The 144,179-nt window shown below is 35.0% G+C and overlaps 4 protein-coding genes across 4 annotated transcripts; 3 read left to right on the forward strand and 1 right to left on the reverse strand.

The window, feature by feature from the left end:
• Positions 1-1,890: 1,890 nt before the first annotated feature.
• LOC149424658 (uncharacterized) lies at positions 1,891-10,602 on the forward strand. The gene is made up of 5 exons (XM_089631087.1): positions 1,891-1,896; positions 3,280-3,614; positions 4,054-4,315; positions 4,847-5,536; positions 10,534-10,602. The coding sequence occupies exons 1-5, from the start codon at positions 1,891-1,893 to the stop codon at positions 10,600-10,602; spliced, it is 1,362 nt and encodes a 453-aa protein (XP_089487213.1).
• Positions 10,603-11,798: 1,196 nt separating this feature from the next.
• LOC149424659 (uncharacterized) lies at positions 11,799-40,717 on the forward strand. Its single transcript, XM_089630909.1, has 3 exons — positions 11,799-12,433; positions 35,730-35,933; positions 37,300-40,717. The coding sequence occupies exons 1-3, from the start codon at positions 12,329-12,331 to the stop codon at positions 37,384-37,386; spliced, it is 396 nt and encodes a 131-aa protein (XP_089487035.1). The 5' UTR covers positions 11,799-12,328; the 3' UTR covers positions 37,387-40,717.
• A 16,003-nt stretch (positions 40,718-56,720) lies between these two features.
• Atg17 (autophagy-related 17) lies at positions 56,721-108,956 on the forward strand. Its single transcript, XM_089630911.1, has 18 exons — positions 56,721-56,943; positions 63,972-64,176; positions 68,522-68,730; positions 74,869-75,038; positions 75,314-75,441; positions 75,607-75,827; positions 76,091-76,365; positions 77,592-77,774; positions 79,549-79,721; positions 94,537-94,723; positions 95,394-95,677; positions 97,634-97,717; positions 97,850-97,994; positions 99,078-100,126; positions 100,525-100,702; positions 101,293-101,427; positions 101,575-101,704; positions 102,817-108,956. The coding sequence occupies exons 2-18, from the start codon at positions 64,109-64,111 to the stop codon at positions 103,263-103,265; spliced, it is 4,068 nt and encodes a 1,355-aa protein (XP_089487037.1). The 5' UTR covers positions 56,721-56,943; positions 63,972-64,108; the 3' UTR covers positions 103,266-108,956.
• A 725-nt stretch (positions 108,957-109,681) lies between these two features.
• On the reverse strand, positions 109,682-116,291 carry LOC149424661 (uncharacterized). Its single transcript, XM_089631088.1, has 7 exons — positions 116,206-116,291; positions 115,379-115,521; positions 115,000-115,155; positions 114,280-114,533; positions 111,558-111,645; positions 109,829-110,401; positions 109,682-109,713 (listed from the first exon to the last, which is right to left on the reverse strand). The coding sequence occupies exons 1-7, from the start codon at positions 116,289-116,291 to the stop codon at positions 109,682-109,684; spliced, it is 1,332 nt and encodes a 443-aa protein (XP_089487214.1).
• Positions 116,292-144,179: the final 27,888 nt, after the last annotated feature.

Below are 144,179 nucleotides of genomic sequence, written 5' to 3' on the forward strand. Positions count from 1 at the left end.
AATGTTCCAAAACAATTTATTTTAATCGTCCCCATTACTTAGATATTGTGACATCAATTACAGCCAATCAATTCATTACGGCAAGTCATCGATAAAGTTAACTCTCAAATAAAAAGAAACTCCACTCAATACTTACAAAACACAATTAACTCTGTATCCTTACATCTGCAATATACTTCAACTACAACACCCATACATTCTACTATTTAACCCCTACGCTCCCTTCATATATCTCTCACATTCCTCAATTGACTTAATTCATATAAAAAAATCACTTGTGACTGTTTAATTAATTATTTATCACATAAAATATTAACTGAATCTTAGTTGTATAATTTACTAACTACAATCTGGAAACTTCACCCGCCATAACACAGGGGCATCCATCAGGGGTATGGCGGTTGAAATAACATTCAAAATGTATCATCCAATGTAAATTTTATTTGAAAAAAAAAAAAATTGTAAGTTAATAGCCTAATGACATTGACACTATGATTACTGGATCGCTGAATCACTATTGAGAACGACAATATCATCTACGAGCTTGCTAAATAGTTCATGATGCAAATTACGTCGCGATTTAAAACAACTTGTGTTGACCTAGGATTCCAAACAGAAAATCCTGAACAAAATTCACGAACTCATCGTAAACTCAAGATTCTTTCAATAAACTAGAAACTAGACTTTTCGGCCCACATTCAACAAATTGTGAATAAGGGTATGAAAACATTAGGTTTTATATTAAGAACAATTAAAAACTTTGAATCTTTATAAATCATAAAACTATTGTACATATCCCTTGTTAGAAGCCTGATAGAACATAACTCCATAGTTTGGTCGCCCTTCTACAATGTACATATTCATAATGTTGAAAGAATTCAAAGGAAATTACTACGCTTCGTCAATTTTAAACTTAACATCCCTTTAGAACACATAAATTACCTGTCATTATTGAATCTTTTAAATATTCCAACATTAAAAACAGAAGAAAAATAAACGAACTAACCTTTTTATTAAAATTATTGAACTCTAAATTCGATTGTTGTGAACTCCTGCATTTAATAAATCTACAAATACCTACACGAACAACTAGGCAAATATCAACATTTTACATACATACATCTCATTCCAACTATAGTTTTCACTCTCCAATACAACGTTTACACAGTCTTGGTAACAAATACTTAAACAATATAAATTGTATTTGACAATAATTTTAACTTGGCAAACTTTAAACGGAGTATGTGCGAACTATTTCTACCTACTTTGTAAACTATTGTTATTATAATTAAGGTTGATTTGGAGGATTTTGGCAGATTTTCTATTTTTCGTCTCACTTATTTGTACTCTATCCATACCTATATTTTTTAAACTCTTATATTTTATGTAACATATTTTGTTAACTCTGATTTTTTTTATTGCCGGCAACCCGGGCGTTTATTGCAATAACATGATCAAAATTACAAACATGAAAGTAACCCGCCTCACTAGAAGATGTAACCTATATTTTGTTAACACTGATTTATTTAATCTGTATAACTAAAAAATAAAGATGTACATTATTATAGGTAAAAGCCCTATGGGCGTTTAAATAAAATAAAAATAAATAAAGCTGTAGATAATTATTTAAAACCTAAAGAGAACAAATACGTTTTTCTCTGTTGGTAAACTATATTTTATATGATGTTAATAAAAGTATAAAACCTATTCGCAGTTCTGCTGTAATAAAATATTCCAAGATTAGATAACAAAGGAGTTTTTCTAATTTACTGACAGAAAATGTTTTATGCTTTTCTGTAAAAGCTTTGGTCATAAAAGATATTCCTTACACTGACTATTACGAATAAGATTTTTAATTAAATTAAAGAAACGAATATAGCCAACTGAGCAATGCTGGTTTGCATTAACATAAACTAAACATTCTATACACATTCTTAATATTTACATAATCTTCTGTGAGAGTACGAATGAATAATTCGTCGAAAGATTGTAAAATATTTTTTTATCAAGCTCAAAATGAAAAGCAGACTACTATTGATATTGGAGTGGCTGTTAACCTGCTAACCCATTGGATGGTGTTTCTTTGGATACATTTAATTATTATTTGAATATAACGTGAACTCACCTACCTACGAATGGGTAGGGCTTTGTTTGATACTAATTTTCAGAAAAAAAAATTCATTAAAACCCTTGGCTGTTTATAATTTATTATACATGTTTGCATGGCAGACAGCGTTTTATATGACACCTGTAGTTTGACATTAATTTCGCTTTGCATAAATTCAGGTGCGGATCGTCCTTGAAAACCTCTCCAAATTAGTGAAGGTTGAACTATCAATGTCGTTTGAAAAAGAGGAATTTCGCGTCTTTTTTTCAGATTTTCCATAAAAGTTCTCAGCTTTTATAGCCGAGATAATAAACATTTATTGAAGAAAGCAAACACTTTGTGGCTTGACATTACATAAATATATTTTGTTAACTTTGTTTTAAACCACTTTATTTGAGTTATTCATTCAGTTATTCTTCAGGACGAAGTTTATATTTCGATTGTCCTGAAAACGTTTGAGTGCAACCGAAACCGGTTAGTTTATATATACATAACTCAAACAAAGCGGTTTAAAATAATCATTTAATAAAAAAAATTGAAATCTTATATTTTTTGCAAAAACTGAATAAAATCGATCTCTCTCCAGAGAATATTTTTTAACCAACTTATAACCATTTATTATAGAATATCTATCTCTTTTCGGCATGTCTCCGTTCATGATCTATTTATTTAATTCGAAAACAGTTCACTTGCTTGTAGTATTTCTTATTGGCACTTTTCTAATTAGTGTTCTTCTCACTCGAACTTCTAGCGTGTTAATTTTTTTTGGCACTTATCTAAGTGGTGTCTTTACTTATGGATGTTTTTCTATTTGGTACTTTTCAATTCGGTATTTTTCTAAACGGATAAAAATGAGTATTGCTGATTTATTAAAATCTTTACGAAAAACGGAGCAGCTGGTCTCTTCCTAATAGAATATAAGTACTTTCCGAATATATCGCAACATGTGTAATCACGAAATGCGAAAATGTTATGATTTTTATGAACACGTGTTCCGACGCGCGTTAATTCAGTCCTTTTTTACTAAAAGTTTAACATGAAATCGAATTCATACAGTAAGGGCCTATAGTCCCGTTTCTTAAGGGATTTGAATAAATTAGCAATACTTAAGATCAGTACGTTTTCTCTGTGTAGTTGGTGCTTTTCTAATTGGTGTTTTCCATTTATTCCAGGATGAGCACTTGGACAGCGCCGTGACGGAGACGTACATGGGCGAGTGGAAGAACGACAAGCGCACGGGGTTCGGCATCAGCGAACGCAGCGACGGACTGCGTTACGAAGGAGAGTGGTTCGCCAACAAGAAGTACGGCTACGGAGTGACCACGTTCCGCGACGGCACCAAGGAGGAGGGCAAGTACAAGAACAATGTGCTCATCACCAGCCAGAAGAAACGCCATCTCTTCCTCATCCGCAGCGCCAAGTTTCGCGAGCGGATCGACGCAGCCGTCAACGCCGCGCAGAGAGCCTCCAAGATCGCTCTGCAGAAGGCGGACATTGCTATTTCTAGGTGATTATGGTATTCTTTTTAATATGCCATATAACTGGTATTACACCTCTGACCGGTTTCATCGGACCTCCCAGCGGCCTTACAATATTTTGTATTCAATTTTTTTAAATTGGTTTTATCCTGGCAACATGGTGCAATGCACAACATGCTTATATTTGAGGATACAGAAAATTACATAATTCCAACTTTTCCCCCCCTCCATTGTCCTTAAGATGTATGTTTAATATGCAAATGTATATGTATGTGAAGACCACATAATATTAATGCAAAAAGAAATGTTAACAAAAATCATAGAATGTTATTGAATAAAGGTTTACCTGTTATACGACCGAAATAATTTCAAAATATAAAAATTTATTGCTTTCTCGTAAAATTTTGTAGTAATTGAACATAAATGAAATTGGTTCATAATCTTTCTAATTCTGATTGTATTTTGTAGAACCGCAACCGCCCGAGGAAAGGCGGAACAAGCTGACGTTGCCGCTGATAACGCTAAAGAAGACTCAGACGTGGCCCAAGTCACCGCAAAGCAGTTTGCACCTGACTTCAAGCAACCGGGAATAGACAGGTTACGGATCAGGGATAAATTCAAACCTCCGCCTGATGACGCAGTTCCTTCCAAATCTATTCTACATCCACCAACGAAAAACTTCGATCAGCCTCCCGTATCGAGTCCCATTACTAGTCCTCCCCCGATTCCAGCAAAAACCACATTCGCTTCGTCAATAAGGCGAACTTCAGAACAGTATCCGAAAGCTGTACAACCAAATGATTCCAGTTATCCCCAACCAGCTTCTGCGTATGCTACTCAAAACCTACCACAGCAGTCTAGTCAAGTTCCTAATAATATACCACAAACCAATTCACAGTCTAGTTACCATAAGCAACCGTCGAATTATCAACAAACGCAGCCGAGCTATGCAGCTACGCAACAAAACTTTCCACAGCAAACACCGAGTTATCAACAAGGGCAGAGTAACTTCCAGCAGCAGAATTCTGTAGGGCCGCTAAACAACTATCAACAGTCGCCAAACCAAAACCAGTCCCAAAATAATTACCAGCAACAAAATTCGTACGCCCAGCAATCAACATATCCACAGTTTAATAATTCTACCCAGCAAAATAGTTTTAATCAACCCCAAAATCAAAACTATAATTCATTTAGCCAACAACAACAATCTTCCTTCCAAAATAACCCACCTAATTCTAATCAATATAATAACTTCAATCAGAATCAAATGTCCCAAAATATGGATCCATACATGATGGAACAGAACAGGGTTCCTGACTTACCGAACTCCATTCCTCCTGGCTCGTCTCCGATGATGAACGATATTTCCATGCAGCAATCGCAGCCCATGATGAACAATGCTTCGTCGTACGGACAGTCCATTAGGCGGAACTCGCGACAGGTCGGAGACAGACCGCCGCTCGTAAATCAGTCATCAATAGATCACTTCGACCATTATAAACGGCCTCCTAGTAGAGACTCGAGCGTGGACAGGTATGCGAGAGCGACTGGGCGTTTAAGTCTTACTGGTAACTCAAGGCAGCCTTCTGTAGACAAAACAGGAATGGAGCCTATGGACAGAATGGCAAGGGGCAATTCCCAAATGCGATCTGGAACTCCGATTCAATCAACAGGGAATGGGTCCGTGATGACTGGACAAGGACATAGCTCCAGAGCGGCGACGCCTGTGTACACTGTGATGAACCAGTCATCGATGGGGCAGAATCCTCCATTCGAGGATGTGTTATTGAGGAAGAGGAACCTCGGGCAGGACATCATCCCCTCGCTGGCGCAGCCCAAGCGGACGGAGAGCCTGTACATTGGCTCCAAGGTGGCACCCCCTCCTATCGGCGGAGGCGGCGGTGGCGGCGGAGGCGGAGGAGGCGGAGGAGGGGGCGGGGTTCAGAAAAGGGTGAGCATTACATTTTTTTTAAAGTTCCTAGGCTATGTTATTAGTTACACATTAATAAATGCGTTTCACATATCAGAAATACAGCATTTTATAAAACTACACAAAATTACTTTTTAAATCGGGATAAAAAATTCGGTAGAGATTAAACACGAAAATCACATTTTGCCATATATAAATGGCTACCGCTTGAACTAGTAATTAAAATACAATAGCCAGTTATATCAGCAATTGGAAAACGAAAACTGCCAATTTTTATTCGCCCTAGATAGTGCGCAAAAAAATTGAAAACTGTGTATTTTCAAATATGCACAAATGCTCACTGTCTGAAGGGGTTAACAACGAATAAAATAATGCACTATTTCCGTCAACGCTTATGTATAATATTTAATAAGCTAACGGATTCGCGTAAAACAATCGGGAGGATACCTATTCACATCATTTTGGTGGTTTTCAATAAGACTGTGCTGTGCAATTCATGCAAATATTATTATTATTAAATTGGCGGTTAATATTAATTTTGACAGCTACTATTTGAACACATAATTACGATATCAAATACAAACACCACTCACACATTAAATACAATACAAAGTAACAATTACTGTCGAAATCCATTCTTTCACAGCTTTCCGCAATACTATGAAAAGTAATAAATAAATTGTTCGAGATCAAACTCTAATTACGCCTATAGCCTATACAGTCCGCCCCCCAAACTTCAATCCGCCCCCCAGACTTGTAAAGGAACTCGGAACTCGATAAAGCCGTCTTGATAGATGTCTTGGCGGGACTTGTTGGCCCGGCGTTGCGAGTGACTCACTACTGAGGATTGTCAACCAAAACTTTACAAGGTGGTAGCTACTTGCTTACTTATAATCCTGAACTATTTTGTTCCGGCTAATTTGGGATCATTTAACTCTGAATCTTTCGTTATCTTAGATAACCGCAATGTTATTTCTACGCTGGCGGATTCTTTTATTAATTTAAAAAAATATTATTATTTTTTTTTATAAATTTTCGGGAAATCGACTGTTAGATTTATTAATTTTTGTACATACGTATTATATAGCCAAAATAAAACCAATTATGTATTTCCTTCTTGTGACTTTACCTCTACTGAGACAGCATAGTAAGGAATAAGTAAATTGAATTTGTAAGAAAGGAATATGAGTTGAAAAATTTATACAAAACAAAAGATTATATAAAAAGAAAAATTTACAAAAAAAAACATTTATCAATATATTTATAGCCATGGGAGAGGTTGTAGATATTAATCAAATCATAATAGAAATATAAACAATAGAGACACAATATTATTCACAAACCATCAGATAAATATTATTTTATGGACCTCTTGTATTTGGTAAGTTTGCAACTTAAAATATCCACCTTAGATAATACGCTATTGTAATTATTGCATAGTCTGTTCAGGCAAGAAATCTGCTTAGAGTTCGTTTTGCATTGATCCACCCAGAACAGGACAGAGGAGCGTGTTGAACGCACAGGTACATTGAATTGAATCTTATTTAGCAACTTTACGGAACAAGGTACAAGTCCCATTAAATATACACAATAAAACACATAAAATTTACCATAAGATTACAGGAAACAAATTGTGAACCAGTAACTGTTTTAAGATATGTAAAAGGTTTTTTATGTGCTACTAAAAATATCAGCTCTTTCTGCACATTGGTTACCTAATGGTAATTTAAAAGCGTATTGGTACTGACATTATTATTGCAGTGAAATATGTTTTTTATTTTGCTTGACTCTATTAGCCATTTGCTTGCTCCACATTTTAACAAAAACTATCAGGGTGGTCAGGATTGCCCAGGAATAAACAAGAAACCGCGCGACAAAAATCAGTTTTTTTAACTTCATGCGAGATATGAATACTATTTTAAATTTTACCAGTGTGTAATAATGAGGGTTGGTTTCGTTTGTCATTAGGTGCTAGTTTTAGCGGTTTTCTAAAAATATATTCGAAATGTAAGTTACAAGAGCCATTATTGAAAGTACTTAAATTTATCATGAAAAATTAATCTAGGGTCTGAATTTTATTTTACCGCCCGATTATCTGCAATCATGTTCGAAAATCATTTGAAACGATGGAAAAATGCGGAAAAGGCCCTTTTTAATATATATTTTTTTTAATATTTCATATTGGTGTAAGTGACATTTAGAGTTGAAATTTAATGACGTCAGAACTCTCCGTTTGAAAGACTAGACTTTGATTTTCAATTTCAGTGTAAGTTATTAAAATCTTCGTAGGTCGAAGCCTTTTCATTAATAAAATATTTATATAATATTTCCTGTGAAATAAGTTCGTACGTCACCCGGCGTTATTTCCGAGCCAATGTTTATTAGCGGATATTACAACATTGCGCTGGATAAAGCTCTTTGAGATTTATGCTTCCGAATTATTCAATATTTACTTTAGTCGAACAAACAAATACCGTTGTAGTTTCAGCCCACTTGGTGTTCATAATAATTAAATCAAGCCAGAATTCGTGAATTATAACACGCCTTTCTAAAAATAAGTTCATCCGCAAAGATTGCATAATATAAGATTATCCATTAAAATACATGGTGCAGAAAAACAAACAGTACAGTTTTGAAGAGCTATAAAAAAACGATGCAACTTACAGCATTGGTGCTTATTTTATTTTGTTTGGTACATCTTGCCATTTTATGGATCAATTCCTGAAGATGACATTTGAAAGATGGTGGCCCGGAGCATCGATACATTGACGAAGCCGATTTCTGAATTTTTCAGCTTCATTTTGGCACATCTGGATGGGTATAGCGGCGATTTCCTTCCGAATGTAATCCTTGAGTTCTTCTAAGGTGTGGGGCCGATTTTTACAAACATTTTCCTTCAGGTAGCCTCACATGAAGAAGTCGCAGAAGCTCAAATCATTTGAGCGTGCGGGCCACCCCACGTCAACCCTCAGAGCGATGGGGTGCGCAGGGAACATCTGTCGCAGTTTCGTCATTGAAACTCGAGCAGTATGGGTCATAGCACCGTCCTGATGAAACTAGGGGTCTACCAGATCTGTGTTCTCTGTTCGTTCTTCCAATTGAGGTTCAAATAAACCAACATAACGTTTAGCGTTGACAGTTACGGTTCGTCCATTCTCCTCTAAAAATAAGACCAAATCACCCCAAATTTGGAAATCGCGCACAACACGGTCACTTTTGGGGAGTGGAGAGGTGTTTCGTGAAGTTGCTTTGGGTTATTTTCAGCCCATTACCGAAAATTTTATTTATTTACGGCTCGACTGGGTTCACTGGGTATTCACTGGGTGGCGAAGAAAGAATTTTCAGGAAACGTGCGGATGGCGAAGCCCCGGTGTTGTCAGGAATTAACCATCGAACGACTGTAAACGGCACAACCCTTCCGATATGATGAAACCCTTCCGCTTCAAAACTGCACTGTCTGCTTTGCTGCACCCTGTATTATATTGACGACCTCTGTAGTCAAGTGGTTAAGATGCTTGGCACCTGAGGTTAGATAATAAATTAATTATTTTAATTCACATATAATTAATTTTCGGCTTTACACGGTGTCCGGCAACTAGAAGTAGAAGCAGGAAACTGGTAAATTTACACCATGAGAACCCAAAAAATCTCGTTTTTAAAATGTGAGCATTTCGATAATTATATTACTTGATAATATTATTTTTTAAACGGCAACTAAGGTGTTAAAAAAAAAATTTAACCGGATACAATTCGACACATTTTAAAATGAATTAAATATCTGATATTTAAAACCCCCGTCAAAAATATATTTTTTTTTAAAACTTCGTACTTGATTTTACTCGAAAATGAAAGAAAAAATCAAAAATAGTTATGCCACAAAATAGTTAAACCACAAAAATTTATAACACAAAATAGTTGTACTACAAAATAGTTAGTTACAAACTAGGAGTTTTGGGGACCGTGTATACAGAATACAGTGTTATACTTCCAGTGTCATCCTGGTGAAAGACCAACCATTCAGTGACCCGATCTGAAAAACTAGGTTCTCCTTGTATTTCTTCCCTTCACAATTTCCCAATCCCAATTTAGGATGGCAGAGACTATTAAATATGCTTGATTTCTTGTACGTACGATCGTTAAATATGCTTGATTTCATTGTTATTTTGAATTTTGTTATAAAAATCTTCTCACATCATTTGGTTTTCTAACGGTTATAAAAAAAATCAACTCGTAAAAACAAGCGTTTTTTACAGTAATGCATTTATTTTTAAATGTTTTTTAAAAGTTAAAAAATATAATAATACATTGGTTTGACTGACAATTGAACATTTCTTTCCCGGTTACTGGAGTCAACAGCGCTAAAATCTCGCCAAATGACATTTATATCGTATATTAACTGCTGTAGTGTCATCCGATTTCAGAAGTGCGTGAATTTCCGCGTGTGTATACGTGATTGGTTGATGGAATGAATGCATTGCCATCGACAACGAGTCTATCTGTCGAGTTTCAGCTCGATCGGATGTCGAGAAGTGGGTTAGTTTCCACTTCAAGACTTACATTCATTCATTCATGAAAACAAAAGTAAAATTCAAATAGACAAATTTAAAAAACTTCTCCGAAAAAATAAAAAAAATAATGCGAATTATTTTTTTTTAAATGGAGAGCTTAAATTATGAAGATTCGAAAATATCTTTTGTCTGAAAACAATGATTTTTGCTGATGAAACGATTTGCTTTTGAAAATGTCTGTCACCGCTTGTCACAAAAATTAGTTTCGGTGTTTTCGGCCGGACAGTATTTGAACGGAAACAAGAACTCCCACGTGTGTTCATCTTATTTGAAGGTAGTTTTGGTATGTTTGACGAAAACGATTTTTGCTTTTAGAAAAATATTTTCGAACTAATTAAGAAATAAAAATCAATGTTACCACCCTGGAGGCTATTTTAAAAACCTTTAATGTTTTACGTCTAGCGTCTAGCTAATTATTTCGTCTATGTTAATCCTATTTTTTCCGAATAGCTTCATGATCAGATCAGGCTTGTCAAAGATGGCTTCATGATCATAGTCAGGTTATTATTGATAGCTTGAGGCGATGCCATACGTAGTAATGCAAAATCATGTGTTTTTGGTTTGAAAATTTGGTCGCCTAGAAATGTTTCAGATGCTTTAATTAAATACTGCGAGTAGAATACATTTTGGCCTTTGAAATAATCGAGTATTTTTTAGATTAGTCTTTTTATAAGCCCAGAAAAAAATAATGTATAAGGGCTATGAAAACTGCTTTAAAGTTCAAAATCTCCTACTTACGAACCCATTTTCGGTTATTATTTTATTGTATAGTGTGGCAAATTAAGTTATTTATAAAATGATCGGAATTTTTTTTAATATTTATGCCTGAACATCCACAAAATAAAATAAAAGGCACTTTTTGGCCATGTTTTTTTCTTGCATAAATCAAAAGAGGCGGATGGTGTTAAGCGGGAATTTAAACCTTATCGCCATCTACGTAAGGGTTATTATTGATAGCGGCTCAATTTTAAATACTACACGACGTAGTGCATCGCTTTCATGATTAGATTTTTTGTGAATCATCTCAGTCAATGTGCACATTTTTGGGCTTTCGGAATTATCTCAAAGAATCCATTTGATATTTTGAATGACCATGAAAACTGTGTAGTATTTGCTTCGTTTTGTAAATAATACAAAAATAATTTAATACTGCCTATTAAAAAAACTTTATTCGTTTAAATATGATGTTAATCAGCAGTCCAGGACAGGTTGAACCGAATGAAATATATACCAATATAATTTACTAATCTTTGACATATTTAAAAATGCGTGTCATCCACTTGACCGACTTTCTCGCCGTTCTCCGGGAATACATTGCGGGGATTACGGGGAAAGAATGGACGAATCCTCGAACTGCACAAGATGTAAAATCACAGCTGTTTGAAATGGCGCCGTCTAATTATAAAGTCCCACGTAACACAGCGCCATGCCGGCATTGCGGGAAAAGCGGGAAGCTGGAAGCAATCATTCATTTTACCCACCGGCACCAGAATATTTACATGATTATGATGACAATTTATAACTAGGACACAGGAACAATGAGAGATTTATAATATAACGAGAATCGAGACTGCTTTTATTATTTTACACACAGATTGCTCTGTTTCTAAGTCGCTCAGCCGTGCGAGGCATTGGACGTTTTTTTAAACACCCCCACTTAAAGCTCTTGCGGAGTGCCCCCTCTCTTTCGCTCTTCCGTCCTGCAGCTATATTCATCGCACCTCGCCAGTACGCCAATGGCCGCTATCGGAGCTTCTTTTTGAGCAATTTAGAGATTTGAATTAATTACGCGTGATTTTAGGCGCGCTTTCCGCAGCCGGTAGAGATTCCTACCTAACCGACGCGGGAAAGTGACAAGTTAACTAATTAGTATTACAAAAAGTGCATAATTTGTTGGATTGTTTGAGTCAGCGACTGCAAAAAGACTTGATCGTATCATTGGGTGTTTTATAAATACACCGGCCGGCCTTTAGGGCTCCGGGATCTCGGATATATTTGTTTTGCTGGCGACCACTTACGACTGGCCAGGCCGCGCACGGAGTCACACGTTTGAATGAATATCCGTTATTATTTTAAAGCTGGAGACACGAATGTCGTGAATTGGCAACATTTAATGAACTAACATAAATTACCAGTGAAGACAATTCTTACATAATTATTAAATGACTGTTGTGGAACCTCAATTAATTTGGTCGGTCAGTGCACAAGTAGAATTTTTTTTGTGGGCATTTAGAAGCTTAGCAGAATGTGGTATCAGAACGAAGACGAGGAAGATGAAGACCTTATGTATTCCCCGGCCTTGCTGGCCAGAAGAGCATCAGAGAGTTGGATTAATGCTCCTGCCGTAGAGGTAGACTTTTTAAAAGTTGTATGATTTTGTCTTTTTTTCCTCCACCGTTCCTATTACTTATATATATCGACATAAAAACCTTAGATTTAGTATTTCTTCCAAAGTGCCTACCTACTAAATAAATTTTTACCCCTTTACAAACATGTTTTTTTTATAACCCTTTTCGAATCGACATTAAAATTACCTGCCCATATTTGAAACAAAAACATATCTTCGATTTTGTAAATGCTGATAAATATTAGTTAGAGTACATATGCAGGATTTTCCAATAAGAGGTGTTATTTTGATATTCAATCATAAAAGATCAATAGTTTCGTTGCTTGTGTGGCACGTAACGCCGTCTTGTTGAAAGTAAACGTTGTCCAGATCAATACCATCCAATTCCGGCCATAAAAAAATATTAATCATCTCTCAATAGCGCAATCCATTCACCGTAACTGTTTCTCCAGCCTCATTTTCGAAAAAGTAAGGTCCAATGACTCCGCCGGACCATAAACCGCACCAAACAGTCACACGTTGAGGATAGAGAGGCTTTTCAACAATAACTCTTGGGTTTTCCGAGCCCCAGATGCGACAATTTTGCTTGTTAACGAAGCCACCGAGGTGGAAATGGGCCTCATCACTCAAGATGATTTGCATTTGATTCACTTAAGTGAATTTTAATAATTTCAATGCATTGTTGAAGCGTGTATCGTTCCGTTTTTATCAATAACGTAGTTTCTACTTGTCAAATGTCAAAAAATGACAGCTTCAAAAGTAACATCTACCGAAATAGCGGGCTATTCAAAATAACACCTCTTATTGGAAATCCCTGTAATACATATAATCTTTTTTACATTAAAACTTTTCCCAAAACTCGTTTCTCAGATCAGACATCGTCTAGTGAGGTGGGTAACGTTTGTTATGTACCTATATTCATTGTCAACAAACGTCTGGGCTAACAATAATATTTGTTTTTTAGATACTTAAGTAAATTATTAAATACTATTATTTTTATGAAAACCAATGTTAGAAGAAAAAAGCTTTTTCTGTTAATACCCATAACAAGAAAAGCCATAGACGTATCATTTCTTAGAAATATTCATGTTCTAGTAAAATCTTTGTGGCGCCAAACAAAAGACGAATGTGAAATCTGTTTCGTTTCAACGCTTCGACAATAGATGGCGTAAGTAGTACTATTTTATTGTGAAAAGTGTTTGAATGCGTCAAGTGGATTTGCGCCAGACGGCACGCAGCCTGCTGGTGATAATGGTAATTGTCGATTCATCCGGCAAAACACGTGGATATCATATACTATCACAGACATGTTTACATACTCTTCATGCGTTGCGTTTATTGTCAATTTGATACTACACGTGTAATAAAATTATTACTAATTCGTCTCCGATGTGCCTTGAAATATAACGTACGCGGGATATTGTATTTGCTTTGATTTTTCAATCAGTTTTTCTTCGTGCATATACAAGCTCAACGTAAGAAAATAGTTAGGCGTTATTGTTTAAATCGGGATTTGAATCTGAAACGGTATAGTCAATATTATTGTCCACATGCTAAATCGAAGGTCATGAAATCTTTCTTATTAAGAATTTGTTCAAAACAGTTCACGTCGTGTCGTTATTGAAATGAGGAAATCAGTATTTAAATGTTTATTGATTTTTTCCCCATAGAGTAAACAGTGTGAGTTATTGGATATTTATTATTATAAATTTTCAAGTAGGCCAGTCCCACTATAATATATTATAATAACTGTGTTTTTCTCCGGGATGAGGGCAAATTTTCTCCATATTTGTGTATTTGATTTCTTGTTGAAATTATTGTAACACTTTTATTGTGACGTATTTAGCAAGGCATTTTGGTTTTTAGATTGTGGATGAGATTTTGAGCTAATAAGGTCACTCGCCAAATTAATTTATTCTTGGCTGGCTGCCTCGTTATTCGGTAAAGTAAGTTGTTGGTAGTTGTATGTATGTTATTATAGCGGACATCCATTAGCCGCCATTATTAAATTGATTAAAGGAATTTTCTCACGATTCCATGTTATGATTTGAGGTAATTGTGCAAGATATAATGTTTGTATAATATTTTGATATTGCTTACACGTGCATTCGCATACTGTATGCGGATACTTAAATGTAAATTAAAAATACAATTAATTTCTAGTGATTTACTTGCTACTATTGGCTTTACTTTGGAACCAAAGGTTCTTACTTCGATAATATGCATCAAATATCAATAACATCAATATTTATTTTTTTTATTTTTAGGAAAGCTTTGTAACTTATTTATTTTCTAGGTGACGTTTACCCGGCATTTCTGGGGGTTATCCTTAGGAGATGACAAATCATTGTGGACTTTTCTGTAGGCCTTTTTGAGATATACAATTTGTTTATGACTTAATTACAAAACATCGAATTTTATCTACTTTCTATAAATATAATATGCATGTTTTAAATATATAAACCTTTCGAAAGAAATTCTCTAAATGATAGTGAAAACCCTATCAAAATCCGTTGCGTAGTTTTGAAGAACTAAGCGCCCAAACAGACAGACGCGAATAGCGACTTTATTTTTTAATATTTAAATTAAAAAATTTACTATGATTACTTGAAATAATTGATGATTAAAAGTTGCTGAAAAAGTGTTAAAAACGTTAGTGTTTAGGTGTAAAACAAAATATTCTTATGGGACTACAGGTACCTACCTAATTACATTCATATTCGCAATGGGTAAAAATAGTTATGTAGATCTATATTTTTTATTAAATATATTATGTCTATTTTTTTTTCAATAAACACAAACTATCATTAATTGACCAATTATAAAAGCATACAAAAAAAACATAAGAACTCCTTCGGTAAACCAAGCTATGGACTAAGACACCATAAATAGTCTCATATATCCTTAGTTCAGTTTACTAAATGTAAATTGGAGAAAATTAGATATAATTGTTAATTACGTACCCTCTCTCCCTGCTGTGGGTAAGATATCAAAGTTATTTTCTTATTTTCATCAAGTTGTTTTTATGTTTCTTTTTATTTATGTTTTTTTTTTGTGTATATAACATAAATTTTATGTGGAAACTTTACTGTTTCTTGATGAAATCGACAGCCGCCACACCCCCTTTTTACTTCCCGCACGGGAACAAAATTTTATATTGATTTTGCAAGGAATATAAACTCTGTCTATATACCACAATGATTCGAAATGATTTCCAAGTGTAGGTAAATTGTAACGTACCTAATATTTACATAATTTATTTCAAGGTTCAAGGTTGATATCGATTTTAACTACGTTGACTATCACAACGTAATGCTATTTTAATTGGTGACATTGAATTTCACTTTCATCAATGTGAAGGGTAGATATCAAAGCAGGAACAAGGTGATGTAATAGTTACACATATAAACATGGATATATATGTATAATTGTGGTGTTTGAAAGAGAGCACAAAAACATTGTGCAATATAGCTGTGAATAATGAATACTTGGGGCAGGTGAATGAGTGAAGAATGTTGGAAAGTATAATGGGAAGTATGATGCGAAGTATGATGGGAAGTATGATGGGAAGGCTGGTAGAGATATTGAAAGAAAGCTGGTGACTATTAATGAACGCGGTTGGCGCTAGCAAAATTGTCCAAAAAAGGGAAGTTGGCGGTCCACAATGGAGTAATTGTACCTACCCTGATGTATGGCAGTGAGGCAGGGAAAGTAGACTGAACGCTGTAGAAATGAGATCCCTGAGGCGATGTTATGGTAAAACCATTTATGATCGTGTTAGAAATGTGGAGGACCGCAGAGATTAAGAGAGGGAAGCTCAGATGGTTTGGGCATGTCGAGCGAATGGACGAAGAAAGTAGTGTAAGGAGGTTATATGACGCAAACGTAAGTCGGGGACGCTCGATGATGACAAGGCATCGAGGCGTCATCGATCAAGTGAGCCAGATATTAGTCGGGCCATGTCAAGAGTCAATATAATAAAAGAGTATGTTTGAGACGGTGTATGAATGTGAATAAGGCAATCGGTGTGTCCCAAGACAGAGTTTTTTTGGCGGTCCGTTATCTCTGCCTACCCTTGCGGAGAAACGCCGTGATGGTTAATTAGTTAGTTAACCTAAAATGTCGCCCGTCACGTTTGATAAGTGATTTTTGAATAGAACACAAATCATTCGCCTCTTTCAGGGTATGTTGGAGTACGTATTTTTGTATGTACGTCAATGTTTCAGAGTGTTTAAAAGAAATGCAAGTTCTGCACACTAGGAGTGTTCACGCTGGAGTTTTAGCTGATTAATTTTGCCGAGCGATTACATCATAGGTAATCAATGACAGTGATCACGTGATCACTATAAACCCCACAGAGAATGAAGAACGCCAAGGGCCGAGTACGTAGGAAGAATATATTTCGCATAAAATTTTCCAACTTCCATAAGATTAAAAAAAATATTTGCGCACAAAAGGAAACACTCGTGGAATTTTATCGTTTTGGCATTCGCTCAACTTTTTGTCTGCCGAAAATCCACGAAAAACTTAAGTGTCGTTCATATTCAAAATTTAAAAAAAAAAACAGATTTACAGCGCTCCTGATAAAAAGCAAAAAATTCGGCTGGAGTCTTTTCTCGGTAATAATAAGTTGTCATTGTAGTTACAGCAGTAATAATGGTGAACTTTTTAGCGGGTGACATTTGTTAAAATGACTGCTTGTTTCTTTTTTACTGCCGTCTGAATTCGGCTTATTGGAGTTTGTAATGTATTGTTTTACGTGACTTTACATGGGTAACCTAGATGAAGCTACATCCTCCGGTGTTTTTAATTGGTCGGTAATGTGCTCCATACAAACTGTTTACTAATATTCAAACTTATCAAGTAATAGTGCTACGTGTTGGTTAACATGGAGTCATTATTATAAGGAAAGTTAATGAAGGTTCACAATAGATACTTCAAACTGCTGGCCATGTGATTGTACATTCACTTTCGCATCCATAATTTGTACGGAGTTTAGAATTATCAAATAGGAGACCGCTTGTAGTGCCCACTTCGTATGCCAATTTGTGGCACTCGTCAATAGAATAGTTTCTTTGACACAAATATCGTCTGAGCAGAATGTACAAAGTCATTTTAACCAAGATATTAATTAGTCCATAGCTTATATTATATTTGGTTCATCTGATCCATTCCCCAAAAAATTGATAAAAATTTGCACAAAATACGAAAATAACATTTTTTTCTCATTCATTACCTACCCACTTTATCGATAAATGCTGCCACTTACATTGAAAATGTTGGTTTCGCTAGCAGACATAAAATTTAAACCGTCCGTCTTATATTTAGTCCGCGAGTTTTATGCGAAATCTGGTTTTTATTACACAGACAGAAATTAGCTATGAAATCCGATTGCCGAAACAAAATATTCATGACGTTCGATTTCCAGCACAAAATGCTCTGCGATTTTCGCAGATTTTTTTTGATAATTTCTAAATATTATAATATTTCGTCAAGGCTGTCACAAACCCATAAAATATAATCAAAGTTTGTAGAAAAAAAACTAAAGCGGCCGCTACACTACTCGCTTCGACGCTTCGACGAAGTCTTCGACGAAGTTAGCCGAAGTTCGAAGTGCGTGCCCACACACTCGTGCAACTTCGCGAGTAACTCAGTCCAACCAGTCAGTGATTGGTTTATTTATGCCGTGACGCTTCGAGTCCTTTGACTCGGGCGCATTTACCGACAACAATCGGAAGTCGGGCGAAGCGAAGCGAAGTTGCCCGAAGCGAAGCGAAGTTCGTGCCCACACTATCGTATTCGGTCAACTTCGATCAACTTCGCGAGTAGTGTAGCTGGGCTATAAAGTGAATCTTTCAAAGATCCAAGGTACAGCGGATATTCCGATAATCCGAGTATACATGCATCTCGCGATGACCTTAGAACGTTAAGACTAATTAGGTTCCAATAACTATATATTTTCTGGAATTGCCTTGCCACCGCCTGAAAGTAAAAACACAAATATTTTGGTTTTGTATATATAATATCTTTTGCTTTTCATTGTAAAAGAACGCTTGCTGAATCAAATTTGAAGGGGTAAGGTTTGAAATGTTTAATTGTTGTGACAATGCAGAAAAATGAGTATGGCTGATTGATTGAAATCCTGTTAAAAAGTGTTGGCAATCCATTTAATGATAGAATATGAGTCTATTCAGAATATATTGAAACACGTGTTCATGCAGATGTTATGTTACTAATAAATATAACATTCGCGTTTTAGACATTTGTTTAAGACATGCAGTCACCACTTTAACAGGAAAACGAATAACTTTACCAGATTTTTAATAAATTAGAAATATTTTACATGTAAATTTTCTCCATGCGCCCCCTCTGTCCCCCATTGCCCCCTGTTGCCTCCTGTTGCCCCCGTTGTGCCCTGATGTCTTCTATTTTTCCCTGTCGCCCCGATGCCACCCCCCTCCAGGGGGTGAAATCATTAACTTTGGAAATCGTTGAAACAAATTAAATATATATAACAAAAAGCGTTCTCAAATCTCAAGCAGTGGCACTATTAATGACTAGAAACACAAAATGAAACCGTCATCATTATTTAAAAATATCGATGATCATTATAATAATAAACCTAGTCTTATTTTACACGTAGTTATTCTGAGATTTAATACATCATCTGCGAAAATTCCACTCCAAAATAATTACCGGTATATTGATTTCATCATAATATATCATAAATTGCAATACACCGCGTTACGTAATCACTCCAATCGCTACAACTCATATAATGCTGACCAAAACATACAATGTTACTAATCCTCCAAAAGCCATTAATATACAAGTGATTTAATATTACCCATATAACGGTAGCGATGATAACACAGATCAATAATTACATTTTATTACTTTTATTGGTGAGTTTTAGTCAATTCAAAAAATTACCAACGGAGCTTTATCAATAACAGACACAATAATGCTTGCGACCCAAATTGATACCACGATATATAATAATATTATGGTTAAAACAGTTACGACTAGTTTGGTTGATATCTGGGGGTCATGGGTTCGACTACCGCTACAATTAAATTCAAAGTAAGTACTTATTTTGCAGGGTGTTAGGAGACGTACTTGATTTAATTTAACCAGTTAGTCCTGGAATCATTTGGAGCAAAATTAAATGAAATTTTGATCTCCGGTGACTTTTTAATATTTTTTTCAAAATTTTTATTTTTTTTTAAATGTCGTCACTGGTGACCCTGTTTTTGCTGAAAAAAAAAAAAACAAAAAACCAGAGACCAAAATTTCATTTACTTTTTTTACTCCAAATAATGTCAGGACTCACTGGTTAAAGTAAGTCAAGTATGTCCCTTAACACCCTGTATGTAGGTATTTATTCTCATCTTCTAATTTCTTTCATTTGTATTATTCACTATGATGTATCTTTTTTGCATCATGTATCTTCTGAATTTTGATATTCTAATTGCTCTCACGTGCGTGTAAATACATAAATTAAAAATTATTTGTAAATTTTGTAATTATTATTGGAAGTAACTTTTTATTACAATATGTATTTCCTACTATAATTCTAGCGACAAAAATCGATGTGTGATTAGAAGATGCAACTCGCGTGCTAGGTTTCAGTCACGTAAATAGGTGATTTTTATAATAAAACACCACATGTTATGTATATTTTTAATATGGATTTATTTTCATTTTACTTCCTGGAGTAACACGGGCGCGAGATATCAAAAATGGAGCAAAGAGTCATACAAGTAGGTAGAAAGTAAACAAACCTTGGAAGTGTTGACCTTGGAGAGTAGATGCGTACTGCAAACGAATTGAGATAATATTGTATAAAGATGTACTTGTGATTCTCAGAACGTGCTTTGCAAAATAATAAGAGTCTGCGATATCATTCGCAGGTATATTTAATTATCTCGCACTATTCAATAAATAAGAACAACAATGTTCAATGTACCATGGAAAACGTTTCGCAAATATGTTTTTTGTTTGTTAAAAGTAATCGTTAATTTATATTTATTTTCAGTGTCACTAGCGATAACCGTGGAGGTGTTTTTTTCTATGTTGTTCAGTGTTTATAAGTTATTATTCCCAAGACCAATGGGCTACGGGCAATACGAACATCCAAACTTTCTCTGAAATTCTACTGGATAGTTTAGTCAGCAATAAAAACAAAACATTTTGCCAAAAGATTGAATTGATTGATTTTTTTCTTGGTTATATAATGATAATAGCATAGATGAATCATTCCGTAGTTACGACGATCCATTACGTAACTGAACGGTTTCGACGACTCATTGTATTAATGAATGGTTACTACGATTCTTTCGATAATTTAACGGTTAGGACGATTCATTGTATACCTAATAGAATGGTTACTAAGATTCATTCGATAATTTAACGTTTATGACGATTCATTGTATACCTAATAGAATGGTTACTAAGATTCATTCGATAATTTAACGGTTAGGACGATTCATTGTATACCTAATAGAATGGTTACTAAGATTCATTCGATAATTTGACGGTTAGGACGATTCATTGTATACCTAATAGAATGGTTACTAAGATTCATTCGATAATTTGACGGTTAGGACGATTCATTGTATACCTAATAGAATGGTTACTAAGATTCATTCGATAATTTGACGTTTAGGACGATTCATTGTATACCTAATAGAATGGTTACTAAGATTCATTCGATAATTTGACGTTTAGGACGATTCATTGTATACCTAATGGAATTGTTACTACGATTCTTTCGATAATTAAACAGTTACGACGATTCATTAAATAATTGAACGGTTACGACGATTCTTTGTGTAATGGGATGGTTAATACGATTCGTTTGATTATTTAACAATTAGGACGATTCATTTAATAACTGAACGGTTTCGACAGTTCAGATTCCTCAAAAAATGGATGGTTAACACGATTCATTCGGTAATTTAACGGTAACTACGATTCATTCGGTAATTTACCGGTTACTACAATTCGCTCGGTAATTTAACGATTACAACTATTCATTTAGTAACTGAACGGTTATAACGATTCATTTAATAATTGAATGGTTACGACACAGATGACACCGACAGTGAACTTCTTCTGTCTCTCCTATTACGAACGGTTACGATGATTCGTTCAATAACTGTAGGATTATGACGATTCATTCACTAGTTTCGATTTCGATCAAAGTATCTTAGAATGCGAAGCTGTCAATGGAATCTGTCGTACCTATCACAAATATTATTTTTGAATTTATTTCCTGAGTTCCTAAAAGCAATATTAAATCAATAAAATAGCGTTCAAAACACTGTTTTGAGTTTCAAATTGTGTTAAATCAATTACAGTTATTATTCACATTAAAATGCATATTTATTCAGGTTTCAGTAACATGTTCGTAAATATTGAAACTGGGTCACCGAAATCATAATCATTTTTCGCACGCTATAAATTTGGATGTAAAAAACATGGTATCAATCATAAATATTTGCATATAACCCGCAATCATATCGATGCAAACACCGATATCAAACGCAGTGGCGTCCAGTCCATACACTCTGATAAACAGTATCAATCTAACATGGCTTGAATTTTTCTTTTGGTAATGTTCGCCATTAATAAAAATGAAAGACGAATTATTGCGTTAGATTGTAGGTGTGTACGCAATTTTTACTCTTACAGCATTTTTCAAGATCACCAAAATAATAAGTTATGCATACATAATAAATATTATTTATATTTGAGACAATAATTTATTTTCCATTATTTCAAAAGTTGGGCTTCACTGGGCGCTTTACCAGTATTGAAGCACTCATTTATCAGTACCTAAATCCTAAATGTTATGTTATATTACAGTAAAACATATTGCAGACTACCGTCGGCGTCGGTCATAAAGAAATAAGCAATGCATGCCACTGATCGACTGGAGTTCGTTTTTTTATGGTAATCTTGTACAGAGTGTGCCAAATATGTGTTTAAATGTATTAACTTGATTAAAATGTTTCATCGACTCTCTACAAGTGAATTACCTTTCAATTATTCGTAAGTGTGTCATTTCCTATCGGTGATTAATAATTTTGTGATCATCTTGTGATAAATGAATGTTACCTCATTATTATTAAAGAAATATAGTAAGTCGAGGCTTTGTTCTAGAGATACCGACTCTTATCGGGAGAAGTTGAACGATTATTCTAATCTCGATAAATCTGTTCCAATTTTGAAAATGGCAATTAAATTTTTTTCTGTAGGTACTGTAGGTACCTACTTTATCGCTTATCTGAATTCTTCACGCAATTAGTTCCAATTTTTGAAATGACACTAAAATTCAGAGAAAAAATTGAGGTCATTGTACCAGATTTCACGCAGCACTAACAACGCACAGACAACCAAAATTGGTATGTTGGACAGTATTATGTAAGGACGGGATATTTTAGAGAATTTGAACAATTCATCAAATTAAACAGTTAATTTTCAAGGACTGTGAAAGTTATATTAAAGTTCTATTATTATTTCAGTTCTGTGAAGCAACTGGCATATTATGTTGATATAATAACAGAACTTCCATATGACTTTCACAGAACTTAAAAACTAATTTTGAAATTAATGAATTGGGGGCCGTTCAAGTATTATGTAAGCACTATAGGGGGGCAGGGGGGTCTTTGCTTTGCTTACTTTTGATGACATGGGGGGTGGGGGGGGTCGAGATAGTGATTACGTCAGCACTGCTCAGCAGTAGTTATTTTTTTTTTACACATTGGCAACCCACACATTGTCAATGTTTGAAAACCGAATACATATTTGGAGATTCCCACAAATAATTAATACGTTTAGGTACTCGCTTAGTTTGTTTAAATGAATATTATGTGCATTAAAGTCCTCTATCCTAAGTCTATTTTATAAGTGCTGATTATGAATCAATAAAAAAACAGAATACATTAACAGAAAAATGCATATAGGTACCAATTTTTACGTAAGCATGGAAGGGGGGGGTTAAGAGCTTTGCTTACTTTTGGTGACAAGGGGGGAGAGGGGGTAAATAATTGTAATAAATCTGCTTACGTAATACTTGAACGGCCCCTTGTTAGAATTTTCTGTAACAACCCGTCCTAAGTATTATTTCAAATGCTTACGATAACAAGATGTGATTTTCGTTTACCGCGTCCGTTTGCAAAACAAGATTAATTTGGATTAAAAATGTATTTTATAGCAAACTTACATATTGTCGGATTACGCACTGCGCGTTTTGGGAGTAAAAAAACCTCCCGTGTCTTTTTATAGTTCATCTACCAAAGGCAAAACCTGTTATACACACACACACATTATTTGAATTTCACTCGAAAAATCCCCCGCGTCAGATGAGGCCACACTTTGTATTGAGAATTATATGAAAAAATCACTTTACTTCAAAAGTGTGCACATTCCCTGGACCTAAAAAGCCCTGGAAATTAGTGCGATTTTGTATGAATGGCATTGAAGCCAAATATAAGATGAAGTGAAATTGTCTTGCATCCATCTTGTATGACTAACTTTTGAACTGATATGTAAAAGTGGTGCATAATGAACTATTATTATTTTATTTTCGTGTCGTTAAGAGGAAGCTACAAGCGAAAAGCGTGTATATTCTTGCTTTGCCTTATGTCCTCACTAATATAGGTAATAGGCATTCAAATCGCTTGACAAGCGGAGTCTAGAAACGCTGGATTTCAAGCACTAAAGTTGTTTTTATTTATTTTGTAAACAATTTTATAAGAAAGCAAAAAAGTCAATCAAGGGAAGATGTCACAGATAATCTTAGCTAAAATACGGTATTTACTAAAATAGTCGTTTTTTTATGCGTTCACACATTTATATATGTAAAAAAAATCTTTTAGTAGATTAAATTTATATTGTTTATTTGCATTACACTCAAGGGAAACTATAGAAAAACCTTTAATTTATCTATAGCATATTTTTTGGTATTCATAATGTGAACCAATTCGTTATAAAGATAGTGATTTAGCATTAAGCTTTGCCGTAACGCAGTTTTAACGACCTATGATTTTTGGGGGTATTTGATGAGATAGGGAATGGTATACGGCATTAAAAAAATTAATTAAGTTTTAGCACTTTTCATTCATCTTCCCACCCACTCCGCGGCTTCAAATTATTCTCGAATCGCTCTATCCAAAGCTTTTTAGGTCCATGGCAAATTTAACTATGCGAGTATATTAAATATGTAAGTATATTAAGTATGTAAGTATTTAAGTATGAAAAACAAACTCAATGTTATCCGAACAATTTCGACTACTGGGGGTGTCTAAATATATTAAATATAATATAGGTATATTATGTATATTTGATGATTGAATTGAATTAAAAAAATATATACGTTAAAAAATATGTTTATTTTTTTACTAACACACACTCGGTACATCAAAAGATAAACAAACCCCGGGATAATACAATATGACTCAAGGTGATACGACACATAAATAATACCTGAAGAATTCTGTAAACAATGCGATGTAAATAAATACATTTATTACGTCAAAGTCCTGATAATGTTATTTACGACATAAATATTCCATTGATAAGAGATTTATTGTTTATTGACAGGACCATATATTTATTATAGGACAGGATACGACACTGAACATTGTGGAAACTATGCAGAGTTACTTAAAACATTTTGGCACGGATTTAATATATTGTATGTAATAAGTTACGTAATTTTTTTTGTTGTTGTTTCTTTTATACATTTATTTACTCACGTATACTTTGCATAAAGGTTTTAAATTTCTTACACCAAGCCTATATTAACAGTTTTAGTTGAAATGTTTTGTTACATTGAAAGTGTTATAAAATACAGGTGTTTAAAATGAAAATAAAAATAATATACAAAAATACAAGGAAATCTAAAAAATAATCGTAAACAACAACTAAAAAATCCCACATAGGCAAATCATGTGCGCGGTATTATAATATTTTTAAACATATTTCTATGATTTAAGATTATTCATAAAATGTTAAGTACCCATAGCACAATATTTTAGCTTTCTAGGAAAAAATATACATAATACGGGTAAGTCAAAAAGAAAAAGGGAGGTAAATAATAGGAGTAAATACTTCAGTACATACGGAGGTGGTAGGACTATGTCATGTTCATTAGGGAATGTTGTTAGGGAGAAGGAAAAAATAAGTACCTTCCTAATTGGCTCTTTAAATCTAGTAATTTAGAATCATTTAAATCTATGGGAGAACAAATACGTCATGTAAATACTATTGAAAAGGTCTTTGCCAGGTAAAAATATTTGCGTTGACCATTCCAGATAGAAAAGACGGTGCAATTTTCAGCTTTTGTTGCTCCATACAAGCATTACATTTATTTGATTTAATTTAATGAATCATTTTGTTTTCAAGATTAGGCGTGGTATCCAACAAGGATCATTGTTGTAACCATATCTGTTTGTAACAAATTTGCATTATGATGTCTCAAGGCCTATTAATTGCCGTATTTGGTGAAATTACGTTTGGCATAGCAACCTTGAAGTTTCGCGGTACACTTAACTGTTTGAAAGACGTATCACGATACGCCGCGCCGTGTACACTGTAGGTAAACGCGACGTTAAAACTCAAAACCCTCCTCTACATAGCCGGTTATTCGGTGAACATGAGTTTGGCGAGACGACCTTGGAACATCGCGCGCGACGTAGAACGCTATCGTTTCATAGGCGAACGTTTATTCAAGATTTCCCAAAACAAGTTAGAAGTTGTAAACTAATTAATGATTAGTAAATAAAATAGTCATTTGAATCTAGCGGGTTTCCTATGTACCACGAGGTCCATTGAGATGTTTACAGTGCAGCATTGGGCTGTTTTGGGATATTCGTAGAATTCGAATATCATGTTTTATATCTGAATTTTTACACTGGACCTTGCGTTCTATCGAGACATTTTCAATGTAGATAGCGTTCCACTGTATTTCTTATAGAATAGATTCGTAGTCGTTAGGATTTTTTTTACAGATTGCGTGAAGTTTATCACGCTTACGGATAGAATGAATTATACGAGCAGTTATCCAAGGCTTAAGTTTCATGTATCATGGCGTTTAGTTGTGTGAGATGTGTCTGATGTGGAATTGGTTATATGGTTTTGTAGTGTGTCGACAAAAGATTCGCAGACATAGTTGGGATCATTCTGTTTGTAAATATTTGACCGATTTTCCTGAGAGACCAGTTGAAATAGTGTATTATAGGATATTTTCTTTTGAGAGATTTCACGCGGCGGCGGTTTGTGTATTTTGTGCGAAAGAGAGGTTATGGTAGCGTAGTGGTCTGTGACCGTGCATTGGTATACAAGGGATCTGGTTTTTAATTTACATTTTGAAAATACATGATCAATACAACTTACTGACGAGCCAGATACTCTGGTGGGTGCTATGATGGCTGGGAACCAGAGTGTTAGAGTTAGTGGATTAACCTTGTAGAGTTAGTAGATTAATATATTCATTGGCTTGAGGATGAATCCAATTGTGTTCCTGTGTGCAAATGTGTTCCGAATATGTAATAATTATAGTATGCAAATGTGTTCCTACTACCTAGTTCTTGAACTAACTTTTCGGATAACCTTGCAGTGTTCATTATCAGAGCAGATATCAAATGCCCGAAAACTATAAGGCTGTCCAAAACGTCGACTCAAGAATGAGAATAGCATAATACCTCTCTTCTTCTTGAGTCGTTTCCTCATTCGACTCCCACTCAAATCTCCACTATGGACAAGGCTCGCGGTTCTGCGCTGCCTGGAGATCCACCGTGACACCTTTCCTACCGGGGATGCCAGTGATACTTGGTCATTCCAGCGTATTGGCGACCTTCCTCCGCTTCTCATGCCAAACTCTTTACCAGTGACCATAATCTCCCCAGGTTTGAGTTCTCAACTTAGAGTGCAACGAGTCTTGATCAAGTATCAAAATACGATGAAGACTGACAACACAACTCAAAACAGCATAAATAGGGCAACGTCTCATCTATCCTTTTCCATATCTCACCCTTTCATTCGGTGTCACAACATTCCCCAATCAGGGGATCCAGCGCGATCAAATTGAAAACTTAATAATGACGGATCGATAGACTTAACTTCTGACGATTTTATGTCAATATACAGAGCACGGTTGCGCCGTCGATATCCGAACCGATATTGAAACCAAATATAATAGGAAATCGTTATACGATGGCAACACTAGCGCATATGTCTACGAATTAACATTCCCAAACGACAGACGGTTATGTTAAAGTTAAAAATACTAGTAAATTGACAATGTCGAATTGAAATATAAACTTTAATACACATTGGCAGTCCGCATGTACTATATGTCACATATAAGGGAGTTAATTAGTTCATGAGGTATTAGTCACAGCTGGATTTAAACATCTTACTAGAAAATGCACAGAGTAACTTAGACAAAATTAACAGTTGGCTCCAACCAATGCGTTTGACGGCCGGCGTGGTCTAGTGGTATACGCTTTTGACTACAGATCCGAAGGTCGCGGGTTCGAACCCGGCGTGCGCAAATAAATTTTATTTGATTAATTTGTGTTATTTCACAATTAATTAATTAAAAATAATATATAGTATATTTGCGGCACGTTCCAGAGTGGAAGATACTCTCAGTATCGCCCTGGTGTAAGACCACCATTCAGAATTGAAACGTTGCTTGAAATGGCTTTAGCCGTGTTTGGTGACCAGATCTGAATAGCCAGGTACTTCCCCACCTTCCTCTTCCCCATCTCCCTCCCCTCCCCAATACCCTCAGCCACACAACATACCCCAATTGGGGATGCCATAGTCTCACTGGCTCCAGACGGGAGCAGTTGGGACTCTTGTGCGGTATTACTGTAAAAAAAAAAAAAAAAAATCAAATATCCTAACAATGAATGTTAAAAAAACAGGATACATGATTTTAAGCTCAACTCGTAAAATAATTTCTCCTCATGTACCCCTAAAAATTAAATATAACAACCTGCAAATCCTGATACAGGAGAAATATCTTGGGCTGTGCATTGATAAACACCTAACTTTTAAACAGCATATTCAAGATATTAAAGATAAAATCATCCCCTTAATTAGCGTATTTAGCCGGATATCATATATGTTACCAAATAAAATTTAAAAAGGTCTATATTATAGCCTCGTACACTCATATTTAAACTACTTGATTGAAATCTGGGGAAATGCATGTGAAACATATTATATAAATGAACAAAACAAAGTAATCAAAAAGCTATTTCATTTCAAACCTAGAACATCAACAAAAATATATATATGGAAACAAAACTATTAAAATTTAGAAAATTATATGAATATAATACATGTGTCCTTATTTATTTACAAAATAAATAATAAACTCATACATACAGATACAGAACTCATTAAAACGTCCCAAGTACACGCACACTTTACACGGCAACACGATAAAATACATTTAAACACCAAACATACTCATTATGGCAAGCAATCCATTGGTTACGAGGGGAGCAACATATACAATTGCCTCCCAGACGAAATTAAAAATGAAAAAAGTGTAGGTACATTTAAAATTGTTCAGTTTTATACTCAATCAACAAAACAATGAAAATGAATAATATCGTTGTGTAATATATTTATGTGTAATGTATTCGCTATTTCTAGTTAAATAAGTGAAAATGTAATTTTCTTTTTATCTAGAATTAAAAAAAATAAAATAAAAATAAAAACTTTTGTTTCGCCAAACTGGAAGGAAATCAATTGATCACGTGTTGGGTGAATTAATTAAGTCTATGGATCGTATAAACGATTTATTGTAATTCTAAGAGCTTAGTTAGTTCGCCTCTTGGAAGTTGTGGTTGCAAATTGCAATGGGAAGTTCTGAATGTTTATTGTAATATTTAAATACCCCGTTAAAGTACCGAGGTATGAGCAATAATAACAGTTCGTTGACTCGAAGAAGTTAAGATTCCATTGTGTTCCGTATACCAAGTTGTTTATTGCACTTCCTTATTGCTGATTCGTCTATCACACAATCAGGAGTGAGATAAAGTCAAAGATATTAGTTCTTCTAATATCTTTGGATAAAGTGCATCCAACATGGAACCCACTCCTCACAAATGCATTTGCATAATAACGTAATGATTGCACAGCTGCGAGTGCAGTCCGGTGCAATGTGATTAAGTGCGTTAGCCGGTGCCAATAAAAACCGTTACTTATTAAATTAGATAATGAAAAAATGAAATGAATTTAAAAAGGGTAACCGTCACACCTGGGACTCGAACCCGAATCAATTTTAAAGAAATAGCTATTAAAATGCATTATTTTGCTTCCCCGGCGACCGAAGTAAATGGGTAACAAATTATTATAAGCGATAATTAGTCGCCTGAAAAATCCATACAAATTTGAAAATATCGGTTCCTTGATATTTCATCAAAATGAAAATTCAACACGCCTTTAAAAAGTTATTTAGAGTCATTAAAAGTGATGAAACAAAAACTCGGTTTAATAGTTACATATGCAACCTATTTAACCTAGTTGAAGTGAAACTTCTTTACGCGCTTTATGCATTTTCGAGGACCGGAGTAAAACCGACTCATGACCGTCACGAAAAACCGTGATCATTTCGCTATAGGAGCCTAGCTAATATTATATACCTAGTTTAGGTCACTCTCCAAACTCAGCTTCGCGGTCTAGAGGCAGAGCGCCCGACTGTCGTCGTGAAGAACCGAGGTTCGATCCCCGCTTTAACTATTTTTTTTTTTGTGATTTTTTTAATACGAGGAAAAGTGATAAAATGCTCTCGTACTGCGACTTTGTCAGGCATACATATAAGAAGATATCTACATGATTGTTGTCAAAAATGCACATTTATATTTTTTTATTGAGTAATTTATTTTTAGAATTTTTGCGATCGAACCTTCTAATTCTGTTTGAAACGATCGATTGAAGGAAGCGAATTTTGTATCGTAATATAATATCATATTATACAAACTCCGTTATAAAAATAAGCGCGGGACAAGTCAATTGAGAAGTACACGTTGTATACGCGGTTCTCGTCGCGCGAGATACCTCTCCTCGCGGTCTAGAGGCAGAACGTTCGACACTCGTTATGCAGGGACCCGGGTTCGAATCCCATATTTTTATAACTTTTAATTATTTTTTATCACATGCTACTTATAAATATGTCAATATTAGGAATCTAGTTAAACGTTCATTTGTTAACAACACGCCTATAAATAAATTTATTTTTTTAAAAACTATAATGTACAGCATTCTGAATAATAATAATATGAAATGAAAAGAGAGAGAGAAGAATACTAAAAGTTTCACTTCCGTCGTGCGTAGGCTTGCCACACACTGTATTTTTTTTCTTCACTTTTTATGACTTTACACCACTTTTTGTAGGTGTGGTGAATTCTCATTTTGATGATATACCCGGTCACCGAAAATATCTCCTGACAAAAAATAAATGCTGCCGACGAGAATTGAACCCGCACCTTCTGATGTCCGGTCAGGTGCTCTGGACCACTGAGCTACGTCGGCTTATTCCCAACCCGCCAAATATTTAAATATGTACTAGTACTACAATCAACAATTACTGCTTTTTTTTCACCTGTAAACAACCAACTTGTCGATTTGACTGGTTATCTAATTGAGAAAGTTATAAGTAGCTGACAGGGAAGGTAGCGCATTATTTTGTAAGAGCAATAGCTTTGCTGAAAAAATACTGGCGATAGGCGGTAGCGAAAGGAACGATGTGCATTTAAATAATAAAATAAAAACAACCGTTTTGTTGAACTCGATATCATTGCAAAGGAAATTAATTGCTTCTCATCATGTATAAAAGAAATATGCACCAACAATTTGTTGCTTTTTCTTTTGGTTAATGTTGCAATCAACCTTGCTCAAAATTACGCTTTAATCCTTTTATTTAGTATCTCTTTTTTTCAGTATTGGGATTGTTGTGGTGTTTGAAATCATACTAGTAATATTCTGTTAACCGTAGACTTCTCGTAAACTAGTCCCAGCGAGATATCTTACGTCACGTCGTCGTTCTACTATATTCTGTCTCTTTTTTTTATATAAGGCGCGTGTGAAAGAAGAGGACGACCATCAATAACGTGCTTACGAGCTTTCGCTGGGACTAGTATAATGCTGACTACTCCGACTTAACATGCGTTCTTGCGGAACGAAATGGTACTATTAAACACGGCTACCGTATTGACAGGATTGACCGGACACGTAAGGCTGCGTATACATATTCAAGCAGAGCCCGGAATTATGGGAAAGGATCGGAGCAACCGCAAGCAGCGTTTCGCGCCAATTGATGTTGCTTCGTTCTTTTGCGCGAATACATTTTGGCTCGCAAATGTATTCGCGCCATTACACACAAAAAAAAATACAGACAGACGAAATGCAAGCGACTTAGTCAAAACCGGACTTTGCTACGCTCAATTAATTACAATATCACCACGTAAAAATACATATTATTAAAAATACTCTTAAATCCAGTAAAAAAGATTCTAGTTTTTTTTCACATTTTCTTATTAGGTATCTATCTACTCGATCTAAAAATTACACATACATAATTGCTTTTTAATCGTTTCTGATGCCAGTTACAGATATGAAATATAATTCTAAGTAGGTATGTTTTCCTAATGCATTACATCTTTTGTGATCTTTTCTGGCCTCTGGTTTGTCCTTTTGATTAAAAAGAACAGTAATGATATTATGAGTGCACAGTAAATGCTTAGTCAGAAAATCAAAATAAAGTAAAGCAGGCCAGCGGTTTTTATTTTATTATCATTGGAGCGTTGTTTACAATAACAAGCCACTGAGTGCAAACGCATAAAGTGGCAAGGAAATCATTATGAAAATAAATTTCAGCGGGTCATAAAACTTCTGCGGTGAAATCACCTGAAAAACACTGCGGGTTTATTAGTACCTAAACTACATTGTGAAGTGGGCCCATTGATATGGATGACACTAGGGCTGCCCTCAATAACAATTAAATTATAATGGACCTTATAATTATTGAAATAAGTAGGTACTTTTATGAAATATTAGAAACAAATATTATGTCGTGTTTCTCGACTAATTTTGTATCCATAAATTGTTGCATTTTCGCAATATTTACAATTTTCCGATTAACTTTCACGTTCACTTTTTAAAGCTGTACGAATTTTGATATTAGTGGAACATTATCTTTAAATAAAGATGATTATGGTTAATTATTAAAAATAAATTAATTTAAAGAAATTGAACCTGTAAAAAACTATTATAGTGATTTGTTTTTGGGTTATTATGCCGTGTTGCGCTACCTCCTTCTTTAGCCAACGTTTCGGACAGCATTGCAGTGTCCATCATCAGGGCAGATGTGTAATTTTAATGACTATCTAAAAGACAGACGCGGATAGTGACTTTGTTTTATACTATTTAGAGATAAGAGTATTGTCACGATTGCGAATTTCCTAAAAGTTTATCAGGAAACGGCCTGTAATCCCGATTTTAGTTCATTATGATCTGGGATGTTCTGGAATTTTGTGGAATGCTCTCGAGTACTTTCGAATGTTCTGGACTGTTCTAGACATTTCTAGAGGACGAAACTTCCAGCCCTTGTATCTTAAAAAGCACGCTCTTCAGGTAAAAACGGGAACCTTCTTTATTGATGGGGGATAGAGGGCCACCACACCAAGGGATCGTACCGGGACTCGTTTCTGAGTTGTAGCGGCTCGCAAATTGTACACTTATTATATAATCAATATACATGTATTGATTATTACAATGGTAATTAAATTATTTTAGAGAGTGTGCATATTTAATGGCACTGATTTTAACTAATTATTTTGACCTATGTTCTCATTGCGGCCCATTTGCATCGGCATCAAATACATGGGAGTGGGTACTGAGCGAGATTCATTGATGAAAGCCTTCATCAGAAACACGAGTTTTCATGTTGTCAAATAGATTTATCAATGATATACGAACCACCCGCTCTCGACACCAATGCAAGGAAGTTATGTATGTAAGTGAAAATGTATATCGTCTAGGCAGACATTCCGTCTGTATGTTCGCTATCTTATCTTCTAAACTCTACGAGTCTTTGGATCATGAATAGGCCATCTATATTTATATTATACATCGTAATTAATTGCCAAAATATTTTTTTGCCGATTTTAATTTAAAACACAAATTATCTGTTGGTCCAGTTGTTTCTCAAAAATTCATGTGTGACAGAATCATCAAATGTCGCCGTTAAACGCCGATTCTACGAGCGTTTCAGTTTTCTATCAAATGGTAATAAGCTGACAAGCTTAACAACATGATAGTTGTCCTCTTCTACTTATTACAATTTGTTCAATAGCTGAAACGGACTTACGCTGAATAGTCGTTTGATGACAGTGTTACATTTGAATTTCTAGGGAACAACTCGTCCTAAGTAAGTTGCAATAATTTGTACAAAGTTTCGCTCTTGCATATAGGTTTCGCTCGACAAGCGCTCGACGTGTGAATTCTTGTACCTATGCATATTTATATTAATATCATATTCTCTGAAGTATCACGAAAAACTGTGAAATAATCACCACTTCATGGCTGATATTTAGTGATAAAGTGAAAAAAATGAATATTCGTGTCAGTCCTTCAGAATTATCAAACGAGTTATTTTCCCTATCGGTAGATTTTTTTTCGGTATCTTTTTTTCAGTGAAAAAATAATTGAAATATCTCCGGTGGCTGAGTTGACATGGCGCATAGGCAAAGTCCTTCATCACAACACAAGCAACATTTTCTGCTTACTGTGATGGTAGTAGGAGATTTTCAGATATTGTCAGGTTATTTCTAAGACGGGAATGTTTGCCTTTCTTTTAAAAATATTGAATGAACATTATTTCTTCTTGCCTGAATTTATTTTTCAAAGCTCTTGCATTATGGCTCAAATTGGCATTTACGTTGCAAGCTGAACATAGTTTTATTAACCTAGATTACTAGAATTATCCAGAAAGAAAAAGCTTTTAATTGAGTTTTTGCTGATTTATAAACATGTTGATAAAAGTACTTAAATATCTGAGAAGGTACAACCTACCAAAACCAAAACTCAGCTATTTTAAATACTTCTGACCGGTATAATAAACGGCTGTAATTACTTTGAATATGTTTTATGGGTACAATATTCATTAACATTAGAAATAGTCAGAATCTTGGAACTTTACTTTCGAGAAAGTAGCTATTTGGTTTACGTCTTTGCCATGTTTCATATCTTCAACGCCCATACATTGGGTTTAGTGAATTCTAAACAATCTAAACCGAAACATTTTTAGTAAACAATACCAAAAACAGTTTGACCTCTAAGTACTGAGTTGGCCAAAAATATACTGTTGAAATTTGCGTGGAGAGATACTTGGAATCGATGGTTCAATAGCCATAACTAGTTATTATGTGTCCTGTCGTAATAGCCTCTCAAATTATAATAGCTAGCTACTCGTAATCGTAACTCGTACCTTCTCGCGCTTTCGGAGGAGAATTTAAATAGTGCCTCAAAAAAACTATAATAGGAACAGAAACATTTAAGTCAAGTGTCCTCACACTCCCCCTGCATGCTAGCGTTCAGAAAACCATGTTTTGACCAGTGCTGATGATACCTTTTATTATTTCATTATTGATCCCTTCATTGTGGTTTATTGAACCTATAGAAGGAGTCAATTTATCATCAATTAACGTGTTTTTTTTAGAAGAGAGAATCGTATTATTTATTTCCCCTGTTCATCCTGTTTTGAACTGCACGCCCGGACCACAGCGAACCAGGGCTGGTATATCGCCACCATAAATCAACTTCTATAGATTGATAACTTCGGGCTATTTGTATGAAACAAATTTGTTCTAAAAAACCATAGATATGCCAATATATAGACAATAGAATTCTCATTCGGAGCCTACTTATTATACTATACACCGATGAAAAACTTTGAAAGTTTATTCCCTAGATTTTCAGAGTTTTACATTGGTGAATACAGTTAGGCAAACATATGACGTCACATTATTTCTATTCCAATTTTCGATCGGAGTTATACCCCCCTGATCGCCACCCGGTAACCTAATTGGGTGATATTGCTCAGGTTTGACTATCACTATAAGTTAGGGTAGATCCGAGCTGCCGCCTACAGGTAACAGTCAGCATCCTGAACTTGTCCGTAATCGCATGAACCATGAACCACCCCAATCAGAGAGTCCCCTTAATGCACGCAATATGAGCAGTTAGTTGAAACGCCCCTCTTCCCTTGCAGGCGCCCCCCGCACCGCAGCCTCTGCAGCGCAAGAAGTCTCTGCCCGACGTGCAGGCCATCGCGCCCAAGCACCCGGACGCCATGTCCCGCGAGGAGGTGTCAATGCTGGGCTCTGCGCGCCGCGAAGAGCTGCGCCGCATGGCTGACGAGAATGAGAGGCTGAGGGCTAACCCGCTACTCTACCTCGTCTCCCCGCAAGTTAAGGTTTGTATTCGTCCCATGCACTGCCAAATATTAGATACCCTACCCATTATACTAACTAATTGTACAACATGTCTTCCTGATCACAACTAAACCTCATCTAATAGTTTATTAATCCTTGTATAGCGGCGGTATACCAGTCATTTTTAGTAATGGTATCACTAGACTTTTCTCTTGCCAGGGTTCCTACCAGAGAGCAACTTGACGGACGTAATTTCAGCCCATAATAATATTATGTCTGTTGAATATTGGACCGGGGAAGAGAGGGGATACCAATACATTGGCCCTAAGCGCAATATATTATGTCAAAGCTGAAAAGGTTGAAAATAATTATATTTTTATACGACAAAATGTCTAATTTTGTCTATGCTTTTTATAAAAATACGTGCCCCGAATTTAGGCGAAATTAGAATTTGTAATTAGGTTTCGTCCATTTGTCAAATCAATTTATGCTTTTTCTTTGAATTTGTATTTTTTACTCTTACTTATCTTCTGATTGAGTATCTTTGAACAGAAATCATCTCTCCCCTTGTTTTTTTTACACTTGCAAATGATTTTTATCTATTTAAACCTACCCCCTTCTTCTTTACTAAACTGTTCTCACTATACAATTCTGTGTTTGCACACTTAACACTAACTTATCCCAGAAACACACACGAAATTGAAAAAAAGTCAAACATTTTATACAATTTCACAACCGGTTAAAGATTTACCCAACAAGTACGAGTATTAATAATAATTTTAACATAGGATTCTCAGTATTTAGAGGAAATTTTCACTGCAAAGTCTAGGCTCCATACAAAATTATTTGGATACCATAGCCCGTCGCATTTTCTTGGATATTATTATTTTTTATCTATTTTTCATACGTACTCATTTCTCTTCAAATACACATTTCTTTCTTACTTTTTTGTACGACTCATGCACAAATAATTATTTTTTTATGGCGAATGACAAAAAATCTCAAAAAGTCTGTGTTGAATATAACAGATTAACTAATATATATATACATCTCTGGAGATTTTTTGCAAGCTTGGCTTTAAGTCTGTACCTTCTATCAAATCCGTCAGACTACAAGTAAAAAAATTCTACGACTTTGAAACTTATAAAGAAATTTGACATAAATATGAATGATGATGAATTAATCGAACATATCTAGTGAGGTCAAAGTAATCGAAGCATTTGATGCGGTGACTTTGTTCCTGACGAGTTTTACGAAGATTCGTTGAAAATGAAAAATCGTTGAAACTTGATTGCTTTAACAAAAGATTTAATTTCATACGTGACTTAGGTCATGTAATATAAATAAATATTAGTCTCAGAGTTATAAATATGTCCTATCAAAAATTGAGTGTGTTGTTGTTTCCAGGAATGGTTCTCCCGCCAGCAGCTGGTCATGCTGGTGCTCTTCATCAACATTTCCCTGGCCATCATGTTCTTCAAGCTGCTGACGTAGCGCCCGCCCCCCGCGCCCAGCGCCCGCGTGCAGGCCCACCACCGCCCACAGCGACGCCCGGCCGGCCCTGATACCGGCCCCAAACCCGGCCCTGAAACCGGCATCAAAACCGGCCCTAAAAACGGCCCTAAAAACTGGGCCTATTCACAACCCGCACAACACACAATCGACTCAAATGATTGAACTACGTACTTCGGTATGTTGGAAAAGATCTTTTTGAAGTATTGGAAGAATTCGTGTGCGAATTTCCTGAGAGATATTTAATTATGACAAACAAAATAGATAAATAATAAGTTACACGTTTGAAACAAAGTAACAAAGAAATAGAATTTTCACTTCATCACTTGATTTGTATTAATTTTTTGACCTGTGTATTTTAGACACCGTCAAAAGAAAATAGGACTTTCACAAATCATTTCGATTTGAATCGAAACAGATCGATCATTTACTGCGATACATCGCTGGTGATTGTGATTTGAGAGAAGAGCCGAGTGAAAAACCGCTTTTGTAAAACACACTTTATTGAAAGACGCCTTACATTTCCTATCGCTAAGAATGTTTTGTATTTCAATCGGATTTGTAGTATTTTTTTAGAAAAGTGATTGGCACAATGAAATCGATGGATTTTTATTATACGCTGTAAAAATAATGCATTGCATTCTATTAAAAATTTTCGATTTTCATATTTGTACGTAATCACGTAATATTATATTATGTAGAACAATTCTTGCTATTGATATGGAGTATTAAAGGAATTATTAAACTATTAACACAGCATTATTAATACTGAAATCAAAAGTATATTACGGTGAACTTGATTATTAAAAAAAATATATGAAAATTACAGTAAATTTGCTTTATAATGTTACCTTTAACAGCACATAACAGTACCTAAATATTGAATCCAGTGAGATAATTATGAATTGAGTTGTGTCGTTTTATATTTCAGAGAACATCTAATTAGTATAAACAATTGCTATTTACATTATGATAGAGTTCTAGTATAATGGTTGAAGATATAATATTATGATAATATGTTCTATTTGGGCACCTTGGAAATTCATAAACTCGAGGAATCTTTCTTCTAAGCGTGTTATTTTCTATCTTTATTGTACTGAATATACATCAAATAGTAGGAAATTATTGTATTTTTTGGCTTTTCACTTTTAAATCAATTTTTACCGCGCTCGACCGCGGAATGGTAAATTATTCAATTAAACAAACTTGTAGCTAGTTAAACTAAATTTTCTATAGACATTACCAAAAATTGATCGACACAAGATAATCGAAATATTTTTGGTCAATGTAGTTTTAATATTTATATCATATCGAAGTAATCTCTCGTCAGAATGACTCTATACATGATCTAGAAGTGGACGTGGGCCTATTTCGGCAACTTGTGAAGTGTAGTGTGATATTTCGGAGATCATTCAATGACGTTTTCCTTTTGAGAATCCATTCTGAATTCAGAGGAAAATAACACATTGAGCTGTGTTTTAACACATTGATTATTTAGTTAATAATTAATTGTTGTGCTTAGTTTTAAGAAGAAAGACAAAGTCAGAGTCTCGCTTGATTTTCTGATATTTTCGGTGTTGTTTAATTAATCTACATGACAACTGTATTTTTGTTTAGTATGTTGTGTTCGGACGAGGGACGAGCATGTATGTCCCAGTCCGGTCCCCACTGCGTAGTCCCGCCTCCTGTCTCCGGAATATCACATCGTTACAAACACATTATTAGTTAATATCTTATAATATTTGACATAGAAAATATTTTTACACCAATAATAAATGACTTTTTCGAAACTTTGAAGCTTTTATAATAAAATTATGTCATTAATATACTTGATAAAGATGTAGCGTACTGTAATGAATATTGAATATAGCAACATCTATATTGTTATTAAGAAGGAGATCAGCAGTAGGAAGTAGGATGAGAGAGAAGAGGATGTGGAAACGAAGGAACTGTTGGCATTTTTAAAACATAAACTTTTCTACACATGAATGCGAGGATTGTTGATAGGTAGGAATACTTCGAGGCGTGAGTTGCGAGGAGTTGACACTAGACAAAGCACTTGACGTAATATCGACGTTTAATCATTTCATTTCCCATAGATGTGTAAGGGCGACATATTATTACATGTAATATGTGATATATTATAATATGGAATATATTATAATATGGGATATATTATTATAATCCGGCTATGAAGCGTGCCTGCGAAGTGACATGGGAACAACACTTACTACTTATCTGACATTTTGTAACTAATATATTTACCTAAATATAGTTTAAAATTTTGGTCATCATTCAATTAACTATATAAAAATTAACGCGTAACGTTTTCAAGACTTGTCTTTTTATAGCAAATCCAAGTATTTAAAGGTCGTTAGAGTTAAGTTTTGTCAATCTTTTAAAGTTTATAAAATATATGCATATCAATAAGCGATTCTTTTGAGCTGTTAAATCTTTACTATGTTTCTCTTCCCTATTCGTTATACATTGTAATACATAATATATATTATATTCTATAGAGCGTGAACGTGCGTGCCTTCTGTCTGTATTTTGGTTTAATTTAAACAGATGTTATTATATACTGTTAAACTTCAAAACTCTTTGTGATTCTAGTTGCCAAATTTCTTCTTACTAAATGCATTTTCTTGTATGAATACAATATCCTAGTAATATGAGATAGGTATCGACTATCGACTACTCTAGTTCATACAATATACAATACATACATAGACATTATCATATTATATTCTTCATTTGGCGCAAATCAAAGTAAATAGTCTTCTGTTCATTGTTAAATTTATGTGTGGATAGAACGAATTTATATTATTTATTTTTATTTCACTGTTTTATTCTATCGAAGCAAATCATTCTAGTCTTTTCTATAAGTGGTTAGAGAGATGTTTTATTTTATACATCAGCTGAATATAATATGGACCGGAATACTTATTTAATAAACTATGTAGAGAGAAAAATATTTCTTGGAAGACAAATATATTTCACATTTATATCAATGAAGTAAGTTAAACACAATATAAAATGTTTCCTTTGATAATACATTTCGAAATTACTGTTTTTGTTCTGTTGTACTCATAAACTTAGGTTACTGTTATTTTCTCGCCTGTTTTGCATAAATATTAAACATTGTTCCGAAAAAAACATTTTTCTTAAATTTTATCTTGATTTAATATTTTTGTGATGTTTGTAAATAGAAAATTTTCGATTGTACCAAGTGGCAGGGAAATTGTTTGAAACAATTTATAGAAATGACATGTTGAGGTGCTAAGATGTTCAAAATAAAGTGTATTATTATTCACCTTTTATTTTTGTTTTACAACTTCCTCCTCGGGGCTGGATCTCCCTACAGGGCGCTAATACGGACTGACTTTAATTTATTTACGATTGTAGAGGTACTCCTCCCAAATCTGTACCTGAAAATAAAGGTAAGATTGATGGAAAGTGTAATTATGGGAAAAATCATTGCTTCAAAACTTGCTTGAACACGGTTGCAGCCCGCAGGCGCAAGATTATACTAAAGATAGGCAAGCTGCAGAGCCAAGATTATATTAAAGATAGGCAAGCTGCAGAGCCAAGATTATATTAAAGATAGGCAAGCTGCAGAGCCAAGATTATATTAAAGATAGGCAAGCTGCAGAGCCAAGATTATATTATTGATAGGCACCTGCAGTGTCAAAATTACACCAAAGATAAGCAACCTGGAGGCTACAGGACCAATATAACACTAAATATAGGCAAGCTGCAGGGCCAAGATTACATTAAAGATAGGCATCTGCAGGGCCAAGATTAAACCAAAGATAAGCAACTTGGAGGCTGCAGGACCAATATAACACTAAATATAGGCAAGCTGCAGGGCCAAGATTATATTAAAGATAGGCATCTGCAGGGCCAAGATTACAATAAAGATAGACAACCTGCAGGACCAAGATTACACTAAATATAATCAACCTGCAGGGCCAAGAATACACTAAATATAGGCAAACTGAAGAGCCAGGGGCATGTACAAGATGTTTAGGGACGTTCTTCATTTAATATAACCAGTGATTTCTGACATTATTTGGAGTAAAAAGTGTAAATGAAATTTTGACTATAGTGAATTTTTTTTTCCAAAAAATATAAAAATCAGTAAGAATTGGACAGCTAGGGGTCGATATGAGGGGTTGGGTGGTTACTTGGCTGAATGACCAGACAAGACATGTGGAAGAATTAAAAAAAAATCAAAAAGTCACCGGACTAAAATTTAATTTACATTTTACTTCAAATAGTGTCAGGAATCACTGGTTAAAGTACGTCCATTAGGGGGTTAGGGGGTGCAAACTGAGTGATTACCCCGATGAGGTCCAAAAAATTTTCTAAATAATTTTACCCTCCCCCCTCCTCCCGCGCACGTACCTCAGGAGGGAATCACATTTGAGAATGCTATAGCCACGCCGTTGAAGCTAGGCAACCTGCATGGTTAAGATTACACAAATATAGGCAATCTCATAGGATATAATATAGCAGAGGGCAAAACAACAAGTACTACCATAGCCAAGAGTAAGTGCATGATATTCTTAAGGCGATGCCATACGTAGTAATGCAAAATCATGTGTTTTTGGTTTGAAAATTTGGTCGCCTAGAAATGTTTCAGATGCTTTAATTAAATACTGCGAGTAGAATACATATTTAAATAATCGAGTTACCTTTGAAATAATACCTTTGAAATAATCGAGTATTTTTTAGATAAGTGCTTTAATAAGCCCAGAAAAAAAATAATGTATAGGCCTATGAAAACCGCTTTAAAGTTCAAAATCTCCTACTTACGAACCCATTTTCGCTTATGATTTTATTGTACAATGTGGCAAATCAAGTTATTTATAAAATGATCGAAAAAAAAATATTTATGCCTGAACATCCACAAAATAAAATAAAAGGCACTTTTTGTCCATGTTTTTTTCTTGCATAAATCAAAACAGGCGGATGGTGTTAAGCGGGAATTTAAACCTTATCGCCATCTGCGTAAGGGTTGTTACTGATACCGGCTCAATTTAAAATATAACACGACGTAGTGCATTGCCTTAACAATATAACTAACTATAGGTACCTATTTCAGACATTAGAATGAAATTGCCAATAACAGTTATTTTCGACACGAAAAACAAAAGAAAAACCAAAAAAGGGTGGATTAGGAAGTTATTTCCTAATTAGTTCATTAAGTTGGACGCTTGTAATGAAGAATAAAAAAAAAAGTGTAATGTAATACGAAGAGTGTGTGCGACCTTACACAAAGAAAATAAAGAGCTTGAAGTTGAACCTGGCCTCGGGTTCCCGACGAAAGAAATAGCCGCACAAACATTTTTCAGGGAAACATTATTTTTAATTTATTTTAGCTATTTGTGCATCGAAGTTTACATTCTAGTGAACCTGATAATTATTAATGTGAATTTAACATTATTGTATTGTAATGGGTATTTGTTTCACTTGAACATGCCCTGTCTTCCTCGGGCATCTTCGACTTCTCCTGACATTCGCTTCCACGTCGTACATTCTCCTTTCACCTTTTTCTTTGTTCATTACAAATGCCATATTTTACCACATGTAAGTATTTGTTTCACTTCAACAGGCCATGTCTTCCTCGGCATCCTCGACTTCTCCTGACATTCCCTTCCACGTCGTACATTCTACTTTCACCTCTTTATTTGTTCATTACAAACGCCATATTTTACCACACATAAGTATTTGTTTCATTCGATCGTGACATGTCTTCCTTGTGTGTTCCCGATTTCATCAACCATTACTTCCATGTCATATATTCTCTTTGCACCTCTTTCTTCGTTCATTACTTACTGTACAACAAATTATTATTTGATTCATGTTTTCTTCGACGTCCCCGACTCTCTCTACCGTTCACTATATCGACTTTAAATCGACTACGTATCACATTCCAGTGCAGAGATAATGTGTTGTCTCCCTCGGGCGTCCCCGACTTCTTATACCATTCAAACCACTCTCTGAACACTCTCGACACTAATAAGATAAATCTTTTAAATTTTCTGCGAAATCAGTCCAGTAGTTTTTGAGCCTATAGGGGACAAACAAACAAAGAAACCAAAATTTATATATATATATATAGTGGTTTGAATGGTATAAGAAGTCAGAGCCAAACAAACAACAGAAGTCGTAAAACACTTTTAAAATTCATGGATTTTTTTTTGAAGGGTGTTTGATTTTCTTTTCATGGATGTTACTTTTGAAGCTGTCATTTTTTGACATTTGACAAGTAGAAACTACGCCATTAGTAAAAATGGAACGATACATGCTTCAACAACGCATTGAAATTATTAAAATTCACTTGAGTGAATCAAGTGCAAATCATCTTGAGTGATGAGGCCCATTTCCACCTCGGTGGCTTCGTCAACAAGCAAAATTGTCGCATCTGAGGCTCGGAAAATCCAAGAATTATTGTTGAAAAGCCTCTCTATCCTCAACGTGTGACTTTTTGGTGCGGTTTATGGTCCAGCGGAGTAATTGGACCTTACTTTTTCGAAAATGAGGCTAGAGCAACAGTTACGGTGAATGGATTGCGCTATCGAGAGATGATTAATATTTTTTTATGAACGGAATTGGATGGTATTGATCTGGACAACGTTTACTTTCAACAAAACGGCGCTACGTGCCACACAATCAACGAAACCATCGATCTTTTACGATTGAATATCAAAATAACACCTCTTATTGGAAAACCCCGTATTACATTCCTATAAACAGCGACTATTCTGTGTAGTGGCTTGGCTTTTTTTTTGATAGCAAAATTTCGTTTCATGTTCTTAATCTTATATTATGTTTGTGAATGTCCTTGTTTTATATCATTTTCTTTCAAAACGTATTTTGGTAATAGGTTGTTTATTATTTTATGTATAAATATAATCGTGTTCAAGGTCAGAATCTGTTTCACTAATGACATGGAGAACAGTCCTTAGAGTGATAAATAAAATATTTCTAAATCAATTCTTGTTTTGTAATTGACTAAAGACTACTGGGAGTCCTCAGTCCACCATCCAGCAGTGTTTGGCGTGACGCGTATTATGGCCGACGGATTTTACATCAGCAACAACCTGTGTATGTAAGTAGGTACATACCTGCTATTGTCTCGAGAAGACAGCAGCAGGTAAATTGGGCTAGACAAGATGACCTTACATAGCCTTCTCAGATGATCTACTTAAAAAGGTTTGCTGGGGGATTACATTTAGGTAATAGGTAGATAACTTCACTTTTGTTGTATATCCTAGGAACTGTGTACCTGGGAACTTTGGAGTTGTCTTTCATTTAACATCTCAACTTTGACAAAGCACTAGAAACAATGACTGCTTATTTGAATATACAGGAAGTATCGGCACGTACCAAAACCTCCAAGATCACAAGGCCGGGACACTCATTCAAAACAGCCTCCTAACTTGTATGGGATTACACACAAATTTTCGTTTTATTTATTTTTTTCAATTTATTTCAATTTCAATTTAAGTTTAACCAGCGATTCATGTGCATATATGGAGTAAAAAATGTTATTGCCACTTTGCTGTCCGGTAATGTTTTTTTTAATAAAAAAATTACCACCCATATTTTCAGCACATGTCACCACTGTTTTACCCTTTGTAAATTTTTGAAAGCAACGTCACGTCGCAACTCAACACACATTTATTTTTAAAAAAATACCGATTCCTGAAGTCGCGATGTCGCTTATTTCACCCCTATACTGTGGACAGTGACGGAGTGTGGTAATTTTTTTTTAATTGAAAAGAAATGTTACCGGACAGCAAAGTGCCCATGACATTTTTTACTCCAAAAGGAATAGATGGTTAAAGTTTGGGTACATGCCGATACACCCTGTATACATTATGTCTATGGAAAGGCTGCGCGGCATTTTTCAAATATCTAATACTGATATGGGGCCGTTCAAGTATTATGTAAGCACTATAGGGGGGCAGGGGGGTCTTTGCTTTGCTTATTTTTGATGACATGGGGGGTGGGGGGGTCGAGATAGTGATTACGTCAGCACTGCTCAGCAGAAGTTATTTTTTTTACACATTGGCAACCCACACATTGTCTATGTTTGAAAACCGAATACATATTCGGGGATTCCCACAAATAATTAATACGTTTAGGTACTCGCTTAAAAAACAGAATACATTAACAGAAAAATGCATATAGGTATCAATTTTTACGAAAGCATGGGAGGGGGGGTAAGAGCTTTGCTTACTTTTGGTGACAAGGGGAACGGGGGGTAAATAATTGTAATAAATCTGCTTACGTAATACTTGAACGGCCCCTATGTGCTATTTTATTTATTTTAGTGTTAAATTATGATAAATATGAATTCAATTTTGCATGAGATATCCCTTGAGAACTTTCATCACTTTTGTTCAGCTTGCAAAGTTTTCTGTGTACTTAAAATGCCCTATTTACATGTAATTTTTTTTAATTTTCCGTAAAGTACTGTTTTAGAAACTAGATAAAATTATCTTTCCAGTGTAGGCATTAAAAATAAACATTACTTCTTCTAAATAATAAAATTCACTATCAACGCTAACCACATTTTAAGTTATTTTTTTACTCCAATCGTAAAAAAAATGAGAGAACTCGATATTTCGAAAATACATTCGTTTTGTTTGGAGTATTTGTAGGAAAACTAACTTCACTATTATCTCGTTCATATAATAAAAAATAAGAAATATTTTTTTAAGTTAAACCGATTGTTACGATAGTGACGCGAAATATGAATTATTCATTTTAGCTATTTTTAGGATTTTTTAATGCCATCCAGTTTAAATATTTGAGACAAACTAGAAAGAATTATTATTTCTCTTTCTAACGTCAAAAAATTACGTATTTACGCGTGATAGAAACAAAAAGATAAAAATACTTTTATAAAATATGGACGCCCGGTCATATATGACCCTAAAACGCTGGAAGGGTTTTAAGAGTCAACTTTGGCATTTTTTGTGAGTTAATTGTAATCAAAAAAAAAATTCACCACCTATTGTGTTAATATAATGAAAAAAAATACATCTTAAAAAAGGTTTTTACCATACAAATTATTTAAATTACAAATTTGCTTTCGCACGTCAATTGGTAATTTGTAACTTAAATTTTTACCAAATCAAATGCTATTTTAAGTCATTTTAATTTTATATTTCATCCAAATTTAACAAAAAAACACAATTATCATTAACTAACAAATAAATGTCTCTTAAATCATCAAAACTTGTATTATATTATAATGGCATGTTTTATAATTTAATATATAGGGTGGAGCAAAAGTAATCACCCTATTGGAAAATACTATAACTTTTGTAAATGACGACAAATGTCAATTCGGTTTTAATATTTGTGAAGTAAACAAACGCAGAATACAAATCGACAAGACATAAATCGATTTATCCGGAAAAAAACAAATTTCACAAGCAGTACCAAAGTTTATCATTAAAAAAAAATTACAGGAAAATAACATCGGGTGATTACTTTTGCCCCACACTGTACAAATAAATAATGTAGCATTTATACGTACTAGATATTTGATAGTTTTGGTTAGGTATTTTGACTTCAAATTCAAATTTGAGTTTTGTATGACAAAAGCCACGCAGCCATTTTTCAAAGCACTCTGCGCAGTTCGCAATCCGGGCCAGCGGAATTTCTGTAGAGCATGATTTTGTTTGTGCGTAATTAAATTTGATGTTTGGGAAAACAAGCTGATGTAATGACTGAATCATTCGCACATTGCATGCTTTCTTTAGTGTTACATCTTCGGCGACACAATATAATATGATATTGGTAGGATGGTCTCTAACCACCGGTAATAGTAAGCACCAAATATAACTATCTACTAAAGTGTCTATGACTTAGTGTGAATATTATGCATTTAGAAAAGATAGTCGAAATAATTGGGATAGGTATCATAATATTATACCAGAGATAAGAAATAATGGTCAACTCAGTGTCAGTTAGGTCCCCGCATACCAGATTTATAAAAAGTTTTTCGTTAATCTAAGTTAGAAAATTTATGTTAGAAAAAAAAAATTGTTATTTTAGAAGATAATATTGATACATTTGTAATACCGAAACGTATTAAAATTACATATATGAAATTCCCTCGACAGAAAAAATCGCAAAGTAAGCTTATGAAAAATACGTTTTGTTCTAATATTTAATGTGTTATAGGCATGGCAAAATCACAGTGTATCTTTAAATGCAACTAGAGAATTTGTCGATAGATTTTTGCATTTCAAACTAGTCCTGTTGTATTAAATATTTTCACCATTTTCGCTTAATTATTATCGTTTTTTAATATTAGCGCGCTCCCTCTCACATTTGTATTTACATATCTCCCTTTCAATAAGCCGGCGATGTAGGTATTAGTTATACCTAGATTTTTTTAAATGAAAACGGCGCTATACAAATGATCAATTATTATTATGATTAATCACTTAGATTATACAAATGGTTCAGTTTTCATACTCCGCTTAATTCTTAATACGCAAAACTGTTTAAATAACCCAAACTATGAACCTAATAACAACTTTAGTACATTTTTTCCATCTTTCCCGGCGTAGAGAGTTGTTTCTTGTACTAGTTATTATGTTATTTAAATAATTTGGGCGTATTTACAAGTAAGAGAAGTACGGAAATTTTATCATACAAATAGTTAAAATATGTTTTTTTTTTATGAAAGACAAACATTTTTGGGTTACGAATAATCTGATAATATTTACTTTCTCCTACGGCAATAGTTATGAGCGGAATTGCTTATGCAATGATGGTAGACATCCAGTAGACGGTTGGGTGGGAACCAGGCGCATTTGCACGCATAACTACTAAAGATAAATTGCTTTGTAATTTATATCTGTAATTGATCTAGCTATCATCGTGGGTACGAATAAGCGGGCATGTACCTACATACCTAAAATCTACAACCTATAAAAAAAACACTATATTAACAAAACAAGGTTTTTTACATTAACTCCATACAGGAGACCCTGATAATAATTTCTCTCAGGGCCTGTGTCATCTTTGGGGATGCTGTGTGGTGTGTCTTTTTAAAGAAAGGAGGGAGAGGAAATTCTGTGAAGGAAATTGTATGAGGGGTGATTAGGAATCTAGGGATTAGTGTGTCCGGGTTCGATGGAGGGAGAGACCAGTTGGAGAGTTCAAAGGGTCTCCCAAAACCAGCCTCTCCCGATCTGGAACGCCACGAAGCTGGTGGCCAAGCGCAACCTGAACACACCTCACCCGATGAACCCGGGCACCCCTGCTAAGTCACCAAACTTACCGAACCACTTGGGCTGACTTATGACAGAGGTGTTGGTTATCCAATAAATAGTTTTCGGGGCGGCGGTACTCAAACCCGCCTCCCAAATTGGCCTTTACTCTGTGTGCCAATTTATAAAATAATTTTAAAGTAGGTCTCTCTCACATATCTCCAGTTTTGATGATTAGTCGTTCTCATCATTTCATCCATCTAGAGATAGCAGCTTTTTCAGATCGCCGGCCCATCTCATCTGTGGGAGACCTGTGACACTCTTTTCCAATCTAGAACCTAAAAGCGATGATACAATTTTGATTAGCGAGTTTTAACGTAACTATACGTTCCGCTTTGATCGGGAACATCCCGTTTTCAGGGACAATGTCCGTATGCGTTGTCCCGAAGGACAGAAGTCACTATTAGTAATAAATTCCATAAAACCTTTTAACCCTTCAGAAGTTTATTAAATATAGGGATTTCCAATAAGAGGTGTTATTTTGAATAGCCCTGCTATTTCGGTAGATGTTACTTTTGAAGCTCTCATTTTATGACATTTGACAAGTTGAAACTACGCCATTAATAAAAATGGAACTATACACGCTTCAACAACGCATTGAAATTATTAAAATTCACTATTATTAATTATTAGAATTCCATCGAAAAATCATGTTGAGTGATGAGGCCCATTTAATCCTCGGTGGCTTCGTCAACAAGCAAAATTGTCGTATCTCTATCCTCAACGTGTGACTGTTTGGTGCGGTTTATGGTCCGGCGGAGTCATTGGACCTTACTTTTTCGAAAATGAGGCTGGAGCAACAGTTACGGTGAATGGATTGCGCTATCGAGAGATGATTAATGATTTTTTATGGCCGGAATTGGATGGTATTGATCTGGACAACGTTTACTTTCAAAAAGACGGCGCTACGTGCCACACAAGCTACAAAACCATTGAAAAGTTTCTTTGAATATCTAAATAACACCTCTTATTGGAAAACCCTGTAGTTGCGGTAACTTTATGGGGTTCCAAATAAAATTCGGCGTTTTCACTTCCACCCCCCGCTTCTCTACCAATGTCATTAATGAAAGCGTTATTCAAGTTCTGTTATTATCACATTATGGGCCAGTTGTTTCACAGATCTTGAATGATAACAGAAGTTAAATAGAACTTTCGCAAAACTTAAAAATGAACTTTGAAATGTGATGAATATTTTTAAAATTCTTTTAAGCAACCGTCCTTTAGTCCCTTTATAATATCTATAAAAATATACAGAAGCCTGAGCAATAGTGGTAAATTTAAATTGCATAATGTAAGAAAGAATAAACTAAAAAAAATCTTCGATAATTATTATTTAGACGTTTGGAACCCAAGACCTTGTTGGCAAACGTCCAGCAACCAGAATGTCCACTGGGACTGGCCCGTCACTAGTGACTGGTATTTCTATTTACGTATCGATTAATATGTCCCTGAACGTATTCAGAAAAACCATAATGATTTTTTTGTTTATTACGGAGTGTGTTAACATTTTTGACAGTTCATTTGGCTGTTAGCAACGTGTTCATGCTGAAACCGGAATACGCATAACAACATGAGTAACAATCCCAAAAGATGCACACAACATTATTACAAAAACGTTCGTTCCATAATCAAAAAATCTCTTAACCATAAAAATTATCTGTTTGTATATCGCAATAAAACTTTGAAATGCTGAACTTTGACGAAATGAAATTTTGCACAGCTTTCTCTTTCTACAATTTATGATTATACATTTATAAATATGACATTTCATCTGATTGTAAATTTGTTTGTGTATTCCGTTTCCATTTTATAAAATATGCTGCATTACTTTATTTTTCAAGCAATACTTGCTTTGACTCATGGACCAAATAATTCCCGGACGGAACTATTCCAGAAAAATTAAAGCCGCGGGGTGTTGGGGAAGATATTTCAAAAATGCCAAGACCTATTTAATTTTTTTAATGACATGTTTCATTCAATTAACAACAATTTTTTTCATTATATACCACTTTGCATACAAATCATTTCAAAAGTTTGTCATATAAAGTGGCTACCAGACTACCAGGCAATTTCCACTCACCTTAGATTTGGCTTCAATGCCGCTTATGAAAAATCGCACTTATGCATTTGTCCGGGGCTTTTTTAGGTTCTTGTTCTGATAGATGGCCAACTTTGACTATGGTTCAGAAAGGATTCTTTTTTCAAATGTGAAATCTTCGTGTTTAGTTAGACTTTCTTAATCGCTTTTTTCAATATTATGATACCTACCTACATAAAGAAAGTTTGAAAAAAATAATATAAATTATAATAATGACGTTTCTTTGGACAAATTTTATAATTCATTTTTTGAAATAATTAAAAAAAATATTATAAAATAGGGTAGGTATTCAAGTTAAAATGTTCCTAAATATTTGAACATCGGAAAATTGTAGACTATTTTTTTATCAGGAAACAACAGTCGATATTATATCAATAATTAGTCGCGATTCATTTTACTGTATTATGTGTATGAGAGAATCATAAATATTTATTTAACCGTTCTAAACACCGTACTAACACTGATGTTTCACATTATTATGAATAGTGAAATTATTAAGAAGATGGGTAAGTACTTTCAGTATTGCTCCGATGAAAGACTGCCATTCAGGATTGAAATATTGGTAAGAGAATCTTTAGCAATGTTAAGTAACTAGATCTGCATAGCCACATATATGCCTTCCAACCTTCATATGTTTCTTCCCCTCTCCATTTCCTTTCACCTAGCAAAATTCCCGATTCAAAATTTACCATACACTTTATAAAATGTGGTGTGTTAAAAGCCTAGAACGTTGGATATTGGTACCTAACTTGCGCTAGGGGATTATGAGATGGTCCTACCACTGAGAGGTCAGTTGTAAGCCCTCTTTCTGTTACATGCGCTGTTTATGAGACAGAGAGAGATATTACAACGATTTCACCGGAATACCAGCTCCGTATTGTTCTAAACTCTAAAACCGTCAGCTGACCGATCATAAATTTCAACTAAATGCAGGAAATTTCCCCATCCTAAAGCCCGGTTTAAATGAGCCCGTAGAGCCCTTAGAACCTTGTATGGAATATTGAACCAACGTCGTCGGTTCAATATTGGCGTCCTTTCTTCATTTTTGGCCGTTAATTTGACATTTAATAGCTACATATCTTATGATCGAATGACATTACTAGCAGAAAATATCTAAGAAATAATTGAGAAATTCCTGAAAGAATGTCACTTGCGTAAGGTCATAGCACACCATTTTAAGAGTTTTAATGCTTCGGTACATACAGATTTTTTGCTATTTTGTTATTTTTTGATTGGGAAAATAAAGAGTCAACTTTTTATTTAATTTGACGGATTTCACTTACAATTTCAAGCGCAAATATATTTTTACTACTTTTAGATATGCTGTATTGATTTCTTGAAGAATATTTGTAATATTTTACTTTTTATAGATGCTTTTGATAGTTTTGATAGTCTGTATTGATAAGCTTTCGGATTCCACTACGTAATACTAGTCAGGATTTATTTCAGCGCTGAAATTCGGGTACTAACTACCATATATATATTCCTCTTTGGCCAGAATACTTCACAGAATACCTACAGAGTCAGTGGACATCTTCAATTTATCACTTGACAAATAACAAAAGATTGTTACTGAGACAGTTTAGTTATCATCTATTTTTCTATATATCTATACACGGTGTCCGGAAACTCGTAGTTGAAGCGGGAAACTGGAGAATCTACACCGCATGGGGAACCCAAAAAAACAAAGTTTTTTGATTTGAGCATTTTCAAAAAAAAAAAAAACCAAAAAAAAATATTTTTCGGCTATTTTAGGGTTAAAGTTTTTTCTGGTGTTTAGGGTTGAATAACAGATGTTTTAACCCTGCAGAGCAGAAATATTTTATGATTACACCGGGTTAAATGAAGGGTGATTTCAAAATAATGCTTCAAATCCGAGTTTCTTCATTTGTTTTACTTTCAAATAGTTTTAATTAGTTGGGTACTTTGATCTTAAGTAATAATTTATAAGAATTTGATTAAAAAAAAAAAAAAAAAATCAACTTCAAACTCGATTTACTCGATAACGAAAGCTCAAATAAAAAAAAATATACTACAAAATCGACTCCAAATGTGATGTAGATTCACCAGTTTCCCGCTTGTACTACGAGTTTCCGGACACCCTGTATAAATAAAAAATGTTGACGTTTGTCCAAAATCTTAAATCTACGAAAGTTCTTCACCAATTGCTTTTAAATTTTGACACAATGTTGCATTCGAATACGCGTATGTTTTTATATTTTTACTTATAAATACCTATACCCATAGATGTCACCTGTGACAGGAATTTTTTTTTTAAACAGCGTAATCTTTTGGACAAACATGGCATTTTATGTTTCTCTATCTGCACACGGCGGGGTAGGTACAGCTAGTGTATAATAGATGTTTTTTTTATTGGTGCCCTTTTTTACTCATTTAAAGTACGCTCTAGCGTGTTTAAATCGCACTTTATGGAACGCGCGTTTTTTAAAGTTACCATGGCAACATCAACAAATCAACAAAATGTGAAGTCTAAATGTCAACTTTTAACTATAAATCCAACAATCTTATGTGACAGATTGCAAATTAATGTTTGTGTTTTTCATTTCCATGACAACAAGATATTGAGATGTTACATCACGAATTCATTAATAGTTCTTATTTCCAAATTTTTAATAATAATATCAATATTTATGTTTTCAAAGTGTACCAATAAAAAAAATAGCGTAAAGTATTCGTGGATAACTGGTCTTTAAAACACTTGCTTTATTTCGAGCACTCGGCTACGCCGTCGTGCTCTAAAAATCGCGCGTGTTTTATAGACCTGTTTATCCACTTATACTTTAATATACTATATTGTATTAATATATAATTTTTACTATTCATATGTAAAAGCCGCTAAAAATGACGTTAATAAATAAATAAAATATATCGACCGTCTAGTTCAATGATGAATTGTTTAAATTTTGCGAAACAACCCGTCCGTGTAACAATTCAGAAATGTCCGACTAATTAACTGACCATCGATATATTTTAAGTCCTAAGTTTAGAGATAATGAGGAAAGCAATATTCTAATCGTTATTATTAACATAAATATCTGGGCTTACCATGTATTGGTTTGTTTTACTAATTGACCATTTTGAAATATCATACCTACTAGTAACCCAGAGGACATCAATTTTTGTTTAATTAAGTACAAGTTTATCGGCATAATAAATTGTTTGGAGGCATAAATTCGAATAATCTGGTTATTGAACAAGATATAGCGTACACCTATTACACACAACTGAATATCTATCTCAAATTATGTTATTTCGGATTTATCTGGCAAACCGGGCGATCGATATTTTGTAATCTTGTAATTCATTTTGTGAACAAGGCACGCAAACAAATAGCATGCAAACGAAACTGCATACAAATCAACGGACACATATAAACAGGACATAAGCTCAGGTCACATTTTCTCTACCTGGTTTTGTAGGTAGGTTCACAAAATCTGGGACTTTAGGTACCTATCTCCCCAGTTTCTTTTAAACACATTATGAAGGGTCGTTATTTCAGTACCTGGACGGAAGGGAGATAGCTGAAAGGTTTTTCATGTTTTATTCTGAAAATGTCGAAATAGCATATGGCGTACTATCCACAATCTGGCACCAGTGGTAGATACCTTCTTCTTACCTGTGTTCGATGTATTACGATTCAGACGAGTACTTATTTAGTTTATCTTGAGCTCTAGAAGAGAGCACAGCGTTTATCACAAACGTTCCTAATAATAATAATGTACTGAAAAAAATAAATAGTGAAATTCATAGAATTTAAAAGAAATATATTTTTAGTAGTAAAATTATTGTGATCACGTGCGTTCGGTTTTCGGGTTTATGCTGTTATAAATAAATCTGTGATTGATTTAAAGGGATTGAAAAAATGAAGCTATCTAAACGGTAAAGATTTAAAAAATATATTCTAGTACCTACCTACCTAACCTTTTATCCATGGACCTAAAAAGCCCTGGACAGATTAGTACGATTTTATGTATGAATGGCATTGAAGCCAAATCTAGGGTGATGGGAAATTGCCTGGCAACCATCTTGTATGACAAACTTTTGATGATTTATAATGCAAAGTGGTGCATTATGAACAATTATAATTTTATTTTTGTGTTGTTAATGCAGTTATAACGCTTTATTATTTGATATTGATTTGATTTGATTTGGGGTATTTGATGAGAGAAGTAATGGGCATTAAAAAAAATTATGTAGTTTTTGACATTTTTCATACATCTTCCCGCTCACCCTAAATTGCTCGCAAATAGGGTATTTTCACAAAATATGAAAACCGTTAAAAATGTGTGAAAGATTTAAAAATTATTTTTCTGATTCTGATCATTGTACTGAAAATGTGTAATTTTAATATTTTCATTCATAATTATTGATTTAAAAGTCCGTATATTCTGAAACCGTTCCAACGGTGCTACATGTCGTGACACTGTCATGACATGACGTTGTAGTCGAGACGGCTGTCACCATCGCTGTCCGGCGTGACACCAACGACGCCGAATTCCCGAACATGTAATTTTGGTGGAAAATCGAAAATGGCGCATTTTAAACAGTTGTGGAAAATTTATTTGTCAATATAAAATACCTTCATCATTGTAATTTGTTTCGAGAATTAAAAAAAAAACAGTGAAAATACCCCTTTTCTCCGTCCAGGATTTTTTAGGTTTATGGAGATGGCTAAGCGTGAAAAAATATAATATTTTATATTACTTTTTTATGTCTTTGCCTAATAATACTTACCTATTATTTTATCGGTAAATATTCGGGAATGCTGACCACGCATAATTAAGTTATTGTAAATGACTGTCATCCCACAACATGCAACTAAATGAAAATTAGAATGTAATAATTAAAATTTCCCAAATGCAGACATGTAGTTGCCTTTTAAAGTAATTACGGTGAAGCAAAAGGTTTTATTTAAAAAAAATCGTAATCGTAGCCAGCGATCCCGAATACTTACTTAAATTTATCTTACTTCATAATGTTTTTCAGAGAATATTTTTGTTTTATCTATTATACTCTCGTATCCCAACCATCTTGCGTTTAAATCGCTATCCATACATATCATTATTAACAGTCTACAGCACCACAAATGTTCGAGGTATATTTTGAGAAATCTTTGGGGTGCTATAAAACCCTCACCCTGTAAACCTAAAAAACTTACTATTCAGGTAGACTTCTTCTATGTTCTCAGTGGTGACTTGTTTTTAGTTGCGAGTCTCTATTATAAATATCTGTTTTATTCGACGGTCTGATTCATCTTTATACATATCATCGATGAGATCGGTGACGTGACAGTAAAATATTTAGGTAAACAAGTCGAATTTATCATTTAATTAGTACCTATTCCGGTTGGCATCAATCAGTCTGTGGCCATTGTGACAATACTGATAATTGCAAATTACTCAGAAATAAACAACGCAAAATAAAATACACGTGTTGGATAATTTGACGTCAATGTTTATTTTCGCTTCGCTTTATCCGTTTTCAAACATTGCTACGGTTGTAGGTATCACTATTTATTAGTGCCGAAATTTTGTAAACAAGTTGTATGGATTATGGAATATAGTATGTAAATAGTATAATCTCTGAAGGTTTTTCTTTTGAAAAATCTGGCCGTGCAAGGCAAGGCGAATGTTTAAGTGATTTGATAAAAAATAAGAAAGATTCATTCAATTTTGTAATATCCTGGTCATATTATCTAGCAAATAATTTTATTATACTATTCAACACACAAGTAAACACGCAGTCAACAATAAAAAAATCAATACATTGAAACATAAACGTCAAAAGTATGTAAACAACATTCTTAGTACTGAAATCTATCACTCTGAGAAAATGGCAGCATAATCGCACGTGTGTTCAGCACCACCTGGCGACCATTGTGAGAAGCAGCCACTTTCTGACACTACAAACAAAGAACGAACAGCGTCAGCTGATGCTTGTGTGACCTCAGTGTTCATGGTAAACTTGTGCTTCGCGAAATGTATCGTAATATCCCTCGGCAGTGACCAAGCCTATTGCAACAAATGTTAAATTATTATAATACTGCCGTTTGCGACGCCGTGTAGTTTGTGCGTCGAGAAATGGCCGGAAATCTGCAAAATACTCGAAGAAAATGTGAGTTTATAGTGATTTATTGTGTATTTCGTCTACCCTTTTGTTCGTCGGGAACAGTGTTTTCGGACACTTTGTATGACCGTCAGTTTTATTCTAGCTGGTCAATTGCACCTTTCGATGCGGATTTCTTTGTTTGGAATGGTTTTACCTTTGTTATGATCAGGTATCAGTCTATCTTTTATGTTTGTTCCTATTCTGTCATAGTCTGTAAATAAATACACCAATATGTACGCGCTATATTATGCTATATGCTGCGAATTACAAACTTGACGTTACTCTGCCCGCCGCCCAAAACTATAGCAAAATAGAGGAAGTGAAATTAAACGCAGGTCACATCTCGTATTCTCCATCTGTATCGATTTCGTCAGCAAACTTTATTTTCTTTACATCTCCATGAAACCCTTTCCGTGTTTATATTTCTAAATTATGTAATGTCATAATATATTACAAATATTTTCTTCTCGGTCACAGTGACATGTTAGTCATTAGCGCAAGATTGATTTTATTCTTTGATTTGATATTTCACAACATTTATTTAAGAATATAAAAAACGATGGAACACAATAATAACTCGAAAAATTAAATAATACCAACGAAATTTTTCTAAATATTATTAAAAGTATTCACAAGGCTAAATTTTCGAAAACTGAAGTTTCTAAGTCAACTTTACAATTTTTTTCACGGTCTTTCAATATAACGAGGCTTTGTTTATAAATTCATGAATTATAATTAATTAATTTCGTCCACCCCAAAGTCTACATATCAATTTTAATAATGTATGTTTTCTAATACAGAACATGTTTTTCCCCACAATCATGCTTCATAATATTATGCACATAGTCATAGCAAAAAAATCTGTTTACAAAATAATATAAAGGCTGTTAATTGTTGATAATAAAGTTTGCACCAAAATAAAAAATAAAGTAAATATAAGTACCTACCTACCCACCTAGTATGAGGGGGCTATGTTGGAGGCTTGTTAATTAATAGGTAGTTACCTACCACCCATTCCAAATTATTACTTTTACTGATTTTTCTTCTTCCTTTTTAGTATTGATCTAACAGAATTATTCAATCAACTTTGTTAAATAGATTTTTCGCACAATTCTTTCAAGGCGCATTGCCCTGATGTAGCATTGTCCTATGAGTCACCCCCAGCCTGTCTCACTAGGTAATAAACCTGACAAATCCCAGCTTTTATACATTATCAACTCTTTTAGTCGTATCTCTTGTCTCACAATGTTTAAATAGAGGGGTGAATGTCAACCTTCACATTGGATGTTGACATTCTAGATAAGATTGGGGCATCCTTGTTTTAAAACGCTCTCCTAGGAAGTGAATGCACCTCTATTACTTGTGTAAAAGGTTAACACACTGATAAGCCAATCAACAACTTATTGATAGTGTCAAATATGAATTTATAAAAAAGCAACATATTTTCTTATATATTCACTTCTCACTCATTATTTTTTTTTCTTCCTGTTTATTAATAATATTACCCTGTAAATAATTCAATGATATCAGCTTCTATCTCAAATTACATTATATATAAATAATAGTTTCTTCCAATAGATTGACTTATTTGATCATAATGAGAAGTAATTCTACAATATTGTATGACATCACAACAAACTTGTTTAATTTATTTATTCACTGTCTCTGTTACCTTGTCATTTATCATTAAAATATTATGTATTTTAGAACAATATTTATAGACATATAAAGAAAAATGATTTGATGACTGGCATTATCAAATATTAGTTTTGTCATTGTCGATTTACAGGTTATGATATTCTGTGAGTCATCCCTTCAGTTATTTTTTCATGGTCAAAGTCTCAACAATGGCTGAGCATCTCTTGAAAGATTTAACTTTTTATTATTGTCAGTACGTTGACCTTGAAGTCGGTACATTTGCAAAAAACGGTGGAATAAGATACAACAATTATTATTTATTTGATTATTGAAGACAATATTAGTGATTCTTAAAAGGAAATCTGAAACAGAAAAATCAGAAAAAGATACTGTCGCATCTAGGACTTAAACCCTCAAGTCCTAGTTGCGATCATATCTTTTTCTGTTTCGGATTTTCGTTTAAGAATCGCTAATATTGTCTTTAATAATTAAATATTACAATTTGAGGTTTTACCATTGATGTCTAATATTAGTCTATGGGTTTTAATCAGTTATTCCAAAAATAAATGAATATTATTATCTATGCTTATATTTGAAATAACTTTGCAATGAGCAGTAAGCAGTCTCAATAATAGTCAAGTGGTATCTTACCTCCATTTTGCTCCAAAGTTTAGGATTTAATGTTAAAAAATATGGAACTTATATTTTTCTGCAAGGTTCATTTACAGTGTAAAACACAAATAAAAACCAGATTGACATGTAATTATCTATATTTTTTTCATCGCATTTTTCGCTATCTAAAATCTATAATTATATTCAAATCTAAAGTTACAAATTGAATCTCCAGACTTGCTAATAATATCCTGCAGATTTTTTTCTTATTTTATTTATATATATTTTCAATTTGAATACTTCACCAGATACTGACATACTCAATTGGGGTATGTTGTGAGAATGAAGGTAGTGGGGAGGGGAAGAGGAAGGTGGGAAAGAACTTGGCTGCTCAGATCTTATCACCAAACGTGGCTAAAGCCATTTCAAGCAACGTTTCAATTCTGAATAGTGGTCTTACACCAGGGCGATACTCAGAGCATCTTCCACTCTGGAATGTGCCGCAAAAATACTATATATAAATAATACTAAATGAATAATTTGTGGAATAATCAAATAAAATTTACTGCCTTTTAGCTGCAGGGGTAGGCAGAGAAGTTTGGCTTCCAAACATCTCTGTCCTAGTGCACATTCCTTGCTCCAATAATACATTACAAATCGACTCTTATGTCATGCCAACTCTTGACATGACCCGAATCAAGTATTTGATTTACTTGATCATGCCATGCCTTCCTCTGGTAGCCCCAGCTTCTTCTTCCGTTTACTCGAGCATCACATATTATCCTTCTGACATTCCCTTCTCCGTCCAGCCAATCCATCCATCTTGCATTTGATACTTTAATAATAATTATTATATTACTTTCTCTCTATAAAATCTCCGCATTGAAAAAGTACTGCCAAGTATTTATTTAGTTATATTTTAGAAATTTTGTTACTTAAGTTTTTTTATTAAGTACGGGTTGATTCGGAGAATTTGAACAATTCTTCAAATTTGAAAGTTAATTTTCATGTTCTGTGCAAGTTTTTTTCAAGTCCTGTTATTATTTCAGTTCTGTTAAGTAACTAGCCTATAATAACAGAACTTTCACAGACCCCGAAAATGAATGTTGAGAATAAGGAAGTTGAGTCCATTTTTTTTATTTTTTTTTATCAATGTTCGCATTCAAACTTAAATACTGGTATTTTTTTTTTTTTTTTTTAAGTTTGTTTTCATAATTAAATTAATTCTCAAAGTTTAAATTTTATTAAGCCCGCCAAAACGAGCGGAATCCGAGCGGTAAGAGGCGGGGTGTGGTGTGACGTCATTAGAACTGTGAAAACCACGACGCTCAAGCATTTTGTATGGAAAAAATTTTAATTCTTCAACAAGGAATTCCAGTAATTTTTTTACCAATGTTAACCGTCTATTAGAATTGATGTTATTAAAAAAAAAAGAAAATTGATTAAGATTTCATAGTTAAATTAATATTTTAAGTTAGAATATTTGCTTTTCCCGCCCGGTACGGTACTGTACGGTATTGCCGTGGCTACTTGTTGACGTTCCACGCGCTAATTCAGGACCACCGCGCAGAAAAGTAAAGACCAAAAGTAAAATAACGGTTTACAGCCCAGTTTACTGTGAGACCTTTCTGGGCGGCCGGCGGCCTGAAGTGTATCACATGCTATGTGACATGTATAATAATAAAAACTTCTAAGTTATGCAATAAACAACATATTATTATAAAGCACTATACGAATATGTATCTTTAGAAATCCATTTCATATAATAATAACAACAAATACGTACATATATTTGACAAACCCAAATAAACCTTTGGCCTATACACCTCTCTCATCTAAACCGACCATCTCTCATGTAATAGAAAGAGATGCACCATAGGTGATCCGTTGAACGTACAAGTCACGACACATGTGACGTCAGAATTCTTTCGACCAATCGTGGAGCGTCTACAGTCTATGTGTACGAACACAAAGAACGCGTGTTTCGGCTTTCAGATTAGCCGGCGAGTAAGCGGCCGACTGGCGCAGGCGCGCCGACAAGAATGTTTGTATCTAAACGTGTGAGAACGCACATAGTGAAGGCAGGTTCAGATTTGTGTCCGCGCGCTGGCCCGCCGAGAAGCTTTACCGGAATGAATTCTTAATTCCGGCTCGCCGGTGCGGCCGGTTAGTGAGGCTTGTTTTGGAAGCTAGTTAAGTGTCAAAACATAAACAAGTCCTGTCAAAATGAGCGACTTACTAATTGCTGCTGTTTTTAACAAATCGCCGATCTGGGATAAAAGAAACAGTTTACATAGGAACAGAAATGTTGTCGACAAGTGCTGGAAAGAAATCAGTAAGGATATGAATGAAAACGGTACGAACTGAGAAAATTTTATAATAACCTCAAATGTCACGAGTGAAATAAGGTGTATTTAAAAAATCTTTCTTCGTCCGCCTTAAGCTCACTAAACAAGTGATGATATTCACCATGACTTTTTCTACTACTATTAATTGGATGAATACCAATTGTTTATTACTTAATTTCAAGAAAAAAAGTATAAAATCTTCTTCCTACAAGCTTGACATTTTGTTAAAACTGACAGCTGCTATCAGGCTACCGCGCAAATAGCGCGGATTTTACCGGCGTTCTATGTGTCCACAACTCGGCGGATATCTTCTCCGGCGGACTCAGGCACTGAGTGCTGGTAATCTGTAAGCCGAAACACGCGTTCTTTGTGTTCGTACACTATTGCTATTGAATGCTTTTTCAAGAACGTTTAACTAATTCTAAGAATAATAATATAGAAATATATTTATATTTTTAGAATCGATATTTTTTTATCTACATGAACATATTTTTTATAAGTCAAAATATTTTTCACTCAACTTCCTTATTGATGAATTGTTCAAATTCTCCGAAATAACCCGCCCTAACTTTTGTTGGTTCTCAGGTGAAGATAAACACCTTCATGACTTATTTGTTTTACTTAACTCTTAGGATGCTGCGGGTAAAATGTCATCCGCCCGCCGTACAACGGCGTACACTCTAATGTTATAAAAAAATATAATGTAATACAGACAAAATTTATTAGATTGAGATTTATTATATTTTCCAGGTAAATAAGGGTTCTCTATAATTAAAATAAGTCATATGAGGCTTTCCCATAAATAAATATAGTACTATGACTTGGAAAATGACTAGTCATGATTTTTGAAGTGGAATTTTGCAATTTTTTACACATTTTCACAGATAAAATAAACATATTTGCAAGTGAAGAAACAACAATCTTGAATAATCTTAAGATACATTACTTACTTGCCAAGCGAATAAAAAAAAATAGTATTCTTAAAGCATTTTTTAGGTTTCAAAATACCATAAAATCGAGGCAAGTGTGGTGAGCCAATAGGAAATGTACGGTGAATGTCGTGGCACAGTAAGGGTTATAGCCTTCTACGAATATTTCAATCTCTCTGTTAAGGGTTAACCCGTCTTAAGATTTCGTCAGATCCAAAAGGTTCCAAATCGATCAAATAACATAATTTTTAAAAGGAAATTGATTCCAGCTTGTTTTGCTCGAAAACAAAATAATTTCCATATTAGTTCACTATCAAAATGTTACATTCGCATTTATTTATTAAAATTATGTTAAGGGAATTGGCGCTTTACTTCTTTGTACTATATCTTTTTCTTTAAGGCGATCCCATACGTAGTAATGCAAAATCATGTGTTTTTGGTTTGAAAATTTTTCGCCTAGAAATTTTTCAGGTGCTTTAATTAAATACTGCGAGTAGAATACATCTTGGCCTTTGAAATAATCGAGTATTTTTTAGATAAGTGCTTTAATAAACCCAGAAAAAAATAATGTATACGGCCTATGAAAACTGCTTTGAAGTTCAAAATCTCCTACTTACGAACCCATTTTCGGTTATGATTTTATTGTATAATGTGACAAATTAAGTTATTTATAAAATGATCAAAAAAATTTAAATATTTATGCCTGAACATCCACAAAATAAAATAAAATTCACTTTTTGGCCATGATTTTTTCTTGCATAAATCAATACAGGCGGATGGTGTTAAGCGGGAATTTAAACCTTATCGCCATCTACGTAAGGGTTGTTATTGATAGCGGCTCAATTTAGAATATTATACAACGTAGTGCATCGCCTTAAAACAAATTTACCTGTATGGAAATTAATTCCCGATATATATATTGGACCATTTGTCTATTTATTTCTCTGTTCTCCCGAACCACGTTAACAAAATTTTTCATTATTTCCACAATCCCAAATAATCAATTGTCTATAATGCTAGATGTGACATATTTATGTTATTAAACAAATGTTTTGTTAACGCCGAAGTTAACATTTGGCGTGAATTTATCTTGAGCGCCACCTGTTTTTTTTGTTTGAGTAAGGGAAACAGGAAACCATTGATGGAATTTCAGGGTTTAAGTGGACAACGAGTGCTGGCATTCATAGGTTAGGTTATTGTAATAATTTATGTTTCTATATCAGCTTAGATTAGTTTTTTTTCTCTGGGCAGAGTTTTCAAGTTGTCAAGAAAATTTGTGGGCAATTTGTGTTTTTATGATTCCACGGTGCTCCAAGCCGTTGAACCAAAAAATAAAGAATGACGGCTTCCTACCTTCCGATTCCAATCTTGCCACCTTGAAGAAAAGTGTTGCCAGGCGCATCCCACACAGTTCCTTTTATGTGGGGAAGGAGAAGTTCTTACTTTGTTACGATTATATACGTAACAGTTTTGCTAATGTGGTGTTTGTTTATTGGTTTGTTTACAGTGTTTGCAGTTGCAGATGACATTGGTGGACACTGACCAGAGGAGATAGACGTAATCATTAGTTTACGAAGCGGCGAAAGCTGACATTGTGAATGCATTTATTTATATTTAATTGTAGCACATAATAAATCAGGCAAGATGCTCTACGTATTTCACGTGGACACGGGCACCATGATGACCTTTGACATCAATTTAGCACTGGAGAGGTAATTATTATCATCCATTCATACTTTTTACTTGTAAACACTATTAATTTATTTACTCATCTATTTGCTGATATATATCTTACTTTCTGTTTAGTTGTACTATGATAAAAATTGAGTTTAATAATACATTAGGTATGATTTGAAATTTTCGCAGCCAAAAGTATTATAGTGATTTGTTTTTGGGGTATTATGCCATGTTGCGCTACCTCCTTCTTTAGTCAAAGTTTCGGATATCCTGATGATGGACACTGCAAAGCTGTCCGAAACCCCAAAAACAAATCACTATAATACTAAAATAATACATTATTCTTGGTGTATATGATTAATACAATCATCACAACGTTTGTACTCTTTCTGTAATCCGCCGCTCAATTATCCGCAAACTACTATAATCTGCCGTTACTTTTACTAGTTAAAAGCACAAACTCAATTTGCCAGTATTCAAATTTAGTAGTCCACCGCGTGGCTTGATTCGAGCGCCAAGCTTTGTACACTGACGCGACGGGTTGGTTTATCTTACTTTTACACACTTAGTCAATACACACCCGTCTAGCTTAGCTGACTATTTTACCGATCAACAGGGTTCACTATTGTTGTTTTAGGAAAATTAGATAAGTCCTCTGTGTATTCTAGCAATTGTCGCATTCTTCCTTCTGCCACATTTTTGTTGGAATAAGTATATAAAATGGCATAAATGTACACATAAGACCTTAACTTTAAACCAAAATAATTAAAATTTTACGAAAGATCGATGGCGGTGTCTGCTTATTTTTATAAAATACCCATTTTGGTTTTTAGTTTATATTGTGTGTATGCACTATAATCCGCCGCTTTCATTAATTGGACACCTTGCTCGGTTTTTGGGGTGGCAGGTTACTGAGAGAGTACCTCCTGTATTTATTTTTCTACTTAATAACTAACTACCAATAATATCCCAATTATGTCATAATATTTCCATGTGTTAGAGCTTAGAGTCGGAATAATGTTAGCGGTTATTTTTTTATACTCATGTTGTAGCTTATCTGTCGGGATGTTATGAAGCATGTGATTTACTTCAAGTTTATCATTTCTTTTGTCCTGTCATAACTATAGTGAAACTCTCTTAACCATCCAGCGGGCGCGCTGTCGTAAAATTTACGACAAACGCGCCTTATCGCTTCCCCCACTCTTGCGACTTAGTTGTAAGCATCGAGCTTCGAGCTATGCTAGAGTCAAATCAAATGTCAAACATTTACCGCAAGATATAAATGCTTTTCTCAAAGTGAATTACGGTAGGGCAGTTGAACCGATAACAGAAGAAGAAAACAGAAGCTTTCCAAAATGCGGTGTTTGTCGGTTATGTGCACTGGATAAGAAAAGATCCTCAGCATCAATGAAGTGTTGCCGTTGCCAGTCCTTTACATGCAAGAACCATTCTTCAGTTGAGGTGGTTTGTAACAATTGTAAGGATGAGAATATTGATTCTGACTAAATAGGTCGATACAATATTTTGTTTTGAAATATTAACATGTTTAGAGTGTTGCTTCGTTTTTTTTAAGAAAATCAAATATTTTTTTTTAAGTACTGCCTATTATGATTTTTCATATCCTTAAAGAAATTCCCTAACGTTTGTATAAAGAAAACACCACTTACATGGAGAAAACTTGATGACGTAAAATTTACGACAAGCGCCCGCTCAAGGGAAATTTCTCAACGCGCCCGCTGGAAGGTTAAGAAGTTTTTCAAGGGACCAGAAAAAATAGTCTTCAAAATACCAAAAAAAAACAAACGTCTTAAGCATGAAACTTTTTAAGTGGAAACTTCCTAAGCGAGTTTCATTTTACACTAGTAATAATAGTAGTACTAGTAAAGTAGACCCAAATTATTTTCATTATCAATGTTTTGAGGGATTCGGAATATGCTACAATAAATCTTTATTTTTTTAGTATTAAATACACATTTAAAGACATGCAGTAAGTAGTAAATTGCCAATGAAGTTAAACCTATATTATTGTTTAAAAACAGGTTGCAATCGTTAAGCTAATAAGAACCTATTTTTTTCTTGAATGTTTTCATGTTTATTGACATGATTTTAATCTTATCTGATTATAGAATGTCACATTTTATATCCAAGGTCCTTGTTGTATGGATTCAGGAAGTTAATTTACATTTTCCCCTCCAGCTAAATTGCTAGCATTCATTTTACTACATTTTCTGAATCCCTTGAAAAGCTCACTAATCAACTAACAAAAACACAAATGAATTTTTCTTCCGATTTGAATGTTTTAAACAATTGGGAAAAATGCATCTTAACATCTAAATAAACAAACAAATGGCCACTTTCATTAAGTCTGCCGTATTTAATTTAATTTACACTTCATTCTTTTTATATCTTTTATTGTTTGAGTTATCTTTTCAAATACAGATGATTCACAACAGAGACGTTTTGCATTCTATTTTTATATCTTGTCGTGCCGTGCTCTTTATTATAAAGCCATGCAAGACATTACAATGAAAATACTATCTGTTATCATTCGAGGTATGGGGAAATTGTGAAAGATAAAAATATTTTCAAAATAACTTACCCCTTTTGTCTTGTATCGCAATAATAAAGGCATTTCTAACCTTTGTCTTTGTTTAACTAGTTATTTACATTCATCAAATCATTTTGGCTAAAACAAAAAACTTTTTTTTCTGTACATTTTATGTATTTACTTTTTTATAAAATACACTGTATTTAATTGTCATTAATATTGTCGTTAATACATTATGGTTATTTTCTATAAAGTTTAACAATATAATGTAATATTTTGGGCTTTACTAATAAACGCGCTTCAAACCCCATTCAACTGATAACCAACGATTAACGTAGAGTGAATGGTTGTTTGTCAGCTGTACAAAATTTAAATCACGCCCATAAGGGGGTAAAAATATACACCTTATGAATAGATGTTGTTTTGAATTAATGTTTTGATAATAGTGTTATTCAATTTTTCAACACAGGTATGATTTGAGATTTTCACAGCTAAAAGTATTATAGTGATTTGTTTTTGGGGTATTATGCCATGTTGCGCTACCTCCTTCTTTAGCCAACGTTTCAGCCAACAGGGCAGATGTGTAATCTGTTTCGTTCATTCATATAATATGTACATTTTTCCAGCTATTTTATATCTAAATGTTTCCCAATTCAGTTTATAAAGACTTGATTAATGCTCTCTGTGAGTCAATTAAATGATAAGATGAATTTCTAGTTTTTATCTTTCTATTTTAATCACCTGTTATTCATGATGTTTTCATAATAATTAATCTTTTGCATGTGTCTCAAAATCAAATACATATCTTTATTTTTAAGCGAGTTACTCAATGAGTAGAACCTCAAATTGGGTCATTTTATCATTGAAGACAAATTAATGAGAGAAAAAAAAATCACTCGAACCCAGGACCTCTTCCTTGCTTTGATTACTGAGCTAATTCAACCATATCCTCTTGCGTAATTTTTAACTGTATCATACTTTTACTGAGAGCTATCATCATTGTCTTCATTTTCTTGATGCACTTTTTTGGTGCTATCTTTAAAGATCAGTCTGATACAGTTAAATATGACATTGATATGGTTGAATTAGCTCAGTGGTCATAGCACTTCTCCTACAAGGAAGAAGTCCTAGGTTCAATGCGACTGAATCTTTTTCTGTCTTTTCTGTTTCACTTCTTTCGTTTGAGAGTCGTTAATATTGTCTTCAATGATTAAACACATCTTTATTTTTACTTTACATGGCACAATTTGTCTTCTGGCTGTGAGGTGGAATTAATGAAGGGGAAAAGAAGATTGAAATGAACCTTACTAATGCTGAGTCCAAGTGAAACCAGTTAAATATAATTAATTTCGTGGCTCAATACAAAGCGTTTGTTTGATTTGATAAATTAAAAACTTAAAGTTAAGATTTATTAGGTACTAGTGACTTACAACTAAGACTTTTAGCTAGCAACTAAGTATTGAGACTTATAGCTAGTGACTTACATCCACGACTCTTAGCTAGTGACTTATATTTACGGCTTCCAGCTAGTGACATAAAACTAAATACATATTTATGTCCTAGTGGTATTATCCCACCTGGTACAGCACTGGTGAGGGTTAGTTTAGTATAATAGTGACGTCTTGAATTGACCTTAGGTTTAGTAATCCGTACTGAACACTTGTGTAATATCCTCTTATCCTTTCCTTCTGCCTTACAGCATTGCCATATTGTGGGCGTTATAGTCTCACTGGTTCAGGGCAATAGAATATTAAAAAACAAAACACTTTTCGTACATAACCATATCACTTCAAGATAATGAAATGTTCAAGTCCTCATTTCTGCCATTCCAGCGTGGTGACCCTGAAACTGAAGATAGAGAAGGTTTGCGACATCCCGGCCAGCTCGCAGGTGCTGCTGGTGAGCGGGGGTGAGGTGCTGCGCCACGAGGCCAAGGTCTGCTCCTACAGCGCCGGCACTGACACTAATCCCATCTACATGTTCAGCAAGAATATCATTGAGTCCAGCGAACCCCCCCGCTCCTCCTGGGACTATGGATCAGGTTATTATTGATTATTAATTTCTATTATTGACCTCATTGGGTGACCTTCTACGTGTTCACGAAGAAATTTTTTGTGGATCAGTAAATTTAATATCATTTTGAATTCATTTTATGTTAACTGCATTGGATTACCTATTACTGAGCAAATTTTAGTTATTTAGTATTATATGCAAAATGGAATGGTTGGAAAGTCGGAGACACCTCAGGAAGATAATAATTGTAAATTATTATTATTATCCTGACCTAAATTGACTAATTTTCAATACCACAGCCGACAATCTTGTCTATTTTGTTAATAAATCATTTTAACTATAAAGAAATATCTAAGGCATGATTTTTATTATTACTTAAAATAGCCTTAAAACTCAGTTTTGTCATTGTTTTGTCCCCAATTATATTTAATTATCTTCAATTATCGAAGAAAACAATAACTTTGTGGCTTGACAAGCATTAAATTCAAGTTACTTTGTTTTTAACCATTTTATTATAATTTATAATTTATACATTGTGTCAACTAGTTTCCCTTTATATCCTAACCTTCTTCAGAACAGTATTATTACAGTAGAATTTTTCAGTGACATTAGTGTGAGCGATTCTGATTTTTTTCCTTTATACATTTTTCGAAGCATAAGGGTTAAAATTTCTTCGCAAAAGCTCCCGCATGGATGGTATTAGAGCTCACACATGTGTGCGAGCGTGAAACATGGTCGTAAAAAGTGGAGCGAACATGTGTGCGAAAAACAGTCCACTGGTTAACATCTTCCCGCTACAGATTATTAGAAATTTCAAGCGGTGATAGCTAGCTATCTAAAGAACCTTTTGAGCTGAAAGTTTGATTGATTGTTCTTGAAACGTTTGTGAGAATGTTCTGTAAAACTTTCATAATGCTAGAGTATCCCATTGGTGAGTTTTCATGGGACAGACGACAATACAAGTTAGAGTGACGGTACAGAGTGCGCAGCTCATGCACTGTCAGCATGGTTCAAGATTAGTGGGCGTCCTATTTCCGATGTACACATGCCGATGCATGTATCTCACATTAATTAATAGTTATTTACTTTGTAGATGTTTATTATGGTCAATAAACAACATGGTTTTATCTCAATTGATACAATTACTCTCTGCTTCAGTCGTTTACCTCTGATAATAAATAGTTATAACCAAGTAAAAATAATTATTTATTTATAATTATTTTCTCATTCCCAAAGCACATGTACAGCCAATTTGTGTTATTTTCTATCGATTAATATTTAGCCATACTCACCCATGTAGAGAAATCTCAGAATTTTTTTGTGAACTCTCTCTGTGAGGGAATACTAGTGTGGACTCCAAATTACCGATGCATTTTCAAGTCTACCCCTTACTTAGGAATTGAATAAACCTATGAGAACCCGGGTATCTCTAAAATTCCTTGCAGGGCATCCTAAATCCAGCATTCTCTATCAATGATATGTTCTAACAAAATGTTGTGCTCGACGTTTCAACATTCTAATGAATAATTCTGCTTTTTGAAGTTGAAGTACTGGGTTCAAATTGGCTTGTGAGTTTCGGTGAACATATTGTATGTTTAGAGAGTGGTTGATCCAGTTAGTTTCGAAATGAATACTGCATGAATAAATTTATTGCAGCAGAAGCTAAAACCAATTCTAGGTTCATTTCCTTAATCCTTCTCCTGATTTCAATTCCCAATTACAAGACAAGGTTGAACAGGTTCAATCAATCTTCACCATGAATGAATGCGTGAGTAATGAACACAAGCCATTGTCATTGACAAATTTCGCAACGCGTTGCAACATGTTAATATCCTTATGTTTGTTTGCATAAGAAAACGCACATGAGCTTACAGTATTTTAAGCATGCTCTGGTGCAGTGTTTCTCAACCTTCTTTATGCCATACCCCACTTCAACAGCCTCCGTGGTCGAGGGGTAAGGCTCTCGTCTAGCAACAATTGGAGGTCGTAGATTCTAATCCCGACGTGTGCAAGTAAATTTAATTTGATTGATTTGTATTATTTCACAAATTACTCATTTAAAATAATATATAGTATATTAGAGTGGAATATACTCTCAGTATCGCCCTAATGTAAGACCACCATTCAGAATGGAAACATTGCTTGAAATGGCTTTGGCCGTGTTATAGATCTTAATAGCCAGGTACTTCAACTTCTTCCTCCTCCTAATAGCCTTCCCCTCCCCACTACAACTAGTAGTCGGGACATTTGCGCGGTTTCACATTAACAAAAAAAAACTTTAATTTTGGTTCAGAGTCGAAAAATAGCCTTGTAGTGAAATTGCAAGTTTGCAAGGGGAAGTTCACCACACGTATCAATCTACAAATTAATAATAGATCATAATTCAAGCCCACAAGCACACAAATTGACTAGAAACTCTACGCTTTGACATTTTCGCTAGTGTTGCCATCTTTTTTTTCTCAAAAAGTCAGGGGTGCAGTGAGATTTAACATTAATAATTGAAGACCCCAAGGCAAGAAGTTGTTAACTTACATTTTCGTAAAAAATGAGTTAGAATGCTCTCTAAACTAATTCGCATACGCTCTTCCCAATGAACACCATGCCAGAGCTTAAAAACGTCAAGAACATGCTTAAATCAATGTGATGAACATGTTAACTACGTGTTTCTGTGACATTAAGTTGATAAAATCAGGGCAAGAACTTGTTAACTACTAAGTTAGCAAGTTCTTGCCGTAATTCTGTAATTAACAACTTCTTCCCATCTACATTGGTTTAGATTTCTATGGTTAACATGTTATTCACTCACTTTAACGTTTACTTTGGTGGTTTTAAAAAGTTTTGCAGTGGGTGTTTTTTTATTTAAAAATCATTGAAAATGAGTTCCAGAGGTGAAAAAATGGTGAAGATGTGTCAAAAGATGATCAGGGAATCAGGTAAGCTGTATAAAACATTATTGTTCATCTTAATTTATCCTTAAAGTAGTTTTAAAATGGGTGAATCATTTTTGTTTTGGTGTTTTTCTGTCTAAAAGTCAACAATTTTTTTATTGTAATGCTTATTAATTTGTTTCAGGAAGTGTTCAAGAGTCCACTAATTTAGTACAACCTGAGAAGCATTTAGAAATACCCCAAAATAATGTAATTTTAATGGATGGTAAATGCAAAAAAAATGTTTTACTCTGTGACTCTGAATATTCTTTTATGTTTTCTTATGTTTTAAATTCCTTCATTAATGCTTTACAATATTTCGTTTCAGAAAGTGTTCAAGACTCTTTGACTGGTGTTGAGTTTGGGATATTATTAGGAATATCTCAATATGATGTCATGTTAATGGTAGGTAAACTTAAACATACTTTATTGTGACACTAAATTCTTTTGAACATTGAACTAAAAATGATTATTTTATTGTACTTTGTATTTTCAGAAGATAATCAGAGTAGTCTAGAGTATATCGCTACTACCACTGGTACAGGAGATATAATTTTGGAATACGTACAACAAGATGAGATACTCAATACTTTAAATCAAACTGGTGAGTTTGATTTAAAGTATTGAGTAAATTGTACCTCGCATCCGATTTGTCAATCCCAAAACTGTATGAGCTCTATAATATGTTTTGTGGAGAAAAAGAGTATGCCCTCTTTCGTTGAATCGTTACACTAGAATCTTTACAGAGGATTTCAACTTGTCGTTTGGTGTGCCTAAGACAGACACTTGTGGGACTTGCGTTAGCAAAAAATCTGACCAAATTCATGTAAATATGTACAAAGCTGCATTTGAAATGCAAAAACATGATAAGAAAAAGGCATCTGAATGTGATGAAACTTGTTTCATCACATTTGATTTGGAAAAGACGCTACCTCTCCCAAAGATATCCACAAAGTGGCTTTCTATTTAAGAAAACTGTGGCTCTATAATTTGGGATTACATTGTGTGACAAAGGAGTTAAATAGGTCATATTTCCATGTTTGGAGTGAAAACGAAGGGGGCAGAGGGAGCGAGGAAATTGCCAGTTGTTTAATGGCCTTTGTCAACACCATGCAACTTCAGAGCAACAAGTCTCACCTTATTGCGAGGAGTGACTCTTGTGCCGGTCAAAATATAATTTATTATGTTTTGGAAATATTTAATTCTAGCAAAAAAATTCAAAATAATTGACCATAAATTTCCTGAGGTTGGTCACTCATATATGGACTCTGATAGAGATTTTGCATTGGTAGAAAAAAAATTAATAGATGCCAGTCCATTCAATCAGTGGACCAATATGTAAATTTAATGATTTCGGCTAACACAAAAAATATACCCATCGTGACAATGATGGCTGATAAGTTTGTTAATATTAAAGAATTAGGGCAGCAATTGAACTTTATACACAATACAAAAAACACTATCGGAAAAAAGGTTAACTTTCAAAAAGGAATTCGCTGGATAAGAGTGGAGGAATTCGGGATTTATAAATATCGCGAATCACTCTCCGAAGAAGAGCCTTGGAAAGAAGTGGATCTTAAAAAAAGGTGTGAAACATTATCTTCCCCGCCAATGCTGTCATCAAAAGTGAGAGATAACAAAGAAATCGATGCGGCCAAATGGAATGATATCCAAAAATTGTTACCATACCTGGATGAGGTTTTTCGTGGATTGATAGACTTAAGTCTCAAAAAAAAATTGACACATGCTCTGCTACCTTTTCTTTTCAATAATAATTATTATTTAGTTACTTTATATAAAAAAAATGTTTAATTTGTTTGATTAAATAAAACAACAAGAATTTAACATGTTCTTGCCTTTCAATTCTGTATCTTCCTCACCTATCCCTGAAGATGGCATGAACATGTTAACTACATTTTTTTGTAGAAAACATGTTTATTTTAACTTTTAGACTGCAAAACTACTTAATATTACTAGATGTAATGTAAATTTGGTTTGTTTACTACACCATGAAGGATCAGTACATTGTATATGACATTCAAATAAAAAATTATAAGGCAAAACGCAAAAGTCTAAATATCTCAGAATGCCTTCAATGTAAGTTAACAACTTCTTGCCTTGGGGTCTTCAATTGATGATTTGCTCTTTGCCCCCAAAAAATTCAAATGGCCCCCGGGCAGGGTTTGTGCCCCACATTGAGAAACACTGCTCTAATGTATCCTGTTTTACATGGAATCATTTTGTTACTCATAACATATAAATGTAAACATATCTGACTTACATATAAGAAACAGTTGGCATTTGGCCCATTCGCCATTTTCCTTGAAAATTTAATACCAGTTTCGAGATTGCTATTTATATCTTGATATAATCTTTCTAATTTTGATTTGGCAATAATAAATAAAAAATACCATAGAATTATTGTGGAAATCAATTGATTAGGATAACCAGCTTCTATTCGTATTTGAATGTGTTCTAATTTAGAATAGTACTAACAAAGCAAAGGAGTTTGTTTTGACAGATGGTTTACAGGAAAACACTGTTTTAGGCGGGAAAAGAAACCATTTATAATTACTAAGGTCTAGATGCGCATGACATTTATTACGCAAAAGGTTTGTTAAATGAAAAGAGTAAATGTAGACAATGTTGTAACAAAAAACAACAATGCCAAATATATATCTGACCTTTTGGGTGCTTACGCATTATTAGATTTTAATATTTTACCTTTTTACCTCCATTTCTATATTATTATGAAAAATGGGATTCAGTATTGCCACGCTGTCAAACTGAAAAATGTCAACTTTATTCCAAAAATTAACATTATGTTCTCCAAGATGATTCTTCTCTCTGTGACCAGTGATCAAATCTTCTTTATCAATTACTAACTGACCCGGCAATGCTCGACTTTTCTTTACTTTCCATAAATATAATATTCATATCTAGTATACTAGTGGATCCCCGCAATGCTTTGCTATTGCTAATGTCTTGTCTATCAAAATCTGTTGCATAGTTTAGAAGAACTAAGTAAGAAACAGACAGACGCAAATAGCTACTTTATTTTAGTAAAATAGAGACGTTGTGGGGATCAAAGATGGTTATCAGGTTGCTATTGCATGTCTGGGGCCTTTGAGTTTCAATCTGTCTTCTAGAGTAAAGCTTAGAAGTCTCTTCTTCTGTCCAAAAGGGCTTCGGGACTTCAAATGGCAGCAAGTGATTACATTTAAACTTATCTTTTGTAGACGTGGACCTCCGCAACCAGGTGGAGACCTGCATATCCATGGCGGCCAACAACTCCAACTACAGTACGGTGGTGGCATGCTCCCAACTGGCGCAGCAGTTCTGGGAGCACGCCCGTGAGCACACGCACGTCTGCGAAAAGCTGGTGCACGACCAGCATCTGCAGCAACAGGTAGGAGCACGTCTCCATACATACATACATACATCTTCTTTAAATTATGGACGTTGGCCTCTGTGAGTCTTCAATGTGACTTACATGTCTTCTGAAATTATATGGGTACTATTCGTTTTGTCAAGTCAATTTATGTCGTTTGAATGTTCTGTTAGTTCCATGCAACCATTTTGATGGCACCTACCTCTTGGTAGTTTAAGTCTCTTTCTTGCATGGATTCACATTAAAAATAAACTTGTACAGTTTAATAAAAGTGTTTTATGTTTGATTTTCAGGGCTGGGCAGCTGTTGTTGCTAACATGGAAGATGTTACTAGTCTCTTCCAACGACGGGCTGAGGACTTTGAACAAAAATTCAGGGAGCATTTGAAGAAGAAAGATGAATATTCAGAAGATCTATCAAAGTAAGCTTCTATTTATTCCTCCCGCTTATTACTACTAACACTTACAGACTCACACCATTGAAAAAAATGTTAACGACATTTCAATATTGAATTTCTCATCAAATATTGAAAAGGAAGCATATATAATGAAGTGATTGAAGGTAATGAATGCAATGTCTCTTCCAGTTTCAACGAAGACTTGGAGACCCTGTCCAGTATCCCCATCCTGCCGGCGCTGCGCCTGAACGCCGTGTCCAACCCGTTCCACGCCTTCGACGACCTGCACGCCGACTCGGAGTCCTACAGTGAGCGACACGGCTCCGACGACGAGGACAGTGAGAGCAAGCTGCCGGACCTGGAGGACGGTCACAAGGAGCCGGGAGTTCCCATTCAGACAGATATACAAGGTACCATTTTACCCATTTTAGATAAAATCTATAGGCAAGGGTTAGTCATGCATCATTGCAATACAGATAGATATTAATTTTGTAATGTCATTGGTCTTGTTAGAAACAGAAATAATAATTGTAATTGAATAATTTGTATAGTGCCTTTTTTGTAAAAATCACCTCAAGGGCACTATCACTAAAGCTGGGTCAGCTGGGTCTTAAAAAGATTTCTTTCATTATTTGCTCCGCATGATTCTAAATCTCATATATTTACTCTCCAGGGACAACAGGCTCCAACGACGGCTCTTCCAAGACCTCCAGCCTGCAGGGCACGGCCTCCGAGGGGGACGAGGACATCGACACCTCCCATGAGGGAGCTGCGAGTGGCGGGGGTGGGGCAGACGGGCTTGCGCCCTCCCTGTCGCGCCGCTTCGCCCGCGGCCGGGGACGCCAGAGCACCCGCGAGGCCCTCACGCTGCTGCACTGGATCACCGCAAAGGAGAACCAGGAGAGCCTGAGGGACATCGCCAAGTATTGCAAGAATGCTCTGGAATTGGTGAGTTATAAACATTATGTTGTATTTTCAACTAACAAGGTCTTTGACCTGTGAAAGGTGAACACTCTAATCTTCTTATTAAGATTAACAAAATGGACGATAACTACTTAACCTGTAAGAAGATTAAAATATTTGGATGATTTGTTCAGTGCGGTTTTTGTGAAAAAACCTCAAGGACGCAAGTCTGTAACAACTATTTTTCAATTTTCTATTTATCTCTCATTTTACAAAATAATTATTAACGCCCTATTGAGCTTTTACATGAAATTAATGCAAGTAATACAAGAAATCTTCACCACCAACAAAAATATAAATCTCCGTGGACAAAAATTAACAAAATACTTTTTGTGGATGCATGGAATAAATTTCCACAAAATGTCACCGATGCTACCAATTTAAAGCTCGATTGGATTCTTATTTGAAGAGAAGAAAGGATTAACTTATTTTTAAATTCCAAACAACTCAATTATTGTAAATCTGATATGAGTGCATGGGTAAAATGTTGCCCCCTCATTAAAATAATAAAGATACTACAGTTGTGTTAACTATTTGTTATATATAGTAACAATGGTACAGCAGGTACATGGTTTTAATTACAAATTAGGTTAAGTTACAGTGAATAATGCTTTTTATTTTTTTTATTTTTTTATTTTTTATTTATTGAATTTTTTTTTTATACATACATGGTTACATAAAATATTGAAAAATGTATAAAAAATATTGAAATAAATGTACATAATTAAAAAAAATCCCACGAAGGCGAAGCCTGAGTGTGGGTATTATAAGTATTTTTATCTTATTTCTATGGTTTAAGTGAAGATACAATATTAAATATAAATTTAAGTTATTTTAAAAGAGTTACTGTAGAGATACAGTTAACCCTCAGGATACAACCAACTACAATAGCAGTTCAGTGAAATGACTACCTTCAGGTGCACTGCAATGTGCAGTGTATAGAGCTAGGTTTTAGAAGTTTTGAATGCATTTCAATATTGACATTGTCAATTATTTCAAATATAATTTTCAATATAATATTTTGGTCTTGATATATTTAAAATATATTAGCCGTCTTCTAAGGGCTAAGTGTGAAATTACACTGTAGAAAACACACTTCTAAAATAAGAAAATAAGATTAGCAAATGACTAATGCATCCAGTGTAAAATATTAAAAATTTCATTGGATATTCTCATTCTAAAGTGAACAATCTGTATGTTTGTTTCCCCAGCTGGATGACAGCGTAATGCTGAAGCTGCAGACGGACGTGGGCGAGGCGATGACCACGGCGGGGCAGGAGGGCATGAAGAAGATCAAGGGGCTGGAGGAGCGCCTCAGTGGACTGGAGCACCTCATGATCGAGGCTCGCCGCATCGAACAGGAGCAGAAAGACCTGGCCTTCTCCTTTGTGCAGGTAACATTACCTCGGTTCTGACCTGGGAATAAATCAAACTGATTCAATTTATGCTCCGAGTTGGGAAAAATTATGTGTTTATTTCTAATAATAAAATGTATTTCGTCACCTTATAAAAACAGTTCATAGTTTTCGGATACATTCAGAAATACGTATTGCATTTATTTGAATTTTATTGCAAAGCAAAATAAAAGTGAGATATACAGACTGATACATAAACCACTCAACCACACTAAAAAAATTATATATTTAATATACACATTATATTTACAATTCATTTCGTAACTTCATACAGGCCATAGTGAGGTTAATTTTTATGAGAAAAAACATGATTTATTTATTGTGAGATGCAATAAATAAATAAATATTATTCATATATGCAATTCAATTTTTGTACATGAAATCCTCAGATCCCAGTGAGGATTTCAATATCTCTACTTGTAACAAAAATGAAAATAATAAAACATTTATCATTATTACAGTGTGAAGATTTGAAATTTTTTAGACGCATAAGTTTTGCCATCCTCAAATATGTTTTATACACATAATGCCGGAGAAACTTTGCGTCGCACGGGTCCACCTCCCAGAACAAACGAAATGCATAACTTAAAAAAAAAAAATATTAGTTTTTCCTGGATATTTTCTGTGATTGCTAATCATTTAATAATTATTCGACTGCACTTTCTAATGCATTAATTTGTAGTTAGAAGTGATAAACAGATCTACAAATATTTCCTGTACTGCTTCATATAAGATCATATTCGAGTTATTACTCAAACTGTATACTGGGATGAAATTATTTTAGAATACTGGGTATCTATTCCCCAGTCTCGATCGCTCGCAATTTCCGCCGAAAGTACATACACTGGTAGAGTTTGTTATTCTTGAGTCTCACCGAAAGTACATACTACACGCCATACGTCAAAATTCATTCGACTTAAACAACGAGTGGGTCGAAGCAGTAGAGATCGGCAAAACTGTCAAAATCTCATTGCATCCTGGTGAATTGCCTTATACAAAAAAAAAAAAGATCGTTTCCCGCGCGCTTTTCTAAGTTGGTATCGGATTCGTTTAGTTCTGCAAAGTTTTTTTAACCATTTTTCTGGCATTTCGATATGTATCCACCACCGCCATTCATTTCAGAAAAAATGCGGTAGCAAATAAAAACGTTGACAGAACGACGCGGCAACGGTTTGTTTTTGAAATTTCAAATTAACTCCATAGAAACCTCAAACACATCAGAAACATAGACAATATTCACAGGGTTGCCAACACAGTCATCTCTTCAACCGTGCGACACTCAAGAATGTATAAATATAGAACTTATGACAAAAGTCGTAGAGATTTTCGTTCGTAGATGGCGCATAGCGAGTAATTCGTGGTAGAGACTCTGGAATAGATACCCTGGTCCTGTCCTGTTGTGTTCCCACAAACAGTTCTCCAACTCGTCGTGGAAGGAGATTTTAGAGAATAAGTTGTTTATATTAAATCGGGGATTTATTCAATACTTCGCGTATTACAAGAGTGACTTCGATGGTCGACCTAACTAGGAGCTGGCTAAATGAGATCTGCAAACACCATGTTTGTCTGGAAGCAGCCTAACTGGCCCCAGCGACTACTGACTACTAGCTGCCATCTTGCGGACTTCCAAGCAAGCTCTTTGGACTGCCCTCTATGAGTGCATATGTGAAACTCTTAGCTAACTCACTTCCCAACACCTCCCTTATGTCCATGAGTATCTCATGTCACAGTAAGTTGTTTATTGATATTCCAGAACCAGCAGAAAGCGGCAAACCTGGGAGACGTGTCGGTGTTGCGGATGCTGTGCGAGTCCCACTGCCAACAACTGCAGTCCATGCTAAAGAACCAACACAAACTGAAGGATGTGAGGGTGCGCTGCACCCGCGCCAAGGAGGAGCTGGCTGTCAACCTTTACCACCGCCTGAAGTAATGATCTTTCAACTACATAAAATATATATATAAATGATTCTTTGTTTAAGCCCTATGGACTCCAAAACTACCAGACCGATTTTGCTAAAAATTTCAAAGTTTATTTTCATTAGTGCCAGAAATTTTTAGAGGGTAGTTTGAATGCTAGAAGAAGTCGGAGTCGCCTGAGGAAGACTTTACTCAATATCTCTTCATGGGAATAAGATACGGAGTAGAATTAAAGTCGATATAATGTAATTTTTCTACAGTAGCAAGTTTAGTAGTAGTGGATGGTATAAAAAGTCAGGGACGCCTGAGAAAGAATAGAGAGTTTTAAAGATAGATTTTTAAAGATATTGGTGGTTTTTCAGGTATGGCTGTTTTCTGTAGAATACGTATTAGTGAATGTAAGCTCTGCAATCAACTGTCTGACCTTACTACGTGTGTGAAATATGCATTCTGCAAGAAACAGCCAGAGCTGCAAAAAAAACACTAATTATGCTGTATTAATAAAGATTAAATAGGTAGGTATATTATTTTCAATATCAAATAAATAATTTTATATGTATTCCTATGGGATATTTTATTATCACCATGTAAATGTATATTTTTTTAAGAAAATAGACAAATGCCGTGAAAGCTTTCTGCTGATTAGGTAAATGTCATTGTTAAAATGTTGGTATATTGCTGAAATCGACTTGGCTGTTTTCTGGTAAATATGTTTTGAGAGATAGCCACATTAAAAGTGTTTTGAGTGCCTTGGACGCTCTCTGCACATTTTTAAATGGTTTTTCGCAATCAACAAATATTTTTGTATGAAAGTGGACTGGCTGGTTTTAGGAGAACATGGAATTGATCTTATTCCGTCGGATGGCAACAATATCTTTATTTTTGCTTTCTGCGTAACTACATTCATAATTATGTAGTTGGTGGAGCACTAAGCAGGGGTGGAATGTAGTTTTCGCACCAGGGTATCAGATGCTTTGTTGTTGTTCTAGACTACCATCTGCGCTATATGTGGATCCTCCCAGAGATCCTTCGTCTGGTGATATCTACTGTTCTTGTCTATGCCTTGATTCTTGTCCTTCACATACAATTTGTTTAATTTCACAATCTAAATGTGTTTTCTAGTAGCATAATATTATACAATTACCAAACAGAATGGTTTGCAAATAGTAATTATTCACGGTGACGCCTGAGAAACATGACCCACTTTAAATTGAGTTCTGATTTGATTCCATTAACATATTTAAAAAACGTTGCATATTCCTGAATATGCTCTCATTCTTAAATCACAGGAAATAGGAATCCAGAATATTTTTAATAGCATTTAGCCTGGGGTCACACAAACGCTGGCTGAGTCACTGCAAACTGTCGGTTGACCTTGACCACTTCTACCAAGTCTAAAACGATATTATCTATTATGTATTATATTGGAAATGACATTGAATTGCTTACATGACACATATGGATTAGAATTTCAATTAGCTGGTAGACTTGATACATTTTTAATTTTCTGAAAAACGGGCTGGCAAAGGAAGGGATAGAAAAAGGGGTTAACTCCCATTCTCTTAAGCGCTTGTTATATGATAGCGAAATTTCGCAAACTGTCAAAATGTCTTCATTTTTTTGTCACTAGAGGGCGGTAGTTGTACATTAATGAACATGTTAAAATATAACATCACATGTGCGTTTGTCGCAAAGCAATGATCGTATAATATGAATGTGAAATATTAAGTAAAACAAACAACTTAGTAAAAAGGTATGACTTATTTGCATAACCTACTATTTTGGTAAAGCATTTAATTTGACATTTTTTATAAATGTTTCATCATTCACTTGCTGTTGTCATTAGTGTTGAGGAACATTTCCGATACATATAGTTTGCTTTACACGGTGTTCGGAAACTCGTGGTATAAACGGTAAAACCCTTTATAGGTCATAAGCTAAAAACGGATAGTTTTGAGACCTGCAACATTAAGGTTTATATTTCTTTATGTTTACAAGTTATAAGCCCTTGGGTTGTAATCATTCTGAGGTAACGCACAGAGGTCTTGAATCGAACCAACCGCCCGAAGTTCGCACATGTTGAGTAAATTTACGAAAATCGCGTCCTGGTCAGTTTCTCTATAACATTATCAAAGCAGTTATTCCCCTGTAACGCAAATAAATAAAAGTACATTTTCCTTACCAACCTGTCGTTTTGTAATGAAAACAATAATTTTATATCATTTTTTTTAAATGGACACCGGTCAGAAAAAAACCCGCTGGAAAATCGAAAATTTCAAAAAAGCTAAGCAAAAAAAAGTTTTTTTCTGTTCATCAAAATGAATATAGAATACATAAATAAAACCATTAAGGGCGTATCGTTTAAAAAAAGTTTACCTATAAAGGGATAACTTGTGAATAACCTTTCATTTATTGACAATTTTGGGTTATGACTTTTTTTATTTGAGCTTTCGTTTTCGAGAAAATCGAAGGTGGATTTATTTGGTGAATTTCTTAATTTTATATTTGATAGAATATCTATACATATTAATAACATCATTAATAAATTGACCTCGAGAAATAAAAGAAATTTTATTTTTTTATTTATATATTTGTTAAATTATTCTGTGTTATTTAGTACAACTAAACAATAATCTTTTTTCATTTATTCGTTACTTGAAGCTGTCATATAACAGATTTTAGGCGCAAAGATCCTACAGTTGCCAACTTGAGTAGCGGGAATTATCAGGTTAGTTGCTGGGTCAAACGTAACGCGCAAAAGATCCGCTACAGTTCCCCCCACCCCCGGCGACCGAGCTCCTCGTTCCCCCTTCTTACGCGCCGACCTCTGACCTAGCTGGACGTGTGTTCGTTTCGGCGCCCGCGTTCCAATTCGCACCGCTCGGTCGAGAAGCCAAATGTACGACAATGTCGCGCTTTGAACATCGACAGGCTGGCACCGTTTGTTTGAAACACGGCGCACAGTCCTGCAATCAACAGGATACCCCGACAACACCATGCTGTGAGTCTCTTACATTTCCTATTACCCTTGAATGTGTCCGCTAATAACCTAAATTCGTCCACGCTGCCTGTCGGTCTAGAGAGCTGTTAATTATTTCCCAGAGAGAGATTAGGGAACCCTTTGATGATAATTCTAGTTAGGATGTAACAACCTGTATTCTATTGTCATTCACCCATGTAATGTCCATTTTGCCGCTCAAATACAATGTTGATTTATAAAAACCTAACCTCTTTCATTTGGGGATAGCGGTTGTATGGGAGTGTTTTGTGTAGACGGTGGGATATGGATTCTTGAGCCTCGCGCTGACCCCGAACCCTGACTATGAGAGAGACGTCTCATGCCCCCGCATCTGAGCTGGCCGAGGGAAAGTCAGGGCCCCCCCAGGTCCGACGCGCGACACTGGCGACCAACTTAGGGCAGAATTTTTTTTTAAACATATCCTTCCCGACTGCACAAAATTGCCTTTACGATTGCCCCCAATTTGAAAACATGTACTATGCAATTTTGTTGCCAAGCGCATTTTCGCCGCGAGAACTTTTGTTTATTGTCAAGCGCATTTTGCCGCGAAAAAATAACGGTAGGAATCCTCTCGAACGAATAAAAGAGACGCACGAAATTCCCGCCAAAACGCTGTGATAACGAAAGTTTGAACATAATGTTTCTTCAATAACATAGATTCTGTGTTCTTTGTTTAAACAAAACAAACCCACTGTTTTAATTTCGGCATAATTTGCACCGTAATAATAACAGTCAGGATTTAGAACTGTGAAGCCAATTTTTACACCGGAAGTGATTTTTTTTTAAAAAAAGCACAATACACCCAACGGCCCATCGAAGCTGATTTCTAAAAGTATATCAGCTACAACCTGTAAAACACAAATAATTCTTTATCCCGATTAATTATATAGGTACGGTGTTTGTCCATATTCTTTTTTCAGCATTGACTGTTATAAAAGTGATTTTAAGTGAATTGTTTCAAATTAACTTCAGAAGTGCAGTGTTTTTTTGCAAAAAAGTGCTTTCTCGACGCAATAATAAGAACGTGTGTTCAATCTCACGATTTAGTGCCAGTAAATGAAGCAAATATAAAATCTTTCCATCAAAAGTGTTTTTTCGCTTCTAAAGTGCTGTTTTTTGTGCCTTTTTCGTGCCTTTCCTCGAGTGCAGTGAATATAAGTGCGAATAGTGCCCACAAAAATTAAATAATGCAAATCCTAAAGTGTCCCCCTGGCCAAATTTTCTTCAAAAAGACTTAGAAAAATTTCGGAGTTTTTTTCCCTTTTTTAAACCATTTTTTAACAATGAATTCCAATCAAATGGCTACATCTTTGGACATGGGTGTCATTCCCAATGTACACAACTTATCCAAAGTGCACCTACAAGCCGTCTTAAAAGACAGAGGAATATCACCACTAAACAAATCAAAGTCAGCATTGAAAGCATACGCTTTGTTATTCAACAAGAAGTTCATCAGGAAAATAAACCTATCCGTTGCAAGTGAAGACAAGGCACCCAATACCCCAGTTTTGGAAATCCCCGTTTCTAACAAAGAAACCAGGACACATGTTACAGTAAAACAAGACAATGCACCCATCACGGCACAAGAAAAAACATACGATCTCACTCCTTGGAAGATCAAATATAACGGTGTTTCTGATGTACTGGATTTCATTGACCGAATCGAAGAAACGGCCTCAATTAAAAATGTTCCATTTGACGTACTGCAGAAAAACTTTATAGAACTAATATCTCCAGAATTAATCCCGTGGCACCGAATACAAAAATCAAAATGCAAGGACTGGAATAAACTCAGATCAGCCCTGATCACTAGCTTCGGCAAATCAGAGGCCCAACACAGAATTAAATTATCGTTACTATCCATTAAACAATTAGTAAACGAAACTGTGGCAACATTCATAGAGAGGGCCGAATCCATCAACATCAAACTTTCCCACCCTGTCCCGGAAGCCGAATTATTACCAGTTATAACTGATGGCCTCCTACAAAAATATGAAAACATTATCACCTCACAGAAAATTGTGTCGTTGGCCCATTTAAACGAAGTTTGCCTCATTTTGGAATCCCACCAAGACAGGAAAAACAACAAAACCACCACGGACAATATCACTGTACCAAGCCGTCCTTCTGGATTAAAACCAGAATTTGACAACAAAAAAGTTTGCTCCTTTTGCAAAAAAGTAGGTCACCTAGCTACCACTTGTTTCAAGCAGGCCAAATTTCTGGAAGCTAAAGAACCCAGAACCTTAAAGAGACACCGCTCCAGGGATCGTTCTCCTCCACGCGACGAACTGCGTGAAATTTTCAAAAAATCAAGAAATAACATGGAAAGGTTGCAAGACCCTCACTTTGTTAAACCTCAAGTGGATTTCTCTAAACCCCCACCGAATTTTCACGCAAGAAAACCAAAAAACTAAATAATAACCTCTCAGGTATTCATTCTGTACCAAGGTCTAAGGAATGGACTGATTGGTTATCACACATTAAATATTTTAACCAGACCTTAAATGTTTCTTCGGTTTGTTGCAAACAAGCTAAAGATGGAAGACCTTATGCCCTTTTCTCCGTTAACAATGTCCCCTTCTCTGGACTACTAGATAGTGGTGCATCTGTTAGTTGCCTTGGCAACAATGCCCACCTGCCTTTTGTTAACAACGGTTTTAAAGTTTTTTCCAAACCTACACTCGTGACAACTGCGGACAATGCTCCCCAGACAGTCATCGGTACTCTGCAATTACCAATTAAATGTAACAATAACACAGTTACAATTAACTTTGTCTACTGAAGCCGAAGAAGCTTTTACGACTTTAAAAAATGCTCTTCAAACAGCCCCTGTCCTGAATTGTCCTAATTTTGAACTACCTTTTACCCTCCACACGGATGCTTCTAACGTAGGGATCGGTGGAGTCCTAACTCAGGAATTCCCCGATGGCGAACACCCGGTAGCCTATTTTTCCCGCACCTTGAATAAACACGAGAAAAATTACGGAATCACCGAAAAAGAGTTACTGGCAGTATTGGATTCTGTTCACCATTTTCGCGGTTACATAGACGGTAGCAAATTTACTGTAGTCACAGACCATAGTAGTTTGAAATGGTTGATCTCTCTAAGTAATCCCTCCGGCAGACTCGCTCGCTGGGCTTCTCGCTTGTCCCAATACACTTTCGATGTCATCCACCGTAAAGGTGCGGACAATATTGTCCCAGATGCCCTGTCAAGAATTGAACTTGCCACATTAAACATCGATACAATTGCCTCTACCCCATCCACAAAAGATGAATGGTATCTTAAAATCTATGAAGGGTGCAAAAACAATCAACAAAAGTTTCCCAATTTTATTATAAAAGAAGGACAACTATATCGCAATTGTAAGGCCCCACTGTCCATCCTTGAAGATTACTCTTGGAAACTCGTTGTGCCCCTCGAAAAGAGAAAACAAGTAATCATCAACAATCATAGTGCCCCCGACTCTATACACCCAGGAACCTTCAAGACGTATAAAAAGATTTCCTTGAAGTATTACTGGCCTGGTCTTTTCAAGCAAGTTCGCAACTACATCTCCAAATGTGAAACATGTAAAGCTTACAAACATAGTACGGCACCCCCTGCCGGCCTAATGGGAAAACCCAAACGTGCTGATAGACCCCTCCAATCGTTATCTATGGACCTCGTCGGACCTTTTCCCAGGAGTTATTCTGGACACATGCATATACTCAGCATTGTGGATATCTTTACCAAATTTTGTTGGATCTTCCCCTTAAAAAGAGCCAACGCCGCCGCCATTGTCAAACTTGTGGAAAAACACATTTTCATACCCTACGGAACACCCAAAACCGTAATAGTTGACAACGGAAAACAGTTTATAGCACAAGAATTTAAAGATTTCCTTGCTAAATACGGGATTAAAGATATTTATTATAATACCTTGTACACTCCCCAAAATAACACTGTCGAAAGGTATAACCAGACTATTAACACAGCTCTGGCCATTTTGGTTGACAAAGACCAACGTAATTGGTGTAAGAATTTAGATAAAATTCAAGCTGCCATGAATAACACTGTTAACCTATCCACTGGTTACACCCCCTTCTTTTTAAAACACGGTATGGAACAGGTGGTACATGGTTCATTGCACTGGAACACGAATTTCCCCACGTCAACCACCTCCACAAGCAATCCTGCCGTTGATTACGCTCATCGTTTGGAAGAACTTACTGCCATTTATAGTGAAGTTACTGATGCCCTATTGCTGGCCCACCAAAAAAGTGCGGACAGATATAACCTACGTAGGAAACACATCACTTTTAATGTAGGCAATGTTGTCTGGAGAAGGAATAACACCCTCTCTCAAGGAGCCCTGTACTTCTCTGCCAAGCTGGCACCCCGTTTTGTCAAGGCCAAGGTTGTAAGAAAAATATCGGACTTAGTTTACTACCTGTCCGACTCCTCTGGCAAACATACTGGTAATTACCATATTAAGGACATTGTAAAGTCTGGAAGTGAGGAGACAGTTGAAACTGCCCCACCACCCCAGCAACTTTAAACTAACCCATTGTGTATTATCACAAACTATTGTAAGCTTATGAAGTCTTACCATAATTAGGCGTGTAAAGTGTCAACTACATGTCAACCTATTCGTCAAAAACGAGTTTAACCTACCTTTGTAAATAAATGTATATTAACATATTATGACCATGAAGTATTATTCCTGTAATAACGTTCTTTCCCTCACGACAATCGTTTTCTCTCTTTTTACGTTTTATTTTCTCACCTGTTCTGAAACTGATCATTTTAGAATAGAGACACGTTTTCGAGTTACAATCGCCGGAAAGTCGCGAACCCGCTTTTGCTTCTCAACTTCTACACTATGCAATGTTTATGTCATGTCACCCCATTTTCGTTTCATTTTGTTCCCTTCGTCGTGTTAGAAAGAACCACCCCACTTTTGTTTTTGTTCCTTGTAAAATAACGATTGGTAATCACTCATAAGAGTGCCATCCAAAAGAGTTCGGATTTTGTAAATTCCAAAGTGTTAAATACCGACCCTTTTTTAAAAAAAAAGAAAACCTGTCAAGTACAGCCATTAATTCTTTCTTGTCCAATTCAACGTTACCTTGAGTATGTAAAACCCTATAGTGGTCTCAAAGGCAAAAACCAAGTAGCAATTAATCACATAATTGTCTTCTTTGTATGTATATAATTTTTTTCATTTTTTTCAATTTTTTCCTTTCAAAAATTGATGGCGTCCTACCCAAGCTCACATTTACCAAAAATCGGATTTTGACACATCCATTTTGGGAAATTGTATTTATAAAAGAAAACCAAATGTCGGTCCTATAAAACCACATACCATAACTGGATTCGCTTCAACTAAAAGTATGTAAAACCCATTAAGGTCTTTTATTGTATGACGAGATCTCGATTTCTTTTCTCTACTGTTACGTCACGTATGTCTCGTACCTCACGTTTCAACTCTACGGGACAGGTTAGTAAAACCTTACGGTTATCCTGATCTTCGAACGCAAATAATTATATCACAACGTAAATCAACAGGACTTTGTTCGATCATCGTTGCATAATATAAACACCCAACCTTTGTCTCACCATTTAACCAAGTGTTTGCAACCCAATTGCACGCTACAATGAACAGTATGTAAAGCCATTATGGGCCTGTTCTCACCCATCGCACGATGTAAGTAGAAATACCTTCTACCATCATCTTGCACCTTGTAACAAATGAAGTAACATTGAAATTGTTTATCTTCTCTATTGTTCCATCGTACGCCTCTCCAGGCTACGGAGTTAGTCAATCTAACAAATCTTTGCAAACAGTATCAAATGATACTGCTAGCTTTTGTTGAATTATATTTAAATGTAAAAATTGTCACGCGATAGGAGAGATCCTTAAAAAATCCACCACTACACGAGAAGTTCGTTACAATTACTTAATACTTATAACCATGTGTTATAATTTGGTCGTGTGACATTAACTTGCCATGAGTACCGCCTTTGTGTATAATTTGGTCGTGTGACATTAACTTGCCATGAGTACCGCCTTTGTGTATAATTTGGTCGTGTGACATTAACTTGCCATGAGTACCGCCCTTGTGTATAATCTGGTCGTGTGTCATTAACATGTCATGAGAACCGCCTTTGTGTATAATTGTGTACAACCCTGTACACGAGACGTGGAGACGTAATAATAATACTTACCGTGATTCGTGTGAACGACATAATATCGACATCGTCATCTCCTTTAAGGAACTGTTTTTTACACTCTTTGACTTCTGTCTATAATTGAGTTGTACCTTGCATATACTGCATACTCGTACACTATACGTGAAGACGTTACAATACTCACCATGAATCGTGCGAACGAAATAATATCAAGCTTTATATGTGAACTACGTAAGTATTTCACAGAAACCTCTTTGTTCAACGCCAATGCCCGTGGACTTCCTGTTTTTGCTGCTTTCCAAAAAGAAAAGAAGCCCAGGAATATCTACTATCCCAAAAGGACTAGTTTTCAGCTTCACTGTCAATTATGGGGCATAGTGCCGCAGGAGTTAATCGATGGGCACAAAACCACTAAACTCGTCGTCTGGGAAACGAATAAGAAGAATCCCAGGTTTGTGAAATTGGAACTAGGGTCTGTCTTTTCTCACAATCATGTAGAAGCTTAAAACGACCCCTAATCTTTTGCCAAATACACGCAAAAGATTAGCCTCTTTAGTACAATGTGTATTCAAATACTGTTTAAAATTAATCCACTTTATTAAAATGTAAAGAGTCAGGAAATCTGCTGGTTGAATATGTTTCACTCTCACATAGAGGTTGAATTGGAAATTAGTCCAGTCTCTAGCAAATTTCGTAACTCAATTCCCGTCCTTTTTCCTCCCACTCCCTACCCCCATGCCCTCAGGCATATATATGAAGTGGAAAATCTGTTGTCGACCATATTTCGCCCTCACTTCGAGTTCGAATCGGTAATTGTTCCGGTCACCAACAGGCTTCCTACCTCACCTTTCACGTATGTTGTCATTTTTTTTCTCTCCTCAACAAAACACATTCATGAATTTTGAATATGTATGATACGCACTTGGCGCATCGTCTGTCTTTTCTGACAACCTTTATTCATGAATTAGTTTCCCTGCTGTTGCCGTGACTCGTTCACGAATTTTTTTGTCTTGTTCTTTGAAATCCTACGAAAATGTTACCACCTGTATGTTAACATAGGCCAAAGAAGGCCGGTTGTTTTTTCAACCAAGACAGTTTGTCATTCGGCAAACGCCAAGTCATCCCAATAAAGGATAATGTTTATGTAATCAAAACTAGTTAGGAATCTCTCTACCTCTCTCTCACACTCTCCGTCACTCTCCGGACCGGCAGTTAAACCTCGTTTGTTTATTTTTTCTGGACACATTTTGTTTCTCTCCAAACTTTTCTTCATTGGTCCCTAGGCAGGTAAACTTCAAGAAATTTGCTTTAATAATAATTCCCCCCGGATTTAAAAAGAAGCCCAGGCGGATGCCATCTCCAACAGCCAAGCTGAGCCTCACCTCCTAGCAGCCTGCGCTGTGGTTACAAAGGCCCCTCGACTACTACTCGCTACACACTTGTTCCATCTTGTTCCATCTTGTTCCTGAAACCACAGACAATACCACTCATATGTATGACGTTTGTCACACCACTGCAAGCCGAGTTGTCCCACTATACTTTATGACACTCTGAACTACCTTTCGGACACGCTAGTCCCGGAGTTCAAATTTCTTGCCCTCAATGCCAATGCCAGTTATACCGTCTCTTGCTCTGTCATGCAGTGACACATACCAGGTCATGGGTGAAACATAATTACCCTTTGCCCCTCCAGTAAACACAAACTGCGCATCTCTAAAAAGTTATCCTGAGCTACATTATGCTCCGATAACCAACACATACGATCCGTGCCCACCATAATAGCACATAGGACTCGTACTGGCATAACTACGGAACCTGGACTACTCTCTCCAATGACCACTGTAACCATAGCCGCAGCCCCGCAAACCACAGCCCCACTTCGCAAACATCAACGCCCACAACGAAGCAAAGTGTTCTTTCCAAGGCCTAAGTGTACTCCTGAGTGTTATCTCAATGGGTCAGATTACAGTGATAATGTAATCTTTTAGAGTCAGTGAAATCTCGTTTCCTTCGCAACTCTTCGAAACCAAAAAACCAACGCAACGCAAACTTAGCTTCCAGACCAATGAAACCCTAGAATCACACCTTAACATTCCGTCTTTTGTTTTTTCAATTTTATAATGTTGTCTATTGTTTTTTCAATTGCATAATGTTGTCTTTTGTCTTTCAATTGCATAACCATGTCTTTTGTTTTCTAATTGCATAATTTTACTTGTTGTTTCCACACCTGCTCTCTCCCCAAAATTATTTGCTCCAAACATGCTATGTACCCTTCCTCATTTCTCCCCACAAATATTGTTACCTAGCCTATGGCATAAGCTAGTCATTATGTTTTAGCTAGGCATCTCTCTGGCCATCCAAGTCTCTCAAACTAAGGGCAACTCTTGTTTTGTCAAAAAAAAACCCCAAGGGAGGCACATAGAGGATCTTTTAACCCTGATGCTCCATTACCACGTCGCCCTTTTTACGAGCGCGGGGGGAGGTGTCATATAACAGATTTTAGGCGCAAAGATCCTACAGTTGCCAACTTGAGTAGCGGGAATTATCAGGTTAGTTGCTGGGTCAAACGTAACGCGCAAAAGATCCGCTACAGTTCCCCCCACCCCCGGCGACCGAGCTCCTCGTTCCCCCTTCTTACGCGCCGACCTCTGACCTAGCTGGACGTGTGTTCGTTTCGGCGCCCGCGTTCCAATTCGCACCGCTCGGTCGAGAAGCCAAATGTACGACAATGTCGCGCTTTGAACATCGACAGGCTGGCACCGTTTGTTTGAAACACGGCGCACAGTCCTGCAATCAACAGGATACCCCGACAACACCATGCTGTGAGTCTCTTACATTTCCTATTACCCTTGAATGTGTCCGCTAATAACCTAAATTCGTCCACGCTGCCTGTCGGTCTAGAGAGCTGTTAATTATTTCCCAGAGAGAGATTAGGGAACCCTTTGATGATAATTCTAGTTAGGATGTAACAACCTGTATTCTATTGTCATTCACCCATGTAATGTCCATTTTGCCGCTCAAATACAATGTTGATTTATAAAAACCTAACCTCTTTCATTTGGGGATAGCGGTTGTATGGGAGTGTTTTGTGTAGACGGTGGGATATGGATTCTTGAGCCTCGCGCTGACCCCGAACCCTGACTATGAGAGAGACGTCTCATGCCCCCGCATCTGAGCTGGCCGAGGGAAAGTCAGGGCCCCCCCAGGTCCGACGCGCGACAAAGCATACCTTGTTTGGAGTATTTTTTCCGGCTGCCATGGATAAATCATAATATTGATCTACAAAGAGAAAAATAATATTGCTAATTTTTGGTTCAATTACCAAACGTGCCCTATGAAAAAACATTCACTCTCCCACTTGGTCAGAGCGCGTAAAGACAATGAATTCTCTCACACACACTTGCATAAAGATGCCGCCAGTAAACAACATGACGTTAGTGCTAACCGTTAGGAAAAGGAACGCAATATAATGTTGTATTTTAAAATATGACACTTGAAAAAATACAATACGTCAAATTTACATGAAAAAAGAGAATTTGTGAGTAATTACTGTTTTTGTAGCTTCATTAGATTATTGCAATTCTTTAAGTGAGTCGGTATTCTACTTTTAGACCCATTAATGAAACATTTTGATGGCATTTTCGAAATATATACGCCGTGAAACAGGGAGCGATAGCTTCAGTACCGTTCACGGGGGCTTCTCACCCGTAATAAGTAAAATACTGTGAAATGTCTTGAAAATTTGGTGCAAGATGAAGTATTTATTTAATTGTTAATATCCACAGATATCATAACGATAATAAGAGGCCGTACTTCTACAGATGTGTGTATTATATACATATTTTAAATTAAAAATATTGTGTAAAAGCGTTTTTAATGCGATAATCATGGATCGAAGTTTTAAAAGTGGGTTGTATGGTGTATCAATTTTTTTATTTTTTATAGTCGAATGCCTACAACAACTACAAAAAAAAATAGGCAGACTGAAAAATAATAGTCCATTAATTGGTATAAAAAAATATGAAGTCTGAGAATGACATACGAAAGGTAGTATTAAGCCGTTTTAGGGAGCTGTTTTCCAGCAAATCACCATTATGCCCTATAACCCACTCTTAAGAAGTAAGAACCTCGTCATGTGACCTTGGTGTTTTTTTTTTTTTCCAAATTCTTTTTTTATGTGATCTATTAAAGTCGTTTGCTTTGGATGCATTTAAATTCCTGATTGAATTACGAAACTGAATTGAAATTGAATAAGGAAATGGGTTTGGATGTTTACCTATCCATTTATTTACCTATCTCGACGACCGGTCGGTGGCCGAGTTGACATCGCGTTTCGGTCCCACCCAGGCGTAGTGTGTTCAATTCCTCAGCTGGTTAAGTCCTCCATCACAACACAAGCAACATTTTCAGCTTACTGTTGTGGTAGTAGGAGATTTTCAAATATTATTAGGTTATTCGTAACCCGGGAATGTTTGTCTTTCTTTTAAAAAAGAAAAAAGAATAATATGTCCATTACTAGACCACTGAAGTGACTGACAAGCTTATATAGAAAAAATATCTTTTACCCATTTAACTTCTTTGCTTTAACTTTATTCGCATGTTCTCCAGAGACCCATCAGCGTTCCACTGGCTAAATTCAAAACAAATGTGAGTTCATTGAACCAGATTCAAGTCCCAGTTGCGACCGTTACCTTTTAATTGGTTATTTTACTTAGCTAATAATTATTGTTGTTTAATATTGTTTAACCTCTTGTATGCCACCGTACCTATCCTTAAGGATAATACATATTAAAAAATAATTTTTTCTGAGTATAATTTCTGCGGAAACTACTTTTGGTTAGTAGATTATATAACATTTTTATAAATATTTAAATACATTATCTGGTAAGACGTTTACAAAAACAAGTAAGTTCTTACGTATTCTCCTTTTCTATTATATAAAATACAATTGTGGAATTTCCGATCGAAAGGTAAGGCTCTCTAAATAAATAAATAATATATATGTATAGTATATTTGCAGCACGTTCCAGAGTGAAATATACTCTCAGTATCGTCCTGGTGTAAGACCACCATTTAGAATTGAAACGTCAGTTGAACTGGCTTCAGCCGTGCTTGTATACCCCAATTGGGGATGCCATAGTCTTGACGGTTGGGAGCAGCTGGGACTGTTGTGCGGTATACACATAAAATAAAATTCAATTGATATTCTTTATTCATTTACACCCGTCAAAAAGGCTTTTACGTAGTTTATACAATATATAATTATAAACAGTGCAATGGATAATGGTACAGTAGGTATGCCTGGTATAAACATATTTAAAATATTGTATAAGAGAGAAAAATATTAGGTACATAGATAAAAGTATCAATACAATTTTACACCTTAGCCATCGAACCAACGCACATTTGCACATTCAGAGTTAAACAGTTGCACCAAATAATCAGCTCTACTAGATAAAACAACTGTATTAAAGCCAGTTTATATTGCAAAATAGATGAACTAAATATATCAACAACATCGGAATATATATATGTTTCCCAAATTTTAAACTGGTCTCACAGTCGCATAATAAAATAAAATTAAAAATAATAATTCTAATTGCGTATTGTCTACTCTTTGCTTCCAGGTGGATAGTGTACGTGGAAAACCGCATGTTTGAGACGGACAGCTGCCTGATGTTCTACCATCGCTCGCTGACGAGGCTGAAGAAACACCTCGGGGTCATCAGTCAGCTGCACAAGGCACCCAAACTCTTCTGCACCGCTGTCCATGAGATTGTGCGACGCAGGACCTTTTCACAGGCCTTTCTCGCTGTCAGTTTGTTTCTTTTTCACACACTTTTCAAAATTACTTATATTTTTATTGTTATCTTATACGACAAATAAACGGTGTTCGGAAACTTACAGTAAAGCGGGGAATTGGTGAATTTTCATCAAATAGAGAATCCAAAAACACTTTTTTCGACTTATTATAAAATTGTTTTCCTTGCTTATACAGGGTTAAAAAAGGTTTTAGAGTCGGGTCTACTCTTCGATACATTTTAAAGGACGTTAACCTCTTGTGTGCCAATATATCTAAGGATATTTTCAAAAAATCATTTTTCTGAATGTAAGTAGCTGTTCTGGGGAAACTATGTTAGATTACTTGTGTTAGATTATGTACTCATCCAGAAGGATTTTCGGAACTTCAAGGCGAAGTTAGGATCATTACAATAATAGGTATATAAACGCATTATCTGGTAAAAAGTACAATTTACAAAACCATAATTTGTAGATAACGTAAGCAAGTTATAACGAAAATAGAATAATCTGCAAAATCAAAATTATGATATAATCACCAGTTTCCCACTTATACTACGAGTTTCCGGACACTGTTTAATAACTTTTAATCCGTATAAGAATTGAGAATGAAAATAAACAAAACAGAAGCTGAGTAACTCTTCAACATTATTCTAATATGTTTATGAATAAAAATGGATTCCAGTGGGCATCAGATCTGGCACGCCATCTCCTTACCATCCACTCGGAAGAGGTGACAAGACGACGCACGTTCAACTCGCTGTTCTCGGGCCACTTTCTGGGCGGGCTGCTGCCGGGCACGGAGGACGTGCCACCTCCCTTTGCCACCGTGCCTCCTCCAGACTTCGACACCCGCCTGCCGCGCCTCACGCCCCAAGACCTGCAAACGCTGGCCGCGCGCATGCCCAACCTGTCGCCTGAGATCCCGCCCTATGACATGACCAGCGTCACGAACTTCTTTACCATCAGGTCAGTGAGATTGAGGTTACATCCTATAATCTACAATCTACAATTGCATTTGACACCCATCCAATATTGATAATTTTTTTGTTGAAATTCATTCTGAATAAAAGTTTTTATTTATCCTGTTAACTAACTAACTCTTATTTGACCATCAGGTAAGTCAAAATATTAAATAAAATATCTTGCCTCGTTCCGCATATATTTGGCATAACGGATACGCATTGCATGTTTGTGATATTCTTACATTTTCTATGAGAATAAAACCATTCATCTAATCTATTTGCACACGAATAGCGTAGCAGCGTTTTGGTTAACCTTTGGAATACCAGACCCTTTTTGAGGGAAATTAAAAATGGAATAAAAAATTCAGTGATTCTGAAAAAAAATTATGCGCTTTCTCATGGCATATAGGTTTAAATCGCATATCAAAAAATCCAGCTAGGGCGAAATTCCAATGCCCCAGCAGTGCGTGAATGGTTTGTCGGCGGGAAAAAATTGTTGTCACTGGTGCACAAACGGTTTTCCAGAGATTAAATTGAGCCTATTTCAAAATTATTGAAATCTTTTTATTTGGTACTTATAACCATCAAATATCGTAATATTTAATCACCCAAATATTTTTAATTGCTGACTAAATAATAACAGCCTGACTAATAAAAAAATTACTCCACAAGCGTGAAACGAACATTTTAATTTGTTTTTTTCACACATTGTACAAAGACTGTACAATATCTAATTTGGATTATTACAAATAAAATATATCTTTAACTGGCTGCGTAAGATCTGAAAACATAGCCCTTTCATAGACTTGCGCATTCGCCTGATGTCTGATGCCATGGGAAAATGACAGCCTTGGTTTGTAATGCATGATTGTTTTTGACATGTTTTCGATAATAATTTCTATTCTAGTGAGCAATTCACTATTAATTTAGAATAATTCAATACATTTTTTGTCAGTTTTAATCTGTTAATAATGTCTTATTGAGAATAATATAGTTTCATCTTATCGGAAAAAGCGTGGTTATATCCTACTTATTATTTTTCAATTGACTTTTACTGCGTGAATTTAATAAAACTTCCATGAAATTAATGTTAATAATAATAACATTTGGATGATTTGTATATCGCCGTTTTTGTGCAAAATCACCTCAATGCCCGGTGTTTTTATTTCTCTAAAATTTATCGACATTTTGTTTCAAACCGTTTGTGTTAAAGTTTTTTTTCATTTTTGAAATTTAAATATTGTAATTTTTAAACATTAAAAGCGTATTTCAAATTAAAAAAAATAAAAGGTAAGTTTATCTAGTTTCCAAATTGGTATTTGTTTTTACAACATTATTATTTGAAGTTTATACAACAGATAAACTACCCCCTTTGATTGCATAAGCAATGTATACATCTTATTTATTTTATTTTATTTTTTTATAGTGAATACCTCACAAGAGTCCCAACTGCTCCCGTCTGGAGCCAGTGAGACTATGGCATCCCCAATTGGGGGATGTTGTGAGGCTGAAGGTAAGTGGGGAAGGGAAAGAGGAAGGTGAGGAACTACCTGGCTATTCAGATCTAGTCACTAAACACGGCTAAAGCCATTTGGAGCAACGTTTCAATTCTGAATGGTGGTCTTACACCAGGGCGATACTGGTAGTAACTTCCACTCTGGAAACACTTATGTGTCTTTTCATCAACTATTTTGTCAGTTTCTATTTTATTTTTCAATTAGTAAGGTTTTCACATACACAGTCGAATTATATATAAAATTGAATAAAATTTATAAAGTTGAATAAAATTTTCACCATTTTTTTTAAGTAAGACTGTAAAGGTGTAATAAAATAATGCTGTGATTGTCTTGAGGTAATTGCTTGTTTAACTGCATTACATTTGAAAACTGAGTGAGGGCATCTGAGGTTAATGTAGGTCCATGTATTTTCTTATCTAATTCCTTTGTATTTTATAATTCAGATCACCTTATCCGGAGAAGAGTGCGGAGGCTCCCCTAGCTGATGAAAGGATCCTTTCTGTTGTCAGAGAAGCTGCAGTAGATCGGTAAGTTATTACTCGCCAACATTATATATTTCAATTATCTGATCACAGTGTACTTGGTTGACCCTTCTGTGCAGTGAATGGCCTTTACATGTGTTTGGATCATAATCTCTAATTGTAATGATACTCTTTCAGCGGTGTTGAATCCGAGACAGACACGGAGGAATTTGAGAAGGTCGGCCAGAGTCCCATGTTAGAGAGGTCAGGCGGGGCCCCCCCAGCTCCCCCCGCTGCGGCCCCGGCGCCACCGACCCCGTGCGACGCATCCACACTCACTGAGGTGCGCCCCCACAACACTACGCGCAACCCGCCCGTCAAACCTCCCCGAAAAAGCATCTCTCGAAAAGACGTGGACATCCTACTCACTCCCATCCCTGAAATCTTATCACCGCTCGTGTGTCACATTCCCCACGAGTCGGATTGTCTAATTTCTCCGTCCTATTCTCCCACATACACTTCTCCGGAAGTGTCCAATTCATTCTTCTCTCAAGGGATGCCTAGCTCCTTCCTTCCCTCTCCTCAAATGGGGAGTTCCTACTCTCCACCGGGGCTGCCTCCCTCACCCTCTTCTCCGACTGGGGCCCTGGGAGAACGGACGGATTTCGAACCGGCCGAGTTCTATATCGAAGAATCTCCGCCCACCAGCCTGCCCTGGGCCAGCTCTCCCCTGGAGCCCCAGACCCTGGCCTCTCTGCTGCAGGTAGAGGCCCTGATGATGCACCGTCTCGCACCGGAGCACGTAGCTGCTCGTCAGTTAAACAAATCTCACGGTCTATTTCCGACTGGCCTATTCAAACATCTCACATTATTACATCTCCAAATCATCGTACCTTTGAGATTAATCTTTTGTTTTGATTCACTAGAATTATTAGCACTTTAATGTTCATTTTATGTTTACTGAAGTATTTAGCGATATTGAAGAGATTTGTTTAACTGATGCTAAAATTGCTAGCAAGGCATGCGCCAGTTGTATATCTTTCCTGTTGATTCCTTGAATGTTATGGCTAAATTCGCTGAAATCAATATATCCAACTGCGCAATTAATTGGCAATTTTCTGTAGTAATTTGGTGCATCATCTGTTGAATTGGCTTTTCTGCTATTTTGTGGTGAGAATACTTTCATCACGCGGCGGCTCCTTTCCTTTATGCTCTTCCTCTCCCTTTCCCATTCGATACAAGCGTATTTCATAATTACACCTAGTGCTAAACCAATATACTATTTAACAACTGTAAATTACAAACCAACTAGTGTTTGTGCATGACATGTGATTCACTATTTGACAGTGGTTCGCTTAGTATATTCACTTATTCATTGTATTTAATTTGAAAATATTTTAAACCTTAATGTTGTGTTATATTTCAGGAAAATATTGGATCCCAGCGTGAAGAAGTACAAAACCTTAAAGAATTGCTTTCTTCCGTTTCAAATATATGTTCACAGAGTATCTGCGTTTTAAGAGATGAACTGGGAAAACTGAAAACGGACTCTGCCGATAACCAAGTAGCATTGAAAAGCCACTGCAAGGAAATTCTATCAGCCTGGGATAAGTGCAATTCGGAAAATGCTGTCAGAGAAAGAGAAACCCTACAGAGGCTGACCGTGGACCACGAACTGGAGATGAATGATATGAAACAAACCCTAGCCCAAAGAGACGAGCAGATACACACACACAAACTAGATTTTATAGCCCTGGAAAATAAATATTCCCAAATGCATCAAGAAATGACAACTAACATTAATAATTTAAAAGAGGTAATCAAAACCCACCAAGAAACGGCCAAGGAACAGAGTAAAAAATTAGAAGAGTTTGAATTAGCCAAACAGAAATCCATTAAAGAACTTCAGGAGAAAATGACGCAGGAATTCAAAGCTGAAGTGGAATCATTGAGATCTCGTTTCAGACTCGTAGCCTTGACGAGCATGGACCGCTCCCCTTCAGAATCCAGTCTGGAGAAGATCGAGAGACCCGACATGATCGAGATCACCAACCACAAAGCCATCCTCCAGCAGACCAAGGAAGACATGGAGATTGAAAAGGAAGACGCTATCAAGTTAGCGTTGGAGCAACGAGAACAAGAATGGAACATTAAGCTTGCTGAAGAATTTGAGCGTATGCGATTCAAAAATGAATCTGAAAAGCAGATCACCTTCAACGATGCTGTGAGGAGGATCATCTACGAGAAGGATCGCCAGTTGGACCAGAGCCGGGAGCGGGAGTCTATACTGCTGAAGGAGTGCATGAAGTACAAGGAGACGATCCAGCAGCTGGCGGACCCGGAGACCAGTGACTTCCAGAGTAACACCTTCTTGCAGGAGCGCTTAGATACGCTGGAGGCGGAGAAGTCTTCCCTAGAACAGAAACTCAGCGAAAAGACCGATCTCATTAGCACAGCTGTTAAAGAACAGCAGACGTAAGTTATACCATTCTATCTTGTATCATCTTAGTTCAATAGACTCAACAATTTAATCACAGAGTTTGAAAAGTTTTTAATAATTTTACTGTCATTAAATGCATTATTTAACTTTTTTATTTTTGCACATTCATTAGAATGATAATGTTAAACAGGGCTTAATCCCTACCCCATTAAAAAATCATTACTGCGAATCTCTGTTTTATAGTTTGTCAAGGGACCATTTAAGAGACCATTTAAGACCAGACCAAAGAACTTATACATAATTATACATGCCTTCCAAATTTTTAAATGCAGTTTTCAAGGGACTTTCTTAAGCATCAAATACTTTTCATGTGGAACTGTTACGACCAGTTTCCCTTCATATTATCATTACGGTTTCATTCACCTGTTTGCAGTGATAACATAGAGCTTAAGGACTCCTCCACCAACCCTGACTCCAAGAGCCGCCAGAGAAGTAAGAACTTGCTCCCAGTCAGCCTTCCCGCCGCCCTTTTCGGCTCCTGTTCCTGCAGCAGCGGGGACACTGTGCTCATCGTCTGGGACCACACCTTCAATAACTATTCGATTCTGCAGGTGAATATTCACAACACATTGATCGTTTCCCACACAGTGACCCATTGAAATGTCTCTTTTAACTTTCTCCATTACGACATTGGGTATTTTACAGATAAGTGTGACACGGTTGATTAGATAATATTCAGAAGTATGGAAAAGTACAGAAACGGAAAATAATGTATTTTAATAGTTATTTTGTTCAAATTAAAATCGATTTTTCATTTGGCGGCCATCGTTATTGATGAGAATGTATTAAGGTTAGTTTTTCTTTCTCTTATTTTGAAGAAAATACCTCAAATTATCTGTTTATTTATACGAAATATCCATTAAAATTTATTATTTTCCATTTTCGGTTACTGAAACAGTTGTTTCACATTGTTATCTAACTGATGCCGAGTTTTTTTTAAATAAAATATCCCTTAGCGTGTCCCACTTTTCTATATATTTCCCCTCCATTTTTTAATAAGGGGGCAACAGAGTTGATGTAAGATATGTTTCTTGTTGTCATCAGCACTTTCTACATTCATGTTCCGAAATCGGAATTGTATGCTATTGAAAATTCTCGTCTCTCGAAAACGTGTCCTAATTATTAATGTTTGTCCTTTGAGGATTCTCCGTCGCTCTTCCTGCTCCACATTGATTGCCTGACATCGCTGGACCTTAAGATACCATCCAAGGAAGAGAATAAGATGCACTATTACATCGGCAAAGTTGACAACAAGGACTACTGCATCGCCGTCAAGGTAATTTAATCATCCGACTTATATTCTACCCTCGAACCAGTAAAACTTATTGGCAGAACTGCAACGCCTTAAAGCTATCCTTTCGGCTTCCCTCTAATAGCCCTATTCCCAAGAGTATTACAATTTCTTATTTTTTTTTATTTCTAGCTCCGCAACAGATACAATGTTCCACTTGGATCCCGCTTCTACCGCGTGAAGGTCAGGCCCCTAAAGCCTGCCGAGGTCTTGGTCAAAGATCTGGACTTCAGCTGCAACATATCGTTATTAAAAGAAAAAGGTAGACACTTTCTTTATTTATCAATTTAATTTAGGCGGCTTTAGATCGTTTTTGATATTTCTTTGGGAATGGTAAGGAGACGAATGAAAGATGATATGTATCACAGCGTTTATTGAGTCAGTGAAGTTGATGTTGCAATGTCTCCGAACCAATGCTAGATGCTGAAGTGGATGTGATCGGTGTCGAATTCCCCAGGCTGAAGGTCGACAAAGATGCGCGGAAGATGCAGGCCGGCAAAGATGTCGCAGGGCTATTTGGCTGTTGTAATTTCCCACGGAGTCGATGAGTAATTGTAGCCTCTCCTTTAAGGGCATGCAACGTCGGGCAAAGTCTTGCAATATGCAGGAGCGAGCCGCCGCGCTGGTAGGGCCATCATCCGCCTCAGCTCTCAGTCGCAGCTCGGATAGAACTCACTCACTGACTGACCTGTTGTGCTTGCCGTTACATATCTGCCTATTAAATTAATTCAACTATTGCTATTAAATTTAATATCTATATAAATATTATCTTTGAGTTGCGCGGCAATCGAATGCGCAACCTCTGCAACTAAAGAAGGATTGATAAACTCTCACCTTCAACCGACAAAACCTGTCAACAATTAACAAATTATTCTACATTGGTAGTTAGATATTTTTTGTTTGTAAAATGTTTCATTACAAACTTATCAAAAACGTTATATAACTTGAAAAATATTGCAACTAGTTTATTGACTGAGTGTAGCGGAAGTCCTGTTTAAACTCTCTGTTTTGCATTTCGTCTGTTTGACTCTTTATTTGAAGTTTCTTATTTGCATTTTTTCAATAGATGTTATGGTACATACCTCTTTGCCTGAAGAAAAGTTTACCAAAGAAATGTCATTGAGATAGACATTCTTTGGACAAATTGTATAATTCCTTATTTGAAATTAACAAATGTTTCTTTTTTTTTTTTTACATTAACTTCACTCAGGAAGGGAAGTAAAGGAAAATAATTTCCCTAAGGGCCTATGTCATAAATTAACTTTTATAGTATAACTTGATGCAAGGTCCACTAATCACAGAACTAATAGTAGATATAACTTGTGGGTTTATTTAATATGACTCTCTTTACAACAGAATGTTTTGTTGTTTCAGAATCTAGTCACACTCGTTCAAGCACGGCGGGTGGCATGAGCGTGTCTGCCATGGTGGGCACTTCGAGCACCTCTTCCAAACGCGAATCCACCATGACCTGGAGCGTGTGCATGATCCAATCTGAATCTGCCGCCTCCACCAGCCGCCGCTCAGACGAGACCATCGTCATCTCCAAGGATGCGGAGGAGCAAGCTAGAAGCGAACAACCTGATTCCATAGAAATCAATACACCTGATGCTTCAAATCAAGCCAATGATGACCAGCTTGTTCCCTGCTCCAACTTGGGGTCGAAAGTGTCACATCTCGAAAAGTCAACCAGCTCTTCCCGCAGCGTTCTTCTCAACCCTCTCCCCGCCCCGCCAGAAGAAAGTGTGCCTTATGAAATTACAAAGGATGGACGTCTCACTGAAGATCTCATCTCGGAAATAGGCGAGGAGGCTGCTCCGTGATACCCTCCCTCCGTGATAACCATCCTAGTTAAATTCCTCCTTTCCTATGTAACAGTGGTGGTAAAGTTGTTGCAGCACAGACATGTTGGCTGGGGTATGTGGCTGATATTGAGTGCTGATTCCACGCCATCCATTGACTGATTAAGTCTTATGCTTCAAATATTATTACCGCTTAAATTTTTAATCAGAAAAGTGTTTGGTTTATAAAAAGGAATTTCCGGAGGTTTCCGAGTGAAGTTTATGTGAATTCGTCGAGTCAAAGTTGAAGTTAATATTTTTATTTATTCAGGAAATAAATACCCTTTATAATGTGTCTAAATATAAATTTATCATAAATATTTTACATATATCGGATTAGGCGTGTTCTTGTTTTAAATTCTTCTCTGGGAATATTTTTTGAGTTGGAATTGTGGAAGTTCTCGGGTAAATTATTTTTATACTTCACTGTAATATGTTCGCGTGACAACCCTTGTGAAATAATTGAATGGAGCTTGTGTCAGATGAAATTCTTCTGATGGTTAATTTTATTATTATCTCAATGGACGTGATATCTCAACTATGCAATTATAATTAAATCAATGTTGAACGAATGCATATTTGAAAGATTGTGCAATACATACATCATACATCCTTGAAAATTATAAATTTTATTTAAAAAATAAAATTATTGGAATTTTACGACCTTACAGGGTTCTAACCGTCTTTAGAACCAAATCGATTTTATTTCACGATTCACACATACATCAAGCCTTGGATAGTATTTTGTAGTAATTAACACTATTTTTAAGGCAACTATATTGTTAGTAAAGGAACACAATTTGCTTGAAAAGGTACTAGAATTCAAAAGTTCTATATCTTTGAACTTTTTGCAGTTACAGCCCTGTTTTAGGACTTGATAATATATTGCTTTAAAAATTACAAAATACTGTCCAAGTCAATGTAGAGAAATGCTCAAATGATTTATCACATAAAATAACAGAATTCTCATTTAAACTCAACAATTTCAGTAAATATTTAGAGACAATCTTGAAATTGCACTTTATTTTATATAAAGTTTAGATTATGGAGTTTGTTTGTAATGTATTTGAATGATGATGGTATATTAGTGCATGCGAAACTAGAAACATATCTTTATTCTTTTCTTCTTAGTTTTTAAGCAAACCCCGCTATTATTATTTCAAATGTGTTTTTCCATTTTTCTTTTCTCCATTTGGAAAAAATTAAGGACTTAGGTTTAATATATTGGCAATTATTGGTGATAAGTTTTTACATAATGCATTGAAACAAACATTTTAATATTTATATACAGTAAAACTTCGATTTTATATTACCCCTATTTCATGTTTTAGATCAAAACGCCCCAATTTATGATTTTAAATAATTTTCTGCCTATGGTTTTTCATCTCTTTTACATACCGGCCCTATTTGAAATTATCGTTAAAACCCAAAACTACGCTACCTACCTGAATCTACCCTTTTCTACAAAATCTACATTTTTTATAATAAATACTCAATAATATGGAAAAAAGACAGCTAAAAGACAGTTAAGTTTTTAGTAAAGTTTTATGAGTATTCGCCAGCGGGGATAAACCATTGCCCTTACATCATTTTGAAATTAATTCCTAGGTATTCACTTTTACCAAAATTTCATATTTCGCAGGTAAATTGGGATTTGAGAGGCCAGGGCCTCGTTTCTCGTCGAAGTCATTCCACTCGGACATTTGGCGTATGTAAGTATGTACCTTTGACGAGACTCAAGAATAAGAACGTCGACCAATGTATGTACTTTCAACGGCGATTGCGAGCGGCTTAGATTGGGTAATCGATACCCTGGTTTATTGGCTAGCGCCGCACTTAAGTCATTAAAAAAATATTTTTGTGTTTTTTGTAATAAGTTTCGATTTCCACGGGAATAATATGTGGCATTTTTAAAAATCTATTAACAATAATTGATGGTTTATTGTGGGGAATCCTTGACTTGTCAGAAAAGGCTCTATCCAGATAAAGTAGCGAAACTAGTTTTAGAGGGTATGATAATTACACAACTGAAATCATTTGGTGAGAACATGTTTTAAGTTGAATTTTTCAAATCTGTATAAAACTAGAAATGTTTCCATCGCAAACAAATTTGGAATGTATGGAGAAGAAAAGGGATCTTTCTTTTTCATATTAATGGTTTTTTATTCTAAAATTCAGTATGTAAATAAAAATTTCATTTCCTCACTTTAATATTTTCTCAATTTTACACTTTTTTTTTTTACTTTGAAAAATATAAAAACAAGGTTTTACTGTATTAACACACTTTATGCGGGCAGTTCGCGCACTGGCGGCAACAAAGGTCGCGTATGAAAAAGAAGATTTTGCTTTAAATCGCTATATCTTGGAAAATAATGTACATAGCTGAATTAAATTTTCTACTTATTCCCCAGCTATACGTATAGTTGGGACCTTTCTAAAGAGATTGGTATACAATATTTAAATAGAAATATCGGATACCAAACTATTTACGCTATTAAAGTGGAACCAGCGTAAAGGGTAGATCTACCCTTCCCGCTGTCGAGCACCGGTAGATCGAACAGGTAAAACTACCTTTTCCACACAAAGTGTGTTAATAATTTTTAATGATATTTTCTCTAAACCAATTTGTTTTCTATCATGGTACAAGTCTTGATATTCTAAAGAAAATTTTTAATTTTTTTTGACGTGTTTATAAAATAAAAGGGTGCGAAACTGCATGATAAATATTTATTCTACCAAATTGGGATATTAATTAGTTATTTATTTTTGAAAATATTTCTCAAACCCTGGAATCAAATCAACTGTAATGTGCGGTTTGTGAAAAGTTTGCCTATATTACACTGCAATGTGTAGTGCTAGGATTTAGACCATTTCCATATGAAAACAAATATGTACCAAAGTATACATTTTAAAATAAATTTGTTATTCGTGGTTTTGGAATTAAAAAAAAAATATTGGTCGTTTTTTAGAGGTTAATAATAGTAGTAGTTCGTCAAATGCTTCATTGTCAAGTAAAGAGACTACAATTGAGTTTTTTTATGGAATGTAATGTCAAATGACATACCAATACGAGACCCTAGAATTTATTTATGCAATGTTCATCCTTTTATATGATTGCTGTAAATTCATCACCATGATCAGAATCGCAATATACGCTTGCATTAACCTATCAGTAGACAGAAAATAAAATATTTCTAATGTTTTCCAATGGTTCTGGAACGATGGAATTATTTCTAAATCAAAAGAGCTCTAAATTTAGAAAGATTGCTGTTTGTTTTTGGTTCCCTCCCGAGGAAGTGGCCAAATGTGAATTGCGCGGAGATAGCTTTGCACCAATGTGTATTATTTTCCGTTTTTGTGATATTTTGGTGAATCTTAAATAATTGCATAGTTGTATTATGAACTGCTGCGAAAGTGAAGCTTGAATGCGACTTACGTCTACATTACTAGTGTTTAAATCTCGTAAATACTTTTTATCAATTTGGCTCGACTTTTTGAAATATGATAAATTTAAGGCCTGCAAATCACAACTAAAATTAGTATTAAAATATCCACAGGTAGGACTTTGCATATTTATGTAACAATTATTGCTTCTAATTGCGCTGTATTTTATCTCTTGGCTGATCCCAGATTCCAGTAGGCTTTTGGAATCTTCATTTCAATTCTCAAATGCTTGCAATCGTGATTAAACTGACAGAGTAATTTATATATTTTTATAGGTAATAGTAATAGAACAATCAATTATTGTAACAGTCATGGGAGTTTATTTTGAATCAGAAATTTAAAACATGTGTTGTCATGTTTTATCAATAGATGAGTTAAACTCTGTAACATCCTCAGAACAATAAGATTGGCAGTGATATACTAACCTCCACTCTGCTACATCAGTGACTGATATATTATTACATTGCTGTTGCGTCACTGATATCCAATGCTGCATGTACATTTGCAAGCCGAACCACCAATCATGGGAAAGGGACGAACCAACTGCAAGCGGGTGTTCCTTTCCCATGATTCGTGGTTCAGCTTGCAAGTGTATATGCAGCATAATAAGTGACGCATTCTTTATTGTTACACCTCAACTTATGCATAACAGATATTACTTGCCCCACTATACATATACGGCAGAATTTGAACTTATTTTTGTTATGCAAAGACTTTCATCCGGTTTTACTGAACAGTTTGCGCAAATGAATGTACCTAAATTATTTGTTTGTGTGAGAAATGATCTTTTAAAAATTTTGCATTACTTAATAGATGTTACTGACACAACAAACACTTACAACCATTTTTTTTACATAATTAGAAGAAGCGTACATGTACATATAATTTCAGAACTTCTATGTTGGATTTTATGCAAAAAAAAATTAAGAAATGATGTGGGATTGATTTACAGAAGCAATTAAGATCAATGTGGAGGTTCTGTGCGAAGTGAATGAAGCTCTTCAAAGTGCCGGTCCTTTATTTTTTCTTTTTTACTTATTTATCCAACCCTTTGGTATCCTGCAGGCAATCACACTATATTGATTTTCATCACAAATAAATAACTTTAATTTCATTTGGTTTACAGCTTTCTTTTGAATATGCATATTTAAATAATATGCCCTGCCGCTACTTAAGTCACTCATTCTTTATTCTATGTGAAATGTATATATACACTGTTGTATATGTATTCCGTATGTAACTAACATGTTTTGTTAACTATTGTGTGTTTGGTTATGTGCCCATTTGGCCAAAGGAGCCATTTAATGACATTAAGTGAGAAAATACAACATGACGTCGGCTTGCAATGAAAAGTCACTTTCCACAAACAATATTTTCATGTATACTGATATTTTATAAATTTCGTAAAAGTTAGTAAGTTTTCGATGCAAGCTGACGATATATGATTTCTGTTATGTTTGCTGAAATGTAAGTTTTCTCCATGTAATAGACATTCAAGAATTAAAAAAAAGGTTGAAATCCAAAATTAGCCATGCAGATCATCAATGTTAATTCGTGCATCGTTGGGTGGCACATTGCAGCTTTGCTGGATTTTCCTATTAGAAAATAAAGTAATCAATTTTTTCCACATCTTAAAGTGCTGCTAGTTGCTAGATTTGCTTTCTTATAAAATTCAACAATATTTGTTGACTTATAAAGAGTATTGTCGTCAATAAAAAGTTTTCGAAAACTGTGAGTATTAATTCTATTTTGGTCTGTCTTTGGATTGTGATTTACCTTAAAACAAAGTGTCTAATGTCTATCAGCTTTTGTTGTCCTTGCCCCTCTGTATCATTTTATTTTTATCATAGACGTATTATAAAAATATGCTGGAATTTTTACCAATTCTATTTTTGTCAAAATACCATCAATTTATACCTTTAAATGATTCCTTTTGAACTGTCCTTCCATTTAATAACTACAATGCTTACTTCAATATTATGCTTATGTCTGTTTTTAAAGTAACTTTTTTACACTTGCATAGAAAAAGCTGGCATAAAATATTATTAAAATACTGAATGTCCCGTTGTCGTATTTAAAGATTTCTTTTGATGTCTACACAATATAGCGTCAAACAAGTCAGTGACATCACAAACATTGTGTGGTAAAATAACAATGTTGCTAGTAATGTTAGTTTTGGAGGGTATATGATGTACCATGAAAAAAACAATAAATTTTTATACAAATGAATTTCTGTTTTATTTTTTTTCCATAGAATAAAGAATAACACTAGAAGTGCCTTATGGGCTTTGTTTCGTGATTGAAATATTTGACGAATCAAGCTTAAATTTCCAATACAAAACTGTGTTGCAAAACCGAAATTCAAAAGTGATGGTGATCTATGTTCAGGCGAGCGTAAGAGAGACGGAACCCTGGCCTGTTTGGCTAAATGGAACATTTGTTTCCATTTAAATTTGTATGAAAGGAACTTCTAGTGTTATTCTTTTTCTTATTTCTATATTTACATCTTATATTATATTTATTTACAGTAAATACCTATCGATTAAATAACATTTAATTATGACCTACCGCTGCAAATTGACTAAAATGGTGCGGGGACCTAAATTGTGTTTGATAGCAATCGTCCATCCCGGCACATCTCAATCTGAAATCGTTGCCAGTTTGTTCTCTATTTACTTCCATCATTGGCTCGCAATTGTCAGACGGCAGATTATTATGAATAATTGGTTCGTACAGATACTGCCCATTTCCTGATGTGTAATCAATAGTCGGTATTTCAATTTCTGATTCAATTGGAATGTTTTGGATGCTGTCTATTTTATCTCCAACTAATCTGCTCCCATATGAATATCGGTATTCTTTATCCGAGCAATCTGATAATTGGAAATCATTTCTATTGTAGTTATTTGAGAATTGTTCGGTATTGGAACAGAAATATTTCGGGTCTTGGTTATCTAATCCCGGTGAGGGCAACCCGCCCTGTTCGCTACCAGAAGGATATTGGGCATAATAGTTGTTTGTTCCTGGTAAAATTTCCATATCTTTATTTTGGTTATGCATTGCGATGTGATTCTCTGAACCGAATTGAAGTCTATTATTACAAGCGGTTTGTTGGTCCATGATATCATTTTGCAAGAAGCTTTCGGGTGAGCAGCTGGTATGTATTTGGCTGGAGTTACTGATGTTTGAGTCATCGTTTGAAATGATGAAGTGATCCGAGTTCTGCTGACAATGCATCCAGTAGCTTTCTTCCGATTTGAAATTATCCTTGTGAATAGCTCCGCTTCCGAGGTCGATGAATGTGGGCGGTGAGTTAGCGAGTTCGCTGTGGTTGTGTTGCTCGTGGAAGGTTTGGTAATCAGGCCGGAGAGGTTGGTCCAGCTGGAAGATCTCTTCGGGTTGGAAGATGTCCCCGGTCATGGGAGCAAAATCAAACGTATGGTTTTCGGCTGTCTCGTGGGTGGTTGGGTTGTATTGGTAAGAGTTGCCAAGAAGGACTTCCTCTTGTTGCGGTTGTGGGTGCGAGTGGGGGTGGACAGAGGGGTCGGGAGCGCCCCAGTAGGAGCTGTCCACCGGAGGAGCCTGGATGTAATTGGGGGTGTAGTACTGGGTGTTGTTGTTCTGATTGTTCTGCCCGCACATGCATTCGAAAGGCGAACAGGAGCAAGAATAACCTGCAGACAAAAAAATATATAGATTAGTAAAAAATACTATTCAATTGAAAGGTTCTGGGACTAGTGGGGCATAAGCACCATTTAGCAGTTCTGAGCTAAATGATTTCAAAACATTTAGGACGGGTTGTTTCGGAGAATTTGAACAATTCTTCAAATTTCAAAGTTAATTTTCCAGTTCTGTGAAAGATATTTTCAAGTTCTGTTATTATTTCAGTTCTGTCATGCAACTAGCCTATGATTATATAATAACAGAACTTGAATAAGACTTTCACAGTACCCAGAAATGAACGTTGAAATTTGATGAATTGTTCAAATTCTCCGAAACAACCCGTCCTTAATATAATTTATGATTAGGTATAGTCAGATTGAATGAAGCAGCTAAAACACTGAAATCTTGAAATTTGCCTTTTTTGTCTGAAATTTCTAGGTTTCTTTTTTAATGTAAATTTGGCAGAATTTCTTTCCCAGAAATCTGTCAAAATTTTTGGGGATGCTGTGTGGAGGGTCTTTTTGAGAAGAGTCAAGGGACTTGAAGAGACTGTTGCAGCCGAGCTGTTGGACTCAAGAACATTTGACGAAGTGCCGAAGGGATTAGTGACGCTAGTTTATCGAAGCATCTTCCATTGAAATTGCAGTAGAACGAGGAGAGCATTCCCACCTGCGCTCTAAAGATTGAAATCTAAACCGTTTTCATCTGGCTACGTCATTTCCACCATGAAGCCCTAAAACCCGAATGACTAAAGAAAATACCCTACTTAAAACCATTCAAATATCAAACTGTTTGTTAAAATATTCAATAATTATTAAAAACAATTAAGAAAATGAGACTCTTGATCATGTTTTCTTTAATTGTAAAAATCATACATCTTTCAAAGGCATTTATCGTTTACTTATAAAAATCACCCACCAATCTCCCCTTAGTATTCCTTATTTACTTTCTCTCAACAATTCTCGCATTTTCTCAGTTCTATACAAGTTCATAGACTTGAATGACTTCAATATTTGAGATTTCCTATTACCGTATAGATTTCCCATAAAATTATAACCATCTCCCCTAACTTTAACGGCACATAGCACTCTTTTTAGGGTGAATTGCCTAATACAAAAAAAAAAACAATTAACATATATATAACAAATGAATATCTATTGTATGCACCTTTAGAGTTATCCGCGATGAGTGGAGGAGGCAGCATGGGGATTGAAGAAATCTCTCTTTGTCTTTTTGGTATCCGTAATGACATGAGCTGGAACAAAAAGAAACATTTTATTAATTTTTGTATGTTATTATTGTCGTTTTCAAAATTGGAACTGATTTGTTAAGAATTTATACTACATTAGTAATTAAAATACTAATTTCGGTTGTTTGTCTGTGGAGAGTTGGAGAGGATGTGTCAAGAATTCAGAATAAAGTACCTAGGCTACCTTTAATAAAAAAAAAAAATTTAAATTATTTAAATTCTATATTTGAAATATGTATTGTTTTAGGGTTAAAAGTAAAGTCAGAATTTGTAATTTTTACTGGTCTGCGCTAGTTGTAATTATCAAAACCAAAACAATTTGATGGTTTTCAAGTCATTCGATTAGAACTCATCACAACGCGTTTCAGACAAAATTTCTTAAAATCTATAATGCTAATGAATGAACGTTAGTAAATAATAATTTAGTAGATCTTGCGGGTAAATTCAGAGCTGGGGGCAAATTACCGAATTACAATAGTGGAATAAATAAAAGCATTCTCGTTTCCTCGAATGGTTCGAAATACGAGATTCGGCGCCGTAAATAAGCCCCTTTACACCTGTAATTAAAGTGTCGATAGCTCGGCCTCCCGTCTCCCGTGTGGGGTCTTTGACTCTACTTATTTGTTGTAATTCATTAGGTTGATTGCTCCGCCGTGTAACCACACATTACCAGAAGGTTTTCATTCTACTTTGGTATTCATGAATTCCACTGTAGCGCTGTGAAGGCATTTAGTGTTTGTTCTATAATTCTGTGGGATATATGCTACAGATCTCATAGCTGGCCGTCTCTTCCGGGCTTAATTTACATAATAGTAGTAGGTAAGGAAATATTGATTCATATTTATAGTTTATAAGTTTATAGAAATATCGAACTAAAAACAAGACTAGATTAGCTGAGATAATTAGACGATTGAATATGATCTTGCGAAGCAGAAAAAACCTTTTTATTGATTTTTTAAAATTTTGTCGATACCTACTGGAATTTAGGCGCGCAGTTCAAAAGCATAAAAAAACATTATACCTATATAGTTTTTCTTTTAAATTTCCTTTGTGAATACGTAGGTACTCACAAGAGTGAACTTTTAAAATTAGAATGATCGATGTGTTGAGAAAATTAAAATCGATTGTTTTAAATGTTTCATATCCAGACAAGCGATTAAGTACCTACCTACATTGGAGCTCCAAAGTACCTAACTACTTTATTTACGCTAAAGATTTTTAAAATTGGAACTCATGGGCGTATTGCGTGGTGTTAAATTTAAAACATTTTTTCACATCCAAATTAAGATATGTTCAATTTTGCTTGCTTTTGTTATCGGATTAAAAAGTGACAATAATTAATCGATATTAGAGAAAAAAAGTTTCTTTCTTGTTGTGGCTAACTAGAAATCGCGGGATTTGTAAGGTTTGTATTTCTTTTCATTTTATCTAAATCATTCCTACTCATGTAGGCACACTTTTTTGTATAATTTATTGCTTATGCAATTCTTCTGAATTTTCATACCTTTGCTGCTCTTCCCCTGAGTAAATTCCCGGAAATATCTACCCTCGAACTTGGATCGACCTTGGTTCCGAAGTAGGAGTGATAAGTCAATAGCTAAATCGTGAGTTCAATTTGAGCGAATTATTTGAATATCGTGTTATTGTGGTACGTAGATGTATTGTAACGCCATTGGGTATGTAGGTACATTCAGACGATACAGCGTCGAATTTATTTTACGTAGATTAGATTTCAATTTCGCTTCTGTGCCTTGTTTTATGTAATTTTTAATCTCGTACGCAACCTTCTTTTACCTGAATTGGGTAACCTACAAACATTGATGCTATTCCAACAGCATTTCCGAAGATTTCCCTATAATGTGTCGAATCGTGGGTAGGGGGATAGCTAGAGAATCTCCGAAGAAAATTACCCAAGATCTACGAAATTTAAAAAACTTCGGTACATTTTCCATGAATATCGGTGGATTTTCACAAATTCACAATTTCGGTATATTTTCTAAGAATATCGGTAGTTTTACCGAAATTATAGGATATAAATAAATACGGTATGAATGGCATAACTGCCTACAAAAACAAAAGACAATTCAATCACTTTAGCCGATATTTCACGCTGTCTTTTCTTGGGAAAATTTTCGTAGGCACTCCGTTTATTTATAAATACGTCCAAATTATGGAATAATAACACTTCATTGGTAAAAAAAAACTATGTTTGTAGGGGGAGATAGAAATACACGCACAAACAAGATTATTAGGTTCTTAGTTTGGATCATTAGAAAAAAATGTGTGCCTATTTAGATTCAAGTGGAACCTTTCATGTCGGGGGAGACAGAAATACATTCACAAACAAGATTATTAGGTTCTTAGTTTGGATCATTAGAAAAAAATGTGTGCATATTTAGATTCAAGTGGAACCTTTCGTCAAACGTCAAACAACATACTAACAAAAATGGCGTGAAAACGCTAAAAATAGTTGTTTCTTGTAGTAAACGTGTTATGTACTACATAATTTTGCGTACGCGAATTATGGAAATTTTCCCCAGAATTCTTTCATGAGAATAGAATAACCGATTAAAATTTGAAACGAAAGCCAATAATTAAAATTAAATATTCGACTTTGTATACACCACTATTTTTAATTACCTTATTGCTGAGTGCGCTCTCTCTGGCTAGCAGCACGGCCAGCGAGCGCACGCGCCGGCCCGCGCCCAGCGAGCGGCGCGCCTCGCTAGCACCCTTGGCCTCGGGACGCGGGTGGTCGTGCGCGCCCTTGGCCTGGAAGAACACGGCGTGCTCGGTGTGCCGCCAGAAGTGCGTCACAGGGTAGCCGCAGTGCCCCCGGCACGCCAGCACCTCGAGACGCCCGCCGGAGCACAGTCGATTCGGGCACGGCTTGCCTGGAAACAACAATGTGTTATTACCACTTGTGAAAATCAAGATTTGGTATGTTGTAGTAAATAATGGACAGGTAGATACATACAGGCAAGAGCATAGCTATAGCATTCACATGGGTAGGGGATCCTGTGGGGAAGCAAGACAATCTAGTCTCCTTCTAGGTAAGTAATCTTCCCAACTTTTGCCTTTCATTGACATGCTTGGTTAACTCCAAGTGACCAGCTCAGGCATGGGGACTCCATCGAAGCCAGAGTCAAGTTAGCCTTTCGGAAGTTGGGCGTAGTGTACATCTACAGGCCCAGGGCCCGCAGATACTTTAATAGTACTGCTGACCTTGTAGTACAAAAATTGTAAGTTCGTTCTCTGTTGAATTTGGTAGTCATTTCTAGTCCTTCACGGTAAAAGTTTTGGATTAAATTTCGCCAACAAGGTTCATCTTCTATCTAGTCTAGTCAATAAGTAAATTACCTTGTTGCTTCTTCCTGGCCTTGTCGCATATGGCTGGTCTCAGGTGGACTCGGTCTCCACTGGGCAGCTTGCAGCGGACTGAACATACCAACACTCCCAAGCAGCTCTTCTTCAGGATGTGCACGTTGTGATTGTTGGTGTTTCTCATGGCCCAGCCTGCAAGAAAACACACTCAGTTCAATTGTTGTTTTTTGTATGAAGGATGTCTTGATATATTAATAAATTAAACATACTAATCCGGTTCAATGAACTCTTGAACTTTTGTTGATAGGTTTCTCACAGTGTGTCATTGTTTATGCAAATTTCTTTAGAGGAAATCTTGAAATACCAGCCAGAGTGCGTATACTAAGTAAAGAAGGAAGTTAAGTGTAAATTTTACCTGAAGCGTGTCGTTTAGCCTCCTCACTGTGCGGCGGGTACACCAGCCTGCAGTGGCCATCCGCCCACTCGCTGAAAGGGTCGAAGGAGCTAACCCTGGGCACGGCGGTGTCGTTAATGTCCCAGTCGGGGGCCGCCCCCTGGCTTCCCTGGCCGCCCTGCGCCCCCTGGCCGCTCTGGGCCCCCGCGCCCTCCGCCCCCTGGGGCGCGCGCTGCGGGGACGCGCGAGGGGTGCTCATCGACTGGACCGGGGACACGGTGCGTTTCCTGCAAAAATACAAAAATCTAATATTAGGACATTTCAATTTTTTTAAAATTTTTATATTTAGTATAAACCTTTACACCAACTTATTCTTTATAGCATTTAGGCATAACCCATGAAAAGCTTGCAACGACATATTGAATCTCTTTGGAAAACCAAAAGGTAATGTGGAACACCTGCAGAAAATATTGTTGAGAAAAAGGAAGAAAAACTAATGGAAAAACTTTTTGACCTGAAAATAGTTACGTTGACCTAGAAACTTTAGACAGAAAAGGTTGTGCGAATTTCATGAAGCCAAAGCTCACCCTTCGAGAGATTTATCTGCTTCAGAAAACACCTCCCTGAAATCTATTCTCTTTTTGTTTTTTCTTATTTAAAACTCTGCAACCGTTAATGGGCAAGTATTGGAAACTCTAGTACTGAGTGGTGGTGTTGTGCATCATGCAATAGATAATGGCCGATTTACTTGGTACCTTCTACCTCCTACCCTTGAAATCTGAACCTTCATCTCTCCAAATAACGAAATAAAAACGAAGCAAATGAGATTAAAGTATTGATTATTATACGTGATCTGACTTCGTTTCAGCAAGGTTATGACCACGGTAGGTAGAATTATTTCTTCACTTGTAGCAAACACTTTGTGGGTATACATAATTATAATAATTAAAATAAAATAACTTTGTTTAAATACCACTTTATTGTATATATTTATAACCAACCGGTTTCAGTTCAGCCCGAACCTTCATCAGGGTTAATACAATATGTTTTTATTAACCCTGATGAAGGTTCGGGCTGAACTGAAACCGGTTGGTTATAAATATATACAATAAAGTGGTATTTAAACAAAGTTATTTTATTTTAATTATTAGAATTATTTCATTTGCATATTTACTGCACGATCAGATGCATTGTGTAAATATTACCAATGATAAATTTTACTTTATCATAATGGGCTACCTACAGATAAATTTAATTTTGAACATTTATTTATAGAATCAGGCCAAAATTAAATGATATGGTGAGAAATCAAAAGTGTTATAAAAAAATTTACCCAAGCTGTTAATTTATGAGCTTTTGATAACAAATATTTTGTCATATGTACAACTCTTGCGAGTTTTAACTCTGTCCATGCGTTGGAGTTATTTGCTCGATCCTTCGAATTTTCATAATCTTTTAGACCTTGGACACATTAAGCTATATTTATTATGGCATTGGGCGTGGCATGTACGTATTATATGTTGGGCTGATACACTACGCTATGATCTTCCTCAGGAGAGGGGGTCAGATCAATTGGGGGACTGCCGCGGAATATCATGTTTGTATGGGAGCTGTCACATTGACAGATGAAAGCAGCGTAATTATAGCGCTCGGTCGCATATAGTTCAAATATAGCCTGGCTAGCAGATCACAGCGCATATCGTCGCCACGCCCACACTTATAGCACATAATCTTTACAGGTGGGACAGGTCTGTATGGGATTATATGGCGAGCATGGAGCTTTTATATAAAACGCTTTGAACTTATAGCGTAATCTGTCACCCCCTTTACGATGATCTATGTTGGTACACTTAAAGAAAGTTCGTGTTATTGTAGTTTTATTGGTACTTTGTATCAAAATACTTTTCAGATAAAAAAATAATATCATTAACTATGTATACATCTCTATTCTGTTCAAAATCGTGAGGAAAGCCGTGAACTGTGATCTGCACGATAAACACGATTTTGACTGCTAACATGTTTGTTTTGACTCGGACCTAGAATTAAACTTCCAACAATCCTACAAATCAAATTACGCGTTTAATCCTCAATCGCTTTACTTTTATTTATGGCTTCATCGCTCGTAATTAAATCATTACAATCACAGGAGATAAATCTACCACCAAAGCCTAGCATTAGGTAGTACAGCCTGATTTGTTCCAGCGGAGGAGATACTACGGAAGATTATATTACCAAGAACCATTTCTGAATGGACAATTATCAAAGTATTTTTTAATGATATTTGTTGAGAGGTAACAATTATTTTTTTATTGGTGCATCCGGTATTTGGATAAGTATTTAAACATGCGTCTCGGGTGCTGACGTTTTGAACTTAGCAAAATTATGGTGTTAGCTAAACGAGATTCTGAAATAAGTATTTAAAAAAAAGCAACATCCAACAACAAACAAACCCTTCTTCGCACTATGATGTTTAAATTGTTAAACTTTTTTTAACTTTACACAGCTGTTAAACAACAGTTTAAATAGTCGTTATTAGAAAGGGAGTTATGGTTTAAAAAATCAAAGCTTATTTTTCGTTTCGTTGCTACCAATTTTATGGGGCAAAGTTTTTCAGATTTTAACCTAACCGAAAAGCGTACTTTTCCTATTTAAAAATAATCATTATTGCAATGAAATCAGATTATTTTAAATAAGTTTAGAATTTGGAAATAGTTAATAGGTTAACAGTTAGATTCAACCGCAGCTAATTGAGATAATAGAGACAACATCTCGGCCGCAAACTTATCATTATCCAATTATTATTAGTGCTCTTGTCAAAATACACAAGTTGTTTTAATTTATATCCATAGCTGATTAACCTTCACCCGAGTGGAATCCTAAACTGGCCAACTCTAACTGTTCATCCATCTGTCAGATGGGCAGACAATTTGATTGGTGTGTGTGTCCCACTAAAATCTTTAGAACGGTTAGATCTGGCCTCATGACATTTGCATGTTCTTCTGTGTCTTCTTCTGTCTGGAATTTGTAGATAAATGCAGCTTCTTTAGGCTTGCAACGTCCTTTTTGAGCTTTAAAATTTTGGATAGTTAAACAGTCAACTGGTTAAGCCATATTTTTCAATATTCTTCAAAAATAATAGAGTGTCAAAACACTGATGAAGCTGGGTAGTACACAATATAATTTCGTCAGCATTATGACAAAGTGGTAGATATGTATCTACTTTCAGTAGCACTCTAGTGAAATACCATCATTTAGAATCGAAAAATTTGCTTGAAATGGCTTTGACCATGCTTGGTGACCCGCTCTGAAAAGCCAGGTACTTTTTCAAACCTCCCTCTCCGCATTTCCTCCCCTTTCCTACTCTCTTCAGCCTCAAAAAGTACCTCACTAGCCCAACTGGCTCCGGAGAATTTAGAGAAGTTAGGACCATTATAAGATATTCACATTTAAAAAATGATTTAACTACGAATACGGACATCTTTATTATACTAAAATAATGTCGCTTTAATAAAACTTCCGTAAGAAATTGTCTAAATGATAGTGAAAACCGTATCAAAATCCGTTGTGTAGTTTAAAATAATTAAGCGCACAAACAGAGAGACGCGGATATCTCCTTTATTTTGTACAATTTATTAGAGACACAATCAATCCATTGTGTATTGAACTGTGCAAAGATATTGATAGTTTTTTTTATGTTTCAAGTGTCAGTTGTGTTATTATGTAGGCGTTACATAGTTAAATACCATCCTATTAATGACATATATTCATAACCTTAAACTTGAATTTATTAACTAAGAAAACGTACTTAATTTCAAAGACGAGAAAAATTTGAATGATTCGCGTTGAGATACGATCAGAAGTGTAAAAAATATGCTGCCCGAAGTTGGTAACGATTAGTGAGCATTGTCTGCGTAGGTGTATCAATTCTGTTGTATCTCATTATAGCGCAAAAAATAAGAGATAATTATACTTTTCGACCACAAGACAAACAAATGCTAATCTCTGTTGAAACAGGAGGTTGAACTGGAGGCATTAAATATCGTACATCGCATATAGACCCTAAGGCTAAAAATACACTTGGAGTTAAATTAATCACTTTGTAAATATCACTTATTATTAATTATTCTAGCTTGGATAATTTATTTTTTTCACAGATCTATTCTTAGGATCTCCCAGTTTTTTGGCAATAAAAACAAAGGCATTTTTAACTTATTTATCTGCTGTAACAAATATTTATTTCGATAGCTTCAAAATCATGATTTAATTGCATCAATACCTTGAGTTAGTGGTTTTTTATACATGGCTAAGCATAAAGTCTCCGAGTAAAACCCCTTTGAAATTCTTTTCTGAAAACATTGCGTAGTAAAGTCTAGTCTATAGTTTTATCCGCCCCATGATTTATTTCAATCTTACCTGATTGACACATAATTATCTCATACCTAATATGTGAATAAATTTGTTTAATTATATTTCAGCTAACATTTCAACTGTGAAAATGTAAAATCAAATACACCAACAATATTTCTGTAAAATTCCAAAATTCTGCAAATTAAATGTGTTCATCCAACATATTTAGATCATTTGGGACCGGTTGTTAGAATTTGAACAATTCATTAAAGTTTATTTTCAAGTTCTGTGAAGGTTCAAATCAAGTTCTGTTATTATTTTAGTATTGTGAAACCTCTGACTAATAAAGATATGATAATAAACCATCACAGAACTTGAAAATCAGCTTTGAAATTTGATGAATTGTTCAAATTTTGTGAATCAACCGGTCCTTAATGTCACAAGGTATTTGAATAAGTAGAAATAGCTAAAAGAAACTATAAACGTTTTTGTGTATCACTTCTATCATTAATGATAGGAGGTTCAAGGATAGGTATAACAATGATGAAGTATTAATAACTTCAATGTCACGAACAGGGCAGGAGCTAGACATTTTCATCTACCTAATTTCTTACCCATTTCTGGATATTTTTCGTGTCTCTATTCGATTCAGATAATAATAATAATAACAAAGCATTTATATAGCGCAGTTTAGTGTCATTTCCACTTCATGTGCGCTTTACTAACAAACTTAAAAACGGTAATTTAGTATTAGTGGTCATGTTCTTAAAATTATTCCCATACTGCATTATACCCAATATAGTCGTGGAGCCAAGATGGTCGCGAAGAATTTTGAAAATGGTTGTATCTGATACTCCAACCATTTCTGCGAGTTGTTTCTTCTTTAGTCGGGCATCTTTTATTATTAATATTTCGACTTTTTGAATAATTTCCGGAGTGGTCACCTCGATAGGCGTTCCTGGCCGTGGGTCGTCTTCAAGCGACTCCCTGCCTTGTTTAAAGAGGGTATGTCACTTGTAAATCATAGGTTTACTTGGAAAAGAGTCCCCGTAAACGGATGAAATTTTTTTCAGTATGATCTGAAGTGATTTTCCTTGCTTGGTAAGGAATTTTATAACAGCGTGGAACTTGATTTTCTCCATATTCACAATTCTCCCCTTGATTGACTGGTTCGGTCGACGATAGCTCAAAGACTAATGACCTAATTACGATAAAACCCGGTATTTATACTAATAATGAGTTGCTCAATTAGTACCTAATTCAACGACACCCCCACTAATCACCTACCTACCCGTTCCGCGAACTTAATTACGCCCCCACGTAGATCTAATAAAGAAATGCTTTATTTTTCTCCCCTTTTTAAGGCATCATGGTTTCGAAGCTTTGTTTGAATCTTACCTCTAGCTAAGTAATAGATAGAGTTCGTATTGTTTTCAGATTGTTTTAGATTACGTGCTGGTGTATCTGTTACATTTGAACTTATGTCGAGACCGGCGCTGGTCATCATGAAACAATGCTCTCAAAAGATGTGCCAGGGAAAATTGACTTAGCTGTGTTGACGGTAGAGAAGAATGTGGACTGTTCGCATACTAATTAGCCGTTTTCTATTAACGAGTATGATTAATGGTTTAAAAGGCAATCAAATAATATCTTTTAAAAATGCAATTTTCTTTCTTAGCGACTGTGTGATTTGCACAGCATTTATATTGGTTTATTTAGCTAACTAAATGTGAAACTGTAAACAAGCCATATAACTGCATAACGATTGATACATAATTAGGCATGTACTTCTGACTTAATTAACGGGTCCTTGAGTGAAAATAATTAAGAAAAAATATGTTGGCACTTCGGGTATTATTTCAGTTGTTTTTACTAAATATCCATTTATATCTACATGTTGAGATACAACAAACATCAACACACAAGTTATGAGAACCTGTCCAACTAATATGCCAATAATGAAGAATATAAACGCCTGAAAAATTGTATTAATCATTTAATTCTGCTCTACGTGAACTGTTTACTGCACCCAGCTTTTTTGGCAAGAGAAATTATTATTTATTTTCGCCGGTTGCACACGGATAAAAATGTGTAATGCCTTTTAATTTATAAATAAATGTATAGATTACTTTTTAGTGGCAGAATTGCACACAAAGAAAAATGAGAATTGCTAATTTATTGAGAATCTCTTCAAATTATTGGTATTCCTGTTAAAAACGGGATTGCAAACCCGTGAATTAATGAATGCAGGATTAATGAATTAATTAATAGGTTTCCTAATAAACTTTTAATAAAATACGAATATATTATCATGATGTTGGAACAACATAATATTTTTGCATTTCATCATTATATTATTTTATCAAGGCAAAATGTAGGTGCATGAACACTGTTTCCGAAATATTAAGAATTTACTAAAAGTTTACCAGGAAATGGCGTGCAGTCCTGTTTTTAACCGGATTGCAAATAATTTGAAGATACACTTTCTGCTATCGATCTATCGTTAGTAATAATAAAAGATTTTGTGGGTATTTTTTTTACTTCGTCTTTGCTATTGTAATGTTTCAATTTAGTAACATTTCTATTATTCATTCCTAGCGACCCTTATTGATATCATTTATTTAAAGAGTAAAATCCTGGTATTCATTATCAAATAATTTAACATCATTCAATTGTTTTACTGTGTTTTTATCACGGCAAGTAATGCACAGCAGTTTAAAAAACAAAGTCCAACGCACTTGTAATTCATTGATAATTTATTCATTAATAAATAATGGTGCGTGTGCAACAGATGTTGGATACAAAAAGAAGTGTGCCCATACAAGATTGAGCCGATTTTACGGTGGTTGGTTCCACGGTGTGTTGTGGCTTTTATTACATATATTATAAGGTAGGAACTGGGACGCAGTTATTAAGTAGGTACCTAACCCTAGCGTGACTAACTTCACTACCTGAGTGGAAAAGACCGAATGGGTATTTAATACCTCCCTGATTTTTATCAATCAAATACACTTATGCATGCGATGGTTAATTTAATAATAGATGTGGGTTGTTTTAGCTACTTTTAAAGTCGGATAATAAAATACTAGGCCGGATATTGTCTCGAAAACTGATAGTATTTTTGGATCGCGCCGCTAGAACACGTCAGATTTAACGGTGTTTTTGAGGTCTAAAGCAATATTGTATGTAGCAGAGCGAATAAGGAACTCAAGTGCAAAATATTATGATTTAAAAAATATTCATAAAGATCAATAAACGCTGATTCTGAATACATTACTTTTTTTATACGTAGAATTTATAAATCGTTACTTCAAAACAAATTACAAAAACCATTAGATTAAAATACACCATTTTTTGGTTGGTACGACTGAATCTGAGACGTTCTAACAACCACGTAAACGTCAGTAATATATAGACTACAATTTATTTTTCTTACGTAGTAATACAGGTTTTTAACATCAGTAAAATGCTTTTCAGGTGCGGTTAATGATGTATTTTTGCACTTTGGTTAAATACAATAACATTAGTGACGAGATGCTAACATTTTACCCAGTGTTCTTCGATGTTATACTACAAATCTACTACGGATAATGTCTCGACTCCCATACAAAATACAACGACTGTGAAAAAAAAAGTAGGCTTTTGAGATGTAATATCACACATCACGTTCATATATTTGGTGCGATTATGGGATTATTTACCATAAAAATAAAAATATACTTGTGTTTAAGTTAGGAGGTTATTACTGATAGAAAATGTGTTTCTTATTTGTGTCTCCATAATATACAATAATACCTGGTTGTTAATGTGTTTTTATTTTATGTGCACTAATCCTACTTACGTTGATGCCTTAGGATAGATATCAAGATAGAATAATGTCACAAAGTTGATTGTTAATATTACCGGGAATAAAATAAATTATGAGGAAATTCAAGTCAAAAATACATTTGGTAAAATTTACCATTTGTCCACTACAGGGTTACGATTTTACCTCCTGTGAAAAAAATGTATCGGATACTTGATGCCTCTAAATAGGGGGTATTTCATTCATTCAAGATTCACAAATACACCAATATTTCCTATAACTTCCAGCCCCTGTAGTAAGAATACCACACCTGTGTATTGTTACACAATTGTGCCTTCGATAAAGGGCGGTTTGGGGCTGTTGGGGTCTTTGTGCCCCTAATAGCTACTCAGAAATCAAGACTCAATACAAATACGTCAAATACTGCTCGTATTACAATCATTACAATATCCCGAAGTTATGCAATTCTTTAAATCTTATTGTGTAATCGAGAGTTTTCAATGCTGAAAGTCGGTCAAGCTTTTGATACCTGTTTTCAGTATTCCTAAGTAGTTTTTTTTATAGCTCACTATTACCAGAATTTACGTAAAATAGTGTATGACTTTTGAAGGAAATTAATTTATTAGTCAACCGAAAGAAAAAAAACTTAATCTACACTATTGTCACAATTTTTCTTAACTGATGAATCTAATGCACCTTCAACATTGTGAAATGCTGTGATGTTTTTATAAGAAATCTTGTGTGTAGACTATCCCATCCCCGTTTGGGGTGTGTTGTGAGGGTGAAGGTAGTGGAGATGGGAAGGAGATAGGAAGAAAAAGGTGGGAAAGTACCTGGCTAATCAGTTCTGGTCACCAAACATGGCTAAAGCCATTTCGAACCACGTTTCAATTCTGAATGATGGTCATACACCAGGGCGATACAGATAGTATCTTCCACCCTAGAACATGGCGTACATATTTACCATACCTATATTGTTGTTTTTTCTGGAGGATAGTGGGATAAATAATATGCGTTATATTATTTTAATTGGAATGATAGAATGTTAGAAGGAATCTTAGTTATACCACGCTGGGCGCTAACAGCTTTTCCCAGGATAGTTAATAAGTAGGTACATGTTATTTAAATAGAATTTAGTTAGGAAAATGATAAATCAACATTGTAGTTATATATATAAATATATATATTTTTTAAATTTTTTTATTACAAGATTTACCGAACGTTTATGATATTCTTGCGTATCTACGTATGCACATTGCTAATGGCCACTCAAACGTTTTTAGTTTGTTCAAATTTGTCTCAAGATCTCACAAAAAGATGGAAACATTTGACAACACGGATCTAGAATCAAGCTGTGTCGATAGATTTGGAAATGAAAATAATATAATAGAGCTTACTCTGGTCTGTGTATCAATGGCTTTAAGGCTTTATTCGGAGGCTTGACCGCTGTCTTGTTAGCGGATTTATTGGCTCAGGCTGTGCAGGGTGCTATGTGTAGGAAGTGTATACAGGAGACACAGCGCAGACTCTTTGATCCCACAGATGCTTCCGGTCGCGTGACTTGTGTGAAGTTACCGTGTGAAGTGACAAAGGCTTTGTGTGCAATTATTGTGAATGCGATGCAACTAATAGCACTCGTAAATTATGTCACCATATTATCTAGAGCCGGGATTGAAATGTTATTTTTAAAAGGTGCCATTTTAAATATGGTTTATACAATGGCTTCAAGGGTAGATTTTGAAGACGTTTGCTAAGCGTGATGGAATATAGTTCAATTAAATCTACATGCGAATCAGTTGTAAAAATAGAGGTAGAATTATTTTACAACCCTACGTCACCATTTTACTTATCAATATCACAAGCCACATACAAAACAATGTTTGATTTAATAATTAGTTACTCTTTTGGGAATTTGATATCTACATACAACTTATAATCGGAAACTTTTTGTTCTGAATTCTAATGAATTACAATAAATTGATAACTTGTTAATACTAACTATTGATGAAATCATAAGATAACTAAAAACTATTTATGTAGATATTATTGAATAAGATAACAATTGCAATTAATTTATTACCTACCTTTTTACAAACTACATACGTGATAAGTGATAATATGAAATACGAAATGCAGAAACAAAATTGCATGGACACTTTCATTCATCAATTTATTTTGTACAAAATCAAATTTAAATAATACTTACAGAATAACCATCGCCGAAACGTCTTGATAAAAATCCGCGGTGACACTTATTTCGTATCCTTAGTCACAACATCAAAATGTTACAATTATTGTCTTTATCACAAAAAGTTTTTTAAAGCACAATACAATTAATAACCATCACAATATTGTTTAAAACACAGGAGTATCGTATTCTTAAAATTATCAGCATCACCAACAGAGCAAAATATGATTAAATTTTAAAGTCTTTTATGTTAGGAGTCGAAGTCTATTGGTGGAATGTATGAACACAACGAACGTCAACCAAGTAGCAAAGCTAAACGCGTACTGACTAGAGTTGAAGCCTTCAAACGCGGCACAACCTATCTACAACCCTCAAGCAATCCAACCAATCAGAGGCCCGCAATATCCCGGCTCCTCCCCCCATTGCCTCTCATTGGCCAGCTCCGAGGAAACGGAAGTGGCGGGGCGCGTCGGAAGCCTTTGTTTGCCGATAGAAAGCCGTAATAGAAGCTTGTAGAAGAGAATGCTTGCGAATAAACAAATACGTTCTCCTGTAAAGATTACACCTGTCTTTTCCCTGTCTCCATTGCGATACATCAAAGCAATCATTAGTGTATTGTTCTAACGAGCTTAATCTAATGCCAACCTGTTATAATAGATAAATAATGTCAGCAAACATTCAGAAACAAACTATATAAGTAGATATTATTTCAGAGGTTGTCAAATAACAATGGCGCACATTACGAACGTTTAAAAAATAACTATGTCTTTCAGAAATTGAATGTTGAAGTTCAAATCAAATTTTGTTTAACCAAACCAAAAATCTGTTGGTTATTAATGAGTAGGGAATAATCAAAATTATTAACTTTTCCCTTTCGTAGTGCCATCTCCCGTAACCACATATTTATATAGGAAGTTTTTAAGTTTATGAATCTTTATAATAGTCTAGTTGTATAAATGTGGACTATTAAAAATTATTATTTTCTTGTGGCAAATTTATTCCAATCAGCATTGGTTTACAGTCGTTATTATCTGTCGATTTTCGTTAATAACTGTTCAAGCGATGTGAAGCGAAAATAAATCAAAACAACGAAATAATAGGCGAACAATTATTGTGATTATTTTTCTGTTTCAACAAGAGGACAAAATCAGTAAAATCCACTTAGCATCTCATTTGCGTTGGCATTTAGCCTAACCTGAAAGACCAGTGTGTCGTCTGTTGAGAATAAGGCCAACACTTTAATTGATACTCAGACACAAATTAATTATAAAGCCAGGGGCGGACAGGCAACCAGAAAAGGAATCATACTTTTACACAAGACTTTCATTTTCTTTGTGAAAAATTGCAATTGAACTTTTCGATTTTTCTAAACTTTGCCTTTGTAATTTCCTTCAACGACAACTTTATTGACGAATGACATGAGTTATCTTGTCTACAGTAGATATCTATTATAGGACGAGGTCGATAATTGTGCTAAATTACCTAATACTTAGGGATAGTCAAAGATTAGTTTAGAATAAACAGGTAGGTACTTCCAAATCTTTCTTTTCCTTATCTCCTTTTCTTCTCCACTTCCATAAGCTTTACTAAGAAATAACTACAGGTATTCCATATTCTATTGACGCTCTCGTTTGTAACTTCATATTGGGCATTCTTTCGATTGCTGATGTATATTATTTGTGCGACAGGTATTCTGTGAGAAGCGCCGAGATATGATGGAACTGTTACAGATTTTCGGTACCTAAACTCAGAGACTCCAATTCGCCCCTGATCCATATAGTTAAAGATGTACGTTTTTACAAGGAAGAAGATAATGTATATAATTTGTTGACTTTGCCATTACCGGTAAATCGAAGCGTGGTGATCTGAAATAAACGTGTACATAATTATCACTCGTTAAGCATGCGACAAGAAATGTGTCGCATGTCGGGATGTCGGCATTATAATCACCAACTGTCGCAAGCACACTTAATCACAGCCCGTTTTCTGATATTATAATAATGCATGTTGTTTTCTTTTAGCTGATAATGTGTGTAATTTGTTTATAACTTCAGTAGCGAAGTGTGCCACTTATTAAAACCAGGATCGAACGAGTCTAGGGTAGCATGTCGAAAATCAGATAATTATTATGAATGATAGCAAGGAACTTCAATTTAAAATCAGGGTCACTGCTCGGTAATGAAGTTTCCTTCTAGGATAAGAATACCTTCATATTTTTTATATCTATACTAATCTACACTGCGGTTCTGGTTATTGAAGAATCTGAATAAATATGCGGGCAGCTTCCTCGTAACTGTAGGTAATAAGGTACTTAAATAGATACTAGGAATGCTTTATTTATTTTTTCAATAGAAGCACCTTCGCTTAAAACGAATAACTATGCACAGAAAAAAATGAGTAGGTTTTGGTGGTTTGTTAAAAAATCTCTTCATATTATTGGTAATCCGATTAAAAACGGGACTACAGGCAGCTTATATAAAATTCAAAAAATATTTTTTTTAGTACATTACCTTTATATTTTTTATTGCGTCATTTATTTTTTTATTTGTATTTTACTCAAGCGAAACGATAGAAAAACCTTCAATTTATCTTAGGCGTATTTTTTGGTATTCACAATGTAAACAAATTGGTTATAAAGATAAATCAAAATAGTGATTTAGCATTAAGCTTCGCCTTGATGGATTTATGGAGATAATTTTAGACTTTTTTCCAACGAAAATTTCAAGGCCTGCACATTTTAGATCATGCGCAATATTGAATTTGTCACACTCCATTTAATTTATCCGCCAATAAAGTGGACAGACATCATATTGTTCAATATTTTTCAACATAAAAAAAAACGAGTATATGATTTTAAAAACTGGTGAAGCCGGTGTCTTGAACTCTTAGGGTCAGTTGTTTCACAAAATTTGAACAATTCATCAAATTTAATATTCAAGTTCTGTCATATTCAAGTTTTATTATTATCCAAGTACCTACTTAGAAACAACTGGCCCATAATTAAATAATAACAGAACTTTCAGAATTTTTCAAAATTTTTCAGAATTCGCAAAAGCTCCTCTATCTGCACATTGTAAAGACAAAACTTGAAAATGACTTGGAAATTAGATGAATTGTTAAAATTCTGTGAAATCATAATGAAGTCGCGATTGCGAAAATTGATAATTAACAAAAAAAACTTACCTATTACATTATGTAGATGCCTAGGTAGCTACTCCCCCTACCTAGTAAAAACTATACAAAAAAATAACTAGATATTTACAGCAATAAAACAATGACCTCTAAAGAAAACACTCGAAACTGTGACAGGATCAGAAGATTCTAACAAAGGTTTCCATTGTTTCCTTATTAAGAGCTTCAAAGCTTCCCCATCTGAACTCGCGCTTAATTGATATTGGTGGGAAATTAACTAAACTCCATCCGAGGGTGTTCTGTTCTCTTAAGTTATTTGTTTCGTAAATATCTTCACGCAATATCTGAAAGGCGAGAAGGGAGTAACATTTAAAGTGCGTCAAACATGGAGATACATACCTACGTTATGAATAATTAATATATAATCTATATTTTCCTAATATATTTTCGAATTTCTGAATATCCTAATTTCGGTTATGAGTCTGTCTGTGACTGTAACTCTGGTTCAATGAACTCAGATTTGTTTTGAATTTAAGTAAAATTAATAGATACCTACAGAGACTATTTTAATAGTTTTTTCATTTCTAATTTTTAATTTCAAAATAAGAACTGATTGGTCAAGAATTCAGACATATGATAAATAGGCATCTGCCTACAATATAATATTTTTAACAGAAAGTTATTTTAATTCTATATTTGAAATGTGCATTTCTTTTGTTTAAATTTCGTAGGGTTAATTTTGACACGTAAAGTAAGATATTGTGCGCTTTTTCCATTTTCAATAAAACATTATACTAGATTTGATGACATAATATCCCGTGATTTTCACAGGTCTGCGCTGGTAGGTATATAAAAAATATATGTCAAGATTCGTACAAAGATAGAAGATTTTTCGTGGATAGTGGTGTCCGCCATGACACATAACACGAAATGATTAGATTTTTAACGATGTGATTATTTACAAAATACTATGACACTTACGCCCGTTGAAAGATACTTCATTTGTAACTAATTCCCCCTCTTATGATTTTTATTGTGTACTACTAACGGAAATTATCTTAATTGTTTGCAAGGGTTGTTAAAGGGCGAACAATGGTACCAGCCACTTGCGGGCGGTGCGTCCCTCTCTTGCTGGCGTTCGTTACTTGCGATGACGTCACCGTTTCAGACGCCCAGCTCATGCGGGCGCGAGGCTTTCTGCCCTTGTGCCTGACGACTACTATATCCTTTCGAAGTTTGGAGGGAAGGCATTTTGCAAAAATACTTAAGTAGTGGATTATTCAATTTCATCAACTGCAACGCTAATCTCTTGTTTCATTGAATGTTTGTATGTGACTACCTAACTACCAAATAACAAAAAAAAACCTTATAGTTTTGGTGACGATTACTTCCTTGAGTATTTTATCCTGAAGCTAGTCACACACGCGCTTTACATACTCTCATAACTTGACTGGCCTATTTCTCGACAATAGTAGCAACAAAAAGTGTAAATATGAAATAACATCTAGATTTACATTTAAACGTTTATGTAATTTATAGATCATTTTTATGAAAATTTTAAGATCACAATTTGGGGGGCGGTATGGGTACCTCCGCCCTGAGAACCATTTATTTGATAACCAATATCTCTACCATAGGTCATCCACTAAGAGGTTAGCCATGTTTGGTGACTTTGCAGGGGTACATGGGCTCATGGCGTGAAGTTTATTTAGGTATTTGCGACGATTGCGTCTGCCCACTTGGAAGAACATTTGATTTCTCCAGCAAGACTCTCTCGACCCATCGCCTTGCACTGCAGTGGGAGAGATGGATTCATACGTACGTCACTCCTGGACCCAATGAACTCCAGATTTCCAACCACCCGTTGTACCTTTTTCCTCTCCAGAACTTCCTCTCTTTCCTTTCATTAAAATGATCCTCAATTCTTGTCAGGCCAAGATGCCAAACAAAACGTCTGTAACCAAGTGGGTCTTCCGACGACCCCATGATTTTTATGTCTTATGGGCTTTTAAACTGTAGAAATCCCAATTATTCAGACAATCATTAATGGTAACTTATTTATTTGCGCAGGAATACGTAAAATACTAAAATGATACCTCAAGTATTTAAGCTAATATAAGGAGGATAGTAATTTTGAGTACTACCTACTTGGCTGCGGGATAGTTAAAGTTATTTTTTAGCTTTGTCACTTCAAGTGTTATTTTTCTAAAATAGCGCTTCCATTACAGAAATTAATTTTACTACCTAAGTACCTGCATTTAGAAAGCAGAGGCATAGGCATCTGTAAATTAGTTTCCCATAAAACTATATTACTAAACAACAAGCCATAAATAACAATAATCTACCATTATAAAATTCCAAATACGAAAGTGTTCATGACAATATAATTACTAATTCCATAATACTATTCGGTTTATTTGTATAATCCATGAACATATTTGTTCACTAATCTCACTCATTACGATCGCTACAAAGGGTCCTACGACGGTGAGGAGCTGCCATTTTGGATCTAATCGTTATTTAATTAACTCGCTTGAGGATTATCACGCGCTACCTGAGTTTTTCTGCGAAATGTATTTGGGCTTAAAGTTTTTCTGATAACCAGTGGTGAAGTTATAATCACAAAGTTGTACATAGTATTTGGCGAAAACATTTAACATTTTTTGTATTTTGACCGCCTCCGTGGTCGAGGGGTAAGGCTTTTGACTATCAAGCCAGAGGTCGAGGGTTCAAATCACGGCATGCGCAAATAAATTTTATTTGATAATTTCATAATTTACTCATTTAAAATTATATATTTGCGGCACGTTCCGGAGTGGAGATTACTCTCAGCATCGCCCTGGTTTTATGACTACCATTCAGAATTGAAACGTTTGAAATGGAATTTGTTTCCATTGGCACCATCCTCTTCCCCATCTTCACCCCCTCCCTATTACCTTCAGCTACACAAAATACCCCAATTGGGGATGCCATAGTCTCACTAGATCCAAATGGTTGGGAGCAGTGGCGGTTCGTAACTTTTGAGTGTGATTGACTGCCAAGTTTAAAAAATTCTGCTTTTATTATTTTTTTTTGTAAATTCTATTTTTTCTATAAATATTTTCAGGAATTTTCAGTTTAGCCGTGACGGATTTCCTGAAAATCTCCATACAAAAAAAAATAATTTTAGGAAAAAAATAAGTTTTCGGCTATTTTGAGTCAATAATGCCATTTTTGTAGTATTAGCACTCTAGTACACACATAAGTCACGAACCGCTACTTGTTGGGAGGCCAGTATGGTTTCTGCAATTTTTTATAGCACTTTATCTGATATTGAAATAAAACAACATTATCAGCGCATGTACCTACGCTAATAGTGAAACAAGTGGCAACAGAAGATTAATTTGAGAAGTGCTTACCCATGGACCATGTAACTAATATATTACATTATTTGTATTATGTCAAAGCCCAAGATAAAAGTAGAATAAATAGGAACGTTGCGTTTATAACGGTAAAAATATTTTTTTTACAAAAAGTGCTTCAGACCCACGGAGTATGGTTTGAACTCTTTGCAAAAGTAAATATTTTCGAAATGATTAGGATACTAAAAAAAATAATTTAGCAATCTGCCGATGTTTGGTATAACATCCATTTCTGTGGGACCCAGCAAACTCAACATCCTAAATAACAATACTAGCAGTAGTTACATACGTGAAAATGCAACAGTGCATTTCAATTTTGAATAGAGTCAATCCTCTGACCCAAAGTCAAATGCTTGAACCACCACGCTTCGGACGTCGCAATAAGTTTTAATACGTTTTTTTCTCTAAAACGACGAATCAAACATCTTGGTTTCAAAATAACAAATGAACTACAGGTTATTTGAAAAATTTTGAATCTATAAATATAATAAAAACGGTTTGTCTACTCCCATGGAAAGATCGTTGTTAGGAATAATTATTGAAAACGGAATTCGTAAAGGATTCACAAACTCTCAAATACCTTTGATGTATTTAGTCAATGATCGCATTATATCAGAGTTGAAACGTGAAATTTTAAGGCCTCGGGCACACATTCGAAAACTGAAACCTATATTATAGAGTCAGTTTTTATAAATTATAAATATCACATTTTTGAAAAACACTCTGTAATTCACAACATTCTTTATATAAGAAGTAAAAGGCGCTGCCGGAAAACCTAAAGTCTGCTCCAATTGGAAAGTTCAAGATGTTGTGTAGGAGCCACATCAAGCAAGAAAAAACATAGTATATTTATATGTAACAAATTAACTAGTCATTTTTAAACTTAAATGTACAAATTACTAAAATAAAAAATAAATAAAAAATAAAATAAATACAGGGTATGTTTTAATTTAATTCATAATGTCACACCACCAAGGGTTTGCATAATTTCATAAGGTTTTCCAACATATGTGTGTATTTAGAAGTGGTACCTAGTTGTTCTTCTAATTTCATCATGACTTGAACGTTGTGTATTAACAAAACAGAATTAAGACGTTTATGAAAATAGTAAAATTAAACTCTGTAAATTTTTACCGTTCTGGTAATATTATAGTTTGTTAGCATTTTAACCCCATTCGCAGTCCGCGAATATAAAATACAAATTTTCGATAATTTAATTTACGAGCGTGTGAATAAATATGCCTTTTTACCATATTTTAATATACCTATCTGAAGTTACCTACTTCTTTGGATTAGAGATATAGTTATTTATACCATTATTTTTGTGGTAGGGAATTAATTGCACTTTCGATTATTTGTTCCGCGCTACAACCTGCAGGATGAATATTGCCCTGATGATGGCCGACCTCTAATAGTTATAAAAGAGAACCACGGTACATAATCTAAACATATTTGAAATCCAATGATTTATCTATTAATAGTAGCGACAGTGACACTGTGCAAGATGTACAATTCCTGATAGAATTATATATGCCCCGCGCGAGCCAAGCCCTACGCCGAGTGCTTAGGACTACCACCACCTGGATAGGCAGGTAACGCAATCATCACAAAGGGGAAGAGATGCGAACACGCGCCCGGCATGCGTAGCGCATTACACACCTTTTACCTTCATGTCGCTCCTGCAAGCTTTGAATAATATTAACGGATGTTACGCAACAATGTAGTTTTATACACATTTGTATACCTATTGTAGATTATGAAGAAAAATATGTTTCGTACACTCGAGTGCTACTGAAAAGTATCCACTTTACGCCAAAATTGAGATAGATCTTTGTATTTTTTATCAATTTTATGGATTACGCAATTTTTGAAAATGAATAATGTTTTAGTGAAATTACTATTTGTTTACTGCTCGTCGAAGTCCAACATAAAATTTCTCTTTCCTCTCCTAAACACGCCATTGTACATATAGTTTTGTATTAGTGATCAACGAACCGGTGGATGCAATCTGTTAGCCATAAGTTGATAATAGTTTGTCTAGTTTATAGTTAGTAAGAAGATAAAACATTGTAGAAACGTATTAAATATTTGAATTTAATGTATAAAATATACATGATTTTACTAGAATATTTCTTTGAAATTCTCTTCATTCTACAAAAATAAAAATACTCCTTACTCGTTAGAACTGATAATTTCTAATTTCTTTGTCCCTTTCTCCTTCCCTTACCTAACAACTTTTCCTCATGTGAGTACCACTGGCTCGGGGCAGGGCAGTTACTGGAGCCATAGTATGCAAAAAGGTATTCTGTTAGTCAGATAACAAACATATAAAGCTAACCCTTTTCCTCATAGCATAACGCGTCATATAGGTAATGTGATTTCCCTTGAAGAGTGTTAGGAATAGAGTACGCATTGTACCAGCATGCCACGCGCCATGATAAAATAAACACGCTTTTCGTTTTATCACGGAATTCCAGAAACATCATTATGCATTTCCTTCTTCTTTATCAGCGCCATGTTTCAGTAGCAGAGCGTGAAGTTGCGTGGTCGTGCAAGCCACGCGTGTGCGCACGTGTGTTACCAATTTGTGTGGTTACTGGCAACACCTGTGGAATAAAATAAAATAACCACTTATGCAGACAAGATATTACGACGAACATCAACATAAGGTAAGCATCGTCCTGTTGAAAGACTACCATTGATACTCCAAGCGTTGCTTGAAATAGCTTTAGCCGTGTTTGGTGACCAGATGTGATCAGCCAAGTATTTCAATATCTTCGCCATCTCCTTCCTTCCATCGCTACCTTCAACCTAACAACATACCCCAATAGTGGATGACATAGTCTCACTGGCTTCAACTGTGCGGTACTCACATAGAAAGCTACAATTCTTTTCTATGCAAGCTACAGTCATCCCCCTGCAAGCTACAGTAATCCCCCTGCAAGCCACAGTAATCCCCCTGCAAGCTACAGTAATCCCCCTGCAAGCTACAGTAATCCCCCTGCAAGCTACAGTCCGGAACAATCCAACAGAACTACACTGAATTGGTAAGTAAAAACAGAGTACTTGACCAAAATTAGCAAAAATGAGTTGAATATGGTAAGTTAGTATCGAATGTCCAATGTGCAAGAATTTTTCGTTTTGCGTATTAAAAAAAATACGAAACTGATTTTAATGTTATCGCAATTTCAGTGCTGTTTGTAAGTAAAAACGCATTTTTTTGTTTCTTCAAGTAAAAACACAGCGACTACAATGTAGGTACTTATATTTTAGAACTTGCTGGGTTTATGTACCATCTTGAAATACATTCTACCGCAACAATCTTTCGCTGTATGGCGACGTACCGCGGAAACCAATTTTTATTCGATTTGTATGATGTTATTTTGCATAAGGGTTTCGAGAGGAGGTCAACGTCTTTCTTACTACGTCTCAAAAGATTTAAAAACCTTTTAAACTAAATTAACGAAGCCACTGTACAATAGGTTTTTTGTTTTTTTGCTTCATTTAATTAATTTATTTTGTAATATATATTTCTATAAAATATATATATTTATTTATTTAATTTTGTTTATCAATCTCATTTTTTTTTTTTTTAATTCTATATTTTATAATATTTATACTATGATACTTGATAAATAATTTATAATGAGTGGTACAAATTTCCAAAACGTCCTTAAGAATGTCACAATTGTTTAATTTACAAAATATAAAAATTAATGTATCGGGATGACCCAACAAAAATCCCACAGTCCATCCCTTAAATATGACAAAGCACTCGAAATGGATTTAAATTCTACAATTGACTCGTAATTATTCTTAATGAGATGGAGGACAAAGCTGCAATAACTAATAAATAAACAGTACTCCCCCGGCTACAATGATACAGTTTAAGGGGAGCATATTTTAGCAGACACCAGAAGTTGTGATTTATGTTCCTGGGACAACCCTAATTTTTTATTTAGATTTATTTGACCTCGCGGAGGTTCACACGGCACGCGGCGTTAGCTTGTCATTTAGATTTTTTAACATCAGCTTCCGAATAACGGTATCGGGTGTGACGAAAATATTAATAATTTAAAAATCAAAGCAATATATTAGATATTTTAATCATTCCTCTCGAAATTTTAGCTGTAAGTACACCAGATATGTCAGATATAGCAAAAATCTCGAACGCTTAGCTCTGAAGTCATAAAATTTGCCCAGCTCTTTTTGTCTGGAATGTGGTTAATTTAAAAAAAATTTACCACAAGAAGAAAAAATTATTTATTGTTTTGGTGTTTAATTCGTAGAACTCCATCCACAGTTTGATAATGGCCTCAAAAGCCGAAACAGCTGTAACATTAAAAAACTGTAAAAATAACAGAAATACTTGCAGAACTTAATAATTATTATAACTTTATTAAATTTGATTTATTTTAAATTATTTAAAAAAAAGAAGAAAAATGACTATTATGACGGCAATCTCTTCAAATTATTGGTAAATCCGGTTAAAAACAGGATTAACTGGTTTCCTAATAAACTTTTAGTAAATTATTCATATATTTTCATGATGTCGGAACACGTGTTCACGAAAAGTCGAATATTTTTGCATTACAATGAAAATTCTTTGTAAAGTGATGATAGCGAGACAAATGTTTTATTAATAAGGCATTTATCGTGAGGGTAAAAATCTGCTTCTCTCCTTTGACATTTCCATGGTGAACTATAGAGTTCTAAGATAGATAAATATCCATTTAAGTATAAAAACACAAGGCGAAACTTAAAGTTTTTTGTTTCGTTTTTATAAAACTTCAATTTTAAAAATAGAATGTCGAAAGTCCCGAAGCCCGATAGTACCTACTATCTACTGACATTAATGTAGGTTATGTTTTATAAAATAAAATATTTAAAAAAGTAATGAGAAAAGTTTTTAAACACCGTGTGCACATTTAATAGATCCGGAAATATATTATCCAGTTGTATTGAGAGCACAAATGTTTCCATGAAAAAAACTAATGAGGGAGAAAGGGTAGCAAAGGGCTCCATACAAAGTGACATCAGTTTTTTAATGTCCCATTTTATCGGCTGCCGCATTAACCCACTCACTAACTCGCGGATTGATAGTATTATTTTTATAAATTAATGAGGAATGTTGAATTGGCTTTAAATGAATGGATTTACTCATCGATTTCTCCTTCCCCTTCTACCTCTTAAGATCCTGCCAAAGATCGACTGTCTCCATTTTGAGAAATTTTATGGTATTCGTGTAAATTACACAATAATTACAATAGCGTATTATCCAAGGTACATATTTTCAGTTGCGAACTTACCAAATACCATAAAAGAATATTTCTCCGGTGATTTGTGAATAATGTTATGTCTCTATTTATATTTCTATTGAGATTTGATTTATATCTACAACCTCTCCCCATGGCTATAAATGTTTTGTTTTGTAAATTTTTCGTTTTCTATAATCTTTTGTTTTGTATAAATTTTTGATTTCATATTCCTTTCTAATTTAATTTACTTATTCCTTATTATGCTGTATCGGTAGATGTAAAGTCACAAGGAGGAAATCCATAATTGGTTTTATTTTGGCTATATAATACTTTGTATAAACTGAAATAAATGTAAACTGTCAACTCTCATTGGCAAGTAAAGCATAAAAATTGTTTTAAAATACCATTTAATTCTGAACCTTCTTAGTTTTCTTTAAAAATCGAGAGCATCCTTTGTACATCCGGATTATCGCGCTTTGATTTAACGGGTGACTATAGCCTGTAATCCATTGTAATAGCCAGCCTCCCCCGTATTGTGACAGGCTCGAGGGTGGGCGGGCGTATGCCTCCCGTCTAGGGATGAAGATTGATCTCCTACCAACCCCTACCCCATCTACCCCTGCCTACTCAGGACCGTTTTGTACCGCATTGTATGACACTGAACGTGTTTGTTGTTTGGCTATTGAACAAAACACAATGGCGGAACAATTCCCACTGCATTATCACTGCCTGCTAGAATGTATTACAATTCAGAAATCAGAATGAATTGCTTTTGATGGTAGACATTCTTGTCATAAGATATTTGGATTATTGACACAAGGGGAGACGAGACTTGAGATCGCTTGAATTTTTTGTTTTTCTGATTTATTTATGTGATAGTGCAATCTCAAGTATTAGGGTACTTTCCTACTAATGACAATATTTGACTTTTGAAGTCATTGACTTCATAAATAATCTATTTTTATGCTAAGCTATGTTGCGCTTTCTATTTCAACTTGAGTCAATGTTTAAGGCATATTTTGAGAGTTAGAGCGTATTATCAGGACAGACATGAATAAAAATTGTTTTTCTTTTTGTTTCAGCTCATTGAATAAGGATTACGACGAAACAAATAGAGAGTTCCTTTGTTTTCTTGTTGCCCTCGACCATTCATCGCTGATAGCTCTGAAGGTGCGTTCCATAATTTATTTTCTGCATACAAATGATCCCTGTGAAAATGCAGTAATCTTATTAATTTTTGGGGGAGTTTTTTAACACCTTCCACTAAGGCAAATTACGTTTTGTGGGTTTCTTCTCAACCATCTGACTCATAGATCTCCTAAAAAGATGATGTCTTGGGTCTAGCGCGGTCGTTCGATAAAAGTTTTATCGATAATATCGGAACTTGTCATCGTTCCCGAACATGAGTACAGATCTGCAGTCTTGCTCTTAAAATATTATGTTAAGTTTAAGTTATCCACCCCATCGATCGACCGTGTTAAATACCTTTACAGTGATTTAAATTAAATTATTTAAAAAAAAAACACTTGGTCCCTGTTACTTTTTTTAGTAGACTATGAAATTATCTAAAATTTAGAGGCCAATTTGAGTGTAACAAGATGTGAGAAACCCACAATCTCAATCATACTGCAAGACGGTTTGATTTTTAGGTAACCGGAAGCGGAAACGGAGAACATTATTTAAAATTTCAAAATGGCGGTAAACACCGATAAAAAAAGTGACAGTTATTCGCTGGTTCCCATAATTCGCTTTACAAATCGGTCAGTTAATATTGTAATACATAGGAATTGTAATTCTACTCGGCGTGTATTGAGCATCGACTATACGGGCGGCGATTGAAAAAAAATAATTGTGCGACCTTTTGTATAATCGGATTATTAGGAATTTAATTGGCATTAATAACCGCAGTCCATTCTGCGATTTGAAATTACTATTGAGTAATACTTTGAATGGACAGCTTCTAGCAATACATTGAGAATGGAGAGTTTATAAATCTCAATTTAAAAAAATGTCGATGAATGATCGATTTTTTTTGCCATTTAAGCTGGACTTATCGGACCATATTTTGAACCCGGTGTAAAAAAGTACCCCTTAACCCCCCCTCCTATATAAAAGATTATTTTTAAGACCTAAATTTGTCTTATTTTTCTCTAAATCAAAAAGTGAAATTTACAAAGTCCTAATATTGTATGTACCTACGAGTATATAAAGTTTACACAGTAGTTGATTATGAAACTTTAAATAAGACAGTTTATAAAATTAATTTAAGGCGATGCACTACGTAGTAATGCAAAATCATGTGTTTTTGGTTTAAAAATTTGGCGGCCTAGAAATGTTTCAGATGCTTTAATTAAATACTACGAATAGAATACACCCTAGCCTTTAAAATAATCGAGTATTTTTTAGATAAGTCTTTTTATAAGCCCAGAAAAAATAATGTCTAAGGCCTATGAAAACTGCTTTAAAGTTCAAAATATCCTACTTACAAACCCATTTTAGGTTATGGTTTTATTGTATAATGTGGCAAATTAAGTTATTTATAAAAATATCGGAAAAAATGAAATATTTATGCCTGGACATCCACAAAATCAAATAAAAGGCACTTTTTGGCCATGTTTTTTTCTTGCATAAATCAAAACAGACGGATGGTGTTAAGCGGGAATTTAAACCTTATCGCCATCTACGTAAGGGGTGTTTTTAATAGCGGTTCGATTTAAAATATTACACGACGTAGTGCATCGCCTTAAATGTAAAGTTTTCTTAAAATATAAGCTTGCAATAAAATAAAATAATATTTCCTTCCAGTATAAAAAAAGCAGATAAGACGAAATTGATGCTTCCTATTCCTGTGAATGGTTTGCCTCATAAACAGGTTTGCCAGTGCGTATGTTCTAAAATACCCACAAAACGAGTAGATGTTTAATATCTCCAAATCCCTTTCCTTTTCCCAGTTCCTTTATGATTCTACTTTCAAAATGTATTTTTAGGATTTTCAGATTTTTTTTTTAGAAAACATTGCTGCAAAAGAAAACGAAATTATAGTAAATTTTCACTTATGTATATAAATAAAAATGTTAATGTTCGTTTATTCAAAATCGTAAATCTCAAAAAGTTCTCCACTGATTGTTTTGAAATTTTGACACAACACTGCATTCGAATGCGAGTGTGTTTTTACATACATGACATCTAGATAATATTATATATTATCTAGATGTCATCGGTGACAGGTAAAAAGCGACTTTCTTTGAAAACAGCGCCATGTGAAACAAATTTATATTTTTTTAAACATAGTCATTAATTGGACGTAAAAGCAACACGCGCTATTGTTTCTCTATCCGCAAAGACAGACTCAATATTGTTGGATAATCAAGAAATGCTCTTTTAATCGGTATTAGATATGTTGGTTCTGATATGGTGGAATCCCCGCATTTTCTCTCCAGCAAATTCCCGGTATTTTGGGAAATTTTCCACGAATTGACAACACTAATCATAAGGCAATGTGTTCATTCGAATGGTAAAAAAGGCAATTATTAAATGTGACTTATGAATTTATCAAACATGTTGAAAGTTTGGTGTAAGTGATTTATTCCCCTTTTGTTGTTAATAATAATAATATCGTTTTAACGCGCGTGGTTTGGTGGCAGAGGTTGATACTAAATAATACATTTTCAATAACACAATTGTACAAGCTTGTATACAGATAACTGAAACTGTAGATATGGAGAAATGTTGAGAATTTATCTTCGTACTTTAAGTGAACAATGATATATTTCATTCCGAAAGATTGTTCCCGCATTTCATAAAACAGCTAGCCCATTTGAATAACTCACGCGTCATGTTCAATACGTTATAACTCTCGTAACGAAATTAGAAAATATGCGGTGATATGCAAATAAACGTATTGTGTAAATTAACCATAATCATGAATATTTTACAGGTAATTTTTGTAATAATAAGCTGTAGGTACCAACAGTTCCTACCTACCCACTTTATTATGGCAAAGCTACATAACCCAGTATTTTTACATGTTTATTTTTTTTACACAAAGAACATCTAAATGAGCATAACATCCCAAAGATAAAATACTCTACAATGCAAGATGGAAAAACAGCAGATTAGGAATGGTACAATAATTAGTTTAATTAGATTTAGATTTGTTGTTTGTTCCGCTTGCCGATAAAAATTCAACTAAGACCTCTTTATATTTAGTAACTGATGCGTTCACAGTTCACGTTCAACATGTTTTCATCAACATCCTTATAAACATTCCACAAATTCTGCTTACGGCGAAAAATATTATAACAAACGAATCATTGGTTGCAAATAATAATAGCTGATCATTTTATGTCTCAACCAGATTTTCATGCCTATTTAAAACACTTTACACTGCTGAAGTTTCAGTTTCAGACAGACAATGCGTCCTTCACAATATTTAGTTGAAGACACAGTTTCGTAAGGTCCATTAAATTAAGGCCCCGCAGTAAGCGTTCTAAGATGGTTTGAACTGGAAATATGTAACTAGGTGAAAATGGTGAAAATATTTAGTAAAAAAACGATTCGTTTGAATGAGAGAAAAAATCTCTCGACAAGTGCTAAAATTGCATTTAAAGATACACTGTGATTTTTTTCATACATATATAGCATATTAAATAACAGAACAAAACGTGTTTTTAATAATTTTTCGGAGCTTTCTTTGCATTTTTTTTCTATCTAAGGAATTTCATATAATTATCGTTTCGGAATAACGAATGTATAAATATTATCTTCAAAAATAATATATATATTTTGGAACTTAAAACTATGTTATAATCCTTAGAAATAGGGAATGCGTTTTTTTTGCTGCACGAGAATCAAACCCACAGCCTCCCAACTTAGTCAATTGCGTAGACCACTCAGAAGCTACCTTAAATGGATTTACGTTTTAAATTAAACAAACAAATGGAAATTTTACCATCTTCGAACTTTAAACTCTTCTCATGTTTGAGAATTCATGCTAAGCATGTTAAAAAATTCGCTCCTGAACCTATTCAAAATTCAACCACAACGAAAAAAGTACACTTTCAAAAATGTACGATTGTTGGTACGAGCTTAAAGTGTAGAGTGTAGGTCTATTAAAATACGTAATCCGTGGAAAGGGTGGCGGTAAAAATATTTCGCAGATCGTAAACTACCCCGTCCACAATAATACGAGTAAACCGCGCAACACAAACAGTAGATTTTAAAGCTGTTTGTTCGCCACACGTTCGGTTACAGTCACAATACAAATTCGGATTATTTTATTCGACCCCTGACCTTCATAACTTACTTTGATGATGAGAATTCCTTTCCGTACATTTAGGGTTAACATATATAGCACCCATCCCGCTTGTACTTATATAATAAAACTTTAGCAAGAGCGAGATCAGATACGAATCCAATGCATCTTTCCCGTCTCTCCGCTGTATTGTAGAGTTAAATGATTGATTGAACCAGATTGACACTTATTGAGATTGTGTATTATTTTTTCTTTCAACGTATTGAGCTACAATAAAGGACATATTCAAGTTTTAATGACCATGGCATCACAAATGGGGTAGGGTACTGTCTGTGCCCAACGCTTAATAAAAATAGAGTACCAGAAATCCTATACTCCAATTTGTAAGGCAATAAACCCTATTAATGTAATCATTGAAAACCGACGCTTTATGAGCTCACTAAAAAGCGTTGGATATTGTATTCAGTTGGTTTTCAGATGAATTTAATAATATCGGTTGAATAGATAAATATTTTTGGTTAATCATAAATAAACAGAAACCCTTCAACAGTGTTCTGGGTCAACATTTAAAATTATAGAGAGAGGTAAGGTGAATTTATTATTTGAAATTTCGAAATCATGTGAAAGATTGGAGAAATTCAGACTTATAAGAGATGAGGTGTTGAATGGAGTGGGGGCAGTTTTAGATAAGGCTTGATAGAGGAGAAGATGTTTGTTTAGAGAGGGACAACCAAATAATATGTGATCTAAAGTTCCCACTTTTCACAGAGTTGTACACTCTGAGGAGTCAAGTGAGTCACTCATTTGAATAAGTGAGGAAATTTCTTTTTTGGAGAAATCGGGGAGTTGAAATCGTGGTTTTAATGGGATAATCCCCCGTATTGAGGCATAACATACTACTTTGGATTGGCTAACATTGGATAAGCCTATCTTTGAGAAAGGAAAAAATGTCGGATAGGGGAATAATCTTATATTTTCTTTAGAAACTCTTGTTAATTTTAAAACTCCCGACAGATGAAAATTCACAAAAATTAATTTTTATTTTTTAATGTATTTTTTATTGAAGAAATAAGGTGAGTAGGACCTATAGAAACATCGGGATTGTAATGATTCGCCCTTTCTACTTCAAACTTTTCCTTCTCTTCTTTCTACGATACATTTTCCTTAAGTCCCGTAGGTAACCTTTCCATAAGGCTTTGGTTATATATATATCCGGGGTAGGAAGGTCCTCCCTGCCGTCTTTTCTTTATTACACACCCCTTCAAGTGTGTACATCCTAGTTTGTCTACGTGACGTACGACCTTGAACGTACTCATTTCACGTGACGGTTCAGTATAAAAAGGCTTCACCGAACGTTGTGTTGGGTTTTTGTTTCTCGGTTTAGAAACCTAGTTATTTATGTTTTGTGTGGTATCCCTTGGTTCTTTTGAGATAGAG

Source organism: Hesperophylax consimilis, chromosome 4, assembly GCF_061612785.1.
Source record: "Hesperophylax consimilis isolate HC1 chromosome 4, BYU_Hcon_1.0, whole genome shotgun sequence".
Classification (NCBI taxonomy): domain Eukaryota; kingdom Metazoa; phylum Arthropoda; class Insecta; order Trichoptera; family Limnephilidae; genus Hesperophylax; species Hesperophylax consimilis.

What these genes read in the sequence shown, in the direction of transcription:
- LOC149424658 (XM_089631087.1), top strand. An exon ending in CTAGTCCTCCCCCGATTCCA is followed by an intron (nt 4,316 to 4,846) that starts GCAAAAACCACA and finishes AACTTCAATCAG; the next exon opens with AATCAAATGTCCCAAAATAT. An exon ending in GGGGCGGGGTTCAGAAAAGG is followed by an intron (nt 5,537 to 10,533) that starts GTGAGCATTACA and finishes TTTTCCGAATAG; the next exon opens with CTTCATGATCAGATCAGGCT.
- LOC149424659 (XM_089630909.1), top strand. Translation starts at nt 12,329, where the DNA reads ATGTGGTATCAGAACGAAGACGAGGAAGATGAAGACCTTATGTATTCC. An exon ending in TTAATGCTCCTGCCGTAGAG is followed by an intron (nt 12,434 to 35,729) that starts GTAGACTTTTTA and finishes CTTCCCTTGCAG; the next exon opens with GCGCCCCCCGCACCGCAGCC. An exon ending in TCGTCTCCCCGCAAGTTAAG is followed by an intron (nt 35,934 to 37,299) that starts GTTTGTATTCGT and finishes TGTTGTTTCCAG; the next exon opens with GAATGGTTCTCCCGCCAGCA.
- Atg17 (XM_089630911.1), top strand. Translation starts at nt 64,109, where the DNA reads ATGCTCTACGTATTTCACGTGGACACGGGCACCATGATGACCTTTGAC. An exon ending in ATCAATTTAGCACTGGAGAG is followed by an intron (nt 64,177 to 68,521) that starts GTAATTATTATC and finishes CTGCCATTCCAG; the next exon opens with CGTGGTGACCCTGAAACTGA. An exon ending in ACTACTGCATCGCCGTCAAG is followed by an intron (nt 101,428 to 101,574) that starts GTAATTTAATCA and finishes TTTTATTTCTAG; the next exon opens with CTCCGCAACAGATACAATGT.
- LOC149424661 (XM_089631088.1), bottom strand. Translation starts at nt 116,291, where the DNA reads ATGTATACCCACAAAGTGTTTGCTACAAGTGAAGAAATAATTCTACCT. An exon ending in CTGAAACGAAGTCAGATCAC is followed by an intron (nt 115,522 to 116,205) that starts GTATAATAATCA and finishes CGGCCAGGGAAG; the next exon opens with CCAGGGGGCGGCCCCCGACT. An exon ending in AGAGCGCACTCAGCAATAAG is followed by an intron (nt 111,646 to 114,279) that starts GTAATTAAAAAT and finishes TTTTTGTTCCAG; the next exon opens with CTCATGTCATTACGGATACC.